Source organism: Haliaeetus leucocephalus, unplaced genomic scaffold (genome assembly GCF_000737465.1).
Source record: "Haliaeetus leucocephalus isolate CR32 unplaced genomic scaffold, Haliaeetus_leucocephalus-4.0 Scaffold0, whole genome shotgun sequence".
Taxonomy (NCBI): Eukaryota; Metazoa; Chordata; class Aves; order Accipitriformes; family Accipitridae; genus Haliaeetus; species Haliaeetus leucocephalus.
Genome location: NW_010972436.1, coordinates 26,609,388 through 26,753,566, shown reverse-complemented (window position 1 = coordinate 26,753,566; position 144,179 = coordinate 26,609,388). Strand labels below are relative to the sequence as shown.

At 43.7% G+C, this 144,179-nt stretch overlaps 1 protein-coding gene across 2 annotated transcripts; it reads right to left on the bottom strand.

The window, feature by feature from the left end:
* Positions 1-38,358: 38,358 nt before the first annotated feature.
* VIPR1 (vasoactive intestinal peptide receptor 1) lies at positions 38,359-114,162 on the bottom strand. 2 transcript variants are annotated; one of them, XM_010561299.1, is made up of 12 exons: positions 114,071-114,162; positions 94,170-94,277; positions 78,611-78,714; positions 74,048-74,148; positions 71,992-72,124; positions 54,828-54,981; positions 52,715-52,775; positions 50,457-50,526; positions 47,401-47,492; positions 42,395-42,524; positions 40,953-40,994; positions 38,359-39,428 (listed from the first exon to the last, which is right to left on the bottom strand). In XM_010561299.1, the coding sequence occupies exons 1-12, from the start codon at positions 114,135-114,137 to the stop codon at positions 39,237-39,239; spliced, it is 1,254 nt and encodes a 417-aa protein (XP_010559601.1). In that variant the 5' UTR covers positions 114,138-114,162; the 3' UTR covers positions 38,359-39,236. The 2 variants fall into 2 exon arrangements, with proteins under 2 accessions (XP_010559601.1, XP_010559611.1); XM_010561309.1 differs by lacking the exon at positions 94,170-94,277 and having other exon boundaries at positions 39,223-39,428.
* Positions 114,163-144,179: the final 30,017 nt, after the last annotated feature.

Here is a 144,179-nt window from a genome sequence, read left to right as displayed (position 1 = left end):
ATCTGAAATACTGAAAATTACATGAATAACAGTGAAAAGGATTTTATTTTGTGGTGGAAGGTTGCTTGAATTTGCAACTCCAGGCATTCAACTTGGCAAAGGAAGAAACCCCTCGACTCATCTGGGACTCACCTGACTGGACAGACTTCTCCACCATGGTGTGGTCCACCCCTTCTACACTGCAGCCGTGGCAGCCATGGAGCGCAACCTGTTCTAAAGAGGCATCCAAAATAGGTGAGAAGAACCAGTCATTAGAAGTGCCCATTTGTGTCCACTGACTGGGACCTCCAGTGCTTTGCCCAGCTGGAGATGTCCACACTAGAGACAGAGTGATAGAACCATTTAGGTTGTAAAAGACCCTTAAGAACATCAAGTCCAACTGTAAACCTAACACTGCCGAGTCCACCAATGTTGGGTGAACTGAATCCCACCTGGTATAACCTATGGACTGATTCCAGGCAGGCCACACCTAGGAAATAGGGCAATGGTCTCAAATGCTGACATTGTGATGCTGGGCTTCGTACTGCTAAAACGACATCAGAGGACAGGTATCAGCTGCTGTCTCCCTCCTCTCACTTGTGAACTCTGAAATTTAGTGATCTGTGGTGCACTGGATTTTCTTCCTGTGCCTATTTTAAGCAAACGATCTCTGTAGCCCCCCCTGCTAATCTGGGCCATAGCTTGCTGGTCAAGAAGGGTACATTCCCTCTAGACCCAATAAGTATTTCTTTGAATTAATTTTGTATTTCAGCTATGTCATGACATAAGTCAATTCCTTTTAGAGCTTGCACTGGCTATTGCCAAAGGTCAATACCAACAAAACTGCAAAAGCTTTGTTGGTATATATGAGGCACGTTGGAGCACAATTTTGGACAAAGAAGGATCTTGTTCTTAATGTGTCTGCTTAAATGTAGCACTTTTCTCAGGCTGGTTATTATCTAGGCACAGAAGGGTAACTTTTTGAACTTTCACATTTAGCTTGATAAAAGCAAGATACGGTCTTCCATGAATGATGATAAGTGGTTCCTGTGAAAGAAAGAGAGTCTGTCTTGCTCAGTCACTTTTCTTCATCATTGATTGTGTACATACACATTCAACATCCACAAAATATAAAAGTCAGGCAACCAAAACCTAATGAATGCAACAATGAAGGTTGCTTACCCATCCTGGGGTGGAGGTTCAAGGTTCATATTCTTTCTGCCCTGTCCTCCTTTTTTCCTTATTTTCCCATTAGTGGAGATAAAATTGGAAAAGGAAAAAGCGAACACCAGAGAGGGGAAACCAAACATCCAAAATGCTGAATAAGCATCCACCAGTTCCCTCCTGAGACCTATAATCAGAAAAGGATTTAAATAGCCTCCATCCAGTCCTCTCCTGCCTGCTGTTCAAAGTGCATTTGGCTACATAGTGGAAATTGTGTTTATACCACTGGAGGCACACCTAACAGTGATGCATATCAATCCTAAACCACCTTTCTCTGCTGGGAATACAAGATAGGCTTATCCACCTTAATCAAAGTAAATCAAGAGCCTTTGTAAAAAAGATTTCCAGCCATAGGTCACCAAGTCACCTTGAAGCTGCAACTTGGGAAGAAAAATGTGATTGAATTTCTTGCAGTTTCTGATATGGGGGCATGTGGAAGACTGTTTAAGCCTGTGGAGTTACACATGGCCTCAATAGGTCTTGAGGCATTTTTCTATGTCCCCAGTGGAGACACAATAAAGCTGATTCAGTTACTCCCCTGTTAATTGCATTAGAATTTGGGCCTTGCTGAACCAACGTTATTAACAGTGATCAGAGACTTTTCAGCGGTGGTACCCAGGAGCTAGGAAACCATCTTGTGCTATTTCTTTGATTGCATCAGGCCGAGATGACAGGGAACTCGGGGCTAATAGGGAGCTGAAGGGATGGTAGACATCACAGCTCTGATATACATTATTCAGATGTTACGATATTGGCGCTGAAGTTACACAGATAAAATGAGACTTCCTTCTAGTAGGGCATCTGTTTATAGCAGCTGTTTGAGCAGCACTAAGAGAAAAATAACAAGTTCCTGTAGGCCACCGTGGAAACTGAGACCAAGCAGGGGAAAGACTCTTGATGCGCTTGGTGGAAAAAAGAGTGCGAGTCTGGCTATCAGATCTTCACCAAAGAAGTGTCTGACTGATACCAATCTAGCTGATACCTAAAGACATCCAGTGATGGAGAGATACTGAAAAACTGGCTATTCACTGGTTCTGGGGGAGGTTGAGGAGGTTTTTGAGACTGAAGCTGAAAAGCACGAAGAACCAGGAGGTTTGGGTGTATAGTGGGGCAGATGGGGAGGGGAGAGGACATCAGTGTTCAGCCTGAGAGGATGGAAGAAGAGGAGAAGTCCCTCCCTTTGCTGAGCATGGGCATACCTGGGAGAGGAAACCATGACAGCAGGGTCTGGAGCCACGCAGGAGTTGTTTCAAAAGCCGATCAGAAGTTTTGGGGCCCCAGTGCTGGTGACCCTGGAGGGCAGCTCCAGAGCACGCTCTGGCAAGGGGTTCGTGCCTTCCACTCTTCTTTGTGGCTGGAGAACTCTGCTTAAGGACTGTTTTAAAACTACATTTGATCAAACTCTAAAACTTGTATGACAGTCCTGGCTCAAGTCAGTTGTGCCTAGCCTTAACAGGCAGCGGTACTCTTCTTCTTCCTTCCAGCTTATCCCTGGGCAACCAGGTGGGACTGAATTCTTCTCAGCATGGTCAGGGTGGAAGACAAAACCCCCAAAACCCCCTTCTCCTTTACCATAACCTCAACTCGACTTGATAAAGGCTGTCTTGCCTGTAGATGCTGCCCCCTCCTCAAACAGCCAGAGAGGGAAATGTTTCCCCATAAACAGATGGAGCTGCCTGCTCTGCCTCCCCGGTAAGGGAAGAAGAGATAGGGTCCTGGATGGGGAGGACCCCATTCAGCCTCTGTGAGGATATCATGGGATCCCATAGTGCAGGATTCACAAATTCAGACTCCTCCAGTTGCCCCAGTGTAGACGTGGCCATGGATTAGATGACCACCTTTTCGTGAACATTAGGAGGGGGCCATGCAGGGTAGTTTGGGATGGGTTCAACACATTTTATTGCTGGCTAATATGAGTCAGATTAGCATACTTTTGCCATGGCATGCACAAGGAAAGTCCTTGCTCCTCAGCAGTTACGCAGTAGTTTTGGAAGGTGCCACGTCTCTGTCACTGTCCCCAGGGGTGAACTCCTTGCTGTGAGCGGGGGCTGGTGGGTGTCATTGGGAAGAGCATGAAGGCCCCTGAAGAGCATCCCATCATGGAAGAAGGAGCGGTGCTGCCCTTCAGTACATCATTCCTCCCTCCTACTCATGGGTCCAGCACCATAAATGGTGGAGACAGCTGATTTTCACCCTCTTGGACGAGTGCATTTGCATGTATTTTAATTCCAGGGCTGATTTGCTGTTTGAATAGCTGTTTTCTGCCTCCCTCACTGTCCAGCACTCCAGTTTCCTTTGAATTGTGCATTTATCTCTATTTCTCACAGAGAGGGTTGAGGGTGATGTGTAGATACCAGGCTGAGAAGTGTACTGCAAATTCTGGGGACAGTTACTATGATAAATGCATAAAGCTTCCTCAGATGAAAAGTGCTGTCTGTATAGATACTGTCATGATGATGGATGAGTGCATTGGCTTATTCTCTTTCCCATTTGTCGCTGAGGGCCAGGACCAGAAAGGATTCCCAGCACAGATGGAATACGCTTCCAATCTCATGTCTTTGGCTTTGCTATTATTTTTCTGTATCAGCCACCTCTTTTTGTCTAGGTTAGCCACCCTGGAGTCCTTCTAAGTTTTCACACATTTCCAGTAGTCATTAAAAATGGAAACCTCAGTGATTTTTGGGAGCGCCTGAAGAATGAAAGCAGTCATGAAAACTGAATGTGTTAGGTGACACCAGAGAGGCAACTTGGCATCCTGTCCACCTCCCTGGAAGCTGCCTGTTCAAGAAAATAACACTGTTTTAGCTATTTTAGCATTAGGTACTAGGACAACCCCACAGCTGGAGGAGCATGGACTTTTTGCAACAGCAAGGGTAGGTCATGCTGGGCCAGAGGACAGTCACCAGCCACCTGAGGTGAAGGAGAAAACCACGGGCAGCAGAGCTGAGAGCTCACCTCCCTCTCCTGGGGCGATGTACACACAGCCATTTTGCATTGCATTGGCACATTTACGTTTTTCTTCATTTCCACTTGCTTCCAACATGTTGGAGCAAGGTAACTGCCTGTGTTTAGCTCAGCTGACCACGGTACTTATAACTCTTCAGAGTCCACCATGAGATAGTCCAAGGTGGTGGCTTCTCGATTGCTCCGAACTGATCTAAGTGGCTGATTGCGGACTGCACTATAACGTGCTTGAAGAGGTAGTGAAACTGCAGCTCAGGTCCAACCTTCGCTGTCAAAAACACGAGGGAAGCAGCAGATGCAGAGGTGGATTTTTAAGGCTTCTGGATCTTGCTGTACCCCCCCAGACTTGATACAGCAACACAGAGAGTTCAAGCAACCCCCCAGAGAAAAGTGTCTCAAACAAATAGGAAAGAAAGGAATGTTTGCTTAAAATGTTAAATATATCCTAATTAGTAAATAAAGAGTAATTCAAATAATGCACAAAGAATTCCTACATGGCAGTATTATGCCACTTGTGAAATTTGTATGTGTGGTAGGAGAGAAGAGAAGAGAAAAACACCAAATAGATGCAAATAGATGCCAAAGGAAATAAAGCTTTAGATTAAAAATGAAGATTTAGATTCAAATCTGTCTTTGAAGATCATTTAGAATCAGCAGAGAACAAATCATCCCGAACTTACTCAAATTCAGAGACTAAGTTTCCAAAGAGCTGGGGTCTTTGCAGGTAGGAAGGTGAGCATGGACACAGGCTCCATGCCACAGTGACAGCACATTTTATTATCACAAATATAAAATGACATTAATCTATTGAAGACAATTGGATGTTACTAATACTAAGCAATCTTCACCTCTGCAAAGTACATCCATATAACTCTTTATAGCACCAGGTTATCTTATTTTGTATAAGTCAAACTGTTAATCATTTATTTGATTCTGCTTTCTGACCTACGATCAGGGAAAGTCCATGCCTCGGTTTTCACTCCTGAATCTTTTACCCCTTGCTAACCATTTTCTGCTGACATGATTAAAGTCAAGGCGGGGTGTCTATTATCTCTTATGTTTATTCATGCTCTGCTAAGTCGCTGTGTGTGTTGCCATCCGAAGCTGTGCTGTACTAATAGATGTACTACTAATACTAATATACTCCATGCTGGTTATGGAGGAGAGCATAGCCTTGTGAGATGTCCCCCTCCCCAGGCAGCAGAAAGCCAAACTATATTTCTGCAGGTAAATTTTTGCCCTTCATTGCAGTGGGGAAAATAAGAATCCAGTTGGTTTGTAGAAAAAGGGCATGCTGGAAGAAGTGGGGTGTTATGGCTAGAGACAGAGACTGAAGACCTCAAAGGTCTATGTACTGCTGCGGTGGGCTGACCCTGGCTGGAGGCCACGTGCCCACCAAAGCTGCTCTGTCGCTGCCCTCCCCAGCTGGACAAGGGAGAGAAAATAGAACAAAAGGCTTATGAGTTGCGATAAGGACAAGGAGAGATCACTCGCCAACTACCATCATGGGCAAAACAGACTCAACTTGGGGAAAATTAATTTAATTTGTTACCAGTCCATTCCGAGTAGGATAATGAGAAAGAAAATCAGATCTTAAAAACACCTTCCTCGCACCCTTCCCTTCTTCCTGGGCTCAACTCCACTCCCGATTTCTCTCTCTCCTCCCTCCAGCAGCACAGGGGGACGGGGAATGGGGGTTGTGGTCAGTTCATCACTCGTTGTCTCTGCAGCTTCATCCTCCTCAGGGGCAGGACTCCTCACACTCTTCCCCTGCTCCACCATGGGGTCCCTCCCACAGGAGACAGTCCTCCACTAACTTCTCCGGTGTGGGTCCTTCCCACGGGCTGCAGTCCTTCAGGCACAGCCTGCTCCAGCGCAGGCTTTCCCATGGAGTCATGGCCATCTTCAGGGGCATCCATCCCCCTGGTCTGGTGTGGGGTCCTCCCCGGGCTGCAGGTGGAGATCTGCTCCCCCGTGGACCTCCCTGGGCTGCAGGGGGACAGCCTGCCTCACCATGGTCTTCCTCACAGGCTGCAGGTGGAGATCTGCTCCGGCGCCTGGAGCATCTCCCCTCCTTCTGCACTGACCTGGGGGTCTGCAGGGCTGGTGCTCTCACATGTTCTCACTCCTCTCTCTGGCTGCAGTTTCTGTTGTGAAGGTGTTTTTTCCCCTTCTTGCGTATATTATCCCAGAGGCACTACCACCGTCACTGACGGGCTCGGCTTTGGTCAGCGGTGGGTCCGTCTTGGAGCCGGCTGGCATCGGCTCTGTGGGACATGGGGGAAGCTTCTAGCAGCTTCTCACAGAAGACACCCCTGTAGCCTCCCCACTACCCAAACCTTGCCACGCAAACCCAATAAAACTGCTTATATCCATGGATTGCCAGATGTGGCGGGGACTTCTGAAGCTTTCTTCCACACCTATAATTTTCAACCTACATATAATAAATTGCTTTGTTCTGACATCATTCTATCAAGGTGGTGTTTGTTTAGTGACACACAACGTGAGCTAGCACAGACTTTGGAAGATATTATAGAAGCTTTGCAAGACAGGCAGTACACAAGTGACGAGCGCATCGACACTCGGATTTGCGTAGCAGCTGGACAGTATAGCTGGGAAAAGCCTCCAGGTGTAATTTAGGTCACCTCTTCTTCCCAGGGGGTCACTGGTATCTGAGGTGATGCTCAAGGCTGGGTGGTGAATGCTTTGTGCAGGTGGCAGGCTCGGGTGGGAAGGGCGTGAAGGGAAGCAGAGCACTGAACAAGCAACAGGGGCTTCTAAATTAACTTCTCCCACATCCTTTTCAGAGATTTTTCTCCTACTGTTTCTGACACTGAAAAAGTCTTTCCACTTTGGACTCCACATCTTATAGCTTTATTATTTATGAGTCTCTATCAGCTGAAGAGAAGCAGATCATGTTTTATTGATGTTCTTTCAGATTAATCACAGGCTATATGGCATTTGGAGCATTTCCATTCCTCTGCTTTGTCAGGGATTGCAAGGCTTGTAACAGCCCTCCCCATGGCAAAAAATGCTGTAGATTTCCAAAGGGGTTTAGTTGGGAGATACTATCAAGACATTTTCTTTTTAAGAAAAAAAGCAAAGACTTTTTTTTCCTCTTTTTTTCGATAGTTATCATGACCCAGAAGAAATAGATACACACACACAACAAAAAAAAAAAAAAAGGGAAAAAAAAAAAAAGGAAAAAAAAAAAGGAAGAAAATAAGTGAACTCACTTTATTACAGATCCCTTTCCTCCCCAATGTATGTGCATGTGCTGCTGTACTGCATGTGATCTTTGATTTTATATGTCTAATGGGATACTCCCCTGCCTTTAATCAAGTGAGCAATTGGCAGGATCAGGGAAAAATGGCACTGGGAGGTGCCTGGGGCATTCTGGGATTTAAGAGTATTTTGTAAAAGCAGCCATAAACTTAGGCTTGCCTTGTACCTGATCCTCATAAAAGTGGGGCTGCTGCCCTGGCTGTGTTAGGTAATAAATGGTGAAGTGTGTAAGAAACCACAGCTCTATATTCAACGTGCTTCCGTTTCTTAGAGACTGCTGCATGTCCAATACACAGAATTATATGCATATTATATGCATATGTATCATGCTTATTAACATGCGGAAAGCAACAATTTATGCTTTTTTCTCTAGAGTCGTGTTCTTAAAAAATGGCAAAATGCACTTGACTGCAGTGGGTAGCTCCAGGCACCCAACTTGTATGGGCAAGAGCAGCATGATCTGGTGGCACACGGGGTATTTCTGTGTTGCAGCCGGTGTCCTTGGGTACAGGCACTGCCTGCAAACCCACAGCCGTAAGAGAGAAATAAGTCCAGCTCATTTTCCTGGGAAATTAGCAGCGCCAGGAACTGCCTTTTTGATATTTCTTTGCAGACTGACAGCAGAAGTTAGGCAGACAGCTAACGTGCCCGTAGCTGCCCTAGTTTTTGGCAGCATCACAAAAATCTGGACAAGAGAGGGGCAGCAGTCTGCTGTGCCTCGTCTCAACCCTGCTTTTTACCTAGGAGAGGTGGATGGGGTTGAGGGTGGGATTTCTTAGCATCCTTTGAGCTGTAGTGAGGGTCTTTGCAGTCCTTCCAGGCGTGTGGCATGGTTAAGAGGTTTCTGCTCAAGGTAACTCATGGGGGAAGGTGCCAAACTCACGGCAGGTCCTGTCAGCCTTTAATAGCTGCTGGGCTGTAGGTCAGCATTGGAGGGTGAGCGGAGAGGTGGTGGTAGCTGCAAGGAGCCCTGGTGGGATGGGTACAGCCAGACATCAAACCTTCTCGCTGAGGCTCTGCCTGACCTGATAACATCAGTTTTGACCACTGCTGTTGCAAAACAGATAAAGAAGGTCTCCATCCAAAGCCTGGCCATGAGTTCTAGGGCACTGCTGCAGAAGAAAAAAGCTCTCCTGAGAGCTGGGAATATCTTTCATGAGGGCTGGTATATCTAATCTTAGGTTGGCCCTCTTTTCTCCTGCAGGACAAAGCTTTCTGGCCCCTTCTGCTCCAGCCAGCAGCGATGTCTAACAAGGCTCTCCAATGCTCATCGCTGATTTGTGCCAAGCCTTGCAGGTCTGTCGTGTCTCACACGTTGAATGTGAGCTGACCCTGCACCGCTCCGTAACGAGGGTGATACCTCATGGTTGCCTCTTGGCTGGTCCCTGGCCCATGAGCTACAGGCAGCTGAGCTGCATCTGCTGCCAGAGGTGCTGGGGGGTACACGGAGGGGCTCGAGAAGGCAGGACTGAAGCTGTGGCATGGTACATCCCAAATAGATCATTTGAAAGATACAGCCCATTAGAGTTGTGGTGTGGGGATCTGCGCATCTCAGGTCAGAAGCAACGTGAGGAGTCTGGAGGATTTCAGTGCTATTCACTGCCGAGAAATTAGGTCTGTCCGAGCTGCCTCCTGGTCTGAGATTAGGAAAATAACCAACCTGAACAACTCCCGAACTATTTCTGTGGTTCTTTAGGCTCTGTGTGCCTGTAGCAGGTCCCCTTACAGAAGGACTTGGAGGTTCTGACCCAACACTGCTTTCCACTCCCCAGTTCAGGGAAGGTTGTTTCTCCTGGCTATGAGCCTGCCTTTGTGCCGAGCTCCGGGTAAAAACCCGGTGGATTCTTCGCTTTGTTAAAAGCAGGACTGTGTATGAAACAAACCCGGCTCTGGGATTTTCCCAAATGCACCCACTCGGACTTTGATCAGCAAAGAGTAATCATCTCAGGAGAATGTTTATTTATTTTATTTTGGGTTAGGGCTGGAATGTCTTTGGTGGGCATCTTCAAAAGCTGCACTAGCCCCAACTGCTGTGCAGATAATGATGAGTTGCTCTTTGAAGTTGGGATCTGTGTGTCTGGTGTGTCAAGCCTTCATAGCATTAAAGATCCTTGCTTTGGGATCAAGGGTCCCTCTGCCTCCGTTAAATTGTATGCCAGGCACGAAGCTGCAACCCTCTTAAACTGGAAACAATAAAGACTGCAACAATCCTGCTGAATAACTTGGACAAGACAAGTGCACGAAACTAAAGAGGAAAGTGGGGCTGATTATTATGTAGGTCACACTTCTGTCTGGCCAAAAGCGTTATCTTGAAGAATAAAAGGGGGAATCCCATTAATGACTTTTTGCATGAGGTGCTTTGCTGTCTCCCTGGGATGGGATAAATGGCCAAGCTTCCCGACTGAAAGATTTTAAGGTTCTGTAGAGCTATTACCAGGAGCAGATACCATCTCCTTCTCTGCATTTCCTTTCAAAAGATGTCTGGTTCTCTGGAGCCCTTTTTACACACTTGTTTTTTCTACACAAATGGAGCTTGAGAAAAAGCATCTCATGGAAACCCTTAATTGTACAGACCATCTCCTTCTCCTTGCTGAACTCATCCAACCCATCCTGTAGTAGTATTGCAGCAAAGAAAGTTAGTGGGGTAGCACCATGTAGGATTTTTATCTGAGTTCTCATGGATCCTTTGTATCTAGAAAGAAGGAAAAGTGTCAGTATCATGTGACTAGCCATGTTTTCAAGCATGGCCAACAGAAATGTCCATCATCCCAATCTGAAAATGCTCCAGCTCTGAAAATCCAGCTCCAAACCCCTGCAGACACAAACTAGCACAACTCTACAGGCTTTGGCAGGGCAACACCAGCTGCAGGCACTGCTTTTCACTAATAAGGATATTGGCTTGCAGAGGAAATGCATCCATTTATACCAGTGAAGACCCAAGGTGACTTCTATCTAGCTACTCTGACATATACTGCTGTGGCATTGGTGTGTGCAGAGCTGTCTTATCTCAGGATATGGCCTTTCATGCCGCTGCACCCTTCCCAGCTTGCCATGGTGTAATTAACCAGTTGCTGCCAGCAGGTGAGAGGACTCGCATCCTTCAGCCTGTGTAAGTGCTCACACTGCAGCCCAGCACGCTGTCGACATGAACTGCCAGCACTAGTTAGGTTTACTGTGGTTATTTTGATGGTCTCTGTGCTAAGTAGAGGCAACACTGCAAATACCCTACCGCAAAAATGTGAAGATCTTAATGATGCCACCATATGTTCACTAAAGGAGATGCTCCAATTTCAGTTTTGGAGATGACGGGTGTGAAGAGTGGATTCATGTGGCAGAGGAAAGGCATGCTACCTGTATGAAGTTAATAAAAAATTTGTGATCCTTCAGCCTGATGGTTTTTCTATAAGGGCAAAATGATTTTTCTATCAGTCAGGTATTGCAAGCTTTTGTAAAAATCCTCATAAATCTTTAATGCTAGTAAAGAGCTCTAGTCAAGCATCCTTAAAGCAGTCGAGCTGCAAGTAACTGTGTTGGGTCCTCCTTTACTGTGAAATTCTCCATTCTTCCTCCAACAGAGCTGCAGGCAAAACCACGATGCTTTGGTTATTCTGAGCATCTGTGCGTTTGACCCAATTACTGTACAGTATCTGTCAGTTGAGAGCAGCATATAATACAGACGTGCCTGATGCTGGAAGCTAATTAGTGTTTCTTTTGTAACTTACTTAGGAGGGGGATGAGAAGGAGGTGGGAAGAGGAGGATATGTTGAAGAAGGTATTTCAGGAGCTTCCAGTAGTTTTAATTTCAAGTGTGACTGGGGTCATTTCTGCCTGCAGTTTGATGCTGAACTTAAAACAAAATGTATCTCTCTATCGATCTATCTACACACATGTGGGTGCATATAAAAAGAAAGAAATATATCTGGAAAATCTGTGAAGTTTGGAGTGACAGCATATAATTAAAGAAACAATCAATCTGTAGCATAATAGACTAAGCTGCTCTTACTGTCAGTGAAGAGAGCTTTTTAACCTTTTCTGGACCAGAAAAGTAACGGTCGTGGAAATCTCCACTGTCTAGCCGATATGCACTAGTTAGGGAATGACTTTTAACCCCAGGCTTAAGATTGTAAAGGTATATTTGTCGAGGGATTTCTTTGTTCGAGGTCCCTCTTCGGAGGCACCCAACTCGAGCTGTAGTGCTATTAATAAAAAGAACTTTATAGAAAGAATCTCTTTTCGGCTTATTGATTCAGCAGAACCCTAGAGTCGAACCCTGTTATGGTGGCTGGCATGCATAATTTCCGTAACACCAGCAAACACAGCATGCCCTGGAGGACCAGACTCATTCCCCGCGTCAGATGGATCACACGCTGTGTGGGTAATGAATCCAAGTCCAGGATACACGGGACTTACCATGCATATAGTATAGACACGACATATACATGTTAAAGGGTCATTTAGCCAGGATTTCTGTCCAGCTTGGGTCCATGGGTGACCCATGATGGAGGAGCTGGTAGGTCTGTATTTGCAGGGGAGGTGTTAAGTAAGAGGTGGCCTCCCTGCAGTGATCAAAAAAGACCCAACACAGTGCGAGGGAGCACAGGCTAGGAGAAATGCTGCCTCTCAGACCAGGCATCAGTCCAGGGCTTTGAAGTCTAATGGCCATTAAAATGAAAAAGCCACTTCTCAGAAGGATAACAGCCATTGGGCTGAGTTCTCACTCAGGTAATTACACTAAGGACCACTACAGTCTTGACATGGACTTCTGGCGGCTCTAGCATTTACTGCTGTTTTGAAATTCTCTCTGCTAAATATTGCAATATTGCAAACACCTTATTGTGGAAATGTCAAGATTTTAGTGATACCACTATATATTTCTTTGAAGTATATTTGTGATTCATTTCCAGTTCTGAATCATCCTGTTTGCTCAGAAAAGCTGTTCTCCTGTCGTTCTGGATGCTGTATGGTTAGCAAACGGTGTCTTCTCTGAAAATATTCCTAGTCAAGGAACAGTGTAGTGAAAAATGGGCAACATTTTATGGCTAAAACTTTTTTTCCAGGGGAGACATTCAGATTTAGAGGCACCAGAATGCTAATTGCTGGTATTGTCAATTTATTTGTGTAGAAATCAGACAAATAGCAATTTTGAAAAGCACTTACATTTCCCCCTTTCCTGCTTTTCAGAATTAAATCTTTCAGCTTTTTGATTTGAATGGAATTTTGAATTTTAACAGTGCCCTTTAAGCAAAAAGTCCTTGGCTAAAGAATCCCCGAAAGAAAACACTTGAAGCTGAGACTGAAAGTGTTATTTACCTCCAACCAATGCTTTTGAACCATTGATTACCTTTAATTTTTTTAACAAAAATTTGTTTTGCCTTGAAATTATTTCTTTTTCTGTCCAAATTATGTGCAAGCTGAGAAAGCTATGCTCTTGGAGCTCTATTAATAAGTGTTATGAAAGGCTGTGGCTGCAGCTGATGAAAAGCTATTGTATAAGTAAAACTTCATGTTATTCTGTATACTTATGAAATATAAGTATTTTTTCCACTCTTTGACTTGTGCATTTATATGGGAAAGTGGCATATTTTGCATTAGGTGCTAGAAACTTCTATTTGAAGATGCAACTATAAACTTGCTTTTTCCTGCTGTTGAAATTAGGAGGAAAAAAAATATCTGTGGGGTTTTTGCCTGTCCAGGCAGGTCTGCCTGGCTTGCCAGAGATATATGCAAACCTTTTTGGGGGTTTTCTATTCCCTGGAGTCTCCAGACTGAAGATACTATAGACCTTAAACTGTAATTTTGCTGACATCACTGGCTGTATTTATAATTGGGTCTGGAATGGGGTTTTAGCCATGATGCCAACATGGACATAGCCCTGGTTCAGGCAGCTGAATATATTCATTTTCCAGATGGGCACAAGGGACATCCCTTAGTGAAACAGCAAATGGTCCCTGACCCGTGGTGACTCCTCACTGTGCCTGGACAATGACTGGGAAAGTGTTGGCTGACAAGTTGCCCTAGACGAAAACTGTAACAAGAGCCTTTTTAAAGGTTTAACGATGTATGGGTGAGTCTGTGCTAGTGTTTGGTTGCTGGTAAAGGCATTGCTGGAGAGTTTCTCCTGTTTTTTTTCTCAGGTCAAACTTCTCCAGTGCACCAACCCACTCTGGAGGCTTTATCTTTGGAGCTTGAGAGGAAAGAAGGATTTGCTTCTAGTAACAGCACAGAACACAATCTGGAGAGATCTGATGTTAATACCTACCTTTTTCAAGGTCACCAGTTAATGTAATTGCCAAATTACATCATTAGCCATTCCTTCTGTGAATTATAAGAATACTAGTTTTGTTTTCTCATCTTCTTTGAGACCTTCAGAACAGGTCTATGGAGGCATCCGAAGCATCCATAAGAGGATGGAAGTTATGATGCGGATGCAATGAGAGACCTGTGTCCTCCTGGAGCCATATTTGGAGCCTGGTGAGATACCCTGAAGCATCTCAAATGGCAACAGACACTTCTGTGTGGATCGCCGAACTAAGTCTGTTTCTCAAAAGCGGTGATCGTGTCCGTAACAACGCTGCCTACAGGTGGGGTTCAGGTATGAATTAAGATACTTCAAGGTTTTCCAAGGCTTGGAAGGCTGGGCTGTCAAACCATCAGTGGATTAACTCAGTGGATTTTTTTTTTATCTATATGGATAATTCCCTGAATATAAGAAGCAAGAGATTGCTCTACACCTTTTTATCTGACAAAGAAGTCACTTGCAAAATTCAGCTTAATTCCAGCGCAGCTCAGATGATTGATGATTTCATCACAAGCTAGTCATGACAATGCATAATCATGGAATTGAGTGTATTTACAAATACACAAAAGATGAGACCTTTTCCAGTGAATAATAGAGGGCATGGATACATCCAAAATTATTCTGCCTTTCTTTAGATGTGTACTTAAAAGAATCATCTTTATCCCAGCTCCTTTAGCATTCTTTTTTCTTCATAGGAGAATCAGGGTTTTGCCCAGGTTGCTTGAATAAAGAGCTGTTTCTAGCATATTGATGCCTACAGCATTGCAAATTTAATGTGTGCCCCTCATCTATATGAATCATTTAAGAGCATAGCTCCATAGGGGAACATAGAAAGATTAGCCTCTATATTTGATCCAAATCCTAATGAGGCCAATGGAGAGACTCACCAGGCATTCCTCCTAGACCGTTTCTGCCTTATAACTGGAAAGACTACTTATAACTGGCTACTATGGTTGGACTACAGTGCAGAAGGTGCAGTTTTTATTCCTACCTTTGACCACTGGGTAACCTTTAACTAGTTGTGCTGCTTCTTGATGACTCCAATTACTCTATCTGATAAAGGAGAGAAATGTTAATGAGTTCCTTGGAAAATGATTTGGGGTGGGTTCCCAGCAGATCAGGTTGGTTAACTTATCCTTAAACTGTGGTCATCAAAATTAATGCTCAGCTGGTGCTTAACTCCTGATGGATATAGTCAGATGCTGTAAAAACCCAAAGCCACTCCAGGCAGAGGTGTTTTAGCTGTCTCATTCAAAATTAACTTTGTTACCTGCAGGACACAGTATTTTGCTGTTGAATCTTGATCCAAATTCCATGAAGAAAGTCTTTGTAAAAGCCCTTGTTCTTCTGCTGATGGCAACATGTACAGCCTCACAAGCCAACGTAGGATTCGATAAAGTAGGTTTTCAATTATCTCCCATTCTTGCACATCCTGATTAATTTGGCATGATGGGAAACCATCTAGTAGCTTGGGGGTTCATGTAAATATACACCCAGGAAGGAGGCTGGGCAGCGTCCCTGTGGGTAAACCCCTCACTTGAGCTGTCTGAGGCTAAAAGCTTGATCCCAGTCTAAAACCTGCAGGCAGCAATCTGAATGCCCTTGTGTGGTTTAGCTACCAGGCTTACAGCTGGATGCCTGACAGTCGGATGGAAGTTGATTCATTATTATAAATATTGGAGTAAAAAATATCAAGGGAGATTTTAGGCTTTTTTTTTTTTTTTTTTTTGAGTGAGCACTTTTATATGATATCTCTTGCTGAGAGCTCACTAATCACCCAAGGAAAAAGTGAGTGCCATTAATTCAATGAATGAAACCATAAATAGAGGAGGAAATGTCAGTGCTAAATTTGGTATCTGTATTATCTTCCAAAGCATGACTTGTGCTAATTGAGCTAGATGAGAGTTCCCATTATCTGAGGACAGCAGCAGAGATAATGTTCTCTGTTGCCCATTCAAGAGGATGAGAAACATTCAGGTACAACACCAGAAGACAGGGTTCATGAAGAGATGTTGGAATTAGGGGTGCATCCAAGCTGGTAAGCCCACAGAGGACATTGCAGCACCATGTAGACTGACCAAGATGATACGCTGAATCACACTGCTGGCCACACAGACTAGTTCTCTGTTAATGTTTGAGAGGAGGAACATGGACTTGGATGGGGAGGTCTACGTCTCATTAAGTGAGTCACACCAGATAGATCCATTTGTCTGGTGTGATCTGTCTATCCAGACAGATCTGTGGTTAATATTGTGTGACAGGCTTCCCTGTCGTGACCATGCTTGGATCAAAACAAAGCATGAGGAGTCTACTGGGAGCTTTTAAGCTTCCACTTGGCCAAAATGTTCTTTTGAGGTGCCAGTGCCAACATTGCCAAGTTCAGCCAGAGCTCCAGTTAGTGCCATGCCTGCAGCTGACCCCCATGAACTGTCTGGTTTGGTTAAAAATCATCAAAGATAAGTGATCTGGAAGGCTTCAGATAGCGAAATTACAGGAAAAAGATGCCCAGTATGTAACCATGTAGCCCTGTAATACAGGATTGCCATTGCTACTAAAAGGCCATAAGCTTTGCACTGAATTTGCAAGGCCTCAGGAGTGAGGCTTGTCAGGCTTGCTCTGAGTTTTTCGTGACCTGTCCACAGCTTTGTTTTACTTGGTGTAGCAGTGACAGCAATTTCTCTAACTGATCGGGTGTCTATGGCTAATTTATTTTACTTTCGTAATCACAGTATTATATAGACAGCAGTAGCGAGCAGAAAACCAAACCCAAGAAACATTTAAATAACACCCAATTAAAGATCCTTCTCAGGAAACCAGTTCTTCACTTCCCGAAACCTTGCTGCACAGCTCAGATGCAGGAGCCTGGGAAACAGCTCATAGAAGCATCTTCAGTTTCCTGAACTGTGTCCCACAGGGCTGAATCCTCAGTCTGGGATGCAAATCAAACGGTGCATTCCAGGACTGGATGGAGAAAGGGGAACAGGTTGATGATTTTGGGTGGGATTCATCTATATCTGTTAAATGACCTTGTTGTCTAGCTCAACCTAATTTGCTAGAGCTCTAAGCTCTTGCTAGAGATAATAGACAAAGGTAGAAGCCTCTGGAAAACTGTTCAACCACCCCAGCTGAGACCTGGCAGAGTTTATTTTGAGTTGGCAGGTAGGCAGCTCTCTCCTCTGGTCCAGAGGTGGCCTATGAAGAATGTAGAATTAATGTCTTTTAGAGCTGTGCAGTTAGATGAGTTAAATCCCACCTTTCAGGAATTCAACCTCTTGAGCTGGACTTCTTACCTCCTCTTTGCTTGTCCCTGGGGTTGTCATGGATTGAGAGCTAACTGGCGAAATGTAACAGCAAGGTAGGTCATTTCAGCAGCAAAGCAGGCTTTGCTTTGCACCGAGTCTTCTAGAAGAGGTCTGGGACGTGGCTGCACCACTTGGAGGATGGAGTCCCACCAGTGAACGAGCTCCTACGCTGGGGAGCCAGTGCCTGGGCCAGAGCTGAGGGTCTAAGCAGGCTGCCACGACTCCCAGCACTTGTAGACATTTGGTGTTGTTGCATAAATTTACTAACACAGCAGATGAAGAGAGATTTTTTTTAACACAGTTACTGATGTAAAAGCATTTTACTGAAGCACCGAAGGGTTTTGCAAGGTCTCAGCTCCACACAGAATCAGGTCTGTGCCCAAAAAACCCACCTGCTCTCCTTTGGGAAAGAGCACATTTGATTTCCCATTGTCTGTAAAAGCTGCCCTGTGGATAATCTCATTTACATTCCTGCCCTTCATGAAACCCCCGTGCCTTGCAACGGATGCGACCGGCTGAAGTAGCAATAAACATTTCCGCTGCTCAAACGGAAGCAAAGAGGGTTTCCAAACTCAGCAATAAAAGCACAATTACCTCAGCTTCAGGTCCGCCCGTGAATGAGTGGTGAAGCTGCAGCTGCTTCAAAATGTTATCAGCAGTGCAGAAAAAAGTCGGCAGTGGCCTTTTTCATGTGCTCAGCAATAGCGGGGGAGAAATGAATGAACAAATCTGTTTGTGGTAGTCCTTACCCAAAGCAAGGCAGGTGTGTCAAAGCTGGGAGATCTCCTGCAGGATGGTCAGGTGGGATTTTGGGAGGCTGGCGTTACTCCGTAATCCCTCTGTGTGTGCCTTGGAACTGAAGGAAGCTGCTCTATCCTAAAATAAAATTATCTGGTACAGAAGATAATCTGTTCTTTCACTGAACCCAGTTTGATCTTGTTTAGCACAAGGATAGACTGGAGAGCCAACTTGCCCATGACTTTTCCAAAGAGTAGACTTCTCAGTAGGAATCAGACCAGGAGCTATATCCCAAATGGTGGAAATAAGCCAGGGGTCCCTAGATCTACCACCAATTTAGTATATAATCTTGGACAATTTTAACTTTTACCAAAAGTGATCCTTCCCAAGTACAATGACCTGAAATCCTTCAGTAATAGCTCAGATGCCAGATTTGTGAGGTAACCGTGGCAGGCGAGAAGGAGGTAAGCGCTGGGTGCTTTCATTGCCCTCGTGGGCTATTTTTCAGTTGCAAACCTGGCACCTAGAGAATTTTTTGACAAGTAGAAGCAGCAAATACATTCTCTGGCTTGGTGCAAGCTGCAGCTTTGCACACTTTTTTGGAGTGCCAAGGCTGTATTTGAGCCTTTGTGCTCAGGGGGATCCACTGAGGTGACCTCCCAACAGATTGCATGGCACATCACCCTTTCTGCATAATAGAAGTTAAAAGCATATTGCAAGAGGCGTCTCCTCACCGCAGCCTGGCTCGTCTAGAAGCTGTAAGACATTAATATGCAGAAGAGGCTGCTCTCTCCTTGCTGACGAGGTGCAGTGTATTGGCCGAGAGCCCAAAATGAGGAGGAGGGCCTGGCAGCTGTTAGAGGCACTTGAAAAAGAGATCAAAGCATATTAATTCATTGTCCTTCTCTCATTCTCTATTTTCACGGCATTGCAGAATGAGGAAAAAAACTTTCCGCCCTCCCCCGTGAGCTATACAGCAAGCAGCTGTTCACAAATGCAGGAATTACTCTTTCACTCGGAGAAGTGAGCCACGATGGAGACACAGCGTGATGAACAGGTTTGCACATGATTCAGATGACCTGGGGGGGCTCATATCTTGCTCTTCTGCTTGTTTGTGAGATGGCCTTTCTCCATGTCTGCACAAGCCTCAGTTTCCCTAAGTGTAAAAGAAAGGGCTGCAGTCTTGATGTCTCTCGAAGAGCACTTTGCGATTTCTGGCTTGGAAGTCCTGTGCTGCATCTCTGTATTAAACCTGATGAGCATCTTAGCATTGGTAGAGAAGCAACATAGAGTGAATTCAGGACTTTCACTGAAGCCCTGCAGCTCCTTCTCGAAAGCATGTTCTGCTACTCTGGCAAAGAGAGTTTCCTTTCATCCAAGTACATTTTTTCTGGGCTTTTGTCTCCATTTTTCCAGGCACATTTACACTGCAAAGACCACAATGGCATTGGTACATTGACCTGTGACCCTGCTACAGTAAAAACAGGTTTGCAGATAGGATTTAACCACCTCCATAGTCCTGCTAACATTTGAGGCTCTGTCTACAAAGTGCCAGGGAACATTCCCAGGCGCTGGAATTGATCATCTATATTGTGAAGTTGTTATGATACTCCTTGGTGTGCCTTGTGCCTGGGCTAAATAGCACTTTCCCAAAGAATTTCTGGGGATGTCTCTGGGGGGAGCTAGTGTGGCTCATTCCTGACAAGTTTACATGGAGCCTCATATTTTGGAAATTAGGAGACTTTAATAAAATAGCAGTGGGTCATTCCAAGCCAGCTGGCCTTAGTACCAGAAGAAGGATCCTGAACCCATTTCACTTACTGCAATAGTCGTAGCCTTATTGTTTTCTCCAAGTGCTTTCTGGGCCCCCTCTGCACTGTCAGACCAACCAAGGCATAACTGTATGCAGTGTATTGCTTAGACAGCTGGATGGCATGAACAGCATCTCTGAGCTGTCTTTATGGTGTCTGCAGTGCCACCAGAATAAGTTGTGATGAACAAGTCCAACCTTGCATGAAGCAGGGCACCCCTTGGTCTCCGTGGATTAAGGGTTTTTTTTTATTCTCTACCCAAACTTTTCAGAAATGGGCAACAAAATTCATGTGTTGTTACATGTAGGATTGATGAACTGACTCCTGCATCTCCTCCTGGTACAGCTCTGAATCCATATGATATTTATATGATTTATTTATTTTTATATTTATACATTTATATTTATACATATGTATTTTTATATTTATATTTATAATCTACTTTTAGCAGTAAATAGTTCACAGACCCAGGGATCCCAGCTTTGTTCAGCCTTGCAGGCAGTGCAGTGACTCATTCCAGTCTTCTGCAATGCCTCCTTTCTTTTAGGCTCTCCTCAAGGCAGAAAAAGCACGTAAATGAATTGGTCTGGTTCGTAGTTTGTTTATTCGGTTTTCACCTCGGAGGCAGCATGAGCAGTCAGATGTGGAAGTATTTGTTCCTTCTTCCTGGGATTGTCAGACTCCCATTTTTTAACTCAGGGTTAAATCCAGCAAAACAGGCTGGGGAAAGAGATGAAATGATTATTCAGGTCCTCCAAGTAATAGCCTTTAGGGTGACTCGTTTAAGGCCCTTGAGTTGGGAAATAATGGTCTTAGTGCTTTCAAACTCCAGTTTCTCTTCTCCCTGCATCTGCCTGGTTCGGTGCATGGACAGACTGTGCTGCCAACATCGCTGAGCGGCTCCTCAAATATCTATCTCCTTTTCATACATACGAATGTGCAGCCCCTGCTCTTCTTTATTGCATATTGGCCCAACAGACAGGTATCCTTCATATTCTGGCATTGCCTAACTTTTGCAGGTTTGACTTCGCAACTTTAAAAGTGGTTTTGAAATGCGATCATTTCAGTGGGTAATGACTTAGCCTATAAAAAGAAGGAGATGGAAAAAACAGAATCACCATCCTGCAGCATCGATCACCCTTCAGGCTCTAATCCCTCTTCTGCAGCAGGGCTAGGAATCCCTCCAAGAAACAGATTGCAAGATTAAGGAAGAAAAAGCTGCCCTCGCTATTGGAACTTGCCCAACCATTCTAGAAACACGTTCTCTCTAAAAACATTAGTCTCAAGAGGAAAACTAGGATTGAAAATAGTGTCTAGCCCAAATTGTTAAATTTATGAGCAAAAGAAGAAAACGAGGTGAGCATAGCATTAAGTAGTGATATCTGTTGTATATTTATCAAAAGATTTGGGGCATATTTGTATGCTTAAATTTAGGCAGCTCTATGGGGTAACTATGTTAAGAGAAGAGTTTCTTAGCTCCATCTGTATTCAGGAGAGAGCGAGCCATGCCCAGGGCTTCCTGGTACTGTCCCTTTTCTGCTCTCAGCCTGACTTTCATGGCCAAAATATTTATTGGCAGGAGGGGAGAAATGGAATAACACACCGTGATGGCGAATGTGGCATACTGGGTGCCTAGGGAAAGAGACTGGGAAGGCTTATTTTCTCCTGTGCTTTAAAAACCAGTCAGGCTTGACTGTCTCTACTCCTGCTAAATACTGCTGTGTTCTGTGAATGGATCTGTTGATGAGATTTTCAGGTGGATTAGGTGCTAATCAATAATGAAGTAGCATTAAATTGGCACCATTTAGTTATTTATAATGCCAGCAAATGTTTTTTGTGAAACTACATTTCTCTCACATATATACCTTGAAGCTCGTGTTAGCACTGGAAGACCTTAATCCAGTAGTCAGAGAAATAAAGTGAAAGACTAGTTTTGACCTTAGGAGGAGGTGTAGAAAGCTGGATGAGGTGAAGCCCATCACAAATAGAGACAACACTCATACCAGTGTTGCACAAAATGAGAAAGATATTGATATTTGCTATTGTTGCTGGGGTTTGTAAGTCAGGGAATCCAAGGCTGACTTTGAGGCTGGGTGAGGATGATGGCTATCCAGCCTAGTAAAAGAAGATAGAGGCACCATAAAACAAATAGGCATATAAAAAAACCAAATAGTGATCTGTGAATGGCTCTTCACAGCCCCCGTTGCTCTGTTTTTGTTTGGTAGACAAAAATCTAACACTCCCAAAATATGCTGTGAAAATGTGCCCTGGGATAGAGGGGAGATAACTGCAGCAAGAGCCCAAAGCAGGGTCAGGGGGCTGAGTGAAAAGAAAGGGACAAAAAATGGTGAAACATCATTGACATTTTATAACTTTGATTGCTTGCTCTGTTCTCAGAGTGTCTTTTAATTCTTTTTTCCTTTAGATTTCAAGGTTAGCACTCCCAGCAGCCACGATTGAGCCACTGCTTGCTACCACTGGGTCAAGCCTTTAACAGCAACACTCTGAATTTCTGCATGATCTAGAAGTTGCTCTAAGTGCCATCAGTCACTGCGAAACTGGGAAATATCTAAATCTCAAGTGTCTGACTCCCAGATGGCCTTTTTGGGGGATGTGTCTGTGGAAATGTTCCTGGACGGCATTATGGAAAATGCAACTTTTTTCCTGCAGAATCAGAAAGTTTATCTGTAAGGACACAAGCTGTCTGAGGCCATTTCTCTCAGGGGCAGGGAATGAGCCCTTGACCCTTCTATTTAGTAGCACAGGCACAAACATGCCAACGAGGGCAGTGGCGAGGCTGCACAGTCAGCTTGTCCCTCAGCAGGAACACCTTCCCCCATCTGTGCTTCCCTCTGACATCCCATCGCTTTGTGGATACCATGCGGTTACACCCTATGATGGCTTTTTTTGGAGTCCAAAGCTGGTTTGGAGAAGCATCATCAGCACTGACGTGGCCTGCTGCAAGGAGAAAGGGCAGCAGGGAAAGGCAAAGCAGGGCCATGGTCATTTTTGCCATCTAAAGACATCTGCTGCGTAAGGTGGCTGACCCTTTTGCATACTATGTTCCTAGATAGTATGAGGAACTGAGCCAGGAGAAAAACTCCCAGCGACAAATCCTCCTTCTGTGGCTTGCAGTCTTCATCTGGCTTTGGCATTTTGAGTGTGATGGCTCGACTACGCAAGGTCATCATCTCTGAGAACAGCCACTTCTCCCCCTCACACTGTCTCTTGTGGTTATGGGCAGGGATGTAATGTGCAAGAATGTTTACATCCTCTTAAGAGTTAACAGTCTATTGAAAATAAAGCATGGGAAAAAAATGCAAATCTAGCACTGTCACTTAAGTTCTTTGATAACAGTAAGCAAGGAAATAAAATTCATACGTTCGCAGGTTACTCACCAGCTGCAGATATCGCAGTTCAACTTGAACTGGGGGGGATGAGAGGGGCTCTGAAAACTGTGATGAAAATGCAGGTGGTAGCGGTTAACCGTTCCCTGTACCATCAGGAGAAAGCAGCACTTGTTATTAGTTACCTTTTCCAGACAGTCATTCAGAAGGAGCAGGAAAAAAATTATTTGAGCCTTAGTGAAGAAGCTAAAGGCTGTACCTTCGTGTCCAGGAAGATGGAGGCAGTGGAGAAGGTGGAGGAAATCAGTAGGAGTGTGAACATCCTAAAAGCCATAGATCTTGGCTAGATCTGGGCTATGGTCCTGTTTCTCCCACAGTGCCAGCTTTATCCAGAGTTTGAGGTAAGTTTTTTCTCTTTGGGACCTTGGAAACCTGGAACTGTACTGACACGTCCCTTGTTACTACCAATAAATTATGATTCAGACTAATATATTCTGCACCCTCAGAAAAAAGACTCCTTGTTATGTAGCATTTACAGTCACAATAAAGCAAGATACCCAACAGTGGGTGAATTGCCCTGGCCTAGCATTAGACGCTGCCCCTGCTGACACCTCCAGTTGAGGTAGTCCCAGGAAACCCTTTGTATTCAAGGCAAGAAACAGGCACTTTGGGTGAGATTCTTCAGCTGCCTAAACACAGGCTTGAAGAGTCATTGTAGATGCTGTGGGTTTTTTTTCCAGGAGAACAGTTGTCCTTACAAAGAGATGTGTGTAAGTCCTGTGTTACATCTTCTGTTCCCACGTAGACGTCTACAACACTTTGGGTGTCTCATGTGGCATTAGACACAACGGAGTCCTACTGATGTGTAATTAATCTGATGTAATTTAGCTGTCTGCTTGAGATGAAATGATTATATTGCTGGTACATTGCTTATATTGACCAAATCTCCAGTGACTATAAAGAGAGCTTCACTATAAAAGTGCTATCCAGGAAATCAAAACAACACTATTTCAGCTTCAATAGATTAATAGTAAAGTTGAAATTTGGGCCTGAGAAGTTTGCCAGTCTTAGCAAGTTTCACAGACCCTCAGCTACGTTGCTTCAGTTTTTGGTGCCCATGAAATTTGTACGTGAAAAAGTCCCCCATTATAACTCTACATTTGAGAACAGACAGAGTTAGTAGAGAGAAACACACATCTCTTGTCACATGTGCAGAAGAAAAAATGGAACAAGCAAAGGTCTGATTTGTTGTTCCTCCCATCTGGAGGGTAAACCTGACATTTCTGTCTGCCAATAGCAATTTATTGTGAAGCAGACCCGTAGGGAAGGTTTCTTCATGCTAAATCAACCAGCAAAAGAAATGAACTTTGTGTTACAACCAAATAAGAAGCTTAATCACAGTCTACGTGTCTGGGTGCATAAATAATTTAAACATATGCAGCTGCAATTTCAATACATTAAACCAAAACTTCCCAAACAGCCCCGTGAAAAACAAAAATTAATATTCCGTTAGTAAAGAAACTGAATATATTTAAGTGCAGGTTTGTTCTCATTTGATCTTTGGGGAGAGAAAGAACTGTTTATGACCTACAAGGAAAACTACTGTGTTAATGATCACCTGGTGGTTGTTCTATCCCAGATAATATCTCTTTACCAGAGTCATGGTTAAATTCACTCTCTGCTGAACCCACGTTGACCAAAAGATTATTATAAAGAGTACTGTCAATGGGCCAAGGTCAGAAGCTTCAGGTATATTACTGGAGGTAGCAAATGTTTTCCCTACTTTTTCAAAAAACTCTATTTATATCTTACTTACAAATGGTAACCTTCACTAAGTGTTAATGTAGTAAGGGTAATTATGTTCTTAACAACAGTAATGTCCTTTCTGGTCGTAAGTATATTTTTATATTACAGTACTCAAGGTTTCTGTATGCGGTGGTCACCAAAAGATTCTTATTACAAGAATTTGTATTAAATATTCAATATTAGAAGCAAACAACAATTATATTTATATTTTTAAGGAAAGACTATTGTGAGGCATGCAGGTGTGTGTTTCAAGCAAAACTATAATTGTTGCTACTTTCCTCCTCCAGCTTTGAACTGAAATGAGTTTGTGTAGCATCTTCCTTTTCATTATCATATCATTTTATTGGCGTTTCCTCCCGCAATACACATTTCTGTTCACAAGAGCTTGCTACTGATTTTTGTGTTTGCTGATTTGACAGGAACTAGAGTAGCTGTGTCTCAGAAGGTCAAGGACAGCTTTGGTTGCTCATAATCCATCCATTCATTGAACGTCCAGGTTGTCCTTGGCAATGCCTCTGTAGTCATCAGCTCAGACCTTTGCAGAGCAGTTCACATCCATTGGGAATCTCTAAATCCCTTCTTTACAGTTTGCATGCAAAACATTCTGGGAGAAGAGGTCTTTGCATGGTGGACATTTTAGCCCTTTTCAAACAGAAGAATTGGTAATTTCGATGTCTGCTCTGTCTTTTAGTTTCCAAAGTTCTAAATTAGACAATCTGGGGTTGTTTGAGTGTATGTCTCTCAGTTGCCTCAATTCATCTGCTGCTCCTCGGCAGATGAACTTTCCCCTAAACTGAATTAACAACACTGACAAGAGCTCCCTAGAAAGGAGTTCAAATGAGTGGCTCTGGCATTAACAACTGCATTATAGATACATAAAACTGGGTGAGAGGAATTTCACCCAGAAAGTCAGTACAACAATAACAATTGCTCTTTGCTTTCTGTTTACAAAGCCGACAAAAGTTTTTCACACTCTGGCCCACTTAACAGGGAGAAAACTGTGATGCTCTATGTGCAATGAAATGTAGTTTTTCAACTTCTTGACTCTGGAGAGAGACTGGCTTTGTGGAGAGAGACATTGGGTGGAAGGTTTTTCCATATTCGGTGGCTAAATTCAACCTACAGTTGAATGGGATCTATCAGATGCATTTACCTGCCTGATGCTAGGAATTTGTACCTGCCGTGTTAAGATTATGTGAAGAAAGCAGATCTATTTAGCTGAAGTGCTCACATCTGAGGGGCTCAGAACAGAGTTAAATGGGAGTTCAGGATAATGGGAATCTTCATTGTCCACCTCCCCAAGTTGCACTGTATTATTTTTAATTTGCTTTTCTTTTGGTTCACAAAAAGAAAAAAAATTTGTTAATGAGTTTTTGCAGCCAGATTCTCCATACAATAGAGAGGACTTTGTCATTTATCTTCATTGCTGGAGTGCTTCATACCTCTGTGTCATACTACACTTCACCAGCACTTTGCAAATCCTTTGCTTTTTCAAGTACTTGTTTTTCTTCTGACAAGAGATATGTTCTAGCTGAGTGTGTGTGATCCACTTGGAACCTGTCTCAAATGCTCCCTAGAAATTTCTCTCTTGCCAGAGTAATTACTACTTTACTCTTTGACTTAATAACACCTAAAAAGCTTTTTCACTGTGATCAGACTGTAGCACTTCAGATAATATTGAATCTGAAGAATTTCACTCTTGTGCAAGGCTTGGGCAACTTCATGAACTGCAATATTACTATGGATCTGAGCAGCTTTCAAATGAATGTTCCATTAATTTATATTCTGCAATGTAATTAGATTGGCATTTGCATAATGAGCGTTGGTGAGTATGTATCTTTTGTTGACATAAGGAAAGGTGCCCATTGACTCATATCATTGCTTAGCTCCACAGATGCAACCCTTATGCTTCTAATCTGCCACAAAAATTACATGTATTATAACTATATACAAATTAATCATCATGTACATAGAAGTGAGCTGATGTAGCAGGATACTGTAGCAATCAGCATGAATTTTGATCACCATTTTGGAAACATTACCCATGTAGAAAGATTATTGTAGATAAACTAACTCTGCTAAGCTTTCCAGTAAGTTTAGTTTTACTTACAAGTTGCCACCGTAGACAGTAGATGTTACTAACCTAGCCCATACAATATTCTGAGAGGGTGGCCCAGGCTCCAGCTCTTTGGGTTGTGCTGTTTTGTATAACGTTATGCTTTGTTTCACTATCTTAAGTCTTTCCTAGCTTGAATAAATGTCTAATTTCAGTTGTAAATTAGACAAACCTGCCACGTCCTACAACAAGGAAAGAAGACTGTGCATCTAAAAGATGTACCATTTGCAAAATCTACTGAAACAGAGCCCAACTCCCCAGGCTGGTGATTAAAACTGACCAGGCTGGGAAAGGGGTTGGAGAACACTACCACGTAAGCCCCAGTTTCTTCCAGTTATAGAAAGTCATAACAACGCAACTAGAAAGAACTGAGGGATTTCCAATTCTTCTGTTGAATACCCTAGTAAATAAATTCGTCTCAATCAACTATGCTCAATGTAAAAGGACTCGATCTTGAAGAGCCAAGTTGTTGCTCTCACTCTACCTAGTTGCTCTGGCTGTAAGGTGAGTTAGTGGAAGGGAGAAAGTGCTGTCCTTTCTTCTTTTTTTGTGAGCACATTTGAGTTTATCTTGACTTTTTTTTCTTTTTCTTTTTTTTTTTTATAATTTCAAATGGCAGAAGTGAAATGCTCCATTTCATATCACAGTTGTGGTTTTTTTTCAAATGATATTTTTATGTTTCTTTTTTTCAGCAGAAAAACCTGTAATATGTCTGTTTTAACATTTTGTCCAAAATAAACCACAGTTGTGTTTTTTTTCTTTTTTCAAACAACCATAGGTATTTTTCCTTCCCTTCCCTCCTCAGCAGCCAAACAAATGCAATCAGTTATTCACATAAGTCCTAATAATCAATCCAGCTGATGAATGCCAAAGCTTTCCTTTGAGATGGGGGAGCTGGTGAGAGCCTGGAATTGAGGCGTACTCTATAATTTTGATTCAAAGCTTTATCCTTGTCCAGATTGGCCAGAACGACAGTAATCCTCTCAGAAACTGCTGGTGCCTGGCCAGTAATGGAAGCAGGAAAGGAGAAAACTATCCAGTCTTCTTCCCCAGGTCAGATAAATGACTGTGATTATAAATAACCTTCTAATTTACAAACAGATCCTTGGAAATGTGACCACCATGAACCAAGAAAGGGGTAAATTCAGACTCAACCAAGAGGATAAGGCCAGGCAGGCTTTGGCAGCAGGAGGACCAGGCTGGGTAACTTGCATTTGTGCATATTGCTGTCTCAGGGACACAGGAGCCCTCTGTTTAGACTCCTATCTATGAACTAAATAGGACACAAAGAGAGAGGGCTGGAGTTTTGCAGAGAACTAGATCACACAGGCACTGACTTGGTGGCAAATATGTGATGGGATGCAATGAAAAGCTGCACCCAGTCCAAACCAGAAATCACATTACAAGCATGAATTTATTACATGCAATAAATTCCTTCATCACTGCACACTGAAGCCATGTTTCTATCAGATCCCCATATTTTTTGGCTGGGAGCAGATAGGAGGTAATGAAATGTTGTGGCTTGTAACTGCTTTATGCCAAAGAGCTCAGAGTTAAGTGGTTGATAAGAAACAGCCATTGATTAGGCATCGCAGTGTAGTAAATCTGTAAGGGTTGGGGGAGGCAGATTCTTGGCAGCAGTGGCCAACTCAGTATTGGGGTCTTGCTGGCGGCATTCTCCTTCCTTTGTAAAATAAGATTCACATGTGGATTCAGGTAAGAAGTGACGATGAGGTGCAACCATTTGTCAGGACCTGCCAAAAGGAAGGGGAATATAGACAAATATGTGGGTGTTGGTATGACACGGTTCTACCCTGGTTTTCCTCACATTACATATTGGCATCACTGTGCTTTAAAAGCCACTGCCCAGCTCCCACCCACCCACCCCTCCCTGTTTCTAAGGGCTTTTGTGTCACCTGCTAGAAAAGTGGAGAACTCTCCAGAGCTAATGACGTGCTTGCCATGCTCACTCATGTGATATCTTGGCTAGAGACCCTGTTTTGAATCTCCTTTCTCCTTGACTTGGAGCTGCTATTAAGTGACAGCATTCCAGTTTGTCACCCAGGATGTCTAACTATCAAGCTATTGAAGTTTTGAGTTGAAGTAATTGTCCTCTTAAAGTTTGGAGAATGAAGTGCGCTTTGAAGTGTCTTGTTCTTGGTTCCCCAACAAGCACACCATCCCTCAGGTTTACAAGTCAGATGTTGTTTTCCTTTCTTTCCCTCCCTCTGTCCCAGTCAGTGTGCAATAATTATGTAGAGTTGCTCTGAAAACCAAGAGCAGGCGTGATGTTGACTGGTTTCAGCATGCCATGTTAGTTCCTGTACTCTTAGGCTGTCTGTGATAAGGGTTCAAGGCTTTGATCTCAACTGGACGGAGTGGAGATATTTCCAAGGGGACAGGTTCAATCAGTAGTGTGATGGAGCAGGGATGGACTCTAGGAGAGGGTTCATCACTGAGCACCATAAGGGGGGACCTAATGCCACATGCACAAACCTCTTGCCTCCTCTGGTCTTTGGCTGCAAGGCCAGTTTGGTTCTAGGAATACCACTATGTGGGAAATGGCTATTTTGAGATGACTTTTCAACTTGCCTGGCTTTGTTCACATGATCCAACAGAACGTTAAATGCATGGGGAGTTCTACCAGTAGGAATGACTCCTCTGCGAGCACATGTCAGCATCGGAAGAGGTTTTAAAGCTTTTAAAGTGTATGGTATTACAGCAGCGATACAGTCCCTAGGCTCCTTGTGCCACACTCCCTTGTGAGTCTTGGACTATCGAGAGCCTTTCTGAACTTGTCTGAAGGCAGCTGGACTCTTTCTGCAGATTGTGTTGAGCCACAGTTCTAACTTGATATCCCCAGTGGGAGGGAGCGAATGCAACTGGTTGCATGTGGAGCGAAGATAATTTAACGGCTAAAATTGATTCACTACACGGGAAATTGCTTTAATGTCATGGAGATCACAAAAGTCCTCGTCCTGGCATTTTGCCATGGAAACCACAGGGGATCAAAGGAAAAGGATGCCATTGGCCATTTTCAGTCATGGCTTTTTCTTATAGAGAAGGATGTTTTTGCAGTCATGAAAAGCAACTGCACCATTGATCTTACACAAAGAAGCTCTAAAAGTCAAGCTCAAAAACTTCCAGACATATGTGATCACATGTTCTATCAAATTCAGAATAATGGTGCGCATCTTAAGAAAAGCAATGCTATGCTCATTGTAAACCTGGAAGGATGGCTCTTGCACAGAGGACACGCAGCAGGGATTGAAGATGGTTGGGTTGATTTTTGCCTCAGACTTCTTAGGTGACCTTCATCAAAGCCACTTACACTAATTAATTTCTGCGCAGTGATTGGAGTTCCTGATACGGAAGACATTTTTTTGGCAGTATGTGATTATCATCACCTCTAGACACAGACTAAATGCAATTGGCTGATCTTCCCTTTCCCCAGCCTTTGTAACCTGTTTTTCTGATTTCTGATTTAATCCACAGAAGGATCTAGTGAAAGTCAGTATGCAACAGCTTTACTTCTCAGAATGGCCCAGAGCATTAGACCCTTTGCTTTTAAATGAAAATGGTTAATCCATGCAGAAAGGAGGGACATATATAGCAAAGACTTGTCATCCATAGTTGTACATTTGGCCTTTATCAGTAGTGTGAACAGTGGGTGCAAATCAGCTTAAAAAGGGGGTGAGCTGTGGAACTGGCCCTATGGACAAGGAAAAGCTCATTGACGTCTCACTGAGATCTATTTTCACTGCCTAATATTCATGTGCATTAAATAATGTGTCTTTTATACAAATAATTACTGTTCACTCGTAGTTGCCTGCTAGGCATTTCTCCAACACAGAGGAAGGCTCGTGCTTTGTTCTGAGCAATAAAGACCTGAAAAGACAGCGCTAACGAACTGGGCGCACAGCAAGGATGAAACACAGACGCGATGCAGGGGCAGATGCAGCACCCTTGGGAAAGCTGGAGGAAGCTGCACGGCTAAGGTCGCCATACGAGGCTCAGGAGGTATCTGGTCACCTGGTGGGGTGGAAAAACTGCCAGGGATGAGCACACAGTCCCTGCAGGCTGAGCCCTTCTGCTGCTCCAGGGACCAGCGTACAAGACGCCAGTGCTTGGCGTGCCCAGTGCGTCGAGAAGGCAGAGACAGACCCCAGCTTTGCAGTACCACCAGCTCCATGCAGGGGCAGTGAAAATGGAAAGGAAGAGTGTTAAGTCTCATTAGCCTTACTGGGCAATTCTGTGCCTGAAAGGAGTGTTAATTTAAGCGGCTTGCTGATGATTTGGAATCAACTAGCAGAGATCTGGAGGCTTTGCAAAATCCATGTTCAAACACCAATCCATTTCTTTCCAGGGTGAGAGCTACTTTCAGCCCAGAGAGTATGTGAAGAGATTTAAGCAGACAAATTTGTACTCGCACTGAAAAGATCCAATGAACTCTGCATTTCCCCAAAATCAAGGCATTCCTTTTGAGGTGGATAAACAACACATTCAGAGGACTAACTTAACCTATGTCCCAAAGGCAAACTAAACTAACAACCAACCAGCAGGATGCTTAACTCCAGACCTGGCTGTTGTGCTTCCCTTTACACCTGCAAGCCATTAATTACCCACTTGTATAATTATTGCTACGGTCAGATGTACTGTATTTGTATATGCATATACAGTACTGAGGTGGATGGGTCGAGGGTCTAGTTGTACGAGCTGCAGGCAGGATGTTCTCATGATGCTCAGATTATGAATTTACACCACCAGTGCTGTGGAATCATCTGGTTGTGACAAGCCCAAGTCAAACCACCGCCTTGAACTGCAAACTGCATTGTAAGATGCCCTTGGTCATTATGCATGCCAAACATTTGCAGAGAGCACTGGATGGAAGCTCACTTGTGCATCTTATGGGTAAAGCATTTTGGTTTTTTGCAGGGGTGTGGGATTTCCGCAGGTGAAATGGACCTGTGGCATCTGCTCTCGAAAAGCTGCTCGCAGGTTCTCCTACCATGTAGCCTAGATGATTGGCAGTCTGAGTGTGTTCAGTCCAGAAGGGAATGAGAACAAACACGGTTTTTCACATATTTTGTGGTTTTCCTATTTATGGAGGGTGGTTATGAACTGCTACAGTCTGTGATGTAAAAGACAGACCTTAGTCTTGTCTGTCCAGCCAGCGTACTGGGGGGATACTCATGGGGGTGAATTTGAACGGCACAGTATAGTGAGACAGTTGAGGATATTCCAGCATCCAACCCTACACTTGTAACAATCAATACATGTATATGTGTGTGCATGGGTGTACGTACCTACAAATACAGGAAGCACTTGACATCTCTTGACCGTGGCAAAAGAACCATAGTGTGTTTGTGATTGCATGATTATTACCTCCATGCATGAGTCCTACCTCCAAAAGACATCGGATCCAGCCACCTAGCTCAGGCAGTGGTGTTACCTTCACTGTGGTGGTTTTGGGGATCACTCATGCTGGGGCTGGTACTGATTCTTCTGCTGGCACAGATGTTCTCTAAGGAGGTCTCCCATTTTGAGAGTGATTTGGTCTATCTGGCTAACCTTACAAGTATGAGATCATTATGCCTAACTCTAGGCAATCACCTTATCAGCTCACTACCTCCTTCTTAGCCTTTCCTCCTCTCTCTGTGACTTTTTCAGGACTGAGAAAAATAAAGTATCAGGTGGAACATCTTAAACACAATGTCTTCACGATGGTTTTATTGCTTGTTTTCAGCAGTGTCAACCACAGAGAAGAACCTCCTCTGAAGCAAGGAGATGAACCAAATACAAAGGAAAAAAATAGCCAATTCATTGCATATGTACAGAGTCAGAACAAAATAAATAACATTGGGCAAAAGGCCATGAAACAAGGCGGAGACTTCACCTGTGCTGAGCAAGCCAGCCTGTTCTCACTGGTATGAAGAATACATCACAAGCACCCAGGTACGTACAAGTCCACAGAGACAGTGATTCTCTGTTCACAGCCAGTTTTCATCACTCTTTGCTGTCAAAGCCTATTTACAGAAGGGCAGAGCAGAGGTGCTCACAGTTTGAGTGAGAAGAGTCAGTTGGCACCAGCTACTGAACAACAGCTTGAGGTGTTTGCAAAATGCACTTTTGAATTCAAAAGTGCCTCTTCGAACTTAATTTATCATCATCATTGTATCAAAAGTATGTTGGTTTTTGTTTGTGTTTTTTTTTAAATGTGCTATTCAGATTTATTCTATGTACAAATTTACAATATCTACAAAACTGGGGTATAAAACACCAGTGCTCTGCTGATGCCAATTTGTGTGTCCTAAAGGCCTGGCCCTCAGAACCAAATGGGCATTATTTCCCTTACAGACCTGTTACGTAGTTTCCAGTCCCAATATTTGTCTTCTTCCCTGTGATTTCACAGTACACTAGAAATAACCAGGGTTTCAAACCCAGGGCTCTTCAGTATATAGCACAAACACCATGCAAGCAAACAAGGAGTTAGGACTTTCAGACAGTAGGCGGTGGAAGAGACGGTCCATGGGCCCAGGAAACTCCTAATTCCTAAAAGCCATACTTTACAACTGTACAGATCTCCAGGGGAAAAAAAACAAGATCAGTCATTGTAATTATACCTCATCAGCCTGGTATGTAAATACTGGGTTTGGGGAAGGGGTGAAAAGTTGACTGACTGAAAGAAAATGGATTGAAATCCATGCTGTTCTGGATTTTGGGACACCTGACTCCACGTGCCAGTTGGGGACTTAATTCTTTTCCCTGTTACACCAGTTTAGTTCCAGAATGATACCAGCAGAGTCATTCCAAATTGATATGGGCATAGATGAGGCCAAGAGCCCCCTGCTCTTCGAGGGTCATCTGCAATCAAGAAACATTATGGTCCTTGCCACCGTAAGCATCGGTGTGGGAAAAGTGCGAAGCTGCATTGTGAGTCAGGGAGCTCAGGACCGCAGTCCTTGTCTCCGAGAGTTTGGCACATTCGTTGGTGCAGAGATGCCTTTGGGGGGAAGCACCCCAGTGTCAACACCCCAGTCAAGATCATTTCTTCAGCTAAACGCCCTACCTGAAAGCAGAGAGGCTGGGACACAGGGGGGAGGCAACGTGTTTTACCTGGGCTTTGGTGTTAAACCTAGATTCGTCTTCCAGAGAAGAAACATTGCTTCTCAGTCTCCTTGCTTCTGATACCACATGGATTTCCGTAGGCCATTTATGAAACCGAGCTGAACTTGTGCGGACAGAATAAAATTAGCTTCACAAAGACACATATCGGCCTTTCCAGGTTTGAGAGATTCCCTTAAAATATTTCATATTTCCTGCAGAAACCCTTGTTTAAAAACACTGTGGTGAAGGTGGAAGGAATGGAGACAAAATAATCCCACCAAACGCCTTTAATCCCTGCCACGGAGCCAAGCGATGTTCACTCCTAAGCTTTGGAACTTCACTTTGCTTTTTAAAAACCACTAGCAGTCTTTTATTAATCAGGAGGTGCATCTCTCTCTGAAGGTATTTCCATCAGACTGGAGCAGAGATTTGGTTTTAATCCCTTCGCTCGCACAGCCCCGTGACACAGACACCACCCCAACTCATTGCTTCTGAGCTGAATGGGAACCAAGCGGGATATTGAGAAAGAAGTAAATCTGCTGATTAGTTAATATACAAAACATTTTTTTCTCCAGTAACACCTTCCTGGAGAAAAAATATAACTGCTTCCTAGGGAAAGAAAAAAAAAAAAATCAGGTGTTTTGTCTCCTGGGCTTTTTACAATGCTGCTGCATATATATCTCTGATTTTAACAACTAAGTTCAACTTAATGCCCTGAAATTCTGCAACAGCCTAGAATTTCTTTACTGCTCTTTTTTAAACCCTAAACATGGTCATATTCTCATTTATTGCTCCTTATGAGAGGGCCACAGAGCAATATAGGTCCCAGTTGAATAGAAATTATCTGCAGTCTAATGTTAGCATTGAACCTTGTACCTCTAGACCTTGAGAAAATAATTTAATTTTAATTGTTCCATACTTACTAATAATTGTTTAATAGCTTAATCACTGAAATAGAGAGTCACTAATTAACAGGAGGGGTTTGATGTCTCAGTGGTATAAAAAGGGTGTAAACAGTTCCAGGCTGAAGATAAAGGAATTATTCTAAAGGCAAATTCCAGTTGTGGTGTAATTCAGGAGTCACTGAAATGAACTGATTGGTGCAAGTGGCATCAGAATTTGACCTCATTTCTGTATAGAGTTTTGGAATCTAAATTCATGATCCTCAAACATATCTAAAAGCCTAACACATCCAGGTATGCCTCAATCTTATTTTGCAGAAAATTAATGCAGTTGCCTTCACTGGAGCCATTCCTGTCTTACACCAGAGTTAAGGGGGTCAGACTGATGCTTTGTGAGCGACAGCAGCAGTTCTGAGCACTGCATCGTGTATTCTGCACGGATTCAGGACAACGCAGTCTGGGGTTGCAGTGAGGTCCTTGAAGTCTGTTTTATTGATGAGTTGGATGAAAAACAGAGTAGAGGAGGCCAAGTTATTGAGCCAAATTCCTGCACTAAGCCACTTAAACGAGGACCTGATCCGAGTGTCATCGTTCACTTGATTGCTCATATCCCCAGAGTGAAAAGCTCTGATTTCACCACTGACTCCTCTGTTCTCCTGAAATACGAGGCCAACGCAGGTGGGCTGGCAGCTCTGCACCGCCTGCATCGCTGATATTGCCATGCCTGTCACAGCAGGTATATTCAGCAGATTCATTTAATCTCTCAAACACCCTTGACAGCATAATGGCAATGTGGCTGCATGTTCGGTGATGAAATAATTGCAAGTAGGGTGCCTGGGGGCACTGTTCCCGGCATGCTAATGTAGTCAACAGTTTTTGAAGGAGCCCCTCAGTTTCAGTTACATCCTATCTTCAGGCTCCTGTGCAGAATAGTCTGGTGATGCATTTCAAGGGCTGCAGAAGACCCTGTGGCGTTGGTAAATAATCAGTCAAATTTTTCCCTGTCATTTCTCTAAAAGGCAAGCCCATTCCTGCTGCCTTTGGCGTATGGTTGATGCTGGCACAGGTTAGCACAGGGCTCAAATGGAAAAGAAGCTGTAAATGCAAAGCAGAAGGTCCTTCCTGCAAACGGAATTACAAGCACAGGGAGAGGAAAAGGAAGGTGAAGAACAACGGAGTGAAAATGCACAAGGTTTGTCACTGCTCATGGCTCACAGATATTGACCTTCTGCCCCAGCAAGGCTGTCTAAAACAGATGGGAAGGGTTTCCCTCACACCTCCCAAAGGAGGTTGCTGGCAATAGTGCTTCACTTATGCTCACCAACTCCGTGCTCAAACTCCTCCTTTGCTTACCTGGGATTTAAGTTCACATATTGGGCACCACAGTGGATGCATTAAGATTAGGCAGTGCTCCTCTGCAGCCCACCCATTTTGTTGGGCATAAAGAGCTACGATGACAGATAAAGAGGGTGAATGACTTTGCAGCCTGATGAATCAAATCTTTCCCAGACCGATCTTGCTTCCAAACTCTGAATCAGTGAGAGGAAGCATTTCACGCCAAGGGGAACAACTTGGAAGCTGAGAGTGAGCTTTCCCTTGCTGCTTCTGGGTTTCCTTGCAGCTAGCCATTCACCTGGTGAAATGCAGAGCTAGGTCAAATCCTTGCTTTGAACCAAGCACAGGAGAAGAATTGGTGGTACTGTTGGGGCTTCTCCGGCATCTTCTGTGTGAGTCCTAATCCAGGTCTGAAAGCACTCACCAGAGCAGCACCAGCACCAAACACAAAGAGGGTCTTTGCCTCCGAGAACCTCATGGAGATTTCAATGGGAACCTTGTTCCTGGGGTGTCAGGGCGTAAGGGCTTCAGTGCAAGGAACATGGGGAAATTTTAAGCACACTCTTGGTTTCTCTGGATTTGGGGAATTAGAGAGCTGCTAAGAGAGGATTTTGATGATCTTATGGCACATCGGTGTTGTATTCTAACTGCTAATGATATGGTTGCAGTGTAACACAGCCATAACAAAGATGGCTTGCACCTGGCTAGCCTGGGGTCTCAGCACTTTAATTCCAGGACCATGGTGCTCATTATGACTATCTTCACAATATCTACCTATCCTCTCAGGTTTTGCAGGCTGGGTAGCCATGGCTACACTGTGACAGCATCTAAGCTAGATCACTGAAAACCCATGACTGCACGTCTACCCTTCATGGCAGTTGTATCAGGGTATCTCATGCCCTTTATTGACTTCAGTCCTCTACGCTTTTCTCAGTCTCCCACATGGAGAAATACTCTGGAAGCATCGAGCTCAGATGATAACAGGTATAGCTCTGGGGAAGGTTACAGCATGGAACAACTGCCCTCTCAGAACTGAGAAAGGAACTGGATGTCCAGATCTGCAACCTCTCCTCCTGGGCTCAGTGTCGTTCGTTTGCGGTGAATCACAGATGCTTAAGGCAAGCAAACAAGCAAGCAAAACAAACCCCAAACCCACCAAGTTAAAGATGCTTCCCTTCAATGAACTATATTTCATTATGAAGAAAAAGAAGTCCAGGTGCTGTTAGATAAGGTGGATAAGTTTTGATCTCTGAACTCCAAAAGAGGAACCCACCTTCCTTTCCACGTACATGCATTGGTGACCCAGACTCTCCTTCATGAGGACAGCGCTATGACATCTTACAGTAGGATGACAGCAGCCCAATTACTAAGCGTACACGTGAGCTGGGCAGGGATTTCCCAACCCCAGTGTAAAACCGGTGCAACCCTATTTGATGCAGTTGGGTGGGACACAAACGCGAGCATCCTCATCCTTGTGTTGTCTGTCTCCTGACTGAGTTTGGGATTGCAGGGAAGGTCTCAAATGCAGGGCCTGGGAGCACGAGCTGCCTATGATGCTCTGTGAGCCGCCAGCCTGGCATGTCTGAGCAGGGTTTGGTTCCACACCTCTCCTTCACCCCTCCGCCAAGAAAAGGAAAGGAAAAAAAATAACTATTCCCTTGATTTTAACAGGATCTATGTGCATTCATCAAATAGGGATTGCCCCTATATGGAAACTAATAGGTCTTCAGAAAAGAGGTAAAATACACATGCACATCTTAAAGATCTAACAATGCCTTCATCATAGGATGAAAGCTCCTTGCAAAAGCTGAAGAAGAAATCAATTTAATAGCTCCTTCACTCCTTCCTGACTCCTGGAGTGCCAGTTACGTGCTGAGACAACCTTGTTCTGATGAAAGCAATTCTGCTTGCTGCTGTGACGCTAATTTTTTCATCTGGAGAGTGGCTCCTTATGGCAGGTCTGATTCAATTAAGGATTACAGGGTTCTACATCTCCCTTTCCTGGCAGTGTGTGCTAAGCAAGTGCAAATGAATTACAGACCAATTGTTTTCCCCTGATCCCTGATGATCCTGGGTGCATTAATGCACCAAGATCTATGGGCAAACTTAAAAAGAATGAAAAACGCAGCCATGCTCTGCTTTTGGCATCTGTACCTGGTTTTTATACATGCAAATTGAGTTTCCTGTTCATTGAAAACAACCAAACAAAATACGATGTCATGAACACAGCGCAGAGAAGGGCACTCATGCTGTTCCTTCTCAGTGACCTGCTTTTCCAGAGGGCACCCAAGGGTGCTTGGAAAGCTTTTGCTAACAAGGAGGGTGGGCGATTAGCAGAACACCCTGCAGCACTGGGGCATCCTCCGAGGGGCTTTCCTGGTGCTGCAGCTTCATCTTCACACGTGTAAAACCCAGAGGCAGGGGCCGTGTGCTGGCATCTCCCCTTCCCGCTCCTCTTCCTCCTGTCCCTTCTCCCCGTGTCCCCAACTCTCTCTTCGGTGCCTTATCACCACCTCTTATCAACGGGACTTTTGGCACATTCTTATGTTTGGCTTTTTTTTTTTCTCTTCCCCCCCCCCTTGCTTCTTGGCTCCCTCTGTCCTTTACTGGCTCATTTTTTAAAAAGTGCAATGTATCTGTTTCAGAGATGCCGGTTCTGGTAAAGCCACCGAGGACTCGGGCTTTCCCCTCCCTTGCCCCCTACTTCATTATTTAAGACACATCAGGATCTCCCAGGCTCTCCTCAAGTGACCGGGACCTTTACTCATAGTTATCAACCCCTGAGGGCTTGAAACGTAAGAGTGAAAGGTCTGAAAAGAGGGAGAAGAAAAGTATTTCTCTGCCTCTTGGCTTGTCTGATCTTGTTCTGGATGCCAGTGGCTTTTCCAGTTTTGTGTCCTCTGTTGGCTCATGAGGAGCGTGTCATTTCACAAGGATTTGTCATCGTATCGCTGATTCCTGGGGATCCTTCTGTCTCTCAGTTTCTCTCTTGGATGCTCAGTGCTTGGAGAGCATCTCCCCATCACACCAGAGAGAATTCGGCCTGGAAGCCAGAGCACCGGCGTGTCTTTGGTGAGCACTTGGTCAGCATGGAGATCTGGGTGCTGAAGTTGGTGCCGTTGCTGCCTAAGGAAGGGTGGTGATACTTCATGTCCGAGCCCAGGAACCGCTCTAGATGCCACCTCCGCCACTTTCGCTTGAGCTCAGCTTGGACCTAGGAAGAAGAAAGACAAGAAAGTCAGCGGAGAGGAGAATTTTCTATTGTTCTGACTTGATTGTGTGAGCAGCCATAGGTGACCCACCTACCAAAGGGCCAAGAATTATTTTATAAAGGTCATTAAACTCAACCTGGTCAGAACTTTTAGCCACATAGAAGAGAGGTGACACTCTGGACAGTAAACTACTAGAGCAGAAATCCCTGAGCTTCACCAGAAAGGTGAGCACAGGAAATTTCTTATCCGATACCACAAAGGTGTGAGACTACTTACTGTTAATGGCAACATATTCTATACTTTGTGATTATAATTAAGATTTTTTTTTTACACTGCTGTGTTTTTGCCCAAATAAAAATGATTTAACTATAGCTTGTTTGTAAAGCTGTCAATACAGTTGTGCTTTTTGACAGAAGCTACTTGTTCCTGCTCAGGGAGTTTACAGACATCATCTGGTTTACACTGTCCAGATTCAAATCCTGAACAAATCTGGCCACCATCCCTGTCCCCTCCTGCAGCCTTCCAGTCCAAATTTTTAGATAACAGTATAAATTAGATAAAACAGCTGTGTCTGAGGGGCTCTGGGATCAGCAAGCACAGGAACAGTACAATACCAGGATGCAAACCCCAGGACTGGAAACGTGGGAAAGGCAAAATCGATGCCTGTAAGGTAGAAACATGTTTACCTGGCACTGGTCTGTGCCTAACAAGTCACATCAATGCCTGTATCAGTTTTGGATCATTAATAAGTTTGTGTGGTACTGGCCTGCTCTGCGAAGGCTTACTGGCAAAGGTCTCTGCTGGAGCTGGGCTATCTGCCCTGCAAGCCACTGCGTGGTGTACACATGGCATCAGCATGGCTGAAAGCAGCATCAGAGCTGTAAGAGAGCAAATTCTGATTCTGGACACTCTTCCTCTCCCTAGGAAGCTGGAACACAAACCCAGATCACAGCTGCTTCTTTCTTGTCCGTGCTCAGTTTATTGAGCTGAAAGCGCTCCAGCTGACAGCAGCTCCAAGTTTTTAGCTGCTCACACCTACTTGGTAGCCTTCGCGATATGGGTTTAATCAGTCTCTGCTGAATTTCTTACGGGCAGATGGAGCATGGTACAAAAATAACACTGCACTAACGAGCCTGCATCTTGGCAGTGGGCCTGATTCTGTGGAGGATTCATTGAGGCGCTAAGCATGACTAGGGCTTAGAAGATGGGCTTTATCCTTCCCTGCTGAAGGTGGTCCTTTTGGATCAGGGCTTATGCAAGAGTTCTGCTGGTGCTGTCTCAGGAGTGAAGGACAGACTCAGCAGCAGCAACACTACAGTGTGCACAAAAGTCCTAATATGTTTATTAATTGTGCTGGAAACTGTCAGGCAAATGGTTGACTTGTTTTTTTCTGGACTAAGTGATTTGACTTGGATGCTTCCCCCAATATGGTAACATCAGGAACGGGACACTTCTCGATCCACTCTTCACAAGCACTCAATTTGCCTTAGCTGCAAATATTAACCAAACAATACTGTTGATCTTACCTCCCCATTGAGAAAACAGTACAGAACAGCCACCACAAATCCCTAGGGGAAAGGAGAGAACAAGCTTTTAGCACCTCTCAAACTCACTGCAGCCTTGGAGAAAGGGCACGCTGCTGGGGGACTGCTAAGGTGCCCTTAGAAAACACTTGATTGAATTTTCCCTACAAAAGGAGCAGGAGAAGACTGGTTAAGGTACCTTGCAGCAGATGTATGGGTGTGAGTTCAGAGATTGCTCCAGGCTGGTGTTTAAAGCCATCAGGAGTCGGGTCAGCTCTAAGAGGGGCACTTGGTCATTCAAACTGGGGCATTAGAGGAAACTGGATGTGATACTAGACCCACCTTTCCTGCTTGGTCTTGTCAGCTGAAACTGGGGAGATCTAAACATGCTCGCTAGTACATCATCAAGATCAGAATGATCTTAGATGTGGTATAGGGCTCAACTGTTCCTTTCCCATCTCCCCTGCAGTGACAGTTCATTTTTGAGAATCTCAGCTTTCACTGAAGATAACCCCCCAAACTTATCCTAGCCCTTATGGTTGCAAATTCTAAAGAAAATGGAATGACTGTAGATCCATTTATCTCTCAAAGGAGAGATGCCAGATGTGAAGTGATGGTGATGTAGACAGGGACTTTAACTCATTCACCACTGAACGAAGCATGCCACTGACGTGTGTATGGTACATGGTGACAGAGAGATCCTGCTTGCAGGCTGTGAGAACACAAAGTGGCTAGAGATGATTAATGCAGGGATGCAGTGGGATAAAATACATAAATAAATGCTTCTTTTCATGCAAGGGTAGGGCCAAGTTTAACAGCCCAACACTGGAACTGAGTGAAGTGAAGTGTGTGGAGGGGTCTAAGAAGCAAACTTCATCAGGGCTTCCTAAAGATTAATGCAGAGGACAGTCCCATTATCCATCCTCATGGGGAACATGCCTCCTGTGCCAATGAAATGGAATCCTGCTTGAGCAGGATCTACAGGCAGGATTTGGCTTATTAACAGAGGAGAAAGTTCATGCAAGTCAACCGGTTGAAGATAGACTAGGCTCCTGGTAATGGCCAGAAAGACACTCCTCCCAAACGTGATTTATCTCATCTCACACCATGTCAATAATACTTAAACTGAACTGAGGTGCTCATTTTTCTCCCTTGAGTACAAAAAAAGCATGGGGAGACTAACTTATAGAGTTACATTTTCTTTTCAGGTGCCTAAAATGAGAAGAGAGAATCTCCTTCTGGAATTCCAGGAGGCAAAACATAAAATTATCTTCCATCCTGGCCAACCTGGAGTGAGTAGCTTTTTCCTCAAAGGTATAAGAGCAGTATTGGGCATGTCCAGGAAAAACCCAGCTCACACGTTTGCTTATTCCCTTGCCAAGCTTGTTACACTTCTCCCTGCCGACAGACCTGGTGACTGACTGATGGCCCAAAGGGTGGCTTACCTGGAACGACCCAACCACGAGCTCAAAGACCAGCTTAACTTCTGCTTTGAAATTGTCAGGGAAGAAAGCAAACATGATGTAGTGAATGCCAAAGAGAGGGATCAGCAGCAAGGTAGACTTGGCCAGCCTCCTGTTGGAAAGACAAACATGAGTCATAAGGGGAGAGGGAAGAGGAGCTAAAGGGTGAGCTGATGAGAAATCCTGCAGCTGAGCCCTATGCAACCCTGAAACTTTAATTTGCTGCAGTACATATTTGCTGATGACCTGGATCATGATGGTGTAGCCTGTGTCATGCATGTTAAGTGCCTTTGTTTGCCCTTAGGAGCTGTGATATAGGCCGCTTACCCTGAGGTCCTGGGAACATCCAGCCTTTCAACAGCAGCCTTGAGCGAGGCAGCATCAGGAGGCTGCCGTTGCCCAGAGGGAAGAAATGTCTGGGGTACAGCGAAACAGAGGGTGTTGAGATAGCTCCTCACAGCCTAACCTCCCCAGGATCCCTCTGACGACCTGGGCTGGGGTGCAATGACATGTGGAGGTGGACCCTCAGCTGGGCACAGTCACTGTACGTCAGTTCAGACTAACCAAGGACTATGCTGGGAGCATTTCCACAGGCTTGCTTTCCTCCTCGTTAACAGCTCCCTTATAAATATATACGTGCCTCCAGCTAAGGCAGAGTGATCAGCCCTAGATTATTTCTCCTTGGCCCGCAGATTGCAGATGGCTGGTGATTTCAGATGTGGTGACAACATAAAATGTGACATCTTTATTCCTAGTAACTTCAATGGAGGTATTTCTTTCTCCCTTCTCTCTTCTTCCCCTCCCACCGGAGATCTTTTTACATCTCTACAAGCTAAATCATCATCTAGTGCTGTCTTTGTTTGCTTGGGATGTCTGAAAATTACAGCTTCTGGGAGACAAATGGTATGTTTAGCTCAGAATAATGACAGGCTATCGCACAATGAACATCTCCAAAGGAGGGGGATGAACAGTACTAGTGCTTAATGGCATCAGGCCGGGTAATCAGAGGTCTAATTAGGAAGAGATGATAATTTATTAAATATAATCATTATTAAAACATAGCTGATGGAAATAAAATGAAATCAAGGGCCTAACGATGCTTATGGAGGTTGTGGCTCCCTTGGTCACCCACATCCTCCTGTGTCCTCCTTTCCCAGAGGCTTCTGGAGGAATTGAAGCTACAGCTGGGATGTTGGAAATACTTGTTCTTCCATCTGCAAACTCTTCACCTCCAAAGTCTCATCAGGCTCAGTCCCCTCAGACCATCTTCATTTCTTTGCCATCTGCATAAGCCCACTGGGAAGTCTGATGTGCCAGCTTTATGCAGCTGATGCTCATCACTGCATCTCCCAGCAGACCCTTCCAGTTTTCCCTGGGCCTGGCCCAAAGACAGCTTGATATTAAGGCTGTGGTTAGAGGCTGCGGTTCCCAGGGACTACCTGCTGGCTGAAAGGCAGCTGGGTCCAACTCATTCCAGGCAAAATGACTGCCTGTAGGAAGCTGAGGAATTATCCAGGAATTTGCCTTTCCCACCACGTGCCTCACTAGCAGGCACATCCTTGCTCATAGTGAGTAGATCCAAAATCTGAGTCCTCTTGGATGTCTTGCTCTGCCAGAGGACTGTCACTGTCATTGGTGACCATCCGAGTACCATGTTCCTCGCTCTTAGAAGCAGGTCTGGCAGTGTGACCTGCACTAGTATGTCCCAGCCCTAATTCCCCCAGCTCCTGACATACAAGAAAGCAACTCATTTTTCTGAGCAGATCATAGTTCAGTAAATATCAATATTGGCTTTGCAGAGATATCTCCTCTCTCCCCAGTCTTTCAGGAACAGTCAACCTAGACGAGATCGATGCGATGCTACCTTTGTGTACTGTATTCATAGAGACACTGCTTGCAACCTCCAGTGGATTCGAAAATTTTATCTTATCATTGCAGACAACACTGGGGCCTCAGTTATAGCATTTTCCCTGCTGTCTGGACTGTGGCAATGAAAAAGGCATAAATGCCAAACCTTAGGAGCCCCCTCCTCCAGTTTGCACAACACCCCAAACCAGTCTCTTGCTCCCAGCACTGAGCTTCTCCAGAATATTGAGTGATGTTTTAGATCTCAGTTTGGCTTCAAGGCAAAGGCCCAATGGTCTAGCCCTGTGCTATTTAAAAGACAACCCCCCCCCAAAAAAAACCCCACTGCAATGAGGAAGACCATCTTCCCTAGTCATAGTATAATTTTCCCCAGGTAGCTAAAGCCTGGCTGTGCAGCAGGCAGAACTGCTTGGGAGGTTGTCCAAAGCTGGTTAAAGCTACCTGCTGGAAACCATGGTTTCTCAAAAACCTCATTACTTCCACTCGCAGCACAAGGTACACTTCTTAGACCTATCCTCTCTGACAGATATACACGGTGACAGGTAATTTAGGGAAAACACATCTCCACTAGCCTGCACTGAACCTACTCCTCTCCTTGGGAGTGGGTAAGAGTGAACCAACATTTTAGTCATGCTCCTTGAACACATAACGGAAAAGTTACCCAGAAAACTTTGATGATAATATTGATCTATGAACATGTACAGAACAGAAAGAGATTAATTTTGCTCAAGATTTCTGTTGCAGAAAACAACTTCTATTTGCCTGAAATATTGCTGTACCATTCTTGCACATGTCTTTGTCATTTCCAGAAAACTGTTTTGGGAGACTTGTTTTCATAGTTTCCAATACATTAAAGCCCAGTTCACTGTCTGTAGCATTAATGAGTGAGTCAGCAGCATACCTGAACTTCCAGCCTGCAGCTAAATTGAAACTGGTTGGAATTGAACAATACTGTCAACATGTCAACATGTTATTTTTTTTTATAAAATAAACAAGAGAAGGAGGGAGAAATGCAAATGAGAGAGCCCTGATGTTGTTAGTTTAAAACGTATTTATCTCGGATTTGGCAGGAGGAACCCACACATATCATTAACAGCAGTTTCTTCCTAAGATCTCTTGGGTCCTGCAGGCAAAACTCCTGAAGCTAGCAGCAACATTCCAGGTAATAGGAGAATGACATGTAAAAGGATCCAGGAACCTACAATTGCAGATCACGTGCCTCATGGCATTTTAAAAAAGGTCTGGACCCCAGATGTCTCTACAGATAGCTGTCTAAACATTAAAAACTTAGGACCACATGAGAACTCCCCTTGGTGGGATCCAGCCTTCAGGTTCGGACACTTAATACTCATTTCCATAGGAAAGTGTGGTGTCTCATGTCCCACTGCAGTCAATACAGTCAATGGAGACTTCCAGATGCCCCAGAGAATCTGTCTGGTGGCCAGCTACCGCTGTATAAGGGTACAAGTCTCCCATAGGTCCGGGGTCCTACGTGTCGGGTGCAGGCAAGTATCTCAATGTCCTAAAGCATCTCATATGGCTTGGATGCCTAAAAGTGAGCAACTGATTCATGCCCTAATGGAACGGAGATGTTTTTCCAGGTGGAGAAGGAAGGTGAGGAACCATAGACGTGAAGATCATTTGAACTTCAGCAGTACCTCCTCTTTGGCAGGCCAGTGTGGGGAAGTCCATGTTACTTACTGCCCGGCTATGCTACATTTATTTACAAGGCAAAGAGCTTTCCTGGCAGCTCCCACTTCATTGGAAAATGTGAAGTAAAGAGCCCTGAACCGAAAGCTCAGGATGACCTCTGAAGTAATCTCGGCATAACCCTTCCGATGCGTGTTGGCAGCACTTATACTGAGATGAATGTGAGCCAACTGCTCCAGGATGCTGCTTAGTACTAGGACATATTTCAATATGCTGATTTAATCTATGTACCTGGCCAAAGCTGTTGCAATCCTGGGGGTACAAAGATACAATGCCCAATTAGAGATACATAAAGGGAGGTGACAGAAAGTACGGGGTCTGGTAATGTTGGTGTGTTGTGATGAAAGAAAAAGACGTAATTGGCTTTGGCTGCTGCAGGGAGAAGTTAAGGTCAAATACTGGAATTTCCTTTCATAAATCTGAGAATTTCTCGAGGCAGATGAATGCATAATTTACAAACACTCGAGAGAAAGACTCAGTGTCATGGCGGGTCTTCAGGGTACCTAAGTGCAGAGCTCCCTCCGAAGACAGAGAAGATTTATGAACAGTGACCACGTAGACAGTGGACTTCTTTCTTTTCAGTTCTTTTCTAGGACTGTTTCTAGGAAACATTTAATAAATATCCAGGATATTTGAAATGCTGAGCCAGGACAGTGGCAAGAGTCAAAAATAAGCTGGTCTGAACTTTTATTTTATTTGCACTGAAGCCAAAATAAATCCATGCAGATAGACAGATTTCTTGCACTCTTAAAATACAGCAACTAAGATCAGTCTTAGCCACTGAGACAGATGCTGATCTCACTTGTATGTTGTTCATGATAAAAAGCCCCATTAAGGTCAACCTTATATCCCTGGAATAAAAGCATTACATCAAGCAAAGCTTCTGAGACAGTGCTACCTCTCATCAGTGAAGAGAAAGGCATTGAATTAATCCAATCTAGTTTAGGGGTCTACTTTAGGATAAGGAAAATTTGCCACAGATTCTACTGAATGTACTAATTTTCTAGATCTCTCCTTTGAAAAAGGGAGCTAAGGGTAACTAGTTCAGAAAAAAAGCCCATATCCTGTGAACAGCTACTCTTTGTTCTCCATCAGGGTCCCTCTGCCTTCAGAATCCAATAAATATTGAATATACAAAGAAAAAGCTTATTTTTTTTCCATGATCATTACTGTTGCTCTCACTTCTTCATCATTAATCCCAGGAGAAGGCCTTCTCACCTGTCTGTTCAAACTGACATAAAACATGCCCAGCTCTTTTAGCAAATGCCCCATTACCTGATTTCTGATTGATTGGCTTTAATCAGTTAACAAATACTTGATTCTGATTAGTGCAGACAGATGCAATAACGAACTAACAGCCAAACAGGTTTCCGCAAACCCATACGATACAGTTGAAAAAGTCTAGGACTTACGAATACTGGCTGGTTTCATTGTGTCCAATGTCTGGGGAATGCAACTTCTGGACTAAGATACGGATGATGCAAATGAAGAGAATGAAGTTCACCTGTTGGGATGGGGAGAAAGGAAACAGAGAGAAATTAAAAAATTAGTATTTTTCTCCGGTGAAGAGAGCCCATCACTAGAGGGGAATTCCTTTCACTGCAATACTTTTGCCATGGAGCAAGCTGTTGTTAAAAAGCCATGAGCAGAGAACCCCGCTCTGTGAGCACATAGTAAACCGACACAGGATGGCAGCCATCTTGGGCCTGACATCAGCCTGCTTGGGACTTTGTGTCATACATCCCAAGTATGATGATGTCAAACCCATAGAGCACAGCTATGCACGACGTCCTGCTGCGCGGGGGAGTGCCGACGACAGGGTGGGAAAAGAGCCGTGGGAGTTAGCGGAGCGACGGACGTCAAAGCCCTCGGGAGACGGTGACATGGGACCGGCTGCTGAGCATGTCAAAGACTGAGGCGGTGAGCCAAGGAAACCAAAACAAAACACAAAGCAGTATTCACTCAAGCAGGCCTCTACTCAATGCTATTGGGCATGTCTTCTCTGGAGAGAAGCTGGAGACCTTGGATAGCGAGGATAGACCTCACCGACACAGTGGAAAACATTCTTTCCTAGGACATTAGACCAGAGGAGTCTACCTAATATCTAGGTTTTAGATGGTGCTTTTCACTCAAAAAATCTCAAGGTGCTCCACCAACACACTCAAGCAATGTTAACCTTATTTAATAGCAAAGGTGTAGCGCTAGGAATGGCAATTTCCTAGTGGCGTGTAGTAGATGGCATGAATTGAATGCAAATCTCCTTGCTTTTGAGGTCCTATCCATTGAATCATGCTGTTATTCATGCAAGGTATACAATAGAAAAGCGATGACAGATTTCTGCGGACTTAGTTTAGTTTTAGTTTGGCGCACAACCTCTTTCTTGATCCTTTCATGGTTAGCGAATGCGCAAATGATTCTGATTTTTAGCGACTCAACAGCTGGAAGGGATTGTGTTAACCAGCCAATCTGATTTCCTGCAAAAACAGATTGTAAAATTTCCTCCAGCAATTCCTACATTTATCTCAACAACAGGTGAATAAAGTAGACTGAAGCACATCTCTCAATTAGACACTTACTCTTTTTTCAAAGGCTGTGAGTGATTGGAAATTAATTGTATTTCTTGGTTATGATGCATTGCTTAATCACTTTTTATCTATCCCATGCCATTTATAATAGTTTCTGTTCATATTTATTTGCTTATAAAAGTGGTTTGCGTCTGACTTGGTGGCAAGTAAAATTTATCAGTTCAAACCAGTATTATCTAGACCAATTACTCTAATGAGCATTGATAGCACACGAGCTGCAGCACTGAAGGTAAGATCAGAGCAGTTAAATACTGACTGTGTTGGCTCTTAGTAGTCAAGAGCAAACATGGACACAGGGCAGTGGTGAGTAAGGTGGAGTGTGACTTACAGGCTTAGTACAGACTTGTTATCAGGCTACTGAAGAAGTTGCTTATTTTTCAACCTAGAGTATAATGAAAGGCACCTGATCTGTTCCCAGTGTTTAATACCTAATATATCTTACATATGTTATATATCTTATATATCTTATGTATCTTATATATATATATTTCTTCCTTCTATTGAGTTCTATGCTTTATTCCCATGGCTATGGAGGAAATGTTGCATTCCTCCCTGAAGAAACTTGCTATTCATCAGATAGCGGTTATCATACCCTTCCTTTGTGACAGATTTATATGATATCAGAAATTGCTGGGTAAATTTTGTCTGGCAATGAGGAAATGATTTATTGGCCAAAAGAAAATACAGACTCATTGATCTGAGGAGAATAGGGTGTATTTCTTGACCAAAAGTTTATCTCGGGAAAGGGAAAATACTATCTATAGCTTTCTATGATGATATAAATATTTTGAGATGTGTCATCTAAGTATTGTATTTCTTTTCAGTGAGGTGAACAGAGTAAGATGTAATTATTCAAACTGTTTCAGTTTGGAATCCCTGTATGACAAATACTACAGAAAAAAAGTCTTCTTGTAAAGGTCATAATGTACGTGGAATAAGAAGAATGTATGTCTAAGAAAAGATTTCTGTTTAAAAGAGATATATTTGGTTTGATTTCTGTTGCATTCTTTTTCTTCCTTTCCCACATACTTGACTTCATTTAAGAAAACTCAAAGCTAAGTTTAACTCAAGTTCATTTGATTTCAACTTTTGGCTTGATACCTGACAGAGAAAACATGTAATATTCAACAAGGCTGGAATGACTCAAGAGTTCCTCAGAAGCGTCATGATTTCTGTGGTCAGAATTGATCATATCCAGAGAAGTAAGAAGTCAAGCACTTCTGTTGATTTATCTGGAAAGTAGCCAAGCTTCTCAAGAACTTACTTTAAAAACACACAGCTGGAATCCAACTTTGTGCTGGACGCTATAACAAGAGGCAAATATCTGCGGGAATTCATCTAACCTCTTCTTACCTAGGTAGAAATTTATGGTAGGACTCATCCCATTTTAACTTACAGTGTTGACATCTACAACTGAACAAGTCATCCTGGGCTCCGCATATGGTCAGCTCAGAGAAACAAAATCCTTCATGGCACAATTAATCTGATCTAATTTAGACATCCACTGATTCATTAGACAAGATGAGCCTTTCCTGGATCTCTAACCACGTTCCTCAACATCCACTGGCTACACACACCCATGGCTACTGCACCAGAGTGCCCAGGGCGACTAGCTGAGATGGAGGTGGTCAGAATTAAATCAAATGAGCTCCACCTTGGTTGCTTAGTCAATCAAACTCTTCCCATGGTCAATGCTTAGAGGTAAAGATGCTTATCTGGAGGGCGAACTTCCTCATTCTAAGACAGACATTCAATACACAGTGGGATTTTATCTGTCAGTGCATTTTCCATGGACATTTACAGAACACTTCTCAACACCCCCTCACCCCCACGCTTAGTATTAAAGATGGCTTTGCAGCCAGCAGAATGTGCTGATACTTTACCAAAATAGACACCAAAATAGGAGTTTTAATGATCCACCAGAATGGGGATTCCACTACTTCCTCCCAGCACCTAAAAAGAAACAAAACCAGACTTAAAACATCAAGCAAAGCGAGCAAGGAGCTATGTAACCTTCCCAGGTACTTGGTTTCCCTAAGTGCTACAGGTAGCTATGCTAGGTTATGTGAAGAGGGCTAAACCTGGTGTGCGTGAACTGGGAAGGGCTAAAGACATGCTTTGCAGTGGCTTTGAGCACTGTCATGGATGAGGGTTTTGTTAAGCACAGAGCAATTGGCACCATCAGAAACAGAACCAACGATGCCCTTCTGAAAAAGCTGATAGACAGCCTATGGTGGGATTAGTCCGACTAAATCTAGCCAGCTGCATCTGAGCTACGGATCTAGTCCGAAATAGGGTCCATAGGGTCCAGGGCGTGATTTATTTCCCCCTGAAGTCAGAATTGTCTGCAAACCACACCACTCACCTAGGTCATCTGGAACTATATTTTAAAGCCAACAAGGAAATGACAGAATAGGAATGATGTGGAAACGACTAATATTGCTTGGGACACATTTATCTGGAGACTTTACAAGAGTCAGGTGATAGAAGGTGCATTTTTAGCAGAGCATTAATGAAAATTGGTCTGCATTCATGTAGAAATAGATTAGTGGAACCTACTGTAGACAATTTCACCTGGATTCAGCTCATCTAATTAAAAATGTTGACAGCGCAGGTAACAGTAGATGAAGAGAGGCACATTTAGGGCACAGATCCTGAGACCTATTTTAGGCATCAATTTTAGGATGAAAAGAATTGCACTCCGTGGACTACACTGACTAAATCTCCACTAGCTATAAAAGGACACTAGAACAAATTGCTCACATACAGATGCTTATACTTAGTCAGGTGCATGTTGCCCTTTCATTTAGAATTAAAGTGGCCCTAATTATGCCTAGTGTACTTCATTTTTAAAATAAATTCAGGCACTTTGAATGAAGGTCACTTTAATTTGGAGTTAGAATGTTTAAATAGGGGCTTAATGTTGTTTAACAAATCTTACATAATTAAATTTTATTTAATCTGGATTATTTTCCTGTAATTTTTCTCTGTAGGTAATTTTAGTATGCAAAAAAAATAATTGTGTGTTATTAGCATATCCTGTAAATTCACACTGTTTTATTTGGCACAAAAATGTAGAGCTTTAAAGCCTCCAGGAAATGCAAAGAAGTCTGTATTTTTATTAAGAACTGCTGGAGCTGAGTGGGAATATATAGTAAGAAGAATTGGTATTCAGACTGGTTAAATCCTTTGGTCTCTATCTCATTGTAGAGACTATTTATTAACAGAGTAAATAAGGTCAGTTTTATGCAGATAGAGTAAAACCATAAAAGAAGTCAGTAGCCCTCAGGAAATGTGTTAGCATGACTATAAATCAAAAAAGCAATGAGAAATCTGAGCTGCTTCTCTTGCTGAAATAAGGACAAATCAGGACACAGTTGAGAGGGAGAATGCATAGGAGAAAATGGAGTTAACCGTATGCTGCAAATACAAGAAGCAAGGGCATGCACAGCGAGTACATAATAAGCACCTGATTCTGTAACTCTCCGGAGTGTTTTCTCATAAAAGCTTTTCCAATTACTATAGTTTGACTGCTTGAGTAAAAGCATGAAGGAGGATTGCAGGATCAGATCCTATTTACTTGCATATATCCTTGGAAAGCTCTGATATTTGCCTCATTTACTTAGCTGTATTCTATCTGCTTCTTACATAAAATATCAAAGGCTGCTGCTAGGTTAAAGAGGATGAAGAACAGACACTAAGATCTGCCTGGGGAAAAAGAAAAAAAGAGTTTTTAGACTTTTTCTGTGGGAGAGCTAATGGGTGTGTTTACTAAGTATCTGCTGCATAAGCATATTTAGGGTCAATTCTGCAGGATGCAAAGCTCTGCTCTGAGCATGGGGCAGCTGCACAGCTGGGATCTTTGTTATATACAGGATCACAGGGCCAAATGCGACCATCAGGGTCTGCTCACAAATTCCCTGCAAATATCCTGACCAAGGGATTGGGAAACAAAGAGGGTGAGTGACCGGCCTACACTGACATAAACTTTGCGTCTTCAGGGACACCTTGAAGCATTTCCCAGTTCATGGTGGCTCTGGGGTTAGAGCGGGATGGCTGGGTTACTAAAACTGCAGGGCTTTCCTTGGAGATAAAGGAAGGAAGAATTATAAAGGAAAGATAATTGAGTCCACAGGCTTACCCAACATCGAAAAAGTAAATCCTGACAATGGTCCAAGCAGTGATAAACACGGTAGGGGCACCTGACAAGAGAAGAGACGGTGTCACTGTCAGACATCATTATCAATGTTTTCAGGGCTGTTCTCCCCCACTCTCCATCTCTCCCGAGTGACTGAGGCGATGCCTTCCCTCAAGAGTGGGCAAATCCTTCACGTTTTCAATGCTCACATGCCAAACAAGCAACACGTTGCCTTTGCCACTGGCCATGTAAGACGAGTTTCCCGTAACGGCTCCCTAGCAGACTTATCTTCCTGTTGCAGTGCCTACAAAAAAACTTCTGCTGGTGAAAAGCAAAGAATAGGAATCACTTTAGACATCTACAGTGTGGACACCTGTATCTAAGCCAGTCACCACAGGCTCTCTTTAGCATCCATGGGGAGAAGTATGTACTTCTAACACACAGGTCATCTGAACTACTTTAGATGTTTGCTTTAGGACAAGAAATATGCCCTTGGACTCCCATGACTGTATTGCCTGGATCTCCACTGACTCTAAGGGGAGCCTGGAGGGACAAATTCACATGTAGATGTCTGTAGTTGGCCAGATGAACCTGCCTCTGCTCCTCACTCCATGATCTTCTGCCTGACTGGGGTGGTCTTGTTCCATCCTTGTGGCACCTCTTTTCTCTGTCTCTTGTCTTTGGTAAGATTTACATTGGAAATACTCCACAAAGGACACGTCGCTTTGTTCTGCATTAGTCACAGTATTGTGTATTGTTCATTACTAGTGATTAGCAAGTGCGATGGTAATAAAACCAGTAAGATCTGTAATGAGTGCGTCCAAATTATTAATTCCTGCATGATCCATTTCTGATCCATCACTGATGTTTTTGCAAATGATGGATGACTGAAAGGCCAAAAGATCCTTCAAGCACCTGTCATTTTCTTGAATTGCCCTTCCTCACCCAAGCAACCTCAGAATACATTACGAGTGCAAGAGATTTCCTTTGATTTAAAATCATTAGCTTCATATGTTTTTCTTTAAAATCCGCCAGCTCTGCTGTGCTGAAAAAAGGCTATCTATGCACAAGGCAGGTTTAAAGAAGGTCTGACCTGATTAACTGCATCTGAAACAAGGCCTGCTAACATCATCTCTTCTTATGCTTATAGCACGCAGAATTGTCTCTCTTCTGCAGTGTGAACCCAAGCGTAACTCCTGTCACTTTCGATGGAAGTTACTCCACGGCTAACTGATCAAATCCTGAGTCCAGGCATACCCCTCTACATGACACAATTCTATTTTTTTCTTTCCTTTTCAAGATTCTTCCCCGCTCTAATTATTTCTCAGTTTCAGCTATCAAGAGCATGCACTAGAAAGCCATTTTGCTTACTTATACATAAATCTTCAGCTAAATGGCTTAAAGGGGAAAAGAGATCTCTGTTTCCTTTTTGGAGAAAGGAGGGAAGTTGATCTGCTAGGATTAATTTGCATAAGTTAGCAATTCAGCTCTGAGTTACTTTGTGAAGAGTTTAATTCTATCTCCCTTGGCATTTTTCTTATTTTATTTTATTTTATTTTACGCGTTTGAGACTAGATTCACACTAAAGCTGGAGAAATCACGAATGCAGTAAGCACAAGGTTATCAGCATTAGCACACAGGTGATGGGATCTCAGGATAGCTAGCTGGCCTGAATTCAGTAAGACAAGGAGAGAGTGACAGACTGCAGTGTCTGGTTCAGTCTAGGAGTCCTGCTTTGCTGGGATCCATCCTTACAGTTTAAGGTCAATGCACGATATCAACTGTGGGATCCCAGTCAGGATCAAAGGACTAAATGACTGTAAAGGTGATGAGGAGTTTCATGCCCACAGTCCTTAAAGACACTGAGGTGCTCAACTATCAATTAACCTAGCACAAACAAAGTTCTTAAATACCTTTGAAGATTTAGGCTAATGCTGTTAAACCCCTCTGGCTATCACTTGATCTTGCTCATGGTTGCACTAACAACTCTTGGCAGCAAGGTAACATGGATACTACATCTCTGCCCTGTCTGAGCCCCTAGGTTTGTGGATTAATTTGCTGTTAAAAATGCCTGTTGGGATCACCGGTTGGCATTCAGTTTTGAGAAGATGCGTACCCCAGCCAATCAAGATGTACCACCAGAAGTACTTCCTCTCTGAAAAGAAGGAGATGACCAACAGCGTGTGAAGATACAACCCCTCCACCAGGAGCCAGAAGAAGTTGGCCATGACGCAGTACTGGAAGAAAACCATCATGGCTTTGCAGCCTACCTGGAAGAGAAGAAACAAACAGTGGTGAACTGCAGCGTGTTTCCATAGTAAACACACTGACTTACCAGTAAACCTTGCTCTGCAGGTATCTTTGGGATTGCTTTTTGCAGCACCTGAAGCCCTTACGGAATGAACTCTATGATAAAAAGCCAAAAGCCCTACCAACCTTGCTTGGGGTGGACAAGCTTGACACACGTTAACCCCTGCATGGAGAGTGCAGCGTGCATCCTTGAGAAACCCAGCTCAGGTCTGGATGCCATTTGACTGTGTGAGCCTGGAGATGCACTCAAGCTTGGAAACACTGCTGAGCAGTGACAAACTGATACGCTGGACCGTGATCGCTCCCAGCGTGGTGCTGCTCTCTGTGGGTGTTGGATGTACATCTGCGGGAAGCTGGTTTAGTGGCGGAGAGGGTACCAGAAGGTCCTGCCCTGATGTGCAGTCACCAGCCTCTCTGCCAGGCGTGGGGTCATGGAGCAAACTGTTGCACTGGTTCAGAAGAACCCTCCAAAAAAGGTGCTACTTTGAACTGAGACCAACTCAGCCACTGGTTTCTGGTACGGCCAACGCACAATTGGTTCACCATGATGGAAGTGATCTGCACTGGAGAGTAAACAAGAATGGGTGGGAATTTCTTACGCTATTTTTGGCACTAAAGTCAGCATCTTGAGGAACGATACTCTGAGGGACTTGGGCATCATGGTTCCCCCATCATTCTCTGTGGGGCTGCCTGCTAGCATTACCTGGCTCCCTAAACTCAAAGAAATGAAGCCTCTGACTTGAACAAACTGAATCCCCAGGATTATTAAAAAAAAAAAAAAAAAGTCTGTTAATTAGCCCTTGAAAGCAAAATGCAATTGTAATCACTCCACGGCCTGGGAGATACTGCAAAAACTCAAAGAGTTTGAGACAGGGGTTTGAAGAAAGCCAAGTCTATGAAGAATTGTGAATACTCAGGAGAAGAAGGACTGGGATATATATATTTAAAATAAATAGAAGAATAAGAAAGAGAAGCAGGGTAAACACTAATGAGCAGGGACAGATTTGATTGCATTGGAAGGGGAGAGATTTGAAAAGCGAAGCAGGATTGTTTTTCTTTTGGAAATGAATAATTAAACACAGTAACTTGCTGTGTGAAGATTTCACTGCAGCACAGGTAATGGGAACAGTCACCTTAAAAAGACAAAAAAAAAAAGGGAAATTTCTCTCTGATGCTTAGGGACCAAGCCCACTGCAAAACACCTGAACGTAGAAATCAGCTGCCCAAAGAAGTATGTCAGCTCTGGCCATTGCCCCAGCATTAGACCCATCAGGTCCAGCTGCAGCTTTACAGGACATCATTGGTTGCATCATTACACACATCCATGCTGTCGAAGCGTCCTTGAGATGTTGATTTGGCAACAGCCTTGCTGCCTTTGGTGAGTCTGCTTGGGTAATACCCTGCACTTATTGGGGCAAGGGCATGAGACTGGCTGCTAGTCCTCTTTGGTTAGTGGCTCTTCCCTGGTGCTCTGCATGTGCAATATGTTGAATTTAGAGTAATAATTGATTTGCACCAGTGGCAAGCTCACACTTCCCCCCCTCCCCACTCCCTTCTCCTGCTGAGAACAGTTGCTATGAAACACACTGGTTAAAAAGAGAAGTGTGGAAAGTGTTTTCTCGATGCCACATGTTTTAGAGAGGGACTTGTCCCCACCGATCGCTCAAAATTAATTCAACCCTCCCCTCGCACCCGCCAGTATGTCACACTGGGGACCCTCATGGGCTCCTGCTAATCAATTTATATGCACATCAGCTCCCTCCTGTGAGGCAGATGGCATAAGCGGAGACTTGCTGCGGGGTGGTGATGAGGGAAGGTGGAGGCAGTTAACTCCCAGGGAGGGAAGATGACACAGAGCTGAGTTGACAAGGGCTGGGGATGCAGCAGCGTCTTCCCTATGGCATCCCTATGCTCTTTGTTTCTCCCTGCTATTGTGTGCATATGGCTGCGTGACATCGGCACACCTCATTTCTTTTGCCCAAAGCTTGAGCGCCTGCTTGGCATGGCTGCAGCCAGCAGGGATTTGTTGGTGTGAGCGTACTCAGCCCTGTTGGGGCTACTGAATTTGTCTACGGTTTCACTCTATCAGTATTCGGCCCTAACTCAGCAGCTCACAGGTGAGACACAAGGTGTAAGGGAGCAGTTTTGATGCATCTCGACCACGTGCTTTGGATTTACTTTGGGGGTTGAACATTGGGGAATCCTTTCTGGGTGGCTGCATTGAAGCTATGGCAGAGGCATGAGGCTGGAGCACATCACATGGAACTGCAAAACTTTACGGCACCAGGAAAGGCTGCTCACAAAAAGCTCATGTGTTTTCTGCTTAACAGAGGCTCTCAGGCAGGGATCCCCAGCCTGAGTTTGCAGAGCTACTGCTGTCACAGAAAAAAAGCCGTGTTGAACTCAGGCTACGGCAGCAGAAGCCCTAGATCTGGGTGCCCAAATCCATCACCACTTCTCCCAATATTGGCAACCATTGCTTTTGTGGTCGTCTCTGCCCCTACCTCCTTCCCTAACGTGGTGGTGGCTTGTTGCAGACCTGAGGTGGATCATGCACATGGGCAGCAGGAGGGTTTTGGTAACTTCTTCTCTGAGGGACCTGTAGCAGATCAGTTCTTTGTTCCATGCTGAGGGATATTTGGCTATTTGAGCAGGTGCTACCACCCCAGGCATTTTTTGTTTTACCTGAAGAAAAGATATTTTTATGCATCATTTTGAGCACCTGGCAATAATGTATTGCAGCCACAGATCCCCTGCGGCATGGGGATGTCCTGCACTGGAACAGATCTGGGTGCACTGTCCTGTCTTAAAAATGAAATCATGGTATTTTCTTGCTACCTGGGCTTCTTGATACTGTTGCCTAAGCTGGGTAAGTTTAAAACAGACCAGATACTTCTATGAGAGATGCAGTTTCACTGTTGACTGTAGTGTTGTTCTTCCACTGAATCCTTTTTGACAGCCAACTCGGCAACACATTTGTAAAACAGCCCTTCCTGGCTTTTGAGAGAGCTTAGTACATGGCAGCACTTGGTAATGGGTCTCTACCTTCCTGATCGATTGGATTCAGCCTCAGAATGGCTGTTATAATGCTGGGAAATAAAAACCACATTTATATAAGATGCTTTACCCTTTAGATGACAGACACTAGGCAGAGATGAGCTATTACATCTCACAGAAGACTTTTTTCATAAAGAGCAGACCTCATGATGTGTCAGTGTTGAAAGACTAACACTGGCTATGTTTAGAAAAGACATTTTCAGCAGGAAACACAGCATTACAGCACTGCTTTTTTCTATTCTCTCCCCTTCCACTATCTCATTTACAACAGTTTATTTCCCTCTCTTTCTTCAGGGATCTTGCTCTGCTCATGTCCACATGATGCGTTGCAGTGAGATGGTCTTCCTTGGCTTTGCAGATGGCACATCTACCCAAGTAGATCCTCTCTGCTTCCCCTCTTTGGGACTGCATTAGACATGGGCCCTTTACTTTTCCAATGAAGGTCAGTGACTCCCCACTGAGACAGATTCTGCCTCCAGCCAATGAAGCATAGAATCCTCTTCAACCCCAGCAAACACTTTTGTGCTTTGCTTTAAATTCCTCATAATCAGTAAGAAAATTTAATCTTGATTATTGTAGAAGTTCACTTGAGGATGAGACGAGGCATGTCTTGGACCTACTGTATGGGCCAACCCTTCCTTGCCTTCATGTGCCCAACCATCTATGCTGTACACATCTACATTAACGACTGTTTAATTGAGGACTATCTGAAAAGGAGACACTGTGCAGGAGTCAGCTGCTTAAAAGTAGACTACTAGTCTCATTTTAGGCACTGCCAAGTATTGTGTTGGGCTTCCAGCTGTTGCTCCAGAAGCATGGAGATTTCCTGTGCAGACCTTTGGGATATTCACAGAGATTTTAAGGGGTATGAGATGCCCATGCTCAGATGGCAGAAGTCTGCCCTTTATGGAGAAGCCTTGCTGAAATAAGCAGACATGGAAAAAAAAGTACATATTGCACTGTACTACTGCCCTGAAAGGCTGGTTTCCTCAAATGTAAACAAAGCTTTGAAATAATTCCTATTATTTTGTATTTTAGATGGATATTCACACCTGTATGAAGTGCATGCAAAATACTATCTTGCTGGTCATGGAGTGTTTAGCATCCCCTGAACACGTGTGTGAATGCCTACCTTCTGGATCGGAACCAGGCCTATGGCTCTCAAAGAAATTACTTCATTTCCAAATGACCGGCATTTATTGACCTCTGAAACAGAGCTGCCCTGAGCGTACACCTATTTATTGCCTAACAAGGCAATAGAGAAGGGCAGAAGAAACCGCATTTGCTTTGAAAGAGAAGGGTACTTCCTGCAGTCATTTTAGGGCAAATATTTAATGAGCTGTTGATACTTAGGAATGTACACTGTCCTTTCAATAAGGAGATGGATGAGTAGGGACGAAGCATGTTGTTGGTTAGAAAGTTGGTGTGGTGTTGAAATGTGCTTAGTTGAGAAGCTGGGCAAGAATTTTAGGGTGTCAATAGTGGGTCAAGTTCAGAGCTTTATGGAATGGTGGGAAAAATAACAGAGCTACCCGCAGCCACCATGCAGCACAGCATATGTGTGCTACTGCTGCTGTGAAAAACACAGCCCACTTTGTCAGATCATAAGAAGAATGCACTCAAGATGCAACCAGACTTTCTGAGAAAGAGGCAAAGAGAAGGGACATAAGGGTGGGAAAAACAAGACTGAGCAATAACCCTACCAGGCTTCTTCCCTGTGCCTAACAGCACCTTATATTTTCAAATAATGTTAGCCCGGAGAAAAACATCTTTCTCCTAAAACTGATGTAGTGACCAGCTGACCCATCCAGAAAAATGCAATTCAGGTGCTGAAGGCAGTAATTAACTCAGAGGTGAATCTGGCATTATATTAAATACACATACGTCATACTCCTCAGTAATAATACTTCGGCTCAAGGTATCCCTGCTCATTAATAACTGCTAAGGATTGTCAGTCTTGACCAGCTGCTGAATTTCTCTAGCTCAATATAAGCAGCTTAGATGGACAGGAGTTGGTCTGAGGTTTTGAGGGAGGTAGAGACACATAACCAACATACGTGCATGCATCAGCCTCCTGTAAATGCAACAAAACTCCAAAAAAAAGTTTAAATAACTCCACAGTAACACTGCAGTGCATCACAGAGCATCGCTGCACTAACACAAGTCTTTCTGGTCTTCTTTATTGGGGATATGGCATGTGTTACATGTTTAGGACTTGGGTCAACGAAGGATTTAGATCAAAGGAGTATAAAGGGGCACTTGAGTGATTGATCGAATTCCCACCCGACCCACCGTAGCTGGCCTGGGAATACATTGCGATGTAAACAGGCTGCCTGAGTCTCCTCGCCCCAATCAAGGGAATCTCAATCCCAGACCCCTGACCTGTCCCTCCCCGTGTATGACCGCTCCTGTACATGGATGTGACCCCTGTGTAGACCCTGCATTCCCCCCTTGTACCCTTAAACTCTGTGGCTTCCTGTGGTGTGGAAGGTTTGTGGCAGGGCACCAAGACATAATTACGTCATCTTAAAGTTATATTTAAGACATCGCATGCAATGCTGCAGCTCCTGGTATTACTGATGAAGTTGAGACAGTGCCTTCAGCCCAGTCCCCAGTGCCTTCGGCAAATGCGTGGGCTCAGATTTGCCACAATCAAGCATGAAACCTGAGCACGGAGGCCTCAAAATCCCCTTTATGGTACTTAGGTCCTTTTACCTGGGCTACCACCACGGATGCAGGAAGAAGAGATTTACACAGAGATTTCTGCAGGCCTCTTCAACAGAAGAGAGATGAAAACTCATTTTCTCAGTGACAGGTTTATCCAGCACTTTTTTTTTTATGTTGCCCAGAAGACATGACCTATCTGAAGGGCTAGCGGCTGAGTGACTCATGCTGAATTTGCCCACAGAAACAGCTGCTCTTCTCCCCAGCCTGGTCAAGGAGGCTTTCTCGATCTTATTTAAAAGCTTTTGATAGATCCCCCTCATAATCCTGTTGCTGGGGCACACCTGGAATGTGGGGTAGCACTGAGCAAGCACCGCCTGCTTTGGAAATGCTGAAATTAAGACCTTCAAGCACAGGGACTGGCCTAAACCTACATCTCCGTAACTATAGTGCCATTTTAGACACTCATCTCATAATCATAACTAAATTCAGGAGTCTTGATCTTGAGCTGATTCCCACCCCACAAGCCTAAATCAGATCGAATCCCATCCCAGCTCTTCTTCTGTTGAAATGTCCACCTTAGCCAAAGCATAATATAATCTGTACTGATGACACAATAACCAAATAATTGCTCTGCTTGTAAGATTACAAGGTACCATTAATTCCCCATCTCACTATCATGGCACTGGAATTCATACAACTGACAAATTTCCAATCATTTTTAAAACCTAAATAATGTACAGCACTGTTCATAGCTATGCATTGTCCATTAACTTCTGTGCATGTTGCATGGAGATGTCAGGATAGACTTAGTTTCCAAATATGTGGTTTTGTTTTTCATGGGGTATTTCTGCTTTGAACTTTACTTTTATTTTATAGAATCATAGAATCATTTAGGTTGGAAAAGACCTTTAAGATCATTGAGTCCAACTGGAAACCTAAAACTGCCAAGACCACCACTAAACCATGTCCCTAAGTGCCACATCTACACGTCTTTTAAATACCCCCAGGGATGGTGACTCAAACAATTCCCTGGGCAGCCTGTTCCAATGCTTAATAACCCTTTTGGTGAGGAATTTTTTCCTAATTTTCCAATCTAAACCTCCCCTGGCACAACTTGAGGTCATTTCCTCTTGTCGTATCACTTGTTACTTGGGAAAAGAGAGTGACCCCCACCTCGTTACACCCTCCTTTCAGGTAGTTGTAGAGAGCGATCAGGTCTCCCCTCAGCCTCCTTTTCTCCAGGTTGAACAACCCCGGATCCCTCAGCTTCTCCTCATAAGACTTGTGCTCCAGGCCCCTCACCAGCTTCATTGCTTTTCATTGGACACGCTCCAGCACCTCAATGTCTTCCTTAAGACTCATTCTTATAAGGTTGATTAGTCTCCGAGAGAAAAAAATGTTGATAAGAGGAGTGGATATACTGTACTGGCCTAGGTATTACTGCTTCTGTTAAGAAAGGAAGGGTGAGGATATTCAATGAGCTTTGCCCTAGGAAGTTGTTGCCCAAGCCAGTATTGTTTACTGAGAACGAAAAGAAAAATTCTTTTGCCCACTCAAGAGGGGATCTTTGTTCCAACTAGAGGCTAGAGCAACCTTCTTTTACAAGGTGCCTTCATAGAGAGAAGAGAGGTGGTTTAGATATAATGTTGTATTTTTATAGCCTCAGGTTATTTCTTGTCTCATTCCCACGCTCAAGGCTATTGGCTTTTACATATCGTCTTTTTGCTACTCTAGTTGGCTTTGACAGAAGAGCGGAAAAGCATGCCACATCCATGCTTCTGCAAGGGAAACTGCTGTAGAGAAGACATTTCCAGAAGTTGGCTTGGCAAACTGAAAATAGGAATATCAGTTTGTTATCTCAGCTTTCTGCTACTGTTCTTAGTCTTCTGCAGAGACAATTTGGCTACACAGGGTAATGGTTTGACCCTACAGAGGCCAACGGCAAAGCCCCTGCCGACTTCAACAGGGCTTCTTGCTGGAGGCCTAATTTGCAGAAATTTGGCATGATGTCAGTGGAAATTGTTGACAGAAATAAAAAAAGCTTCTTACTGGGTGATTCTGTTCCTCCAAAAATGAGCCCTTAGGTCAAACCAATCTGCTGAGCCACAGGAAAAAAAAAAAAAAAGAAAAGAAAAGGAAAAGAAAAAGAAAAAAGTGTTAACTTACTCTTAGTGTTAACTTTCTCTTAGCACACTCAACCTTTTGTGTAACAACAGAAAAAAACAAATTAAAAACAAACAAACAAGACTGCCTGGCAAAATGCTATCACTTTCATTTCTTCCCTCAATTTAATTGCAGTTGTAGCCTAGATTCAAACAAGTTAGCAATAAAAAAGCCACACAAGATTTATGTTCTACCATGAAGGGGAATTGAGGTCTATTCAAACAGGAAATCTCCTCCTAAATCAGTTGGGTGCCTTTGACTCCTTCCTTCCTTCCCTATCATGGAGTCTGACAAGCAAGTAATTTTAAATGATAAATTGCTACACTGGTGGGTGGCTCTGCAAATTTTCCTGGAAGATGCATGGAAATATTGGGTGTTGAGGACTTAAGACTATCTGTGAATAAAGAAATTTGACTAAACAAATTCTTAAAATGCCACCTTAATAGAAACAAAGTGGCTTATGATTGAGGTACGTAGCCTTCAGTTTGTGACAGCCTAAGTTGTCAAGTTCAAAGCTTCGGTTAAAGCAATTTCTCATCTATGAATTATAACAAAGAAAAGACCTTCATGGGAATAATAATCTTATGTCTTGATGATGGACCCTTCAGCTTCTGCTGCCCTTAGTGGCTTCAACTGTAAGTCCACCCTATAAAAAGTACAGCAGATAGATCAACATAACTGAATTCACGGTCACCATCTATCTCGGGAACAGGGATAAGAGGCCTCAAACACACATTTTCCCTGTTAACATGCTGCTCTGCATCAATGGTGCCCCAGAAACATTATGCAAGAGTGCTCTTAAGCCTTGGCGATAGCAAATTAATTCAATTTATTTTAACCCCCTTTCCTCCAGGTCACAATACATTACATTTTCATGCACCCATCATTGCCTAAGAGCACACACTGGAATACTTACTCCATGTCAGCTGTCATTAGGCAATTTATTAAGCCATTATAACCTGGATTTGTGTCTAAGCTTGTTGATTTGTTACCGCTTTCATAAAGCAGAATTGCTATTTCTAGACTGATGAACTGTGCTGTGCAGCCATACACATGAACACACACACTGCTTCAGCAAGCTAAGTCTTGCCTGCTCCCATCAAGACTGTGGAAGGATGGAGACCTTAGGAAGAAGCTACTGGGCTCACTCTCCATCTCTCTTTGCTGTGCCACCACTTCCACTTGCATCAAGGCTGGACCACTACTGAACCTGGATAGAGTATTATTTTCTGATTAGAGTATCATTTCTCTAGCAATAGCTCAGCCCATATAGACCCCAAAGTCCCATGAGATAACCTTGGCCTTTCTTTGTGCTTTCACCTCTTTAATGCCAGCCGAAAGCCGGTTGAAAATGGCAAGGCATTTAAAAGTCTGTCTTTGCTAATATGGAGGTTACATGAGACAATCTTTATTTTATGTGCTTGCAACACAGCACAGCATGGCAGGGTCAGACCCTGCACTTGCAGAAACCTTGCGAACTCTTATTAAAATAAATGGAGCTGTACCAGTTTACACAAAAAAAAAAAAAAAAAGTGGTCTACATGACTGCACTTTACGCCTTGACCACTACCCACGCAGGCTTCCTCAAATATGCTATCTGTCGAATTCAGTAGGAAGCTCTTATGTCTGCTTTTCCTCGTATAAGAAGCAAGTTTAAGCCCCATGACTGTGATACTCGAGGCTATTTAAGCATTTCTTTTCAGGTGATTTTAACAGGGGCTATGTAACTGTCAGTCTTTGAGGAACTTGGCCCTTTTATTTTGTCTCTTAGGAATACTCGTTTGATTTGGGGGGGCAGTGTTGTGAGTATTTCTGAGATGGTGATTAGCTCTAGCTGGTCTAGCCTCTGCATGAGATGACTCAGAGTTGAGTTTAGACATAAAAATAGAATTATCTTGGTAAATGGGGTAAATATCCCTATTTCATGCTCATCAATCACAGAATAATGGCACTTCTAAACACATCTTCCGTAATAAGGCAAGTCAACCACAAGGCAGCAACTAAAGAGAGAACATGATCAGAGTTTTAATAATGCCCTTCCCCACACTTATCACATTTTCTCTCATTATTGGCAATGATGCATTGCTTTAAGATGCCAACCTGTGACTGGGGCACTGCTGTGTCAGGAATGATGGAGTCACTTATGCAAAGAAAGTTCCTGCTCCAGAGCTCTTCCACAGTCTAACTTTCGGCCCTCACTCCTGGGTTATTTCCAGGAGCAAAGGAGAAGGCAAGGAGATAACTCATCCAAGCAAAACTGTCTAAAAGCATGTTAGAGCTTGGTCTGCATGGTCTAGACCCTCTCAAGGGTTGCCTGATATGAACAGTCCAAGGAGCAGGAGGGGCATAACCCAGAATCTGATACTTTCTCCTTGGAGGAATGGTCACTTCACCCATCCTCTGGGGGCCTGACCTGTGGCCAGCTGCCAGGGAGGGAGCCCCGCCAGAGCTCCCATTGAGTTCTCCCTCCGTTGCTTTCTGTTGATTCTGTTGTGGGACTAGTTGGTGACTATCCTGTTTCTCTTCTGTGTAGGGATGACCACGTTGGCCAACTCATAGCTGAAATATGGCCCTTTCCCCCTGCTTCTCCCACCTTCTGTTACGAACCCCATCTCTCTAAAGCAGAATCCCAATCCTGTGGCACAAACCTTCCCCACTTCCTAGCCTGGCATGCTTCCAGCACCGCACACCAAGTGCCTATCTTCATCCCCCAGCGCCATTCTTTGCCTCTCATTCTCAGAATGATGATGTTTTACCTTTATCTTCTCTGACACTCAAGGTTTCCTTCACTCTCCATAACTGCGTGTTCCGTTCTTCCCCAGCTCAGACCTGAAGCTCACGTTTCCTTCTTATCCCATATCCTTTTAAGAGAGTTTCAGCTCCAAACTCCACAACTCTTCTACCCAATCCTTTTTATTCTTTATTTGCTACTGCCAGCCCCATTTGTGGTTGAGTCCCTGTGCAGGATATGGTGCAGCAACCAAGGCTTCAAGCGTGGCAGCTGTAAACCGCTGTCTCACCAATACAGAAAGAAGTTATTATTTGCCATAACCTCCATAGTAATTACCTGTGCTCAAGCCCTCTCCCCATGGCATGTACGAGATGACTTAGGCCTACTTCATAAATGTCAGTGAGGGCTTAGGCAGGTAGGAACCTGTTCTAGAAGGGATGATGAGATAACGTGTTCCTGGATGGGGAATCTCTGAACAATTTCAAAATCCAAACAAGAACGTTAAAACACTTTAGGTGCCATTTCCCATGCTCGTGGCTGCTACTGGCCATGAGCAGTTAATATCCCAAACCTCTTATGTGTAGCTTCTCATTACTTCACACACCCTTCACTCACTGAACTTGCTGCTAAATCCTTAATTTAACTCTAGAACTGATTTTTGGAAACATAGCCGAGGCAATATTTTTTTATTATTATTTTTTACTTTTGGGTAATATTTTCACTGTTAGGGCTTCTGATAAGGAATGTAGCTGTAGCCTCTTTGTCTCTTGTTCTCTCCCTATATCCTCTCCATTTTCTGGTCCTTTCTAGAAGTGTCTCAATACCTTTGGTGAAGTGAACCTTAAAGCACTGGTGTGATATTTGAAAGAGAATTGCCAAACATACAATGCCTCCATTCCTTCCCTCTGCTTTCTTTCTGTTGTTTTTACATCTTTGTATCATTTACAGGAGCTTTCTCTAGTTTTGGGGGGGAGGGGTTTGCTTCCCCTCTGTCATTTGTTTTGCTGTAAACCTTAGATCGTAGCAGTGATTGGCAGATATGGAGAGATCAGCAGATATGGGTATATCAGCAGATACGGGAAGAATGCACAGAAGTTGTTTGGCTGGTGCAAATCCCTTTATCTAACCTTATGGTAAAAATGTAGACCAAGGAGATGGGTGTGTTAGGTTTGTGTTGTGACAGCAACATCATAGAGATCTTCGGAAGAATCCTAAGTAGAAACCAAATGCTGTCAAAAAGCCCAGAAAGAAGAACTGAAGCCAGTCCATTGCAACACTCATCTCCTGAAGCCAACAGGAATCATTTGGCTGGGTTTCACAGGAATTTGTGGACAGGGTGAGGTGGTTCGGGTCAGACATGAGTGGAAGAGCACAGCGAGAAACTTATACTTCACATCAGCAGTGACTTTTCCTTTGCTACTTGTGCTGCTCCTTGGGATGAAAACCAAATGTGGCTGCTACATATTAGGTGGGAAGAGTGAGAGTCTCCTTCACTCTACACAGCCGAGCAAAACAAGGTGAACCTCATTTCACGTTGGGTCTCATTTCCACGGCAAGACAGACTGTAAAGCATTTCCTTATCTCAGGCAGCACCTTGCGCTTGGCTGGTCCCGTTGAATTCAGGGGAAGCGGTATAATTCTGCGGGAATGGGCTGAGCTACTGAAAAAGGGTCAGCTGATGTATTTACACATTTTGGGGACTGACCCAGCTCCAGTTAAAGTCAAGGGAAAGATTCACATTGTCTTCAGACAGAGTTCTGCCAGGCTTTTCCCCGCAAGCCAGTCAGCCAGAGATTAGCAGATGCTGGTCTGCGCTGCTAAGAAGAGCTCATCCCTCCTCTGTGTAGCAGTGGGAGTAGATGTCTTCCCCAGAGGATGTAAACCAATGAAAGGACTAAGTCTCTAATATTCATTTCACTTTTATACAAGTGCATAAAAAGGCTTCTACTCTTCCACCTCTCCAACAGGCTGTATATCAGGGCACTCCCACATGAGGCAGAGAATATGGATTTTAGTAGCCTCAGAGGGGGTGCACCGGAAAAGAAAATGTGTCTGTCTTCAACTTCCATATATAAAGTTCATTTAGGGGCCTGTAGCTGTTATCAGTTTGGCCTGAGGAAGCTCATGTGAAAAAAAAACCCATTTTTCACACTGAAAAGATGAGATATGTGTATATGTTCACAATTGCTCAAAGTCCCACCCTACTTTGCAAAGAAGAATTTTTTGTTGGAATTTGATTGTCTTACTGGAAAGCAAAAGGAAAAAGATAAATGATCTAGTCTCCCTTGGCTGAATCCTCAGCAAAGGCAAATTTGCAGAGCTCAGAAAAAGTCAGCCTGAATTCAATCTGTAGAACCTGATCTTTGTTTATATCAAACTGTCGGCTTCTTTGTCTTCAGCGAGGCTGGAAAGGTTAAGTGGTTCATCATTATGCTATCCAGATATTACAGTAATGAAACTATATCAAAACCTATCCATAAACCCACCAAAAATCAAATGAAATGACAACTGAAGTGTTCAGTTCAATCCTTCTACCAGGTTTGCTGCTTTGGCTACTGTTTCACAAGATCTTCTCCAGGGAGAGAAAGAAAGGGGAAGACAAAGCGTGGGAATGCCAAGACAGAAGGTCACTAGGCCTAAGAAAACTAATGTGAAAAACTAAAACTTGTAAGGAGGCCTCTTGAGTTTGGCAATGAAAAAAATACCCAGAAGAATGCAAGCAAAACCAGGCTGGAAGGTGGCGCAATTTTTCATGCAGTATGAGTAATCATTGGATGCAATAAAGCCATGTGTGGCAAGTTTTCCATCAGAAATGACCTAGCACTGAGACAGAACATATTCTGAACGAATCAAAATGAATAGTTATTGAAGAAGTCGGAGTAGGTGATTTCACCTGGTGATGGTCCTAGCCTGACCATCTCTACATCTCAGTGCTTAAAGACCAGACTGACTAATGCACTTGAGTATATGCCTATTTTTAAGCAATTTAAGACAACAGGATGATTCAGTTACACATAATTACCGACATACTTTATGACTGAAGGCATGACAGAGAGAAAGTGGTTTTGGTCTACTAAGGACTGTTGGTACCTTGGGCAATATGCCGTGTGTATATGCAGCCATCACCCTCCTCTGCTGTTTCTACCCCTCTAGAAAAGTCAAGATCCCTGCAATGCTTTGCTTCCCACTGGAAAATCCCACAGCGGGCTTTTGGAGGGCCAGCTTTCTCTGACAGTCAGTCTACATGCTTCTATATGAGCTGAGGGATCCCCATGGTGCCTAAGAACAAGCCTAATTAATTGATTTGGGCAGCTGGGGAGAGGAGGTGTGAGGGACATCTGTAAAGCTACTGCTGCTGAGTTTCCTTGGTTCAGGACAAAGGGCTTGGGCCACCTTGCACAGGTCCTGGGATCAATGAAGATTTAAGCCTGCTACATTTAGTTTTGAAAACCAGCCTCACTTGCCAACTCAGGGTTTCTGCCCCATGAAAACAGGCTGAATTTTTCACCCAAGCAGCAAGAGTTTTCTTTCCCCCCAGGAGTGGGTTTATCAAGAAAGAAGGGCCAAGGAATTCAAGGAGGCTACGGGTGCCACACATCACTCTGTAAACATCACCCAGTGTGTGGTGCATGTTCTGGCTCACACGATGGCTTCCTTGATGCTCATCACATGTATTTTGGCTGCATTGGCCCCCAAATGCTTACTGCTGCATTCTCAGCCTCTGTGGCCCATAGAAATGCCCAACAAATTTTTCAGGGTGGTCATGCTAAACCCAATGGTAATCCAAAACTATTTGAGTTTAAAATGGCATAGAGTTAACACTGTAAGTGAGGTTTCCCACACTAGCTAAAACAAAGTAAAAATGCTATTGCGGAAAAGCCTATAAACAAGTTTTTTTTTTGATTACATATACACCTATACGTATTGGAGTTCCTACTTGACTGGAGCACTGACACATTTGTTGGTGGAAAGCTTAAAATATTTTTGCGTGGCTGGTGCATAAAACGTAATTTTAAGTCTTCTTACTGCAACAGGTAATGCCGAATTCAGAAATTTGGTCCCTTCATCAGAAATGCTGGGAGAGGTCTCTGTTAATTTGTTTTTTATAGCCCTGAATCTGTTGTAGAAGAGGGGTGCCTTTATCCTTTTTCCCTTAAAGGAACTAAGTGCGGTACTTTCTCTTCTAATGAAACACTGTTATTTCTTTGGTTTTGCCCTCTTTTAAGACAGCATGGGGGTAGGACCATTCAGTAAATTGAACTGTTTGTTCCAATCTCTCCTCAGACTGAATGAGCTCAAGGCCCTATCTAGCCATTATACACAAAACCCTCAGTAAATTGTGTATTAGGCCCTGGTATATGAACTAGAACCCAGGCCTCCCGAGTCAAAACTTTATCTTGCAAGTTCAAAGCACAAACAAACCAATTATTTAACCTAACTCAAGCCAACCTAACCCAACCAAACCCACATAAACACAATGGATTTTATAACTATTTCTGCAAACAGATGAATATTAGGAGGGGCATTTTGACTGCATTTCATGTACGTATTTTTTCCCTATGACCTAAAAGGTTGTCCAAAGTGTTGGGTCAAGACAGGTGCAGATTTTGTGAGGGGTATGCTCAGCCTAGTGTGGTGGAGACAGATTTGTTCCACATATTTTTATAACCCTTGGGTATCATGCAGCCATTTACCCTGAGCTGGCATTTAACATGAAAATCCTCTGATGGGGAGAAACACACACAAAGGTGGTAGCCATGGGTCTGCCTGAAAGCACACTGGCTTCCAGGAGCTGTGGATTCTGCAGGACAAAGTCCTGTATTTATACACAGAAGTATTTCTGGATGGACAGTTGAAGCAAACACTTCTCACACAGCTTTCTGCAGTCTTGCCTCAGTTACGACCCAGTGCAAAGCCCCACAGGGTGAGAGGTTAGTTTGAACTCCATGGCTCATTGGGTTCTTGGCTCCTCTGCCAATTAGCATTGGCAGTTATCTGTGGCAGCAGACACCGGGCAATTGTTTATTCCAGTTTATATGTCATTCTAACCATTCATGGACCTTCACAATAAAACCCCATTGCTAAAGAATACAGATCCCAGTGAACCACAGAGGAGAAAAAAAAACAACAGAGGGTCACAGCAATGGGAACATGTCGTGCTGGAGACAGTTCTCGGGGGAAAAGCTGGGAGCAGGCTGCTCTTTGGTATCAACTGAGAGGTGCTCAAGCAGAAAGGTCATTATAACAGCAGGGACAGGACTCAGGGTAAGGATACAGAAAAGCCAGAAGGCAAGGAAGAAACTGGGTGAATGGAAGAGGAAAGAGAATCTTTTTCTGGTGCTGTATGACATAGAGAAACAGGTCCAGAAGGGATCTGCTGGCCTGCTGTGCCCAGTCCCCTGCTATTAGCAGCAAGCAGCTCATCTAATATTATGAATTTATTATGGAGGGTTCCTTTTTTTTTTTTTTTTGGCTGACTTCTGATCACATCTCTTTATTTTGGTGATTTCAATTTCCTTCCTAAATTTATTCATGACTACTGTCCTCTTACGGCAATATGGCCTTTAGATAAACAGCTCTTCTCCCTCCTTAATGTGTGCTCCAGCTGACAACACTGAGTTTGAAAGAGAAAAAAATATCCCAACTCCTTTATTCTCCCCATTTATCATCCCAGTGGGGAAATCTCAGTTGCAGACAGCTAGTGTGGCTACAGATCCAGACGAAAAATAGACAAGGATGTCTACACACAGATTTCCTGCCTAAACTCCTGCAGGGATCTGGTCACTGCAATTAGTGGAGCCCAGAGAACTATCCAAATGCAGGTGCCTTCTTCAAAGAGAGGTGAACAGCTCTCCAGACTCCAGTAAGTATATTAATTAGAGCTCAACTGACGACGGTTGCACTTTACACACGTAGCTCATGTATAGGTACTTACCTGAAGTTAGTTATGTGAATCTGGATCTGACTCCCACCCTCACTGAAGGGAAAGGATTTATTGAATCCCTAAACACAGGACTGCAAGTCTCCTTTGACCAGGATATCCAAGAAACTAGCATGGGACTGGGAGATGGACACAGGACTGACAGGAGCCCCAAAATCTTGTAGAGACCCAGTTGGGGGTTTGACCTCAGAAGGGACAAAATGCCTATAAACTTTTAACCCTCCTAATTTATTTTATGCCTTTTCCACACAAATTAACCTGCAGCAATCATTTTTTTCTTTCTTTCAAGCAAGAAAAAAAATTTGAAGTCTTCCCAAAGTACTGTCTCATGCATTTGCAAGGTAATTTTTGGTGCATTATTGAAGGGGGCAACAGAATAAGGTGGAAACTTCAATGTGCACGACTACTTACTGAACTCACGAAGCAGTGTTCAGATTCTCCACTTTCAAATAGGATGACATCTTTTATGAAGACTGCGATAGCTCTCATTATGAAGGACATGAAGAGGTGCATATGAATGTAATTTCGAGTACAGTGTAGTTTTCTGTCGGGAAGAGATGAAACAACATTTCTTAATAGCAAGGCTTCTCAAAAGCATTATTTATCTATTTACATGTTTCTTCTGCTGAAACACAGACTTACAATTAAACATTAGAAACCCTGAGACAGACTATGTTCTGATGTAAATCACTGCAAATCCACTTAAGCCTTTTTAAATCCACAAAACATGTGGCAATCCATACATCTGCAGCAGTGTAGCAACAGCTTTTCCAATTCTCAGAACAAAAGGTCAAAATACAGAATGACAGACAACAGGTCCACCACACTGCTCTCCACTGGAAAAGGAATGGTTTTGACTGAGCAAACTGCGCTCATGATAAAGGTCTGTTTTCTACAGAATGTTTGTACTGCAATAATTCTTTTCAAAGTGAAATGTTCCTTCAGGAAGAGAAATTCTTAGCAGCTGCTGCCAAAATTAACACATATTACAGGCTTTCTGGAGCAACATGAACTATATTTTCACTTTAAAATGGCTAGTTATTAATGATATTGAGAATAACATCAGGGTTTTTCTGTCCCTTGCCCACTAATAATTTAAAGGTGAATTCTGATCAAGTGGGTCTTTTTTTTTCAAGTGAGACTTTACATCAGCTAAAGTGAAAGGCCTAATACTCTGGAAATGGGTACTTTGTACAGTCATCAGAACCACAACAGACCTCACTCAGCAACATGATCAAATTACCACCGCTCAGTGAGTCACTGTGCATTGGCAGAGTTTATGCTCTTAATCTCTGACAACGGCAAGAAAATGTGACCAGAGTCCTCTGTACTTGCAGGTGAAGGCAAGTCAAATTACGCTGTTTCCCGCAAATGAAGAGTGTTAATCTCGACAGTTTCACCAGCTTGGCTGGCACCTTGTGCCTTGTTGAGATGAGAGAATTTGCATGAGTGTCTGATTCACTCTTCCCTTCTAAAAGGAGTGGAGACAGCATGTGTGCTGAGAAGTGCAAAGATCTTGAAGGGTGAGGCTAGTCTTGGTATGAGCGTGAGAGTTACCCTAGAAGGTGTGCTGCTTCCTACAGCTTGCTTTGGGGGTGATGTCTGGACCAGACTGTCATAAATTGGACAACCATATCACGCATTTCAGGGAAGCCATTAGAGTGGCATGAGGAGATGGAATCACTTCTAGAAGGTTCTTCCGTCTCACAGAGTTCTGCTTTTTGCTGTTCTCCCTATACATAAACAACATTCTAATAGATTACCTTATATACAGACTTCCTTCATTGGAGGCACCCAAATTTAGATGCCTGAATCTATTATAAACAACAGAGACTGAGGATTAATTCATTTGCTGCAATCTAGGCATCTGATGACATTTGATATGCTGTAGAGTACCTGCCCATCAATCCATATGGGCTTGGGTCTCCTGAAGGTCCTGCATCGTATCTGCTACGCTTGTGCACATCTCAGAGGCTCCAGCATGTCTAAAATGGCTCTGGGTGTCTATGTCTTGCCACAGAGCTATAGCAGAAAGTGCTTCTGCAATAGACTTTGGGAGGTAGTTTTGGGGTGTGATTCACCTGTACCATTTTGAATACCTACTGTAGTAGAAATGCATCACTCCATAGTATCCATATAAACCATACCGACTAGGTCTCTGTGGACTGTAACAAGATTATGGAATAATGGCCTCCAATACAGAGATCCATCACGTAACAATGTACATTTAGTGAGATGAATCCCACCTAAATAATTGGATTGGGGTTATAACTCTCACACAAAGGCCACAAATCATACACCAGAAAACCGTGGTACCGAAAGATGGAGGAACTTTCCTCCCCTGTCCCCTTCTGACTTGACCGAAGTCTTTTCCATCCACCTGTAATGCTCATAGCCTGTAACTTAAACAGCCACTAAGTCCTTTGAGTCACCCCCTTACCTATGCCTTTTTTCCTCATGGACTTACCTGAAGAGACATAAAATGATCATAGCAGCCGTGAGAGCAATGAGCGATAAGGTATGTCCAATGGTGTAGCCAGTCTTGACTGTGCCATAGAACGCCGTTTGCTAATGTGAAGGAAAGAAAAAAACCAGGTCTTTCAAAGAGCTGCCAACATGCATTCCTAAATACACTATCACTGAGCTTTTACTGACTTTCTTGGTGAGACAAGAAAATTATCTACTCCATTGTCTTAAAAAACCTCCAGCTCCTTCACCCTTTAAAATCACATCCAGTAGAGTACATGACTCAAATACCACCGATGTGAATACGAAGAACATGTCCGGTTGCAGTAGAGCTTGGATCACTCTAAAACCAGGTTACAACTACACAAGGGAAAAGTTCATGCAGGAAGGAGTCTGATTTGACACTTGCAGAGACAGCTACATGGTTATAATCTTGTGGAACAAGAATGACTAATGTTCAGTTAAACAGCACACTGACACGTCGTCTCTGAGGTGGTGAGTATGACGAGCTTCATCTTATTAAGGAAGTTTGAGCACAGAACTGGTCTGGAAATTGGTTTGCTTTTGTGGAAGCTAGACATTGTGTTTCAGCAAGGAAAAACAAAATGTTCTCCCTGAAATCACAGATATGTTAAGTCAGAAATATATGTTATGTTGGAAATTAGTTCATGGCTTTTCTCTTTGGCAGCACACAGAGGGAATCTCTGAGCATAAGGCACCATGGGACTTAAATCCAAAAGGGAATCCTGGTCTAAATAAAATGGGGAAGTAAGGCAACAAAACTCCAGCTCTCCTAAGGCTCTGCAGCAACTCTCTAAATCAATATATTTTGATTTTCAGCTTAAAAAAAGGACAAAAGATCAGCTGGTATTTGGACATTTGTTTTATCGATGAAAAATCCAAGTTTTTATGAGAGTCTAACTCAGTTTGTGGAAAATCTTATTTTTCCAGCCCTTGATTGACCCTCCTCTGCTCTCCTTGTCACCATTTTCTATAAAAAACCCAAACAACCAAAACCGCAAAGAGCAGTTTAGACAGAAAATCTAAACCCAACCTTGTCTGGGAAAACACTCTTTAATAACAGCACGGGTTGACATTTTTATATGCTATTTTCATAGTCCTTGACAAGTACTAGGTACTTTACAGAACCAGTGAGGCTGAGACGAGTAGTAATCCTCTAGCATTTGCACAAGCCAGCTTGGAGTTAAAACAAGACAGAGCTTTCAGAGAGTGCAAAGGTTACATTGGTCATATCTATATTGCTTCTCAGACCACAGATCTCAGAGATGGCCAAAAACATGGTGTCTTCACAGTCCCATTCAATGAATCCACCTCACTAAGAGCTTTGGGTCAGTAACTCTGAATACATAATTCATAGCAAGGGTTTCAGGCAAATTTATTTACCTGATCTCGCCCATATGATGCCAGGAGGCTGCTATGGTGATGGAGTCACCCAGTATGGTATGGTCATGCCTAAGCTTCTCTCATCTACACTGCATGGAGGGACTTGCACCGCAGTAAGGAACAGCTTTCTACCTTTCTACCCCACTGTCTTGCAGATTCCACCCAAAGCTAACTAAATATAGCTTTGTTTCCAGTCTTGTTTGAGTTTGGACTCCCAAAGGCAGCTGAGACTTTCCCAATAAAAGCAGTCAACTTCCTTCATGTTGATTTCATCTTTGTCTCATCATCTAGTTTCCTTCTTGATGGCACCAGAGCAGAAGTGTTCCAGGAAAGACCTGGCCAGCAGAAGGAGGGAGCTTGTGGCAGGGGACTGAGTCTGAGGAAGAGGTTGTCTCACACTATATTTAGGAGAGCAGAGAAATGGGAGAAAGGAAATTAAGAGATATCATAGAAGATGTCAGTAGTGGGGTGGTGGATGGAAACTCTCCAGTGTGCATACAGGTATAGGCCTTTCGCTTCTTAGAGTTATTCACAGGAGCAAGTTATGCACATAAAGTTCTTGGTGTTGTTCAACAAACAATTCCCTGCCCTTATATTTTACGATGACCAATCCTTCTTCTGTACAGAGAGACGGCTCTGCAGTCAGCTTTAATGTAGCATGTGGGGTCATCTCTGTTCTGGAAACAGCACATAATGGCTTCTCACTCTTCATTTGTACTTGCTAATGACAATCGCTTCCTATTTTACAGATATCAAAGCAGAGAATTTGACCCAAGATCATAAATGGAATTGGAATTTCACTCAGAGCTCAGATTATTAAAATATTCTTATTAGGAAAAAGAAGGATTTAGAGAAGTGAAGGAAATGCATTCCAGGATGCCTGGGTTCTAGCTAGACTGATTTACAGACTGAAATTAGGCAATTTCATCATTCTCTCTAACTTCTAAAAGCCTCTGCTTAATTTCACAGGAACATTATAAGAACAATTAGTTAAGGTAGATGCTAAACTAAGATTAACTGAAAATTAGCTTCCTTGTTTTCTGTTCAGTAACCATATATTTGTCCCTTGGTAACTGAGATTAGAATGTGAAACATTTACATTTGTAAGAGAAAAAGAACAGAAATACTGATACCAAGTCTTCCAGTAGCCCCGCAGCCAAACATATTTTGGGTTCAAGTCACCTAGCCTAAAGTCATCTGGGCTCCCCCCAGTGTAAATGCAAATAGGTCCCTTTGGAGAGAAATGTGGGGTGAGCTGACCTCTGGAGATGTCTATTTTCTTCACCATCTTCCGACAGAGCCTATAGGGATGCCTGGGGTGGCCCCTCTCTGACCAGATGGAGGCACACAAGGGGCAAGTTGTGCATCACGTCTGACAACAGGACAGCAAAACACCCCACCCCACCCCCATTTGCTAATATGTGTTTTTTAAAGGTCAGGTAGGAGAAGGAATCATTATCACTGCAAAGATCGTAAGTGCACTACTTTGTTGCCTACATCATCTGCTTCTTAGGGACTGCCAGAATTCACAACTAAAATCTTACACACACGCCCTTATTTATTTTTCATATTTTTCTTGTTGTTTCTGACTTGAGACCAGCAGGCATTAAAAGTGCATGAAGTGTTTTAAGCGTGGAAGGTTATCAGTCTGTTCTGGACCTCATGTCCCATATAGCCTGCTGTTCTTTTTTTGTATTCCCTTTACTTCTTCCTCCCCAAACTGACAGCCAATTCAACAACAACAAAAATCTATTCTTCTTCAGAGGCTAGCACTGCATGTTCACCCCCCTCAGCCACCTTTCACACAAATTAGACTTAAACAGCATGACAAAACCGCGGAAATCGAGAGAAAATAATTAAGAGAGAATTAAAAGAACACAATACATGTTCTCTTGGTAACGAGGCACTCTGGCAACGCTGCAATCCATTGCGTCGCCAAAGCATGTCCCAGGAATTCCCAAATCCCCTTTGCAGCTGGAACATAAACCAGAGCTCTCAATGGAAGACCTTCCCAGAGCAGACCCGTAATAATGGCTTTCGCGATGCGCAACTGGTGCCACATAGCTCAGTCTGAGAAATGGGCCACTTGTGGGTCTGAAGTCACGGCTGACCTAAAAGGCAGCTAAGGGTCTCTCTAGTAGAGCCCTGAAATCCTTTGTGCAACTTTCCCTTTGCTATTTTCTGTATTCTTTCACTATTAAGGCTGGCTCAGTTCTGTTCAGATTCTCCATTAAGTCTCTGAGGGCCTTGGTAATGTGTGACCTTACACAAAGACCTGTCACCATATGTATTTATTCATTATCAAGATTCCTATGTCCAACATTCACAAACACTGACATACATCATACAACAGAAAAAAAGCATGGGCATAGGTTTAACATAAAGATATGGCTGCAGTGAAATACAGTTCTTTTCTAGCACAAACTTTTTCTTGTTGACTATGGGACAGCTATATGTGACTAGTTTACATTAGATGTTGAACTTTTACTTAGGTGAGGTGAATCCTGCTCGTAACAACACTTGTTACCTTCTTTAGACTTTACCCTCCATGTCTCAGCATGCAGCAAACCAATAACAAACTCCTTCCTGTGTACTGACAATAATCTATAAAGCTAATTATACCTAGGTCAGTGATTACTCATTTACACACAGGCAGTATCCCAGAGAGCTTGTGGATTTCTTTACAAAATTCAGTAGCATTCTGTGAAAATTTTTGTGTTCCCTACAGTTTTCTAGATCTTTAGCTGTTAAGCAGCACTGATGGCAAGTGAGTTGTATCCTTTTATGCCTTTTGATCTTTTGGTTCTTATGTTGGCCTAGAAATACTGGAATCACTGTGTCTACTTAAGGATAAATATAAATGTGGAGGGCTTGTTTCAAAGTTGAACATGGAAAACCAAGCACCTGAAGTTATCTTTGGGCATCACAAAGACACTGGTCTGATCTTCTTAGTTGCTGATTTCCTGCCAACCCCCTGGAAATCAAAGGATGATCGTCTCTTTGACCAGACATTTGATCTCTGCTTCCAGGGATCCTCAAGAGGATGCTTCCTTCTTGAGGAATCAGAATGGGAATGGAAAAAATTGGGCACAGGAAGATCATGTGATTCTGGTATTGATCCCTGGTAAATCTTGACGTCTATCCATCCAGGTTTACAAACCTCTTCCCCTGGAGTGCTGTTGGAATCATATCCACAAGCTACGGTATACGGTGCAGGGTACACGTCCGTCCAGCCCTGGCTTGTACAATTCCTGGTCACGTTCCCTGGAAGAAAAGAAAAAAGGATGACTTAAAAAGAAACATTCAGCTTGCTGTTAAACAAATGTCTGCCTTTTGTTGATTCAAATGCCAGAGCACATTTCTTGTAACACTGAAGAGTAAAATTCTCATACTTTTTCTCTGTTACAAAGTGTTCATATTACAGAGAACACACAAATGGGAGGGACTCATTGGGTCATAAAGTTCAGACCTCAAAAACAAGTACATTTTAATACTGAGGTGCCCACAAAGCATCTCTTCTAATGGTACCATAATGCCAGTTGTACCCAGACCTTTGGTTGTTGACATTGCACCAATATTGTTTGAGTGTGTTATTGTCATATTGCCTTTGTTCCTGGAAAATTTTTCATCTAAACAGAGCAGCGAAGTATTTACGTCTTTCACTTTGCTTGCGAGAAGCCAAGACAAGGATAGATGAAGTGCTCATTTCACATTACGCAGGTAAGGTCAGAGGTCTTGGAACTGAATGCAGTCCTCAAACCCCAGACCTTGCCTACAAGATGAGCCCCGATCAAATGTGATTCCTGGAAAATCTACTGCACTCTTATTTGAAAACCAAACGCTTCAAAATTTGGCTATGACGGGAGAAAAACCAGATACTGACAACCTGTATTGCCTGTTTTAACATGTATACTCAAAGGCAGGAAGATTTCCTGGACTCTTAAGCAAGTTGAGTGCTTAGGGCCTCCAACCAGCTAAAAAGCGCCTTAATTAACATAAGAACGTTTCTCTCTTTCGGCCCAAACTGACAGAACTGTGAAGTTCGCATGCCTCTCTGGTACTCTGCGCTTCCTGGTCCATCCAGGATTGTAAGGGGGCCATCCAGTGCAAAAGCATTTCTCATTTTGTAAGACATCTCTGCTTCCAGTCCCAGCTGGACCTCAAACCCATGTTGGCTAGGGGCTGTACAGACATTAATCAAGCAAAAGAAGGAGAGACCAGCAATCTGATTAGGATAGGCCTTACCCTAAAACAGTCATAGCCTAAAAGGCCAAGATAGATGTTTGTCAGACAGAAATAACAAAGAAGCAATACCTCTAACAGTACACTGGAATTCCCTCAGCACCCACTCTGACCACTGGTCCCTACCCTGTCCATCTCATGTGAATCACATCACTATGACATTCCTTCGGTGTCATTTATCACACAAAACTGCCTGCCATCCCTGGCTGGAAAGCTGGTACAATAAACCAGAATGAGCAAACAGTAGTCAAAACTTGCTTCTTAGATGAAGAACTACATCAGTGAAACTCGAGCTTTGCAAACATTTCCAGCAATGGGGTTCTTTGCACACAGGAATAATAAAACCTCTGCAAACAGGAGCAAATCAATTATGCAGCTATGAGTCATGAAAATATTCAATCGTCACCTCCAGGAATTTCTGACAATTGAGTCAGCTGAACAGCTTCCTAACCATAGACCTGTCTTGCACTGAAATCAGCAGCAGCCTATGCCCCGGCTTAACTCATTTCTTGAATCCCTGTGACAGGTGGATTTTGACACTGAAACTTGCCCCTGTAATTTGTCTTTACAACAGATCTAAACTCTGGTGCCTTTGTTCATTTTAACAGCTGCTCCAAAAGAAGTTAACTTTAGCCCAGTTTGGTGGGTTGCTGTTCCCCAGGTTTTTTCTGCCCCGTCATTGTTTGCATTTCTTTTTACCACAGTTCATATCGGGATCATAAGAGATCTTGTGCAAACAAATCAAGGACATAAATGTTCAGTACTTTCTTTTTTTTTTTTTTTTTTTTTTGAGGTGTTAGTAATTTCTGTTATTTCTTCTTCATTACAATGGATCCCATTATGTGAACTTTTCTGCTTCCTATTTCCTGCTCAAAACTCCTCCTCTCTGTTTGGGGATGCCTTCAGTTTTCACTGTGGTTTTGATTCTTTGCTTCTTACTCTCAGTGAAATAAAGGGTGCTTCTTTTAGCTTAATTTTCTCATGTTTCTCTTATTTCTTCTTTTTAAGTGCACGTCCTCACAATTGTTCAATTCTTTTGTAATTCTTCTCACTGCTCTCAAGAACGCTTTCAAAAGTTGTCTTAATGCTTTAGCAGATGTGGAAACTAAGGTAGAGGGAAGCACAATGATACAGCATTGCTGGTATTAAAAAATAATAATAAAAATGTCCCTGATTTTAGGGAAACTCATTTTGCAGAGAAGTTCTTCTACCACACTTTTCTGCTCATGTCACTTTTTGATGCACAAATTCACACACACGGCATGATACAACAAACCTTCCTAATAAATCATGTACTGTACTAGATGTCTGGGAGGTGTAAAAAGTACAAAGAAGGTACAGATTTTACCACACAACAATTTTGGCTCAAGTGATGGAAGATATCTCCGCTCAGAGCAAACAACTTTTCTAATTACTGCTACTTACCAGATTACTTTCTATACTGAAAATGAACATAAAATTTGGAAAAGCGCCTTACAAGCTTAGTTCTTACTCTGAGGTTTACAGGCAGCAAACTTTAGACTGAAGTATTAAACTGAGATTTTTATGTTACAAGCTCTGCCACAAAGGTCCAGTGAAACTGCAGCCAATTCTTGCGATCTCCCTGGGTCTCAGTTTCCCCACCAACAGTAGGACTTTGGTAATAAAGTCCGATCTTCTGCCAATGGGAAGGCAAAGTGTTCAAAGCACCAGATGTTTTATAAGCTGTTTTCCAGAACTATTTCCCATTAACTTGTGTTTCTCACTGCTTTGCGTAACACACATTCTCCCTAGAATGGTGGACTAAAGAATTACATCGAAGCTGCAAAACCTGAGTGGCAGTATCAGAAAAGACAGAGCTTCTGGACTTGGAAATGGTATCTCCACCCTTTGAATGTTCACAAGGTTTCCAAAACTCTCCCATTTCCTATCAGACTGAAACTAAATGTTTTTAAACTGTATTCCTGGAGAATTAATGAGAAAGGAGACCAGGGCTTTATAACTTGGTAACAAGTAATTAGCAATGCACAGTGGAAGAGATTCACTGGAAAGCATCCTACTGCCAGTAGGTTTGTGCTCCAGGCTCTCCTCTACGTTGTGGAAAAAGGAGGTTCAAGTCCCTGGTGTGAACAGTGTCCCCTCGATAGGGTAGTATTAGTTAACAGCCATGAAATAATCTGCCTTTTGTGGGGTTTGTATTTCATTTTGATCAGAAATGTTACAACGGTCAAACCAGTGCATCTACTCCTAAAAGCCACATCCATTTCGATGAGATGAGGTTTTCCATTTAAAAAATATAGATGAAAAGTTTCATTTGAAAAAGGCACAACTAACTCTTATTTACAGTAACAATAACCTCATAACATGTCTTACCAGACCTTAGCTCTCTGCTTTCACTGAATCTCAGACTGATGGAGGTTGAAAGGCACCTCTGGAGGTCATCCGATCCAAACCCCCTGCTCAAGCAGGACCACCTACACCTGGTTGCTCAGGGGCATGTCCGGATGCCTTTTGGATATCCTTGGAAATCTCCAAGGATGGAGACTGCACAGCCTCTCCGGGCAACCTGCGCCAGTGCTTGGTCACCCTCACAGTAAAAAAGTTTCCTTATGTTCAGATGGAGCCTCCTGTGTTTCAGTTTGGCCATGGTTAGAAAATGCAAAGGCGATGAGAAAGTTGAAGAGGGTCTCATTACTTCAGAAATGCATTCAGGAATGGGAGCCTTGAGTGTAACAGAAGTCCTCTTCTGGGTGCTGTCAGGAGCACAGAACAAAATCCCCGGTTCCTATTTCAGGGTTGCACAATCTCTTCAGAAGCACCAGGCGTACGGTCCCACGAGGATGGGATATTGGTTATGAGATGCTGCAGTGACATACCGCTCCCCAGCTCATCCCCAGCAACTCTGTGTGCAGCAAGAGGAAGTAAGGCAACTAGGCTAAACTCTTTTCATTGTAGTGTAAATTAAGTGAAAACTCTCCACGGCTGCCAAAAGTGTAAATCATGCATGTTGGGAGCTATCCTGGCTCAGCAGACGCACAGTAATTGCTAAGGTGCAATAACTTGACTGTGTATCTGAGTCCTGAGCAAAGCATCACAGGGAGACAATTTTTGGGATCTCAGCACCCCAGCCCTTTCACTGCTGTCTTCTCTCTTTGCAGATATCAGGACAAAGGAGTTTAAAGATGAGGTTTTAAAGGAAACAAGGTGAAGACCTTTTCATAAGTCTCCCTGCCAGCTAACGGGGGATGGATGTACAAAGGGAGAGAAATAACAGTGCAGAAATGAAAGAAAAAAAAAAGAAGTTAGTGCTCTAGATGTGGCAAATATAATGTGCAGAGCTAATCCTTACACAAGCTAAAGAAACTATAGCTACTGCTGGAGAACCAGGATGTGAAACTAAGCAGTCAGCTTTCCAAAAGTATGCTGTGGTATAAAAGCCACTGCTTACAGAACAGAATTACAAGTGTAAATATGAGTCTAGACCTTTGGCTCATTTATATCAGTGTTTATGACAGTCAGTGCATGAAACACTACTGAAAGGCAAAGGGTGAAGCCGCAGGCCCGAAAAACCAGTTTTCGGGAAGTTTTACAGCAACAGTGCCTTAAAGGCTCACGCATAGCATGACGGGCCATAATTGGTTTAATCAAATCACCACATTTCTTAGTCCAGCCCGAGTCATGAGCTCTGCCTCTTCTTCGCAGATGTATTGACCACGGAACTACAAACGTGTTAGTGGCTTCAGGTCAAGCCCCAGAGAGACCGGCAGGATCTCTCCCAAGCTCAACACCAGCCGGTCTGCAGCACGCGAAACGCTACCCAACTGCAAGGTAAGCAGGCAGGGTGGGCCACCCAAGTCAATGTAAACTGCCGTATACATTGATATAAGTACGTATAATAAAATACAGCTCTTCTTCGTGCGCTACCTCTGCCTGTATTCCTTGAAAATCCGCTTGCAGTGTGCCACAGTGACTGACGATCACGTACACGAAGCACGAGGAGGGGTTGCACTTCTTCTGTACGCTTTTGCGTCTTTCTAGTATCGTGTCTGCTGCAGGACAGGACTCTGCCATCTGGCTCAGCAGCTGCTCCTGGTTTAAGCAAATGCTTCTTTAGAGTTCACAAAGCCCTCTCTAATTTCCTAATCTGGATGGTTTGATGGCATGCCTATTATGGAAATGGAATTGATGGTTGTAAGCAATTATCTGAATGATCCCATCTTTCCTTCTGATTAGCTCGTGTGGTTGTACAAAATCTGGCACATGGCTCGCACCTATCCTAAGCGGCTTTTTCTCACTTGCAGGGGGATTCAGAAGCTCTCTGCTCTGGGTAACAAAGACAGAGGGAAGGAAATTCCTCTCAATGACAACAAGCAGGACTGGCTAAATTCTGAGAGTTTTGGTTAAAAACCCGCACATGTTTCTTTTTAGCATTAAAAAAAACTAGTAAAAGAATAATAAAAAAAAATGAACACCTGTAAACTCATGATGGAAATGTCCAAGTATTCCTGGTTTTTATTCAGTTTTTGGATGTTCAGATTTTACTAATTGTTTTAATTCAATTTCTTCTGACGAAAGAAGCATTCTCCTCTCCTTTTCCTATCCCACACCACTGTTATCTTTTTTAGTTGGATTGGCAAATAACACTGAATTGACAGTACTGATACCGATCAGGAGACAAGGAGGACTTTTTTGTCTTTATCCCCTGCCTTTTTTTTTCCCCAGTCGGGTGAAGAACTGTTGAAGTTCCTAGGAAGCAGAGCAGGTTAAGCAGCTAAATGACTTTATGGCTTTCCATCTTGCATATCCTGGTGATGGTGGAAATATCTTCTCATCTCCCTCAAACGGAGGTTGCCTATGAGCTATTGTTCCACACACCTAATCACTGAATTTATCTTATTTGTATACCCTGAATTTTTCTTACCTCTTTCTAATAATTCTGATAGCTCTTTATACTTTTGGCTTTCACTTGTACCTTCCAGGTCTATCAGCCCTGCGATTTCTTTATATGTTGTGTGAAAACATACCTCCAGACGGTTATTTTAGACCTGCTGATGGACAATTTAGTTTAGTACCCCTTCTCTCATACACCACAAAAGAATTATTCCCCAGCTGCTTTCTCCACAACGTTCACGCCTGTATTTACCTCTGACTTATGCCCTTTCAATCCGCATGTTTCTAGATGGAAGAGCATTAATCTAGCTACTCTACTTGTACAGTGCCTGTCCATACCTTTATTCACACACTGTTCCAATGACAGTGGCCCTATTCTCCTTTGACGTGAACCTCCCACTATCACCTGATGGACCTGCTCAGCTGCAGCTTTCATTAGTTTTTCTGGATTTGATCTTGGTCCCTCCGCTGCCAACACAAACAGCCCACAGGGTTGACTCCAAGTCTTCTTCTTCTGCCTCCAGGATCCTCAGAGCCCTATACCTCAGACCCCCTATAGAGGGGTCTAACTCTGCTCTGCAGTGAATAATTTTCATCAGTGTTGCTTGGGAAAAACGCAGAGAACTTGTTCTACAGCAAAACACTGCCCACACAATTTATTAACTGGGACAAACTTTCTGGAACAGGAGCAAACACACACAAAACTTCTAATTCAATTTCCTGATTTATAAATGTATTTGGGAATGATGTGGAAGAGATATGAATCAAAATGACTTTGCAGATTGGGTTATACCAACCAGTAAAGGGCCTGGTAGAGGAATGACATGATTTATTCATGACATATTGGAAGAGAAGTGAGGAGTTAGTGGAACCAAGATAAAACCAGAACATTTTCTTTATAAAAGGTGTTTGATCTGGGTAGGAGTTAAACACTGAACAGGAGAACTGAATAAATGCAGAGAGATAACTGTATGCCAAGCAATTTGTTGCCTATGTCTAGCTCTTAAGGGTTTTTTTCTTTCTTAATTTCTTTTTGCCTCTCATCTGTTTCAAATACACACTTCAGACTCAGAAACATGTCTGAAAGTTTCTGTCATAGGTGAGGTTTTAGCTCTTTGATCTTAGTGGAAGAAAACCTCTTATTGGCTTTTAATGGGAGCCTGAATTCATACAAAGAGATGTAAGGTCAGTCATTGCTAAGGGGTGTTTGCTTTTGTCTCCCTCTTGCTCCTCTTGCCCTTTTCTGTAATAGCTTCTGAAGGAGAGGGGAAGGTCTGCTCTGAGTAACAATCTGTCCTGCTTCTCTGTCATCATATTCCATGTTCAGAAATAGATTTTTTCAAGCAGAAGCTATTAAAGCAATAGCAGTTCTTATCATTTACTCTTCTTGAGATGCTGCTGAGCCCACTGGAACATGTCTAGTTCCATTTTTATTATTGATATGTCCTACTGTTACTGGGAAACACCTGAGAGTTTCAGAGAGCTATAGCTTGCACTAAACTGGATGCTGAAGTGGTTAGATCTGGGAGAAACTCGTGGGGTAAGTCGTGACAAGATATTTTCCAAACTTGCTTTATCTGGCTCAGTCATGATATCACAAGATCATTCTTTCAGTACAATTTCTGCTTAGTGTTTCATACTATTTCACATTTTCCGTATTTCATAGTTTAGTGCCATAGTACAACCTGTGGCGCAGTGTCAGCACGTCACACAACAGACACAGCCTTCAGTTTCTTCATTTGGTCTTTTTCACATCACTTGGCCTGCAGTTATTACTGCCACATCGCCAGTGCTCTGAACCTTACTGCACCCTGGATTTTGGGAAAACCTCCTTTTCCCCTTATCGTCCTTTCCCCTTCCTGTACATCACATTTCTAAGCGTGAAGATCTCAATCCTTAATAAATACAGATAATTCCTCCCTTCTTAACATCGCATGTTCCCCTTAATTAGGTACTTTTTGTAAACTGTTTGTTTTCTCACACTAAAAGCAGAACTGCCAAACTCTAGGACAAATTTCTCATTGGATGTCTTGATATTGCAATCATAGTATACCAGGAAATATTTACAAGGAAAAGATGCACATTTCTGGGTAAGTAGAGCTATAGCAACCCTACAAGCCAGGGACTGGTAATGGGCTTTCAACGTGAGGACCTCAACACAGTGTGCACTGGTATCACTGGACATACATGACCTGGGGTTCTCTGTAGGATGGTCAAGAGGTTCAGCTACTGCTCACAAAACCTTCTCAGCACCAGTCCTTCAGAGGACTAGGGGACATGCATTGTGACACCTCAGCTGCAAATAAATCTCAAAGGTCTAAAGCAAAACCAAGCTTTAAATACGCCATATATCCGGAAAGCCACCTGCCTGTTTATTTACACCCATGCACTCTTAAACGCAAATGTAAAATCAACACTGATCTGTGGAAATGGGGTCACCCAGCACTGACTTCTGCCTTGGACCTTCTGTTGTCCATGAGAGATGAGAAAAATGAACATCAAACAGGGCTGGAGGCTGCCCTGATGGGCACAGTGAGCAGGAGCGTTGGCTGACTTGTCCCCTTTGCTGTGATTTCAGGGTGGGCTGTGCAAATAATTGGCACAATTCCACAAAAATGAGGAGGTTTCCTGGCAATTCTGCCTTTGTGATATGAAGGCACATTTGGACAGCAGAGCACCTGAGCAGATCGAAGGCTCTCAGTGAACAAACCTCCGAAACAGAGGCTCTCAACTGCTTGTTGCCTTTTAAATGAGCATTGTAGTAAATATATAGTGGGTCTGGTTGATTTTGGGGTTCTCGATGGTAGTGATAATGTCTTCTGCTTATCTGCCGCTATCTGCTCATCCCTTTCCTCATTTTATTCAGTTTTCATTCCAGTTTCAAAAGCAATATAGAATAAAGGAGAAAAAAAAATTGAGGAAAAGAATGCTGGCTCAAGAGAGAGAGATTAAGATGTTTTTGAAGTAAATGAGAATCATTTTTGGAAGGGGTGGAATAAATGCGATTCTTCATTTTTGTTTGTTTTCATCTACTCATTATAGATCTTTTTTGCATAAGCAAAAGGTTGGGATTCATCTCATCTAACTTCTGCCACGGAAATGTAGGGAATCTAGTCTAAAGTAGACTATCAGGTTCCCTGATCCAAAGGTCACCTTATCCCTTCCTAAGAAATGTCATGGGATAACCCACGTCCTGAAAGTGCTGGAGGCAGAAATTAGACAAGGAGTTTAGATTAGATGCTTAATGTTAGGTGCCTGTGGTTCAGTGGAAGGAATCTTATCCATATGTTTAACTAAACAAAAAGAAAGGCAGCAGAATACCAGCTCCCAGGAGTCCCTATCCATGTCTTACAAATTTCATTTGACTGTCCCGGGACTTGGCTATACTCTGCTCCAAGACTCACTCTGAGCCAACAGGGACTCAAGTGTTTCTGGAGGGCTCTTCGAGCTTGCAGGTGGCATCAGTGGAACTACCTGCAGTAATCTATTTAACCACTTGCTTGAATGAGGGGCTCATTCTCATGTTATTTTGTGGGGAGCTCTTCCATTTGCTCTGTGCAGCTGTGTAGAGCTGTGTGTACGTGCCAGAGCTGGAAGGGATGGAGAGGGTTGAGAGTTGGGTACTACTTCAGCCTGAACCATTAGGACCTGGATGTTAACAGTAAATGACATACATCCAATGAATTCGACTTGATTGCCTCTGTCCTAGTGAAGTTGGATAATGCTACAAAGGATTAGTCAATGTCTTTCAAAGTGAAGGCATGGAGAGAGGGTGTCACTTCCAAATCTCTCTACAGATGAATCAGGAAAAAAAATGAGATGACAGAATTAGACCTTTGCTGTCCATCATACTAAATTTGCCCAAAGGCCATCAGTCAGAGGCCAGGAATGCTACGAACCACATTTTGTGTGTAAGTGGTCACAACAACTGAGATGTACGTAGGATCAAAGGGTAGTTAAAATAAATTTGTGCACAATATTAAAAAAGAGAATGACAGAAGACAGCAAAAAAGCTCTTGCTTTATATTTGTTGAATTGAAATGTACTACAGAGAAAAAGATACCTCTTAAATTCAAATGAAAAAGCTATCTGATAGAAGAGTATGAACGTGCAAGTTTAAAATGATAACAGGACATCGAATAGATAAATAAATAAACGTAATCTTCATCATGGATTATGATTTAAAATATCCACAACAACATAATAAGTCCATGATTTCTCAGGTAAGTCTTGAGGCTCCGCTTATGCAGAAAAATGACTTGTTTAATTACTTTAGGTCAGATTCTGAATGCTAATGCTCGTATAAACTTCAGTTACTCCAGGTTTAAAAGGCTGTAAACCCAGTGAAGAATTTGTCTCCAAGTTCTTTAGATATAAGACAATATTTGCGTACAACTTGCAATGTTACTAAACACATAAGTGATTTAGATACATCTGAAAATGTTATCTATATGTCTGCGGATGAGCAGATTTGGTCCACCTAGAGCTGAGATCCTGAGTGTCTGTTCTGAATTACTCCATAGACTTCCCTCCATGAACAGTGGGGAAATCACAGGATGGTTCAAACCCCGGAGAAACACCGCCAGGACATGTGTGATGTGCCTCTCTGTTTACTGCAGGAGAAAACCCATATATCTGGCTAGATTTAATGTTGAGCTTTCACACAGCTAACATTAGATGATACTGACCCTGATGACCTGCACCATGTAGACAGAAAGGAGCAAGGCTGAAATCAGTAGAAAACCCAACTTGATTAACATATGATCTTGTTTAAATTAAAGAGTTTATAAATCCCTTGACTGGATTGAATCATCTTTCTCATGCAGCCTAGAACTTTTCCCAACCGCCTTGTAGAAGAGGAAAAGCTTGCTGTTTTCATGAATCACTGCTGATAAATACCCCTGTCATTTCAAAACTCCTACTTAAGAGAAAAGATTGCATACCTGAACACTCAGTGTTGCTCTGCACGAGTATGTACCTTAGAGGTAACACACAACACAACTGCTGATTTTTGTAGCTGGTGTTAGCCACAGGAGTCTGGTTACATGAGTCCCATCCCACCCTAATTCTGGTCTGAAGAACTGCACAAAAACTTCTGCATGAGCACCATGGAAATCAGGTTAACAAACTGAGTGCATGTAAAAGCTGTCAACAATAAGCACAGACAGCTTCGTGCTCCTTCTAAGACCCCAGGTAGCCAGTAAAAGCATTGCTCCCATGGATATCCAAAGCCAGATATGACTTGGAGGATTTGCTTCTCAGCATGTAGGATTTGGGACTGCTAAAAAGGACAAAGAGCAGCAGGTTGAAGCCAGGAAATATCCTGAGCCAGACGGACAGCATTCTTAGCAATGACAATCAAAAGATGGGGCACAATTTTGCTGAGACAACTCCAGATTCACCTGACACTAATATTTAAAGTCTTGGCTTGCGTTTGTAGCTCATAATGCACAAATTATATCTGAATATTCAGTGAACCGGTGCAGAACTGAGTCCCTCACCCTCCTGGCAGTCAGTGAGCGACACGGTCCGCTCTCTTTCCCTCTCTGTATCTTCGGCTCACGGCATATGAAATGCCACGGGTCTGTCAGAACACGCAGAAGCAGCCCAGTAGACGTTCTGGATCCTTGACATCACCTAATCACTTTAAAAGCTCATCAAAGCTATCTCCCAAGTTAGCCTTTACTTCCCACTGGAATCTTCCTCCAGTTTCTACTGTGAGTCTATTCATGGCAGTTTGCACATCATCCTTTTGTTAAATATTGGCTTAAACTACTCTTTTCCCTCCTTGATTTCACTCTTGCAATGGGGACTCTCACCTTCTCAGAGGTGGGAAGATACGGCTGATATCTGATAACAGTGCTGGTATTGTTCCAATGCATTTGACCAATACTGAAGGATTTTGAGTTGAACTACGCAAACGCACGCACGTGTTGGTGAGCTTAGCTCCACACAGGGAAGCTGCCGTGCCTGGGTGACTCCAGAAGTGGCACTACCCGCCTGCAGAGAGGCAGGATCCGGATAGCTCTGTTCTAGGTGGCTTGAAAATAGGAATATCTCAGAATTAATGATGAATTGCAGTCCTCGCAGCCAGTAGGCCCACTAAGCACAAGGAAGGGAAGTGGAGCAGGAAAGAGAAGTAAAACGCATTTATGAGGGAGGGGAAAGGAAAGCAGAAGTAAATTTAAAGCATCCGAATAAAAAAGGAGTTTGGCAAGCCCGAAACTCAGAAGGAGCTCACCTCGTTGAGTGGGATTCCAGAGCTTGGTTATTCCCATCCCCACCCCCTTAAGTCAATTAATCTCATAGTTGAAGCTTAAAAACTGCCAGTGCTAATTTTTACTGTTTAACATGTGCACAATGGACAATTTGCTTTTGGAGCAACTGTGGGAAACAAATCTCTATTACAAATGTTATCTTCCATGTATTGAAAGAAAGCTGGAACGCTCTGGTCAAGGGATAGCAAGTAATGGACATTAATAACAAAAGGTGTCAAAAATATTTTAATCTATCCTCCTCTTCACATGGTACTGATGAATGTCAGGAAATAATGAAAATCTTCTGGATTTGTGAATGGCATAAAAATTTAATGTCAAATGACATCAGGACTATGCTAGGCATTTTAAGGTTTCTAAATGCCACAAGATATTTTATCTTTTATTTACCATGAGACAGGATATTAGTCATTTGAAGAGCATATTCTCTGTTAGGCAGGAAAATCACATTAACTCTTTTTTTCCCAGTATTTCACCCTTTTCCTGCTATAAATATAAAAAAGATTTTCTCTTGCTCACAACTTGGTATAAGCTTTCATGTTCCTGCAAAGGGATCAAAGAGTAAGACATAAACATTAACCAGGTGATTGATTTCCTTGAAGGCTATTCAATGATACTCACTACTACACAGGAAGAGCTGCTTCACAAACTTTAATGGCATTAATTTTGCAACAAATCCTGCAACACAAGTGGCAATCTTACCCTCCCTTTATTTAAGACCATATCTGCTTTCCACATTTGTATATGATTGTACAAAGTGCATAGCTCAGAGAAAATCAAAGCTTTTGTTTTTGCTTTGGAAATGGCATCAGTTTCTCTGTTTACAGAAGAAGATGCTAGCATGTATGCTCTGTAAAGGTGGGATTCACTCATATTGTAAGACATTCACATCTGCCAGAGCCACTCAATTGATTATTGGTTAATATGTGGTTTATCAATGTTATTCAATTCATCCTGAAGCTGAAATCTGAAAGTCAGCTGAATTGCACCTCTAAGGAGCCTATTTCTCATCACTTACTGTAAAACAAGCTCAGAGATAGGTTTACATATGGAAAACTCTAAATGCCATTCCAGGTTAGAAATTATTTTCCTAAATACAGGTATCTTAGCACCGGTTGAGGAATCCTCATGGATTTCTTAGATCCCCCAGAGTATCTCAGATGGCACCAGATGCTTATCTTTAGGAAACTGAATGGAGCCCTCATGCAAGCCTACCTGCGAGTTTAGAGCCGGCATTTCTACTACACTCAACAGAAAATTTATTAATGCAGCAAATGACATCTAAAGAGCTGTTCAGGTTCCTACATATAGTTGTCTGTTGGCTGCACTAACTAGATTACTGTTGATATTAATGGGATCCCAGACACCTACCTCATACAGACACACCTGCATTAGAAACAGCAGAAATAAAGAGCTCTGGATCCGCTTTCTCCAACAAAGCAAGTCACTCTGTGCTTTACCATACTAAGTGAGGAGAAATAAGTATTTTCATGGTGCTGTTCATCTGATCTCCTTAAGTGGCTAATTTATGATGAGATGAATCATGCCCTAGCCATCACTGACCAAACCAGCCAGCTTTCCAGTGACTGGAATCCTTGGATGACAGTCAGATGCAAAAAACTACACTTAACTCGAGGGAACTCATCCAAAGCAATGTGAAATCCCCCTAGAAGGCTGCTGACGTTGCCAGCCTGCGAGGCTAGATGACATTTGCTGAGCTCACTGCTCACGGAACAGCACAAATGCCAGCAGCCACATTACAACATGGGTATTCTGGGAAGGGTCACGGGTTGGCTTGTGTTTGAGGCTCTTTCTTGGCCTGGCACATTGAGATAAGTGCACAGAGAGCCCAAGTGACACCGTTTGCTCTTGGTGAAGTCTGGACTTCTTCCAGAATAGGGACCATTCACTCGCCTAAGCATAGTTTTTTTGAGATACCCTTAAGCACCTGAGAGATCCAATGACACATGAACTATTGGAGAACTGCCCCATTCTGCAGGGGAACCTGGAGACCAGGATGTCCTAGGACACCTTGGAAAGCAGTAGTTGCCCTCAATGGGCAAGTTTATTGAGTCCCATAAGCCCATCCTACCACACAATTAAAGGCATCCCATTTTCATTAGCTTAAGTTCAACACAGCCACAATGACATATATATGATCAAACATATATAATACTTTCCTCATTGCTCTGCCCTGGTGGGATGAAGTAGTAGAAAAACTTCTTAAAGAGTTTTTTCTTCCTGTTTCCCTAACTCTGCTGGGTCTCTAAAACCCAGTGAGCGAACGTTGTGCTCAGGAGAGGATAGGGCACAAAGCATCAACAGCAGGCAATTATGCCACATGGCTGAACCAGTGTGCAGGGGTCTTGTCCTGCAAAATGTTAAATTACAGCAGCTTCTGCCTGCTTCCCCTGGGTGTTGACAGAGCAATGATGAACTACTGGGGAGTTCTGGAAACAGGGAGCTTACAGCACTAGGGTAGGACTTTGGGGATTTTGAATTTCTGCAAAGATTTTTGGTGTGGCCTGGGCCAAGTCATGTAATCAGCGTGTGCTGGTTAATCAGTGTTGTGCCCTGGCCTGTTAAACAGGGATCGTATTGTGTTGTTACTCCCATTCAAAATCTATCATAGGTGTTTGGACTGTAAGGCTGTAAAAGTGACACTTATCAGCTTGGTGCATAATCTCCAGTGCAAAAGAGCATAATTCTCGGTGGAGGTCTGCAGGGCTACTATAATAAAAATGGTAAATAATGACTATAAACTACCCGGAGACAGAGTCCTCTTGTTGTTGCATGGCCCTTGAGATCTGAGTTTTAAATTAAAGCTTCCCAGAACACCCTGAAGAGTGAGTTAAGCTACTTTCTCCATTAACCTTCCCTGCCCGTTATTTGCCAGGTTAATTTCTTGGCCCATGGCCAAATTTGCCATTTCAGCAGAAAAATACTTTATTATGCACAGTTTCAGCTTGTTTATTTTATCTCAGAGACTTAATTAATTATAGTGCTAAACTGTTCATTTTGTACAAGAAACACGCTATTACACAAGGTGATTCATTTTTCACCGTGCAACATCCATATTATTGGATTTCACCAGGAGCAATGTTCGCATCCCTATGATCCAGAGTAGTACGTGGTGCTGCAAAAAGGATAGCGAGGATGCTCTAACGGTTTGGGCATTCATGTATGGCTTGGAAACCTCCTTTGTCTTGTGTAAAGAGCTTGTTTCTCCCTCTGATTATACCAAGAACCTTCCCCTGTGATATGATGTAAAACCCCACAGGCAGTGAAGCCGTAAAACCATTTCAGTGAGATGAGCCGTCTGGTTTCACTTACCGAGAAAGGTGGTGAGGAATCTGAAGTACTTCGGGCATGGCCGTACCACAACTTCTCCCACCTCCGCTTCGGGCCAGCACGTGATGTTGTCCCACTGCCTTCTGCAACCTGGGGAAAAGAGAAAAGCAGCTGGTAGAACAAGCACGAGTGGTATCTGCTGGATGGAGCGGAGGAATTGGGGCAGAGCAGCTGTGCAAAAGCCTGTGGAGCCTATCACCTTGGTGCAGGCACCTTTTGGGAGGAAAGGCACAGAAATATTTTCTTTAAAGAGGTTGCTTTCAGCTCTCCCAGTCCCTGAAATTGAGCACTGGTGGTGTCTGCAATTTTCCAGAAATTGGTACAGAAAGAACAGCAGATCAGTGCAAGAACTGGGCACATCAGAGTTACTACAGAACAGTGCATTTTTTAGATGAAAAAGGCAGAAATGCCTAATTAAATATCTCTCTTCCTTGCTCTTATCTCTCCCTGTTGCACTAAAACACCTGGTCTGAACATGTGAGACATGCTCCCCTTCCTTCTCTGCTTCCCCCAAACTTCTGTCACCAGCTTTTTCTTCCCCTTGAAGTGAGATGATTGTGCAGGGGATGTGCTCAGGAGGAAGGGGACACTGATGACAATCAAGGGATCAGGAGCCAAATCCCTTCCCCAGAAGCAGTTTTTCTCTTTAAAAAGGGAGAAGGCACAAAACACTCCTGGAGGCTGAGGAGGGACAGTGCTGTCAGGAGATGCTCTCCATGGAAGGGTGGTGCAAGGTGGTACGCTCCCAGCAATCCAAGCTAGGAATGAAGGTATAACCACCAATGGAGCTAACTTCAGGGAGAAAACATAGGATTTTATTAAAATTCAGCATTTCTGAAGATTTTCTGGATAGAATAAAAACTTTCTTGGAGAAAAAACTTTGCATGTCCTTCCTACAGAGTTATAATATGTTGTTCTGATTTTGTCCTTTTATTTCTGCATTCTCAAAAGACATTAATGATATCACAGACATGCTGCACTGTTGAGTAATGTAACGTTAGCACTGAAGCCAAAAGGAGTTGGCAGACCTGAATTAAAAAAAAATAAAAAAATCCAATGTGTGTTTGCCTCAACATCTGTCCTGGTTTCAGCTGGGATAGAGTTAACTGTCTTCCTAGTAGCTGGTACAGTGCTATGTTTTGAGTTCAGTATGTGAAGAATGTTGATAACACTGATGTTTTCAGTTGTTGCTCAGTAGTGTTTAGACTAGAGTCAAGGATTTTTCAGTTTCTCATGCCCAGCCAGGGCACCTGACCCAAACTGGCCAACAGTGTATTCCATACCATGGGAAGTCACATCTAGTATAGGAACTGGGGGGAGTGGGGGCAGGGAATCGCTGCTCGGGGACTGGCTGGGTGTCGGTCGGCTGGTGGTGAGCAATTGCCCTGCGCGTCATTTGTACATTCCAATCCTTTTATTACTACTGTTGTCATTTTATTAGTGTTATCATTATCATTATTAGTTTCTTCTTTTCTGTTCTATTAAACCATTCTTATCTCAACCCAGGAGTTTTACTTCTTTTCCTGATTTTCTCCCCCATCCCACTGGATGGGGGGGAGTGAGGAAGCGGCTGCGTGGTGCTTAGTTGCTGGCTGGGGTTAAACCACGACAACGTCTTACATATTTTAGAGTTCTTACTAGAATTTTGAAAACAGTTTTTTTCCCCTTTAAATTTCCAACAGACAGGCATTTCAATTGCTGCCTAGGTTAGATAGATGGGTTATCAACAGACCCCACTTTTTTATAGCACCTCTGCTCTCGGTTATTTGTCTTGCCCCATTGGATTGTAACACTTCCCCAAATGTCATTAGCGCCTTGCTGTTAAGGTCAACAGCCTAACAAGGGAAACTAGAATATGAAGAAGAAAACTTTGAGAAAATACTTTTCACATGCAAGCAAAGGAAACTATGAGAACCACTGTCAAGCTGCATTTCTTGGTAATTATATCCCAATCTGAAATTCCTCCTTTAAATCATCTTTTACTACTTGAGCTAAGAAAAAGGCTGGTGTCATCATCAGTCTGTTCAGACAGAGGCAGCACGCTGTCTCAGATCAATAAAGAGAGCACACAGAAATGCTTTGAAGCTGAAAAAGAACCCTCAGCTCTCTTTCAAAGTTATTTTACGGGTTTTTCCTTCCTTCTTTCATGAGCAAACAGAACTTTTCAAATGAAGTCTTGAGGTGAGTTTATCGGAGCCTGAAAAATGAATAACTGACGGTATCTTCTTCATGCACGCTCTTCTGTAGCATTCATTAAAATTCAGTTTCCAGGTTTCTAATATCAGGTGCAAAGCTCAGTTTCCACAGCATCATACTTATCTGCCACCAGCCAGCAGCTCCAAAAGTGTTAAGATATTAGATATTCTGCCCATGGAAAACAGAGGATTTCATGAGAGGATCTTTCACGTTCTACAATCTTTTCCTCCATCATCCTCAATAAATTGTAGTGCACCTATTACCTCATGACAGGTTCTAATGCAAAATAAAATACAAGGTGATAGAATCAGATGGCTTTTTAAATGTCCTGAATTACATGCTTTGAGATTTTTTGTGATATGTGTCTTTTTCTGTGTGAGCATTTTTCACCACCACCTGTGATGCATTAAAAAAGCTTTTAGGTGTTCACTTTTGTAACAAAAGCTTTCTTTGATTAAAATAAAGTGAAGACATACAAGACTGGCCTTGCAAGACACACAAAGCGGATCTTTAAAAATTATTGCCCCTGTAAAGACCTCTCATATCTGCCTATTAGCTGTTCCAACACCATTCTTCCTTATTGACCCCCCCAAAACGTGCTGACAATATTTGTGCTGCTGCCTGGAAAGGTCCAGGTTTTACAGGTGGGATTCATATACCGAAATCTATGCATCTCAACGCCAGACCTGTAAACCTAAAGAAGCCAACGGAAACCAGAGCTCTGGCTGGCAGTTCATGTTGCTGTAGGATGGTTATCTAAAGTTCAGAAAATGAATCATTCTTTGGAAGTGTCCTCTTCTCTCCAATGACTAGAAGAGGACGTGCATGAGTAACTCGAGTTTAATGAATTGGAATGATACAAAGATTGATACCTCCAAGATGCTTTGCATTTGCAGTCCAACACTTGCTGCTCACCCTATCTATAGTCATCCCATTACAAAACAAGGCAAAAGTTTATGCCTGTCCATCCAAACCAGGACACAGACAACCTTTATCAGATAACCTTCCAAAAAATGGTTTTCTTTCTCCAAATCTGATAGACCTTACCCTGGCAAACTGCTGGGATCAGGGGGTTGGCAGGCAATATTCAGTCATTTCAGCATGACAGATCAATACCTAAGAAAAGTATCTGAGGGCAGAAACAGCTGCAATGTGCCTTTGAAAAAGGAAATCCCTCTCTTCCCTGTGGCATCACTTGGTCTTCATGGATGTAATAAAGATGACAAATTGTTTTGCCTGATCAAATCATGTTTGGTGATTGCTAAGTGCTTTTCCATTAATTAATTATAAATGTTGTCTTCTCCCTTGCACTCAGTATCTGCAGGAAGATAGGTAAAGGTATTTCTCAATCCTACCCAAGGCAGCAGGTGCAAATGAGCCATGAATACACCTACCCTTCAAGTCCATTTCAATTAAAAGTGCTGCTCTGCTCAATTGTTTGTTACCGAATGCCAAGGAATATGCACTGCCAAGGGCTGTGCTTTGCTTTGGAAAGGATTACAAGGGAGTCTGGAGAAGCAATATAAAAATAAGTGTGTGACTTTTCAAGAGAGTAGCATTTACCGTGTCCCTGGGTAATCAGGTACGCTATTTAAACTCTTGTCATTATAAGTGTGTGTGGGTATATATATATATATATATATGAAAGAGAGTCTTTTCCTTTTCAATTATTTTAACTGTGACTTCCAGACACTCAGCTTTGTCTTGCAGGTGCCTGGTAGATCATGAAGTGCTCTCTGGAGCCAAATATTTTCTTCTGGAGGGCTGCAAGGAGAAATCCTTCACGAGTCTAAAGAAGCTGCCTTTTAGCCTTCCTTCAGATAAGCAGATCAAACTGCTCATCATTGCACTATAAGCCACGCAATTAGTGTAATTACTAGCAGCCACCTCTCTCCCTCTTGAAGTGGGGTCCTGAAGTCTTGCTCAAGGAACGGGCTGGAGGCCGTCGGCCACACGCAGGAGCTCAAATCTTTACATCCAGCAGCTCAGCCTCCCTTTTTGCAAGCCAAACGCCCCAAGTGGAACCCATGGGCTGCATCAGCCTCAGCTGGGCTTTGGAGAGCCCTCTTCTAAGAGGTTCTGACTCAGAAGACGTGGCCGCAGACCACTGACACAGTCCTGGCTGCAGTGGGTGAGGAAATCCCACCGCAGCTGCAGAAGGTGGTAACCTTTTCCACTGCTTCCGCTAAACATGAATCAAAGCTCAGGCCCCTCATTTCCTCTCCCTTTAAAAGGTTAATAAACAGAAAACAGGTCAATCATCATGAGGCACAGGTATACAGTGGTTTGCAGAACTGGCAGAATAGAGCGCAAAAAACATTTATTTGAGTCCTATCTACACTTACAGCAAATACACGGTCAAAGCTTATCTAGGAAGCAGCAGAGAATAACTTTCCTTCATGAATAAACATGAGTTCCAGAGCTCTGGCATGGCTGTGAGGTGTGACTAGGTTTGGCTGAGGGAAGAAATGAATGGCAGTAGGCTGGTGCCAGGCACTCTCTTAACCCAGCAGAACTCCCAATTGAGGAAAAAACCCCTTTCAGCACATCTCTCATTCACACCAAATTCCCCCTAAGGAATGGGGTCACTCCTGGTCTTTTCTGAAGGACATTCACACACAGGGCTTTTGCTCTTTGAATCCATGTTCAGATGCAAAGATACCCGTTTGATGCCTGGGGTATCTCAGGATCTCTGCATGCCTCTCACTACCCACAGGTAGGTAAAAGCAAGGTAAAAGCGCAGCTTGATTAAGCCAAGCTGAGATATCACTGGGGACCATCACAGGCTGGCGTGCTTGCAATGAAAACTCCTTTTCACTCCAGTTTGCCATCAGCAGGCAGTTTCCAACCTCTCTGGAGTCAGGACTGTAAATAGCTATTGGGTGACATTCATTCTCCCACTGACCAGCTCATGCAGAAGCACAGCCTAGGTGCTCACCCCTGGTTCGCCCCGTTTGGTCTCGTTACAACCCATTATCATTGCATCAACCTTCTTGTCCCAGTTGAGCACTAAGCTTTTGCCTGACTGAAGAAAACGGAGCCCAAAAGATGGTCCCTGCAACAATCTACTAGCTCAATTCCAGACAGGCAGCTTGAAGTCAGTCACAGTAGAGGCTAGGAAAACCCATCACGAGTCTTGGGTTACAACTACTGCCCCAGACTCCAATGAGCAGAGACTTCCTGAATCAGGGATAATCTTCTATTTAAAACTTAAAAGTTGCACATAATAATAAAAATTGCCTTAGATATAGATCCTTTTTCTTCCATAAATCTTTTAAATTAAATGAAATTTGATTTTGCTTCTGAATTCATGGAAATTTTTAAAATTCACAGCCTCCTGGGCCAAGGATTTGCACAGTTCAAGTGTCCACTGAAAGAAAAAATACATCCTTTTCTGTATTCACTTTGAAACTGCTCATTGCTGATTTCATTAGGAATTGCCTAGTTCTTTTACAAAGACAGAAATATTCCTAACCTAACCACAATATCCCTTTCCCTGGGGAGAAAAACCATAAAATCCTCTTTCATATCCCTCCTCAGGCATCTCTTTTTCAAGCTGATGTGTCCTAGCCCATTTAGTTGCTTCTAGCATGAAGGAAGTTCCCTATCATTTCTCCCCTGTATCTTTTGTGTTTTTAATTCTACCCCATGCTGCCCTGCCCTGGACTTGCAGAATAGGGTTTAACCTGATTTTCCTGTGACAGACTGGGTTTGACTGGGGCTAGCTTGGCTCCAAGCTTTCACTAAATGAATCCTCCCACCCTTCCCTGCAAAATTCAACCCTTTCCCTCCCGTATTCGCTGCTGTGCCCCCCTCCCCGCCAGCTCCACTCAAGCGTCCTGCGGGCATCTCTCCTCCCCCAGCTCCATCTCATCACCTTTTTATTTTTATCGACACTGACAGTCTGCTCTGAAGCAAAGCCGTCCCCTCAGAGCTCCCCTTTCAGCTTTCCATGGCTTTGTATTTAATGTGGGTATTTTTCACCTGCCATGCTGCCTGCTGTCACCCCAGCACTGCAGGCAGGATGTGACAGAGAAACCACTTTTAGCTGAAAGAAAACCACAACCCTGCCAGGGCACGCAAACCCCTGACACTGCAGCATTTCCTTGCCACCACTGGTGTGCTCTTTGTGGCTCACTGATGCTCCTTTTTTCATCCCTCAGCGAGGGATTTGAAGTCCCGATTCAGCAGAAAATGGACTTGGACAATCACAGAAAGCAAAAAAGAATTCCCAGGTTGAGGGTAAGTGAAAAGAGTTTACCTTGGACTTTGCCTCAATACCTGTGGCAAGACAGATATTGATTTCATTTCTCCCACTCTGTGTACAAGCTGGAGAGTAACAAGAACACCGCTCCTTGCTATAAATTCTGCTTTGCACTTCTGCAGTGGCTTCCAGTAGAAACTGTCCAAGCACTCAACAGGAAGTGTTAAAAGATATCTTTCTTCCTAAATGTTTGCAGAAATTTGACTCAAAGACGCATGAAGGGAACCTCACCTTAAGCCCCCAGACTGACTCATTCTAAACAGTGTGAAAGAAATCACCAGAGACTATTTCTGGAGGATTATTTTTAAGCACGAAAATCCCACGAGTTATTCCATCATCAACATCTACTAGGAAACAAGTTTAAAAAAAAAAAAAAAAGTTTCTAATCTTTCAGCCTTTCTTTAACTGACAAACTAAATAAACACTTGACTTTTTTCATCCCTCCAGATCACTCTTTATAAATCAAATTTGTGAGCTGAGCCCTTCTGCCTGATTCCAGAACATATAAACTGAGACAAAAGATCCAAACCAAAGATTTACGAAGGGGGTTGCCAAAACCATAACTTATCTCCTCACCAGCATCTTCACAGGCTTGAGAGGTGGGTCCATGCAAACCTCATGAAGTTCAACAAGGCCAAGTGCAAGGTCCTGCACATGGGTCGGGGCAATCCCAAGCACAAACACAGGCTGGGCAGAGAATGGACTGAGAGCAGCCCTGCAGAGAAGGACTTGGGGGTGTGGGTTGACGAGAAGCTCAACACGACCTGGCAATGTGCAGGACATGGACCTGTTGGAGCGAGTCCAGAGGAGGGCCACGAAGATGATCAGAGGGCTGGAGCACCTCTCCTGTGAAGACAGGCTGAGAGAGTTGGGGTTGTTCAGCCTGGGGAAGAGAAGGCTCTGGGGAGACCTTAGAGCAGCCTTCCAGTACCTAAAGGGGGGCTACAAGAAAGCCAGAGAGATATTTTTTTTTACAAAGGCATGTAGTGATAGGACAAGGGGTAATGGTTTTGAACTAAAAGAGGGTAGATTTAGATCAGATGTAAGGAAGAAGTTCTTCCCTGTGAGGGTGGTGAGGCACTGGAACAGGTTGCCCAGAGAGGTTGTGGCTGCCCCATCCCTGGGAGTGTTCAAGGCCAGGTTGGATGGGGCTTGGAGCAACCCAATCTAGTGGAAGGTGTCCCTGCCCATGGCAGGGGGGTTGGAACTAGATGATCTTTAAGGTCCCTTCCAACCCAAACCATTCTATGATTCTATGATCTAAACAAGAGAGAGATCTCTAGTGCTCTGACATTAAGCATGCTTAAAGGATTATTCCAGGGCTTCCTCATTTCTCGCTCAAATACCCCTGCTCTTCCAGAAGTTGTAGAGAACTGGATTTATAGAGAATCAGACTTTGAATTTAGGCACCTGCTCTTCCTGTGTGGCTTTTCCCACGTTGGCACCTCCAGATAGCAATTCGTAGTGAAGATGACTAGGCTCAACCTCTAGCAATGCTTTTTTGTCTGTTGGGGAGGCAAGAGTGACTACGCTGATAATATAAATCTAAAATGGGACTCAGACAGGCTGTAGCTCCTCCGTACCTCACTGTCTTGCCTACCAGAAGGAATGTTGCAAGAAGAAAAGCATCAGGGATTTTGTGGGTCTTCCTAATAGAACAGGCCAAGCAAGGACAGGACAGGAGTGCAGCAGCTCACAATGATGGTTCAAGTGCTGTGAGAGTCAGGAGAATTTTCCTAAACTTTCCAACATTTAGTCCAATCCGCATGAATTCCCTGACTTGCTTAAATGTATATGGCAACTTGAATGGTAGCATAAAGATGAGAGCTCTGGAGACCTGGCCGCTTCAATGAAGTGCAAACCCTCCCACTGACCAACTCAGCTTGACTTGCTCTTTGAAGGCAAACAGGCAAGTGACAGCCCCCCGTGGCGATGCGCTCACAGTTCACCAATCCGGAATAAGCTGTGGGGAGGTCTCTCCTACAGCAATTATGGCATGATTAAGAGGAATCTTATCCTGTTGCTACTTGGAAGGATCATCCTGTACCTTCAAGACCAAATGATGTACTTTGCAATGGAGGAGATTTTCAGCCAATGCTGTGTTGCTCTTCTTCACGGTAAATATTGGACTAAAATACAACACCCCACTGAAAAAAGGAAGGGTAAAATGGAAGTTTCCTCTACAAACTGTAAGCCACAGACTGCCTGTCCTGCTACTAGTAAAATACTGCAGTCCTTACACAAAGCTGGAGAGAGTTTCACCATGTAAAATCTTCATGATCTGGCTCTCGCTTATTAAATGTGCTGGAGTTTGTGCTGGAAATGTGCTTCTTGTCCATGAATATAGAGGAGCATCTGCAGAAGCAGGAACGGCTGTGTGGAAGTCCTGTACCTGAGCTCTGCAGGAAGGGACAAGAGGGACCAGAAAGCTTTGGTTTCACATGGAGGCATATTTAATGGTTAGAAGGCAACAAAAAAGAAAAGCTAAACTTGTGAGACACCGATAATTTAAAAGCGTTCCATAATAGAAATCCTACTTCAGCCTGGTGGATGTAAAGCGTGGTATCTCTGACCTTAGATTCTCATGTTCTCCACAATTTTACTTTCTTATATTAAAAGGTCTGAATATCAAGAAATAAAGGCACCTAGATTACAGAAAGTCCAGTGCATAGTAAAATCAGCAGAAAAATCTCCACCTACTGCAGCAGGTTTTGGATCTCGGCTGTATATTTTAACAGGAGTTTGACATAACTTATGGAATAAGCAACATTTTCCAATATACTTATCCTATGTAAAAAGAGTGGATACCATCATGAAAGTGCTCTGATACAGTCAGCAGGAAAAGAAAAATTAAATAGTTGAGGAAGGAGAGAGTTCTTAACCAGAAATCTGACAGGATGTGAGGGGAACAAATACAAGCCGTTGTCAGAAACAAAACCTCTGCATAGATGGGTTTCATCTGAGCAACTATCCAGAGCTTTGCAAATGCTTTGAATTTGCTTTCCATTGGTCTGCAGCAATGGCATTTTCTCCTATTTTTATAACCTTTGCGTAACTAAGGCTGTGTGCATTTATATATTATGCTAAAAAAAACCCAAAACACCAGTAACCAAAAACTCTGATGGCATTTAAAAATGTTACATACTCTCCAAACTAAAATGCCTTTTTCAGTGCAAGACTTAAGTCCACTAAATGGCTGTTAATCGCGACAAGCCACAAGACAGCTGTTCCCAGGTCAAATAAACACTGCTGTTTGCTAGAAAGCTTGCAGACAGGACATGTCAGCAACAGGAAAAACAAAAGCAAAGCCTCCACCCCTATAGACTATTAAGGCAGAAAACAGATGTTGTAACGTCTTGTCTCATGATTGTGTCTGTAGGAAGGTGAGGTGAAGGCAAAAATCAGCTCTTAGCTCTACAGGGAAGAATGATGAGCTGCTGTGTAGATCTGTGTTTGAATTTCATCCTGTTGCTGGTAGGTGTCTGGACCTCAGACAGCGGCAAGCAACTGCGGAGGTACCACTATCCAACTGGGAATTAGCAGTCCCCAGCGGAGACACAAAAGTCTGGGGGCTGTTCTCATCTAAGGGTTGAACCTGGGTTTACCACCATGTGCTTCCGTCTCACGTTTCAGATGTCAGCTTTCCTAGCGTGATCAAGGGAAGGTTATCCTCTGAAAAATACAGGGCAGATTTCTTTCTTTTGAATTTCCAGAGAGCACGCTCCACCTCTGTAAGAGCTGCAACATGAAGTGTTGGTGGCTGGGAAGGGTCCCAGAGCAGATGAGAAAAGCGTTAATGAAGGCAGACCATTTGGAGGTACCATGCAGTGGCCTGTCCCAACTGAGTATCGTGGCCACTCTCCAATAACTGGAAGAAAAATTTCTGTTAAATAAAAGGCACCTTGACTCTGGTACTGATCCTCTAAGAGAGATAAATGAGTCTGGGCTTTAAGGTCTTGATGTCACCAGCTGAATTTTCTGTTGTTGTAGGAAAGGTCACATTGTCCAGGAATGGAGAGGACTGATGTCATATCTGGAAGTTGCCCGATGCCGCTGGTCAGAGCAAGACTGAAATCAAGAGGCCCTTTGTATCACCTACATCAGAGTAATAAAGAACAGTTAATGAAAAACTAAGGAAAGATAACATTGAAAGAAGTCCTGCAGGTCCCTTTGCCGTTAAAGAGATCATTAAGATCAAATGTAGGTATCTATTTCAGACTGAACTAAATTGTCCTCCAGGCTTCATTGAATATATTGACTAGATTTGATTTAGCTGACCAGCAGTAGTCGTTTAATGCCATTCCTGATGTCCCAGGATATATGAGGGTTTTGGAGGGGCTGGTGGATATGGCACAAGACTTACGAGAGCCCTACACAACCTGCAATGACAACTGGAGGCCACACTGGTTATACAAGAGCATCTGTTAAGAACTTTGATGTGTGGTAAGGGCTCACAAGAGCCAACCCCTGACCAAGGGTCTGACTAATTTTCCTGACTTTTTTCTTTGACTGCTCTGAACCACGGGGACTAACCTGTCTGCTTCCCCTGCAAGCAAAGCCTCTCTGCAGACCTTCTCAGCCAGGGGACAGGTCTCTGGCTGCACCAGTGCCATCTTACATTATTACTTGGAGTCCCCCTCGGATATCTGCCAAGATTTATATTTTCCCTGGAAGCTACCACCCTTCAAATCTGCAAGTTTGGTGGCCCACCTGAAATCTCCCTCCACTACTGAGTTTAAAACCGTGGGTTTTGCTAACAAAACCATCCGTTTTCATGTATGTCAAGGTGTAAGGAGCACTTGACAGGTCTCAGGGACCACCACCCCGATGCAGCCAGAAAACACAGCATCTCCCCAGCCTGGGGTGAGCGGTCCATGCACCCCCTTCTCCACCCTGCTGTGTGCACTACCTCGAGTGCTTGAGCTGCCGTCAGCCACGTAGAGCCTGCTCCAGCCACGGAGCACCTGGAGAGCTGCTGATAACCGGACTGTCGTACAAATCCGACCAACACATCATCTATCCCAGGAGGTCTTATGCAACTGGAAGGTGAGAATTCACTTGAACTTTTGCAAGCGAGGAACTATTAATTATTTCTTATCTTACTGAACTATAAACAGATGGTGATGAATAAACAGACTCCTAATTTAAACTTCATTAACGTTTTTCCAGCTTGACTTTTAATTTCCATATGTTCACTGCTTCTTCTGCCATCAAACACGCCTTGACTTCTTCAAGGGAGACTGACAAAGAACCCCAAGCTCCAAATTTGGCTTTTCAAGCCAGCCTCCGCTCCAGGCCTGTGGAACAGCAAAAGCAGTATTCAGAGTTTAAACATGGGCCATTTCCCACCTGGATTTCTTTGCATGTGACAATGCTGATGATGGGCTTGCAGGACCTGGCTTTATTGCCTATAACAAGTGTGAAGCATGTACAAGTTAAGCAGATGTGAACAGGCATTGGGAGGGGGATTGGCCCTATTTTCTTTCATGTTTTCCACTTTTCTGACTTTTTGATTTGGTTTCAAATTCTGCTTGCAAGACAGACAGGTCTAGATTGCAAATATAAAGTGCAGTGCTGAAGTACTCAAGGTATCAGAAGCAGCTCGACTGTAGCAGCTCCTTGATGGCTATTGGCAATTTTCAGTGACACTTAGAAAATCATCTCAGCTATCTCCACATTACTGAACTGTGGGGAACAGACAGACAAAATGCTGGTCTGACTCCATGAGATGCTGACAGCCTCCAGCTGTGAAGTTTTTAGCTTGTTTCACTTGCACTTAACTTCAAGAATTTAGGATCCAAATCAAGCCGAAGGTCTTCCCTCTTGGAGAATAAAACAAAAGTCCTGAAAAAACATAAAGTGACGGAAGTTTAACAAAGGGAAATGCAAAGTCTTGCACTTAGGAAGCAATAACGCCATGCACCCGTATGGGCTGGAGAGCAGCTCTGCAGAGAAGGACCTGGGGGTCCTGGTGGACACCAAGTTAACAAGAGCCAGCAATGTGCCCTAGCCACAAAGAAGGTGAATGCTGTCCTGGGCTGAATTAGGAGAATTGTTGCCAGCAGTTCAGGGGAGGTGATCCTTCCCCTCTGCTCAGCACTGGTGAGACTCATCTGGGATGCTGGGTCCAGATCTGGGCTCCCCAGTACATGAGAGACAGGGACATACTGGAAAGAGTCCAGCAAAGGGCTGCAAAGAAGATTAAGGGACTGGAGCATCTCACGTATGAGGAAAGGCTGAGAGAGCTGGGGCTGTTCGGTCTAGACAAGAGAAGGCTTGGGTGGGATCTTATCAATGTGTATAAATATCCGATGGCATTCAGGAGAAAGCAAAGAAAACAGAGTGGCAATGGGCACAAACTGAAAAACAGGAAATTCCATTTAAACATAAGATTTTTTTCCCATGTTAACACTGGAACAGGTTGTCTAGAGAGGTTGTGGAGTCTCTATACCTAGAGATATATTCAAAACCCAACTAGACATGGCCCTGAGCAGCCTGATTTGGTTGACTGTGCTTTTATCAGGGGTTTGGACTAGATAACATCAAGAGGTCCCTGCCAACCTCAGTGATTTTGTGATAGTAAGCCAAGGAACTATGTTAATGCAGAAAACCGCATCCCACCTGCTCAGGTCACCAGGCTCTGGTGTCAGGAGTCTTCTGTGGTTTAAAGGTCTCCCCTCTCCGTTCTAGAATATTTTCCCTCATACTCAAGCTTCCATGCCATTAAAGTAAACTCTAAAACTGGGCCAGGATTCCAGGATACCAGTGCTGCCTGGTATTCCCACCACTCTCCACGAAGGCTGTTTACCGTTCGATGCCGTGATTTCTGCACAGTGGCCTGCTCTCCAGGGCTGCTCATCCCACCCAGACACAACTCACAGTACCTTGTTCAGCTGCCATCCCTAAATGACTCTCCTGCTTCTGAAAGCGTATCTGATTGCAGAGCAAATTGATTAGCAATAATGGGATAAACAGATAATGAGCTGAGCCAACCGACCTAGACCTGATTGCTTTTCTTGGCTTTTTAACAAAAAAGAGGGGGTTGCTTTTTTTTTTTTTTTAATTTTATTTGGGTGCTTCAGGTTAAGCTGAACTCTTTGTAAACTACAGCCATGGAGAGGTGAAGCTTTCTTAAAAGCAAAAACAACCCCCCCTCTCTGTGCTCCAGGATCATTACGTAAAAAAAGCAAGTGGAAGTCAGCAAGAAGCAACGCAGTGATGAGACCTGCCTTGCAGCAAGCCTTTAGGAGCTCAGCCACACTTCACATGGAGAGAGATATGCCACCATCTGTGAGTCTGGAAAGCAAAACCCCCTCCAGCCATCCTCTCCTCCTAACCCTTGGGAGAGCTTCCCTACTGCTGCTAACTGTATTATCAGCTAAGCAGTCACTGTATTGCATACAGATGCCCTGGCTGAAAATGTATCTGGAGTAAAAGCCTGGTTTTCAGTGGGGCTGGGATTGCATTCTTTACTTTTGAAGTATGTTTGTAAAATTTCAAATTAATGCAGAGATTAATGCATTTTCAAAATAATGCATAGGACTGAGGAACTCTATTTATTATAAGCTCCTAAAACTTAGTAGTTTTAGGTGCCTTGGAGTGCTACTAAGTGCCTTGGAGAACCCTAGGCTGTGGAGTTGCTTATTTGTTTGTTTTACATTGCAGTGGTGGGAGATGCCACCAGAGAAGCAGCCCTGTACAGCCAGAGAGCTAAGAGAAAGGGAAAGAAGAGAGCCCAGGCAGCTACTGAGCAGCTCGCAGCTTGCTATCAGCCTGCTGGCAGCATGGAAACTGCTTTCTGCAAAGCAATTCTTAAAAACTTCTCATCACGCTTGTCCAGCGGGGTGGCAGAGAGAGATCTCACTGAACGCATTCAGATCCTGGGACTGACTTGGCTGCACTGATACTGCAGTTGCCCAGGCAGGACTCCCACAGGTCATATCGAAAATTTCGATATAACCTAGGAACCCTTTGAATGACGCAGCTGAAGCTCCAAACCTGACCTGCTACCAACTGCTTACACTACACTGACCTTGCAGAAAGCAGCGCTGCAGGGTCGCTGGTGGTATAACTGCACTGAGATGCTGCTGAGCTAAATGTCCCGGCTGTTCTGGATGCTGGAGCACCGTCAGAACTTTAGCTCCTGCCTCTGCATACCCATTACAGCACTGCATTGCTTGGCACTGGCATACAGGGCAATGTGGCTTTTGTATATGTTAGACACAACTTGGGCATTCCCAAGGAACTCCCTAAGCAGCTGCTGGGAAAACATCATCCACAAAAATCTGCACCCGCAGCCATTGCAGATTGATGTACGATACTATGTACAGATTTATTTGGGAGAAGAGGTGTGGAGAAAGAGAAGAGGCAACCTAACCTGGATGACATGAATTTTCTGTTTTGGGGTGTTATTTCTCCCTAGATACATAGTAGCTTCCTGTGAATTTTAATCCTGGGTGCTGCCAAAATACTGCATTTCCCATTCCTCTGTCTACCCACAGTGTTTTTACAGGCCCCAATCACAAAATAGCTGGACACTTTTCAATCTGTCCTTACCTTACCACTGTTAGATAGGAAAATATTAATATTTCTATTTTAAAGTAGGAAAAATAAGGCCAGGAGACCTAGGCGTCAACTTAACTGCAGCCAACAGTGCTACTGTAGTTGCAATCATCTATGGATATCAAGTAAGGCAAAGACTGCAGGGAGAGCAACCATGAGACTAGCACTGAGTGGGATTAAAACATGCTTAGGGTGGGAAATTAAGGCATCCACAGTTAATGATTCATATTTGCAAGACATCATTACAAGCAGACATGATCTGTGTCATTCACGGTATTTTATCTAGTGCATCCCAGCCATGCCTGCCACGAGAATGGCCCGTTTCTGGCAAGGAAAGCCAGACACCTCACACATAACAAAACTCCAGATTTCACTAGTCCAACACCCAGGTACATCTGTGTGTGATGCAATCCAGCAGCACTTTCTCTTTAGCTGTGTGATAAAGGGAGGAATAACCAAAACTCCCTTTCCAACCTGTCAAAACCCAGCAAAAAAAGTCTTCTACATCACTTCATAGAAATGGTGCAGGCGATCTCACTGAGTCGAGTTTTAGGTCCTTTAGAACACAGTCTGCCCTGAGATCGAGAGGAGGCATTTTGTACATCGTCAGTCCTGCATTGAGCAGAGAAGAATCCTGCCACTTGCACAGTAACAGGTATTTCAAAAGTTTTTTTAATAATGCCCCAAATTATATTGTGAGCACTCTCTGGGGGCCAAAGGGCTAGAAAGATCATCTAACAAATACCCAAGTGAAAGTTTAGCTTCCTGAAATGCAATTCTGTATGTGAACGAACAGATTCGTCACTCCTAATGATGGAACTGGGACTTCACCTCATTTGGCCAAATCCCCTCCAAGCCAGTGATCACCAGGGCAGGAATCCCCTGCGATGTGTGGTTATTTCCAACACAGCTGAGCTGTTCGCTAAGAATCTCCTCACAGTAAACGAAGATCTCGTCAACAGGCAAGACAATCTGAACAAGATTCATCACATCGTAAAAGAGATGCCTACGCTTGGCCAGAATACACTAGAGCTACCTAAAAATCAAGTGAAAGAAATCCCTCCCCGAAAGTCATTCCCATGCAATGGCTATTTGCCCATGTGAAACAAACCGGTCTCAGTCTACTTAGTCTTGACCTTAATGGTAAAGAATCCACTTCTGTATTGAATCACAATCGTCGCTTTACATCTTTAACTAGTTATTTCAGCATGGAGGTAAAAGGATAACAGGGCAGAGGACGGCAAGGGCAGTCCTGCTCATGAAATCCATCCTGTGCCGCAATACACAACTGCATCCTACACACCCTTTCATAAACTGGGCAAGCTCTGCCATGAAGTCAATAAAACACTCCTTCCTGCAGACCTCCAGAAAGGCTTTTCAGTATCCTCTGATGGTTATAAACGTCCTTTAAAGTCCAGACTTTGATCTCACAGCCGTTTTACTCTCCTGTGTACACACTGCCAGCTTAAACTGATCTTCCCCGCTGTTTTCTCCTTAGCTGCATCTTCTGCAGCCCTTCCCGTGCTGAAAAGCTAACCTCTTCTCGTCAGAGGTGGTCACACTTTTGTGACCCCCGTGTCTCTCCTGTGTCCCTGCTAAAGTCTACTCAAATGTGGGTAACTTCACAGATACCGAATCACACTCCTAATAGGGAATAGGGGCTCCCATCCTGCTAATAATAAGCAGCAGTCCTGTGGTCCAGGACTGCTGACACCAGGAACAGCAGTTGGCACCTACTAGCAGCACTGAAAACACAGAGGTTTAATTTGAAAAGAAAGCATTGATTTCACCCATGCGTACACACCCGCTATAAGGAATGGATGTTCGAAGACAAAATAGTGTTAAGACAAACGTTTTTGTTTATCAGTGGAGATCTACCTGCTTACCCTGAGCCAGTGATCAATCTCAGCACTACCACCACATGTTCTTAATAAGTGACCAATCTATCTGACAAATCAAATTACATCTGTGATTAAGCCCCTCTGATCAATACAATTGATAATGGCTTCCAAACAAAGCTTTATTTCCAGACTCTACCGAAAAGACGTGTTTCCTTATTTCCACTCATTTAATTAGAAAAGATAACAAATAGGTTGTTAAACCTCAAGCGATTTCCTTTTTGCTGAAAGGATGTTGAATGTGCAGACGGCAACACACCCACCTGGCCATAAATCAAGGTATTGCATTACAGGTGGCAGGGAATCCCAATTGCTTTCCATTCCCATTCTCTGGGGGACTGAACTGTGTTAAAGTTGCATTTTTCCTGGGAGTTTTACCAGGATTTTTTCTTTCTAGCAACACTCAGCCTAAACAGTCATCACCTTCCTATGATGCCATATCATCACCTTCATAAGATTTCTCCCCAGCAGACTTCCCCCTCACACCCAACCATCAAAGTTCAAAGTTTCATTTTGCAGCTGTGCTCAGCTATGTTCATTGAGTTCTGGAGCCCCACTCCAGAAAAACATCTTTTTTGACCCATTTGTGCTCACACACTATGCCTTAAACACTCCAAGGGGGAACCACATCCCATTTAGGCACTTTGAAGTTACCTGTCCACACCACTTTCAAAGCAGACTTCTCCATGAGATGATTCACCCGTAGCCACCCATTTGAGAGCCAACACTTTAGAGTTGCTGGGTTCTTTCTGTTGGTTGCAAGGGCAGCCGTGAGTGTCTAGATAAGAGTCAGGTATTGAGCTCTTCAATACCTGCTGATGTTTCGGGGCAAATGAATGCCAACTGCTTTCCACACAGTTTGCATTGTAAAATTTGGCTGGACACATGCTGTGTCCCTATACACACTTGACCCACACTGATATCATCAATGACCATTTCTACCCAGGACATGCAGACATACACAAATGGCATCTGACATTAACTCAGGATTAGCAGGTACTGTCTCCATGGACAAAAACCTTTTTATAGTGCTCACAAGTGCAATTTCTGAATCAGTCCCATTTAATCACCATAGGTAGAAATGACTGGTGGAAATGCAGAATTATCCCAGTCCAATATTTCAGCATTCCATTAAGAAAAACAAACTCCAAAGGATTTCTATATACTTGCTACTGCTTGGGCATTAAGGGCTTGTAAAATGACTGAGTGTGTTTCTACATTAGAATCAGGAAAAATGTTTTTGGAGGTTTAATTCAGTGGAGAGGAAAAAAAAAAACTGGTTTGGATTAAAATTTCCAATGAGAAAAATCATTTTGAAAAAGCAGAAAAAAATATTAACACTTGAAGTATTTATTCTGCTATTTTGAATGTACTGTATTTAATTGAATTTCTTTAAATACCCATGAAAATGAAATGAAGCACTTAGTTGGCTTTCAGATGAATGTTTTTAACTACCCTGACTTTTCCCTTTACTGGATTCCAGAAGAAAATTTCTTCAAACAGCTGCGTTTAACTGTACAGGGACAGTTGAAATAGTTTCTGAATCAAAGAAAACTGTATCTTAGTAGATAAAAGCCGGGGCCAAAAGCCATCCTTGCCTTCAGTAGAGCTCCTGCAGGGATCAGCTTGTCCCCAGGATTCTATTCTATCGTTAAGTAGCGTTGTGCAGAACCGTCCTTTAGTCTGTAGCCTAACTGCAAGCAATGCCAAGGGATAGAGGATGAGAAGACATCCTCTTCCACTTTTTCCCCTTTCAGGAGGTGGGATGCAAACATCAAGCACGATACACATCTTCCCACCCCTTGCCCCAGCAATGTGATACCTTGTGTTCGGAGCCTGACAGCCTACCGCCGGTCCCTACGCCTCCTTTATTCCCCAAACCTGGACCCGCAGTTTGAGAGAGGCACTTGGAGGGGGAGAGGTCCAACTCAATGCCTCAACTTGGGGCTTTGACAGCACTGCTGTGGGATGGGATGGGATGGGATGGGATGGGACAGCACCAAACCCAAAAGCGTTCTTTCTCTGCCATGCTGATCTCTACAATTTCAGACAGCACGGGTGGCTGCGTCAAAATTTCCCAAGCTCTCTGCAGGCTGCCCACTGGGGAATTGTGTTAGCATAGACCCTTTCAACATCACACACCCGTGTCCCGTCTTGCACGTTGGTCTGCAGCTCCTCTGCTCTCAGCAACTTCTTACAGCCTCTCTCCTGCTCTGAAACCCCGCGTGCCCAATGCACGATGTGCCATGCCTGCTCCTCAAGGGAGGCACAGCTCCATGGTTGCTGCCTGAGACCGGGATGGAGAAATCTCGGGAGGCTAAAAGAGGAAAGGTGGCATCATCGACCTCTCCCTCCTCTCCTGATCGCTGAAGCAGGGAGTGCGTGAAGGGGACTGGAGAGCCTTCCAGAAGCACTGCCCGATGTGGTGTGTGCTCCATGTCATGAGAACAAGGAGACGATCTCAGCTGTCTGGCCCAACTTCAGAGATACCTTGCAGCCTTGGAGCACACCCTTCCTTCCTCTGCTTCGACACCAGGGCAGGAGCAGCTTTGGCATGGGGATGGGAGAACAGTTCAATGGAAGGAGAAGGTCGCCGTGACTTCCCTTGAAGCACACCAAGGCCTATGAGAACTTCAGGCTTTCAGATCCCACGGAAAAATTGGTTAAGGCACTTCCAGTTCAGAGAGATGGATGACTAACTGTGATTAAACACACTGAGACACCTAAGCTAGGCTTACCCAGCTGGGAGGCAGCGAGTGATCCCCAGCGAGCAATTCAAACTCTTGGTTGACTGAATCATACTTTGGAAGTACCTATTCCTCTCCCTCCTAACGCAAGAGCTCAACATCAGCTGGAGTGACTGCCCTGCAGCAGAAGGGGTGAGAAATGGCATCGGCGAGGCAGATGTGAGGCTGGGTGATGTTGGTTTTGCAGGCCAGGGAGAGAAGAGAGCGTCCCCATACCTGAAGTCTGGTTATCCCCCATAAGCTCTGCCAAGCACTGGCTGCGCTCCTCTTCGATCTCCTGCATGATGCTGCACTCTGGATGTGTGCTGGATGCCTGCAGAAAGGGCAGAGAAGGAGAGAGTGAGCAAAACCCAAATATCCTCAGAGATGCGTTCCTGGGGATTCATGGTTGTCTGAGCTCTCCTGGGCCACCGCACAATGGGGATATACATCCAGCCTTATTTTATGTTTGCTTGAGAGAGGGGAGTGTAACCCAGAGTTTGTTGAAAAAACAGCATTTCCCTCCATGACTTCCTTAAAAACAGCATTTCTCTCCATGCCTTCCTTAAAAAAAACCCTTATTTTTGCTGAGATCAGGAGCAATTCTGCTTCTTTATGCTCCGGGAACCCTGCCTGACTAACCTAACACTAACAGCTATCTAGGGCAGGAAGATGGCAGTTTTAATATTCATGCCAAGAGCAGTGGGATCTGTGCTTATATGGTTTATTCCCTCCATTCTCACGTGGCCTGCCTCCTGGCTCATGCTAATTCAAAGCAAAACAAAAACCAAATCAAATAAGAATGAAATCTCCGATGCAGATTAGGAGATCAAGGAGCTAAAAAGCAGGAAATTCCCAATGACAAGACTTTTTCCCCCAAGCGGTTTCTCCTCAGTCAGACCTAATTATATTGTGTTTGTAATACAACAGTGGCTATAAATGTTCAGGTAATTAATCGTGGACTCCTTACAACATGTAATTCAGGAACTGCCTCAATCATAAAATGCGCTAATGACAATTTGCACTCCAAAAAAGGAACCAGGAGGTGGACAACGGGTCACTTAACACAGTGTCCCCTTGCCACCAACATGCTCTCGACTTGGAAGGAACACCTTGCTTCACTGCTACGGCAATTGCAAGCAGAAATTGAGGTTCCATTACGCACGGCGCTGCACAAACCCCTGTCTCTTTCAAAAAGACTGGAAATGGCATTCAGCAGGGAGAAACCTATTCAGAAACTCGAGAGATGGTGAGAGGGGAGTGATGTGAAGAGAGCAGAAGTCTCAGCTTCGGTTTATACCATCACTATTAAATGCGATACAGAAAGAACCCTGAGTCGGGTGACCTTCAGAGACAGATTTTGAGGACAGGGGATGAGCCTTTGCCTGTAGGAAGTCATTGATTCAGTGTTCACTCTTGCTGGATTTTGGAAAAAGCATGTATTTTCATCAGCAATAGGCAGAGAAAGGAAAAAAAAAAGATCTTTTCATGTCTCATTTCAATATATTTGCCAGACAAGTCTGCAAGACAGAAGGCCTAGAAATCCTTTGAAGGAACAATTGTTTGATGTAAATTGCCCTTTGGATTAAAATTATAAAATAATTTAGCACATTATATTTATTCTCACCATTTCTTATTAACCCAAACCAGCTCTCTTCTCTGTTTCACCCCATGTTTTGTTCAGACTGTAATTTCCTTTAGGTTGAGAATGGGCCTTGATTAGTAGTGTATAAACAATTAATTATGTGGTTTTCTAGTCAAATTAAAATTAAAAAAAAACAAACATGAGAAGGAGGGGAATTATTTGGAGTTGTCTTGGTACTAAATTTTTTTTTTCCCAAAGGGAAACAGATCTTAGGAAATTTTATCTTGGCTCATCTAAAATACCATAGATTCATTTTTGTTTTGATTTACAGTGCTTCTTGCCTTTTTATTTTAACCTTAAAAAAGCATGAGGGGAAGCGTGAGAGATTTGCAGAACACTTGCTGTAAAAATAAAGACTGAAATATTTTCACAACATTCTGACTTTTTCAAAGGAAAGTTTTAACTCTCTGGACTTAAACTATTGCCAAATTCATCTCACATTTATAAATAACTCAAGTTTTCACTTTATAAATTAATTCTTACAGCTTTAACTTTGATCAGGGCTGGCAAAGCGCTGTGTACAACTGCAATGGATTTTTTAAATTTTTTTATGCAGTAAATTTTCTACCAAGCCCATTAGCAAGTACTTCACTGCTGCATCTTCCCTTCACTAAAAATGCATGTCTAATTTGGTTGGTTGCATATTTACCACAACGGCCCGATAGCTACTTTTGAGTAAATGTTTTATCACCTTTCGGAAAAAAAAAAAAAAAGAGGCCAATTCATTGTTAGTATTCTGCAAAATGGGCTCATGATACATTCGGGTAAACTTGATTATGGATGTAATTTAAAAAATTTTTTTTTTTTTTTCATCCAGTCCAAGAGGAAAGACATCTATGTTAGGCAAACCACTGGAAAAAGAGTGTCAAATAGCTAAAACACCAGGTGATCTTGGCTTTTTCAGTGTTGGTGTTGACTTGCTGTAAGCTTTTAAGCAAGGTGGCTCCATTGACTGAGGGAGCATTTAGGTGCCCGATCCCTACTGATTTCAAGCAGAACCAGACACTGAGGTGGGATTTAGTCTCCCAAATAGAAGCATCTAGCCTCAGCTGAGATGTCCTAGGGTACCTACCCCTCTTGGGGGTCATGGGTCCATGTAAATCGTATGTTGGATCTGACAACCCCAAAACAGCTACCTCATATATATTAAGCTCTCTAAAACAGTACTAGATACTTAAAAGCAAACGAATTCTAAGTTTGCAGATGACACCAAGCTGGGCGGGAGTGTTGATCTGCTGGAGGGTAGGAAGGCTCTACAGAGGGATCTGGACAGGCTGGACCGATGGGCCGAGGCCAGTTGTATGAGGTTCAACAAGGCCAAGTGCCAGGTGCTGCACTTGGGTCACAGCAACCCCATGCAGCTCTAAGGGCTTGGGGAAGGGTGGCTGGAAAGCTGCCCAGTGGAAGAGGACCTGGATGTGTTGGTCAACAGCCGGCTGAATATGACCAGCAGTGTGCCCAGGTGGCCAAGAAGGCCAACGGCATCCTGGCCTGTATCAGAAATCGTGTGGCCAGCAGGAGCAGGGAGGTGATCGTCCCCCTGTACTGGGCACTGGTGAGGCCACACCTCGAGTGCTGTGTTCAGTTTTGGGCCCCTCACTACAGGAAAGACATTGAGTTGCTGGAGCATGTTCAGAGAAGGGCAACCAAGTTGGCGAGGGGCCTGGAGCACAAGTCTTATGAAGAGCGGCTGAGGGAACTGGGGTTGTTTAGCCTGGAGAAAAGGAGGCTGAGGGGAGACCTGATCGCTCTACAACTACCTGAAAGGGGGGTGTAGTGAGGTGGGGGTCGGTCTCTTCTCCCAAGTAACAAGCGATAGGACAAGAGGAAATGGCCTCAAATTGCACCAGGGGAGGTTTAGATTGGATATTAGGAAAAATTTCTTCCCTGAAAGGGTTGTCAAGCATTGGAACAGGCTGCCCAGGGAAATGTTGGAGTCACCATCCCTGGAGGTATTTAAAAGAACTGTAGATGTGCCACTTAGGGACATGGTTCAGTGGTGGACTTGGCAATGTCAGGTTAATGGTTGGACTCAATGATCTTAAAGGTCCTTTCCAACCCAAATGATTCTATGATTCTCTAAACAAACAAACAAAGACTGGGATGTATCTCACCTGTTCTCAAAGTGGGACACATCTTCTTTCATTTTAGCTGGGTAAAAACTGTATCTTTAGCCCAAACTAATATTTACCATTCCTTGTAGTCCACAGAGAGCTAGTGAGCATCAGCCCTGAAGGCTTTCATCCCACTTCACTGACAGTAGTTGGACCAATTCAAACTAAAATACCTACTATTCAGCTGGAGAAGGTCAGTGATGTGTGAATTTAATGTCTAAAACCTTTAACTGAATCATCAAGGTCAACAAACAGACTCACATTGGACGCCTTCTCGTTTATGGCTCATTTTCCACTTTAACTAAACAAGTAAATAAATAGCCCAAACAATCACAGCAACCCTCCTTCTACCTCCCTAGTGATAACACTAATAACCCTCACATATCACAGCCATCATTGCTATAGGCTAACAAAGGCAGCAGGAATCAAAAAAAAAAAAAACAACCCAAAACCCAAAACCCCCACAGATTTGGGCATCACTAGGAAAAAGAAAAGTGTGTCTTTTTTAGTCGGTGGGTCATCAGTTCACCCAGCATGATGGTGAGCAGGGCAAGAAGTTCAGCTGCCTTAATTCACCTCCCAGGTGACAAAATGCTCATGGCTGAAAAGACCCCCCAAGAGCTGCAAGTCTTGCCTGTCAAGGGCAATCTTCCCTGGGATGAGGCTAAATAACTCTCCTTCCTTGGTGTATTCCTTCTAGAAAAGCTTGAAGTAGACTTTATAGACAGCTTGGTACAAACTCACTTTACTTCTTCCCCAGTTATGGTTTTTTTTGCTGTGGTTTTTTTGGTTGGCTTTTCCTGTGGAAAAGGTAGAGATTTGGGGCTCTGGCATCCTTCACTGCAGTGGGCAGTTGGCCACGCAGAAATAGGACTGAGGACTACACTAATTCACATTTCCCATCCAAAAAGTGTAGATAAAGGAAAAGCATGACCAGCTTTGGTTAGCTCACATTAACATCGGCTAGTGAAGAATAATCCAGTTTCCTGGACATCTCCATTGTGGCTGAAGCCAAAACACAGTAAACCCTCCTTCACTAAGCCCTAGTGGCATGCCCAAGATACCACGTAAAAATTGTGGTAGGTTTGTCAGGGGTCATTTTTTCCTGCACACACTCTGAAACCCTGAGCAGAAAGACGAAGGGAATGTTTTTCTGGATGTGATTTCCTGCAGATCTGAATTCTGCAGCAACTCTCACTTGGAATTATCCCCAAAGTCTTTATTAATGAGAGTTTTCCTTCCCACCAGATCCCAACAATTGTTAGAGGATTACCGCACAGTCTGCTACTGCAAAGAAAGCCATTGTGTACACTCTTTAATTAAATACAATTCAAAGGATTGTCACAGACTGAAGGAACCGCAGAAATGTTTAGTCTCATCTATGCTGTCTGCCGTTAGCAGGGCCAGGCTAACCATGGGCCAACTCCTTTGCTTACACGGCAACTCCTCAAAGGCCGGTGGGATTCACAGCGAAGCCAGAGCTGCAGGTAAGCAGGAGTATGGGCCCACAAGAAGTGATGTAAACCTCAGTACCCCCATTTCTCCTGATCCCAGAGTGTTCCTGGGCTCACCTGGAGCTCACCGTATGGAGAGTCCAGCAGAGACGGAGACTAGGGTGACCATGGTGATAATGGGATTTGGAGTTAAACAAGGAAGGAGTAGAATTGAAAAGCCTACAGATGATGAAATCACATCCCTCACCCATTTCTGTTCATCTCCCAGAGCCTCCACAGCAGTGACATATGGGTACGCTTCTAGTTATCTGAACGAAAATTTCTTATACCATTACTACCTTCCCATAGCTTCTGTGAAGGTAGTAACGGTATAAGACCAGAGCATCAGTTGCCTTCCTACGGTTTCTCTAACTTGACTTCAGTCACTGCTCTAGGTGGAGATGGAGTTTCTTAACCCTTTTTCATGTAGACAGCAAAGGAAATGAAAGATTTTAGCAGGCAGGGCTTATTTCAAACCTCAGTAGCATAACCTGAAGGAGCTAATTCTGGCCAGTTGCCACAAGAGCCTACCATTAATTTCAGTCCAGGGGCTTTCATTTATACTCATCATTTGTAGGAACACTTTTATTCCTAAAAACCCTCTGAGCGAGCCCAAAAAGATACCGTGTAGAAGTGCAAGAATGAGCAAAAAGAGTGAACCAAGGGAAGACACCGACACAGGATTTTTATCTATACTGATGGCTAACAAAATTTCCAACAATAAGACCGTGTTTTAGGGTTGTTTTTATCTGATTAATAGCAAATTAAATGATTCTGGTGAGTGATCCTTCCCTGTCCTTGTCTCAACCACGAGCTTTTCTTTATATTTTCTCCTCCTCATCCCACCGGGAACAGGGGCTGGAATGAACGAGTGGCCTCGTGGTGCTTTGTTGCCAGCTGGGCTTAAACCACAACACTGTCAAACTTTAAAAGCTGTAAAAGCTCTGGTGGTCTTGAGGGGAAAAAAAAAAAGGAAGCATTTACAAAGTATTATAATTATTTGCTTTTCTCATGGACCTTTGTCCAACACCATGTTACAAATATGTCATGACAGCATGGGGAAACAAATGTCAGATACCAGTAGTATAGACGTAAACTGAGAGATAAGACCAAGTTCAAAACATACTGAACACCCTGTGTGGCCTTTGTAGGATCAATAAAAAAGGACTTCAAAACCACTGTTTTTTAAGCAGAGGGAAGCTATATTCTGCTATGACCTCTACTCATGTTGTAAATACGCTACTCCGCAACCAGCCATCAGTAAGTGACTCTCAGAGCACGGGTAGCAGCATGTGTCCGTAGGAGACTTTTCCAAAGAAAAGAGGTCCAGGCAAATACCCAAGTATCCTGATCTCACTTTGCTGTTCAAACCACTCCATTTTATGCTTCTGCCAAATATAATCATGCCAATAACAGATCTATCATTTGACAAGGAAAGCAGATTTTTTTTTTCTGGCTCATCTAAGCAGGCCCTGTTAAACAAAGGCAACTTGGCCAAATCAATCCAGCAGCTTGGAGGCACGGAGACTTCATTTAGTCTGATTGTCCCCTTTCTGTGTGAGGGGTTGGAAGATCAAGGAAACATGTGCAGAGTGTTTTGCAAAGAGCTTGGAGAACCAGAAGGAAAGGGAAGCTGAGCAGCTGTGTTGCTTAACTCCTTAGCGACAAGCTTGTATATGCCTCTCTTGGAAAGCAGAGCTGAATTAGGGTCTGAAGGAAGAAGTGACACCCCGGCACTGGAGTAACGACACACGGCAATTACAAGAGAGGCAGCACTTGAGTAAATTCTCACAACTGAGTAGGAAAGAGCTCTGATGGCTGGGTAAGCACATTTAGCCTCTTACTTTAAATTATCGTCTGGAGTAGGTAAGTATGAATTTCCTTTCTGGGAAGCTCAGACAAAGGATTTGACTCCGCTTTATGGCAGAAATAGATGGACGCTGCTACACTGAGATAAGTGGTGTTTAGATCTACAATTCAGAGTAAAGAGCAAAGTGTCACAATATCTCTCTTATGGTTGAGAAAAAATAAGCAAGGGACAATAGCGATTATCCCAAGAGTACACAGGGGCAGCAAAGTAAGGAAAGAAGTGGACTCCACTACCCGACTTCTGCAGAAACTGGAGGGCAGCAAAGTAACTTGCAGTTTTCCGTGACCTACTGGTCGTTGACTGCTTTTAATTTTCTTTTACCTTCAGGTGTGAGGAGCAGAGCCTGGTTAAGGAAAATTCTGTTCCTTTTCTTTAAGATTGTTCAGAAACTTAACTACTAAACTGATCAAAGCTCCTGGAGGAAATTCACCTCCCAAGCTTTTGCTCAGCCAATTACAGGAACAGCAGAAATACAAATGAAATGCAGATCCAGAACTGCTTGACCCCTGGACTCAGAAACATGATTTGGGGATCCATAGGCAAAAATATGTGTCTGTAATGTAAATGTCTACATCTGTCTACTTCACATTGATCATCCTTCCTCACCTGAAGAGAGAAGCAGGCACTTTTAGGGCATGAGTCACTTCAAACTAAAGGAACTGTCTAAAATAGATTAGAGGAAACTTACCCTATACTGCTTCATCCAGGGAGCCTTAGGCAACTGGCTGAGGGGTGGATGTCTACACTGCAAATATCTGAAGTTAAATGAGATAAAACCCAGAGACCTGGGCTCATCTTTACACTGAAACATTCCCCTCCAGACAGCCCCATCCTTCCCCAGAGTACTCCAAGAGCAGATGGGAGCTGGTACCTGGCAGGATCCCTATAAAGCAGTTGAGTGAAAGACTAGTAAGTGCTCTAATTTCTTTACAGATGGTATTGTATTCAAGACATATCAACTTTGAAATGCTGCTGTCAAAAAAGGTACTTGGCTTCAGGAGAATGTGCAGGTAACCTGTTAATACTGTCCTGAATTGCTGCTCATCCGGCACTGAGTCATCTCCTGAGTAGCCACCTCTTGACTGCTCTGCACAGAAGAAATGGTCCTTAATTCAATTACAGGCTCAGAAGGGACTACAAAGCCCTGAGTGGATGTCTCAGCAAAACCTGTGAGGTGCTTGTGCTCATTCCTGTCTCCTCTGTCCTGGGCCAGATCCTAACTCCTGACATCCAGCTCTGATTCTTGCCCTGGGCAACCAACAGAGGGTCCCCCCCCACTCCTGATGGCTCTCCACTGCATCTGCAGTTCACTCCAACCATGGCACCAGAGTCTTGTTTTCCTCCTGAAACCAACCTGGATGTTACCATCCACCAGGTCCACCTGCCACAACGCCAAAGATTTGGACTGAACTCAGATCTGCTCAGACAGCCCCAGAAAGTCGTGAGGCTTTGGGTGGGGTGTAAAACTGAAGGGGTTCCCAAATCCAGAGCAATGGAGACCGGCAGTTTGAACAACGTCCTGGAGAGTCCACAGGCATGTAAGTGGGCAGTTCAGTGCGGGGGCTGTGACAAAATAGCATCGATCGAAATCACAGCAAAGTCCCCGTGGTTTCTTCCCTGCCCTTTGCGTTCTCAGTCATCCCCTAGACCTCTCCCACTGCCCGGGAGCTGCCTACACACACCACGTACACATAACCTTTGGCAAACAGGACCCCACAAACCTCCTGCGAGGCTGGCTATTGGCTATTATTTATAACCAGAGAGCTGGATAAAGAAAGCTGGATGTTCTCTAGTTCTCAGAAATACTGCAGTGGTCTGGTTTGAGGAACAATAATTTTGGTTAGCAACATGGGCGGCTCCTTTTAAGTTTTAGGGGAACTTAAAGGTCTGAGGACGTCTAGAAATCCAGTGTTAATCCAGTGTTACTGCACCATCAATAAAGCAAGGGCCAGAGGGACTGACACCAGGCTTGCCCACCATTCATGCTGGAAACCCCCACAGCTGCAATACGCAGCAATTTCACCTGGAGCTCTGGGCTGTTTGGAGAGGACGTGTTTCCCATGCACAGCTTCTCATTTCTTTTTTTTCATGCACTCAGGGAAGGACTGTGAACAGCAAAGTGGCAATGGTACAGAGCAGTCTAGCAGCCACTGTCCCCAGCATGGCTTTTCTTAGGCAGGGCAGGCACTCTGAAGCTCAGTGGCAGGTAGTAATGTGGATGAAAGAGGGTGTTTGGCATTTACTGGGTGCCCTCTCCTTGATTTAGCATAGCAGCCTTAGCATTTCCAGCTGAATAGTCAAAACTGGACACATTCAGCATTTGGAGCACTCAGTGCTTGAAACTTTCCTGAGCTCACCAAACAGTAAATGACTTTAGGACATGGATCTTCCAATCTTGTGATCCAGCAACCATAAGAAAAAGCAAATTGGATCAGAGCACAAGTTTGTCAAGGTCAGTACCACTTCCCCAAAAGCAACCAGGAGGAGATAAAGGAACAAGAAACATAGAAAACATAAGAAAAAAGGCATGCATATAATAATCCTTCCTATGGTGTATGTCTTCCAGCAGTCACCACAGCACCCTTCTATAATACAGTTGCTGAGAAGGTTTTAACCTTCTTGGCTATCAATACCTTCAACAGCTTTTATTAAACCAACATTAGGACCAATTCTAGGATTATTTTACTATTCATACATCACTTCCCATCCTGAGAAACTGCCCCTAACAGGGCTTGTTTGTGCCACTATTCAAAGCTTTCTACTGAAATCCAGGTTCATGCCTGAAACAATCTATAAATGCACCTCATTTCAAAGAGTTCACTTCAAATGACTGATTACCTACAAGGGAGAGTATAAAAATTACAAAGATGTTGGCAAAAGATGAAGTTTGGTTCATTCAGAAATAAGGAAGAAATTAATCTTCCCTCTTTCAAATGAAGCAAAAGTGATTCAGTCAAGAAGGCTTTGGGTGAAGATGTTACTTATGGATTTATAAAGCATCCTGTAAAAAGCATCAGAGCTCTCTACGGAAAGATTCTTCATGGACAGTCTGAAGCATCCAGGCGTGTCTTCCAGGAAGAAGAGCCTACTGGGACAAGCTCCCTACCTAGGCTGTGTTTCAGAACAAAAGATCAAGTCATTGTTCTCAATAATGAGGGAGTCAGGAGTACCCCAGTGATTTGGAGCTGCTCCAAGCACAAGAGCTGCCATCTGTGACAAATCAGGACAGGGCCATCCTTCCCTTCTTTGGCTGAGGATGGAAGGAAGCAAAAGGGCAAGTCACTTGCTAAAACGTGGGAGGGAGAGCAAGGTTAGGACAACCACAGGGAGCCTTGCTGCCATGAAAAACAAAGATTCACAGGAATGGGGAAAACCATGCAAAGAGTAGCTGGAGATCCTTACGCAATAGAGTGCAGGATGGACATATGGACACAGCCTTGATTTAGAAGAACAGAACATGCTTGACATCACTGTCTGTTTGTCCAGAGCTCTCCTAGAGGAAAGCTGCTAATTACGTTTACTTTTGGGAGCTTTTGATTCAGATGTTGGTTTTGATAACCCTCACTGTGCCCAATGACTAGTCTACACAGAGAACATAGTATACCTGAGCAATTGATAAAGACAAACATATTCCATCAGGACTTAGTGGACAGACTACAGATGGAGATTTTAGAAGGGACTTACATTCCTGATGGAGACAGTAAACAAGAGCTGAAACTATCAGCATTCACCCTGCACAGTTTTGAGTGGTCTGTGTGAAGGGTCAGTATAAAAACATGGGAAAAACATTGCAACCAGCTCTGGAGCCCTCAGCGCAGGAAAGACATGGACCTGTTGGAGCAGGTCCAGAGGAGGGCCACAAAAATGATCAGAGGGCTGGAGCACCTCTCCTGTGAAGACAGGCTGAGAGAGTTGGGGTTGTTCAGCCCGGAGAAGAGAAGGATCCCGGGAGACCTTATTCCATCCTTCCAGTACTTAAAGGGGACTTATAAGAAAGATGGGGACAAACTTTTTAGCAGGGCCTGTTGCAACAGGACAAGGGGTAATGGTTTTAAACTGAAAGAGGGTAGATTCAGACTAGACATAAGGAAGACATTTTTTATACTGACGGTGGTAAAACCCTGGCAGAGGTTGCCCAGAGAGGTGGCAGATGCCCCATCCCTGGAAACATTCGAGGTCAGGTTGGACGGGGCTCTGAGCAACCTGATCTAGTTTAAGATGTCCCTGCTCATGGCAGGGAGGTTGGACTAGATGACCTTTAAAGGTCCCTTCCAACTCAAACTATTCCATGATTCTATGAATAATTCAAAACGTGGTTCCACTCTTCCTGGCTGAAAAGGACTTAAAGCTACAGGTTAAACAGGTTGTAACATGAGCCTAAGAGCCTTAGACACACATGAAAATATAACAAATATGACATGACACACACTCTACACAGGCTGTCTAAACCAGGCATGCACGCAACACTTCCACCTGAAGAGAGCATTGATGTCTTCCCAGGAGCCTGAGGGTCACATCTAATTTCTCGGACAGCCCCAACCACCCGCCTCTTAAAAACACTCAGAAAAGACTCAAGATCCCAAAATGCAAGGATGCCGGGACAGGGCTGCATCTCAGCTATCGTCACTTCTGCTGAGTGCGCAGCTGAGCGTCAAGGGAAACAGACAATTTCACTGCTTAGTCTCAGATGCTGGAAATACCTGCATTACAAATCAAAGCAACCCGCTAGCAATTTCCATGTTTTGAACATGGCGAGGCTTGGCCAGGAAAGAGTTTAACAACGGCTTTAAGGAACCAAGGATCTCACCCTCTTGCTCCCTGCAGGGTCTCATCTCCCAGCTTGGCCGTTAGCTAAAGCTTTGCTTCCCATTAGTCCCTGAAGCAAAGCCAACTTGCAGCTGCCTTCCACTGTGCAACTAGATTGTGATGAACTGGCTGTTCAGGCAGATAATTAATTCTACTCTACTGCGCTGGGCATTTTCTTTTGTCATTCCTTACCTGCTAACAACACAGTTGGGGGAAAAGGCTTAGAGGGAAGATGTTTCTGCTTTGTCTATTTAAAAGGGAAAATATGCAAGGGCACAAATGACACAGAAAATGAATGCTGAGATGGCAAAACCAAATCTTAGTGGTACAGTATCACCAGACCTCTCTCAGGTAATGCCACTGGCTATAGATCTCAGAATTGTTTTACAAAGGTAGTATCTCTAGCCTCTTTTGACAGATGGAGAAACCAAGGCAGAAAGCCCAAGATCATGCAGCAAGTTAGTAGCTAAAAAAAAAAAAAAAATCCACACAAAAACCCCAACACACAAAAAAAACCCCACAACAAAAATGGGTGCCTCCCCAGACTCCTTCCTTACACCAAAGATAGACAAAAGCAGTCACCAAAAAAATCCTAAATACTTCACAGTCTGTGTTACCAGCATTTGCATGTCTCTAAATGACCTTTCCATATGCCAGTATATGCCAATGTCCACCTCTGTCAGAGATGTCCTGCTTTCTATGAAATATTTAATTGTTCTCCTCAAAATACTCTGGTCAGGCAGCAAAAAGCCAACAGAGAAAAAGAGAATTTGGATGGAAAAAAGAATGGGAAAGGAGTCAACCCTTGTTACACGGGAACAAGAGAAAGACTTCAAATCTCACTTTAGCAATATTGGATATAAGGAATATAATAGATAAGATCATTAGGAAGATAAAACCTGAGATGGACATTAGGAGTGATCAGAACACCTGGGCAAAGCAGCTGATGGCTCTAGAAAGAAAACCATGTTTAGAGCAGTACAAGGAGCAGTAAACCTTTGAGCACTGCTAGAAATCTAGCCTTTGCTGTCAAGACTAACTCAGCTAAGCAGAAAAAGTCTTTCAGCAATACGAATAAAAAGAGAACAACAGGCAAAAAAAAGCGAGATTGCTATCCAAAATACTGAAATTCAAGACAAAACTAAACATAGCCCCAAAATAGGAGAAGTCACATGCAGCCCCACCACCCACTTTTGTTCACTGGCTTCTTCAAAGAATTGGAGGTAAAAATATAATTTTACTAATACAAAGTGGAATAAATACACTCGGTGAAAATGATTTAGCTTGAATAATTGAGAACAACAACGGGGCTGACTGTGAAGGCAAACAAGGGTATGGAAACTTGTATATGAGGTGAAAGCCACTCAAAAGAGAACAACATGCTCAGATTGGATGGTGGGAGTGGTACCATCTGGCTGAAAGTTAACAAATGCAATGCTTTTTTATATATAGGAAGGAGGGGAAAAAAAAGATCCAGATAGCTACTAGTAAGTTAATCTGAGAACAAAAATACACAAGACTTCTGAACACCACTTGAAGGAAAGAGTAATTGAAAGCACGGCAGCAAACGGAGATTTGGATAAAATACAAAACGTGGTTTATCAAAAGTAAATCATGGCAATGTAACTGATGGCTTTTTATGATAAGCTTCCTGGTTTTTTTTTTGGAGAGAGGAAAATCAGCGGATCTGATCTTTCTGAACTTCAGCAAATAGTCTGATGGCACGCCAAAAGGAATGACTGCCTTAACAGTAGATATGGGGATTAATACAACAACTGGAAGGAAACTAAGGAAGTGGTTAGTGTGAAGACTGCAGGTTGGGATGAAGGCAGAAATACAGAGCCACAGGGAGGTCTGCAGTGGTATTAGTTAAGGATCCGTTGGATTTATTGAAGATGGAATGAAATGCATCGATAAAAAGAGAATAGGAAAGAGGGAGCGAGCAACGAAAAAGTCCATGAGAATCTGAAACCTCTGCTGGAAATGACAGAGCAGAAAGACCTGTTAGCTGATGCTGGGCCACATAAACCAAAGCTGCCCGACTGAAATATTATAGGCAACTTACTCTTCTCCACACGGTCCCTGTCTCCAGCAAACACCTCTTGGGGCATTTTGTGAACATCCCCATGGAGGGCAATGCTCCGTGGTGACCTCAGTGAGCAGGGTGGTGCAGAATCCGTCACACGGGTCACTCATGCCTGCAAATGGCCGATGCAGATCTGCCTACAACTAGAGATGGGGGCAAGGACCCTTAAAAAGGGACAGAGAGGGCTAATTTAAAGAATGATGATGGTGCCTCTGGATTAATCAGAATTAATCAGCCCTTTCCAGCCACCTCCTCCATGCCTTAGCAGCCCCTACCTGCCCAGCAACTTCTCATCCAGAGCCTGATCTTTCCTGGCTCCTCTCCAGCATCCCTTGATGCCGTATGCTTGGTCACATCAAATCAAGAGACAGCAATGATACCAGACGGCTGCCTCAGAAACTGCAGTCCTGCAGGTTAGCTACAATAATGCTGGAAAGCCGGGAGGAGGAAAAAAAAAAGAAGAAAAGGAAAGGGAAAAAAAAAAGAAGAGAAAAAAAGATAGCAACTAAACCCAACTTCAGTTCTAAGGAAGAAAGTATGACACCAAGGCAAAAACCATTTTGCTGACTCCCCAAAATTCCTTCAAGCATGTAAACTGAATTAGTTGAGAGACAGGCAGCAGCATGCTGAGCAGCAAGAGTATCAGTGAGGAGCGCAGGGAACGTCTACTGCCACAGCATTCACCTCAGGAAGGGTGAAAGCGAGGAGAAAAGGAAAACTGCTGTGAAAAAAACCAGCCCTACCTATTGCTTATTCATCTTTTGTCTTGTGTGCCTTTCAAACACTGAGTATAACATGGGATAACAGAGGAGGAGGCTTTCAGGTGTCCCTTTGATTTCACTGGGATTTCAGTTCTCAAATGACCTCATGAAGCGGGGTGATTCCAGACTGACAGCTCAGCTCCTCCGTGCATGCACAAGGAAAAATGGCTCTGCACAAAGCCAATAACAAGAGTGGTCATTTTTGCTAATTGTTTTGGGGTTGGGTGGCAGGGTTTTGGTAGCGGGGAAGGGGGCTGCAGGGGTGGCTGCTGTGAGAAGCTGCTGGAATCTTCCCTGGCTCCAAGTTGGACCCACCACTGGCCACGGCTGAGCCCGTCAGTGATGGTGGTAACACCTGTGGGAGAACAGATTTAAGAAGGGGAAACCTGCAGCAGGGGAGGAGATTGGAATTTGGGAAGAACTCCTCTGCAGATCCCGAGGTCAGTGAGGAAGGAGGAGGAGGAGGGGATGCTCCTGCAGCCTGTGGGGAGACAAGATGGCAGGTTGTCCCCCCCAGCCCACGGAGGGGAGTGGGGAACCAGATGCCAATCTGCAGCCCGGGGAGAGAGGAGCCCACGCTGGAGCAGGGGGATGCCCTTCAAGATGGCCGGGACTCCATGGGAAAGCCCACACTGGAGCAGGCTGTGCCTGAAGGACTGCAGCCCGCAGAAAGGTCCCATGCCAGAGCAGTTCATGAAGAACTGCAGCCCATGGGAAGGACCCACGCTGGAGAAGTTCATGGAGGACAGTCTCCTGTGGGAGGGACCCCACACTGGAGCAGGGGACGAGTGAGGAGTCCTGCCCCTGAGGAGGAAGGAGCGGCAGAGGCAACGTGTGATGAACTGACCACAACCCCCATTCCCATTGGGAGCGGAGTTGAGCCAGGAAGAAGGGAGGGGTGGGGGAAGTTGTTTTAAGATTTGGTTTTAGTTCCCATTATCCTTGTTTTTTATTTAATTGATAGTAAATTAAATGGATTTTGTTTTTTCCCCAAGTTGATTCTGTTTTTTTGCCCATGATCATAAGTGGTGAGTGATCCCTCCCTGTCCTTGTCTTGACCCATGAGCATTTCTTTGTATTTTCTCCTGCCCATCCCACCGGGGGAGGGACTGAGCGAGTGGCCTCATGGTGCTTTGTTGCCAGCCGGGCTTAAGCCACGACACTAATATAGCCTAGGAATTCACTGATATTCTCACAGTGGTACTGAGCAATGATTTCTGATTTTGACAAAACAAATCTGAGACAGTCAGATGCTCTGGCAAGCTGAATGCAAGAGCCTGAGCCCCAGAAAAAGCTCAATCCTGGATTAGTGACACTGGTATTATGCCTCCATGTAATAATATAATCATGGCCTGATTAACTAGTTCTCTCCGCTTGTAAGCTGGTGGAAGTTCATCAAACAAAACAGCAAAGTAACATAGGTGTGAACTATCTGTGGCTGCAATTTAAGGTCCAAATTTCTAGTTCTACCCAGGCAGGTTATGGAGAACTGATTTTTTTTCTCCCGCTTCTCATTTGCAGTAGTTTTTTCACATCCTTAAAGACAAGTTGTGATTTCTCCCTTCGATGTTTTGTTTTCCAGAATAAACATCCCCAGTTCTTTCAGTTCTTCCCCCGCCCCGCCCCCAGCACTTTTCAGACCTTTTATCATTCTTCTGGCCCTGCCTGGACTCCAGCTTTTCCAAGGGCTTTTACCCCAACATGGATACATCTGCTCCAGTTAAAAGTCTATCAGGGATCACTTGCCTCTTTTCCTTTAACCAAAACAAAAGTTTGGTTTCAGTTTATTGTTTTTATTACTTGCAGCCTAACTTAATCAGCAGCCAAATGTAAGACGGGTTGTCTACATGTTCAGCCCCTCCTCTGAACCCTTGACATGGAAAATAGACTAAAACAGGCAAAAAAGACAGAAATTCTGATTTTGCAGGTGGAGAAGAAAAGCTCACAAAGTTGAGGAGGACTAAACGTCTCATCAGGAGCAGAAACCAAGAGTAACTCTTCCAGATCCCTTATCTAAGTCTTAGTAACAAAATCACCTTTCAGCAAATTCCAGTACTATCAGTGCAGCAGGTGAATGCCACACTCCAATGAACTTTGTGTTGCAGAGTCACAGCTGAACAGGAAAAATAAGCTGTAAGCAATAACATCATCCCGCAGGAGAAGCAGAAAAACTATCAGAAAAGGGCGTCCCCCTTCACGCCCTCCAGCTCCCTAAGTGCCACAACAGCTTCCAGTATCCCTTGGATATATACGTTCATGTTGCAACAGGAGGATAAAAATACAGCTTTGCCCTGCAAAACCAATAGCAATTGATAAAAAAAGGCTTCTTAAAAAAACCAGCATTTCCTCACTTTAGTTCCTCTCCATTTATACAGCCGAGCAGCCCACATGCACACACGTGAGCCTCGCTGAGATCTCCCCAGTCAGGCGTGCTTCACAGCATACCTAGGACTTCCCTTATCATAAATAAGGATTGCATTGCCTTCAAACATCAGGAAGGATGTTGAAGGAATGGAGGTAATCAGGGAAACGATTCTGCAGAGGAAGCAACTTGTCTGCTGTGGTTTACTTTTTGCCCAGGGTTTGTACAGGTGACCAGGACCAGTCAGCCAACAGACCTTGACATCATCCTCTAAACACAGTCACCCTCGACATCTGAACGTCTCTGTCCCTGAACGCAGCTTCTGTCTGAGTGGGACACTTAACACAGTACATACCGCTCTTGAAAATGCTGTTTTCCACCCTGACCCGTGTCTGAGATTTCAACCTCACTAAGCATCACTTGAGCGCTGCAGGTCTCTAGGGAGCTGCGGGCAAAGGAGCGCGAGGTCTCCTTGGAGCCACCACGGTGCATCTACCACCCCAAGGCATCGCACCCCTTGGTCAAACGCAGCCGCTCGCCGGGCAGGCGTTAGCTCTGGCCAATGCTCGCGCAGCTGCAGCGTTTGCTCTTCTTCCCAGATCGCCGATAGCCTTTCCAAGCATCTGACTCCATCTGGGATGGCTCTAGCTCCTCACGCTGTGTCCCTCCTGCCCTTTTAGTTCACTTGTGATCCATGATATTCCTTCGCCTTTTGCCTACAACAGCTTCACGGGTTAGCGATGTCTTGCCTGGTAATTTAATGGCAACCAGTGTAAGACCTTCGCCTGCAATCCCCAGCTGACACCACTGTCTCGTTAGGGTATTAATTCAGGGTGCAACTGGAAATCAGATGTCACCTGCTAAGCCATCCATATGCACAATGGATGACTAACAATGAGTCCAGCCAAGTGTATCCATCCAAGGAGGATAAATCTCACGGCTTCAAGAAGCCCTGGCTATATGTAGAGATGAAACTGTACAAGCAGATTTAAAACCCCATTAAAAGTCCCTCTGCAATAGCTCAAGCTGCCATCAAAGTTTCCAGAAACAAAATGCCTTAGCGGAAATAACCACAAAACACAAGCCATCCTAAAGCAATTAAGGTGGATCATTAAAAAATAAAAATAATAGCAATAATAAAAAAAAAAATCCAGTCCCTCTTCCCTCCAAAGTTTTATCTTGAGCAGAGGTTTCTTGGCCATATTATGAACTCCTGGAAGTCACAGGTTTCCCACAGAAGGCATTCACTGCAGTAACGATTCAAGCATGGACACACAACAAACGTATTCCAAGAATTTTCTAAAAAACATTAACTGACAAAACCCAGCCAAGTTTTCAAGCTTGCCATCCAAGTCACATGAATGGGAATATATTCTATAAACACAGACATACCTCTAGAAGCAATGATACCAAACAGGAGATCCACACTTGCATGTATTTTACTTACTGAAAGCTGAGTTTAATATAAGGCACGTTTCTTTTTCTTCTCTGGCATTATTAATTGTACTAACCATAAAATTGTTAATGAAACAGCACTTGAATTGCTCATAACAACGTTAAAACTATCTCCCCGTGAAATCAATGAAGTTCCCCTCAGATTCTCTCTGTGAACTGTGGAAAATTTCATTGCACTGATTATAATGTTTATTAAAAGTCGATTTTTGAGTAAACAGCTGTAGCAAACTGATCGCTGCACTTACGTGCTTTTCTCTGTTGATCCTTCACACCTTTTCAAGGAATGTACGCCTACACTTTCAAAATGATGTCATTAAGATGATGTTATCTTTTTCCAACTTCCAACTTCTGATCTATATCTTCCAGAAAGCAACTCCAGCATGTCGTGGTACCCTATTAAGATATCCCCATTGTCCCCCAAACTACGCTTTGGTAATAAAACCTGTCTTCAGTCCTCTTGTGATCCGTGCATCCTGCTTGCCACGTAACCTTTTCCTCCTGATGGCTGGGCACCAGCTCGATGATGGGGTACCTCCTTCATCACCTGCCCCTGGTTGTCCTATTTGCACACAGTGTTGTGAGACAAGTCATGGATCTTCTGAAGGACGGGCCAGGCGGCCAAAGAGATAATGATCTAAGCCAAGCATGATTTCCCAATCCAAACGATTAACTTTGAGTAAAACCTACTCTCATTTCAACTATGAATTAAAAGGGGGAATCGGAAGTGAAAATAAATAAGTAAACCAGCAACCCAAACCCAGAAATATTTACTAAATGGAAGAGAACTATAAATGAAGAAATATAAATGAAGCTTAGAAGCATTATATGGGAACCTCAAGACATCAGGAAAAATCTGTAGCTGGTAAGAATAAGAGGTTAATGAGAAGCTATTATTTTCAAGGTTTTTTTCTGTTTGTTTGGTCATTTTGGGGTTTTGTTTGGTTGGGTTTTGTTTTGTTGGGATGTTTTGGGTTTTTTTGTTTGTTGTTTTTAAACAAAAGCATTACAACAAACAAAATCTTACAGATGGTACAGTACAATAGAGGAAAGTTCAACATGTGATCCAATAGAGGAAAGTTCAACGTGTGATTTTGATCTGTATTAGGAAAGTACCAGGGCAACGTGCATGTCTCTGATGATGATGAAGAAGCTTTTTCCAGTCCATTAGTAACAAAGGCAAATGTTAAACAACATCTACAAAAGATAAACATTTAAAACCAGCAGGCCTGGATAGCTTGCACCTAAGAGCACTTTAATAGCTGGCTGAGAAGGTCTAGTTGAATACAGCCAAATGCAAAAGCTGCACTCAAGAAGGAACAGATTCAGCACAGAACTCCAGTACAGCAGCCTGAATTCTGGAAAAGAAGTAATGTTGTGGAGGATTTGAGGATTAAAAGAGGTAAATAATTCAGCATGAACTCCCAGTACATGCTGCCGAGAAAAGGCTAACAACTGTTCGCTGTATAAGCTGAACAGCAAGGAAGAACAAGAAGGTAATAGTCCTTTTCTACACAATATTGGGAAGGCCTGTGCTGTGACACTAATGTCAGGCATTTTAAAAGGGCAATAAGGACCAAGGGAGGGTGCGGAAAGGAAGCATAAAAACAATTAAAGGAGCTTCGCATCCTTGTGGAGCAAGACCTGAATGCCCGCACATAAGGTTATCTCAGTAGACATTGGGCACCAGTGTTTAGGCAACTCAATCAGATGTGGAATGTCTTCAAAGGTACTCCACTATAAGGCAATTCAATCTAGCAGAGAAAGGCACAATGGGATGCAAAGTGGAAACCTATGCAAATTCATAACTCTCTCCAGGGTATCTAGATTAATAGCTAGGGCAAGAGGAAAGAGATGTGCTGAGTTGTCCATCTCAGCTCCTGAAAAGAAGAGTTCAACAAAGTGTGAGTAATGCTTTATCAGAAACATGTTGTTGGACTCAACTTAATGGAGGTAACTGGTGAAAATTAGTTGCGTTCAATAACTAGCCAAATAAAATAATTTACCCTTCCCATCAGGGATTACTCTAATCTTAATATAGCTACAACTGCACAGACTTCCTGGGTTTCTGATGTCAGATTTTTGGCCCAGGCACTGAGACGTTACATTCCACTTGGATTTTCTCAAATAGCTGCTAGCCTCTAATCACGGAAGCCCACTTGCTCTTGCTGCTTTATGTTTGGAAAAAAACACTTTCAAATAATGAAGTGTCAATAACATTCTGAAATTCAAGAGGAGGAAAGGCTACACAGAAGTCCTTACAAACTCCACTTTACGGGCACTCCTGTTTGATTAACACCTTTTTCTTAGAAAAAGCCTGATCAAGGCCTAAATATCTATGTCATGAAGCAAGAAGAGACAAAGCAAAGTCATATTGATACTGCTGGAGCCACTGGGTGCTGTCAATCCCCAAGGTTTCATCAGGAAACTTGCAGTATTTTCCTTTTGTCCTGGCATGGTTAGTACTTCCCAGCCAACGGACGAGCAGCAGCAGCAGGCTTCCAGTCATCTTGATTGCACAGAAAAGAAAGATACCAAACATCTGTAATCCAGGAGGCAAATAAATGAGGGATTCAAGTTTTTCATAACTGTTTCATGATTTTTGCTGCTGGTTTTGCTTCTTTAGCTTTTGGGCTTGCCAAAAGTGACTAGCAGCTATTGGTATTTCACCAGTGCAGACTGGTGACGTTGAGCTGGTCTCTGTACACTCATGAATAGACACAGACATATCACAACTCAAGGCAGAATTCATTTGTCAAGTTTGCTGCCCAGTCCCACAAGAAATCCTCAAGCAGAGTTGGGACAGCACATGGGCTGGCTGGTACGAGAAAAGGCGTACGGGAGACCTGTGCCCTCTGCACAGGCACCTGGGAGCCCTGAGCTATCTGAAATGGCCCAGGGCCCTACCAGTGGGCAGCTAAATCAAACTTCAAAGCTCCAGCGACCATAATGAAATGACTAGAGTTAGATGCCTTGATCTGCAAACCAGTCCCACCTTGGGGACGTTTTTACAGGACAAAAGGAGGGTCTGCATCCAGTTCTTACTAACAGATGACGAATGCTGGGAGTCTAGCTGTCCTTTGCATAACATCTTCCTCTGTTCCAGCATACGGGAGAAGGAAATCCATCCTGAACAAAGGAACTGTCCTGCTGTTCCAGGGAAGAGACACCATTCTTTCTTTTCTTTGCTATCTTCTGGTCTTCAAGGCAGGGACATCCGTGTCATCAGTTCTGGGTTTGCTAAACTCTACAAGTCCAGGCTTGGAATACTCAGCCAGGGACACGGCGAACTCTGGCTGCATCTGCCAATTACAAACTATTTGGATGTACTTCACCTAATGAAAACAACGGGATTGTGCAACTCCTGTGACTGCAGATGTGCCGCGGGACAGCGTTTGAACCCACTTGCTATCTTAGGTGCCCCATCCATATAAAAGAGGGTTGTACTGTACACGGCTTATCAGACTCATCTGGGTGTTAATCTGGGAACACAGACCTGGAACACATCTGCAGTGCTGGGATTTCACAATCCAATTGCTTTACTCTTCCTGTGAAGAGTTTAACCTTTTCCCTGAGGCTCATCTGTGGTCAGAGCTGAAAATGCATCTCAGTGGCACAAGCTCATACTGCCATGCCTAGCTGGTTGCTCCAGCTGGGGAAGATCTTCCAGACAAAGTAGTGCAGGCGATTGTCAACAGGCATCGTGTCTGAGGACCGGAGTCTTTAAGAAACTCTTCCCAGCTCCACAGCCTACCAGCTAGACAAGTGAAAAATGAGGATATTCTGTTCAGCAGCCCGTGCCTGCCCACCGCAAAGAAATATTGTGTTCACCATCATCTGGTTCTTGCCATTAACTTCCCTTAACTGGGTTTCCTGCCTCAAGGGGTTGCTTCCTGCCCAGAACATCCCATTCCCAGCCCTGCACACATTACCGAGGACTGCTATTTGTAGATGAGAATTTATGGCTCTTTGACATAGCACAAAGCTGGAATGCTTTTAAATCACAGTGAAACTGGCACTGGGATACGGCTCTGCCTTGTGCATTCCTCATAGGTTTATCAGGCGATAAGTATTTCTGAGAGAAAGTGGCTTCTCTAAGTGTGGAAATGCAGCTTTGTCTCTTGGTTTCACTCCTAAATTCCCACGCTCGGGATCTAGGCAATCACACAGAACACACAGCAGTGGCCCAGGGTGAGGAAAGAGAAGCAGCAACAAAGCCTAAAATCAAATCTTAATACCTTATTAAGAGGCATCTATTTTAATATAAAGCCTATCATTTCAATAACCATACCTGTATTTACTGTCACTTGTAACTGATGTGCTTTACGTGCTCACAAGTCCGCAGGCGAGGAGGGAGCGCTCTTCCTCCACAGCTTTCCCAACCTGGGCAAGGAGCCATCCGCTGCTGCGTGCTCCCAGCACGCCTGTCCAGCTACGCATCCAAAACTGAGCCTTGCAAAGTGCTTTAGGAAAACGAAACTCAACGATCCCGCCCCATTTATTTGCAGTCAGACTCCAGACAATAATTGTGATTATATGGACTGGAAATACTCTTGTGGATGAATAAATGAAATAATAATTAATAATAAAAGCTTAAAAAAATAAATCTGCAAGACCTCTGGGAGTTCTGGATTGTGTTTATGCATTTCTGGTCCAGTTGCTCTTTCTGTACATCAGCCTTTGGGAAGGATATGTGTCATTCATATCCTTGGTGATCCAAGTTGCTATCAGACAGCTGTTACTAGCGTTATTTGACAGCAGCATCTCATGCCCCAGCTAAACAGCATGACCAGATAAGACCAAGCAAAGTAAGTGAACAGAAGAACATCTTTTTTTCTTCTAAGTGTACACTCATTTTCTATAAACATGGCTAAAAGTCCCCTAGGTTTAGCCCAACATCAGCTCCAGGCTTTGCTCCACAAAATTAAATGCAGCATATGAAAGGGATAGAAAATAGAGGGAAGTGCTTTCCTCAGCATCGGAGTACATCAAAACCTACAGCTCTTCTCTGAAAAACCATTGTTTAAAAGCCAACAAAGGTCAAGGTTGGCTCCCCGAGTGCAGCAGCTCCATGGGATGGCACAATTAACTCCTTAATATCTGAAGTCAAACCAGGGATATCTTACTGATCCTTCTACTGAGGAGATGGGAGAAAAAAATCCCTACACTTTTTCCAAGGAGTAGGGAAATTACCCCTGACCTGGGATCCAAGCCACTGTGGATTAAAAATCTTTGGAATGAGAAGACCATCATATTTTTTTTTCTCTTTATATCCACAGTAATTTGCCTCTTCAATGGCATAAAAATTAAATCCAGCTGGAATGGCTTTTTAATTAAAATCATACTTTGCTTATCAGAGTGAGAACACTTAACCAATTACAAAAGAAACGTGGAAACCTCTGGCATCCTGTTCCCCATTCTCCAGCCAGCTTGTGCAGCAAACTCACTCTGCTAAACTATGTGTAACCCTTTGGAGGCTGCCCCACGTGAGCTCTCCTCACCCCACTTATGGACCAGAAAAAGCCATATAGGACATACAGAGTGTCTATAAAAAGGCATATACAAAAGCTCGCTCTCTCTGGCTGAACCTGCTGGACTTCACTCTTGTTTTAATTTGCTGACTCCTGGAAACTCCCTATGGAAGCAAAGAATCTCTATACATTTAATACCAACTCCTTGGCTGTGCTGTTATTCATCTTCATAGACACCTGAAAGGTTTCCCACTGTCTCAAAAGTGCCCTCAGGCCAAAGGCTGAAACCATACGCCTGACCCATTCCTAGCAGATATACCCCACCATCCCACTCCAGGACCTCTTTTCTCCCCAAGTGCTATCATCCAGGCTGGTTGCCAGAGTCCTCTTATTTTGCCAGAGGCCTCTCCATACGGTGACGACAAAATTCACGGGTCACGATATGGGCAAGGATGGGTCACACGAGCTGTGCCACCCACCCACCTTGAGGTGTTCCCTGAGGAACATCTCATGTGCCACAGCCTCTGGGACACCCGGCGGACTGCTGTTGCCTGTGCTACGTTGTGAAGGGTTTCAGCCTTCCAGGGTTGCTCTCGTACCAATTTTCGTGAGCATTAAACTCAGATCCTCAGACGGCACGGCACAGCAATGTTAACATCAGCGAAGCTAAGCTGATTTATTCTGGCTGAGGATGGTGACTGCAGGGTAGGATTTTCCCAAGCACAACTATTAGTTAAATTCCTAGGGCCGAACGAATATGTGACCGAGTGTCGGCACGCTTTTATCTTTCTGTTTTCAGTGCCAGCTCCTGCTAGGGGAAGGGACATTGAGGCAGATGCTAGAACTGAGGTCTTGAACCCATGCTGTTTGCAACGATCCTGTGGGACTTTCCATCAGAATAGCACTGTCACAGGAACTCAGCTGCATTTTCTTTACAGACAGAAAGGAGATCAGATACTACTTCAATTAGGAAAGTTACTCTATTTTTAGCTCCAGTAAGACCATTGCAGCAACAAGGTAGTGGATTCCAGAGGCTGAAATAACCATCTCCTGGACAACCCCAAGAACAGACACTTGGTTCTCCAAATGTCTCCCACATAACAAAGAAAATGCAGTTTTACCGTTGCAGCTCCTCCTGCCCTCTCCCTCCTGACACTCAGATGTGCTGCTTTCAGTCCCACCATTTAAATGTCACCCTTTTGCAGGAAAACATCACTTGGGGGTACCCCGATATACTCCACAGGAGACACCAAACCCCTGCTCTCAGTGGTCAGGACTTTCTTAGATTCTTAAATACCTTTAAACTCTAGACTTAGTCCAATATTGTATTTCCAGGCCTGGAAATTTTCTTCCCCAATTAAATCTGCTGCTGTTGAAATGAGTTAGAGATCCCCAGACTCTAAGACTGAATATGCTTCAAACTAATAGTTGTGACCAAACTGCTTTCCAAACTGAAACTTTCCTGCTATCTGATCTATGATCTAAAATACAGGTCATTATCCCTTCTCTGAGTGTGTCAGTCTTCCAACCTGCATATCAGGGAAGGGGTATTTCCCTCCTTCCCAGAAATGGCTGTGCCACCATTTATAGGTGTGGCACATGCTGGCCATTTTCTGGCCTGAAAAAGAAAGTTAAAAAAAAAAATCCATAAAAAGCAAGGTTTTTTTTCTTTATTCGCTCTTCTGTCAAGAAAAATAACTCAGAACTTGTGAACATTTCCAGTTTCTTGATGAGAAAAAAAAAAGGGAAAAGTTACTCTATTTTTTCTCCCCCATCAATCAAAAATTAAAATCCCCAAGAATAAATACCTCCCTCACCCCACGCAACTTTACACGCAAAAACCCCAGCTTCCTGAAAATATTCCTTAAGTAAAAGGTTAGGGTTTTTGTTAAGGGAAATGCATTTGGAAGTCAAACCGTCAGCAAGGTCTAATGTGAAAAGATCAGTGAAGGTTCTTCCTATCTCAAGATTAATTAAATCTCATTTCACAGTAACCACGTACCCCACACTTAGAGGTCAGCTGCAGCCACGAACTGGGTGAGCTGTGCAGAAGTATAATGGTTTCCTCACTGTACACCTCACTGTCGGTGTACAGGATCGATTATAAATTTCTCTCCCTCTCACTCAGTCGCTCACCCCTTGTAAGGAGCTCATGTCCCTGTGCATGTGCAGCTGGAGATGGCTGACCGCATCTTTTCTGGAGAGAAGCACCTTTTTTTAAACTTGCGGTTGTTATTTTAGTACGGCGTGAAGAATCCGGGAACTCCCTATTGCTTGTGTACGAGCAATCAAAAATATTAATCCCCCTCTCCCTCCCCTCTGAAATGAAAGATTTACGAGAAACAGACTGCATCGTGCTGGGACTGTCAACCCAGCCCCTGGCTGAACACCGAGCATACGGCCAGGGTCATCCTGATGAAAACTTTTCCCTGTCTCTGCTCCCTAATAAAACACTTTTTTCCCTTCATGGCCATGATGTCCATGACAGCCTGAATGATGACACTGTTGGCTGGCACAGGAAGGCCCGAGTCTGCTGTGGATAGACCCCTTGAAACAAGGGGTAACGGTGGGAGAGAGAAGTGACCGCTGTCACACGCAAAGTCCTCCAGTTGGCTTTGAGTTCCCTGCGACAGGAACGTGTCCTGCTCTGGGCCCAAACGCACTCGCACGCGCCTTCCGAAAGAAGAGACCGAGGGGAAGACTGCCAAAAGAGGCATCATCCGTGGGACCTGCCCACTGATGAACTGGCAAAGCTGCGACACTGGGGAGACTATAGGAAACCCTAGAGAGACCTTGGCCATCTCTCGACAAACCAGTAGCTTTCCAAGATGATCCGTTTCCATCTCCTCCTCTCACCAGTCTCAAACTCAAACAGGGATGTGTCTCCAAGCCCGGCCAACCTCCTGCTCCTGCACCGACAGGTGGATCCATGCTGCAATAACACCTGGTTCCTTCTAAAGGTGGTTTTGCTAAGTTTTTCCTTAAGCAGGAGGGCGAGCACTGCATTGTGAACAGTATCACACCAATCGCTCTCCTTGCATAGCAGTTGAATAACATACCCCTCATATAGGAAGGCTCCTTCTGAGGCAGTCCCTGTGACAGACAACACATCCCTTTCAGAAATGGGCCAAGCTCCATCACAAAAGAAGTTGGGTTTCTGGCTCTCAGTGCTGCTCTTGGCAGGCTGTTCTCACATCTCACTCCCCTCTCTGCTACAAACCTTCCTACACCCAGCCAAATTCAACCCCGTCGAGCGTACAGACACTCCTGCCCCTTACTTTAGAAGGTGCTTCCATTCCCTGACAAGCGTACGTGTACGGGGTAAACACATCATCTCCGTGACATCGATTTGCAAGGCTAATGTAGCCAAACACTGATTGTGAAGTCTTTATGATGTAGGCAGACAACTGTGAAAAGAAGTAAGTAGAAGGCAAGTCAAGGAAGGAGATTTTTCTCATTTCCAGATTGGGTTGTAGGCATTCAGCTGCAAAATCATCCCTGGCAGAAGGTTCCTGTACAGAGCCTGGAACTGACCTAAGAGCTTCTCAGCTTCATCCTGTGCCTGAACCACTGTCCCCTCCAACTGCAGCTGAATTTATTGGTTCATCTCCTTCTACTCACAGTTACCCCAGTGGACACTGTTCCTTGCCTGTACTTCTCCCCAGGCTACTCTGCAAGGGAATAAAGCACTTATTTTTAGGTGCGTTGTGCTCTGGTTGGGGTCACCTCCCAGGGCTGCAACATATATTTAACACTTGGTTTCCAGAGCTGACAGCGCAGGAAGCTTGAGTGATAAAGTGGCAGAGAAGAAATAATTACCAAGTAGAGGGGCACCAACCTGCCAAGCATTTTAATAGCCCTTAAACTGAGACTCGACTTTTCAGCAGTCCCATAGTGGGGAAGAAAGCAAGCCTGAATCAAAGACACAGTTGCCGTTTTATTACGATGATGATTTCAATTGTGTAGTAACAAATCCTGTCAGATCTGCAGCAGAGAGGAACAGGAGGAGAAATACACTGTTAGAGCAATATGCAGAGAAAAAAAACGTGCTGGAAGAAGGCAGTACAGGAGAGACAACTGCTCCTACCTAGGCTGCTCAGCATTCCCAACACGGGCTGTCCCTAACAGCTCTGGGATGCTTCCAGACAGCAGCGATCCCAGTGGGATCAGCAAACCCAGTGACCAAACGGCACAAGAGATTCAGCTCAATTGTGGGATTGCTCCACAAAGGATCCACCTTACCCCTCTGAAGCTGGAGCTGATGGCTGCTGCCCTCCTGTTTCTCTTGCCTGTTGTTCCCTGCTGCCCTTCCACACAGTACTATAACCTTCTCCTCTCCCTCCTTCCAGTCCTCACCATACCCCCAGGCAAATACCATGCTGGGATCAGGTCCTGGCTGGTCCCTGAGGCTTCCATCACAGCTTGCAGCAGCCACTTGGACTCTTTTCCCTTCTGCATCTCTTTCTCCAAATAGTAAATACAGTGCTGTTGAGCACATTAGGTGTCTCTCCTTTAGAAAACCGCAACCTTTACTCAGCCTTTTACTTAGCTATTCTTCCACAGCTGAATTTAGTGTTTCTGGAAGGTGTGCCTTCAATAAATCCTGCCTTTGTGTTATCTCCCTGTAACAACAATACGTAGTGAAAAAATTTGAACAGACAACCAAAGCTTCAGCTTTATAGCTAGGTTTAAAAATATTTCCAGATGCTTATTGGTCCCTTAAGACATTTCTGAGGCTCAGGTCAAGTAGACCCAAGGCAGCAAGCTCCAACTTTTAATTTCCCTTCCATCTACAAAACCATCAGGGCTTGGCTAACACAGTTTAACCACCAGAGCTGTCTGGCTCAGGGAACAGCTTCCTAGTCAAAGGAGCACAGCAAAAAAAGTGAACTTTAAGAAGTGGAAGGTAAGTAACTGTATGAATACCATAGGAGCCCTACGTTGGCAGAGATCTCAAGGAAACCGAAAGGTTGTTCCTCCCTTATATCCCCAAGCTTGTAAAATCCCAATGAAAACAACGGCCAAGGTGGAAGGCACAAATACATACGCCTACATTAGGAGTCTCTTCCTCATGGCATTTAAATTTAATTATAGGTTAAATCACATAGTTCCAGCACAATTTCAGCCACTAAGAGTCTGAAAGACCTAGGGACCAAGATGAATGGATCTCTGAAAGTAACATCTCACACCACAGTTTTATTAAGTGCTATTATAGCCATGATTGACTACTGATATATAGGACATAATACTTTTTTTTATTAGACTGACTACTACAGTTAGAGATAGAAAAAAAGCTTTTGAAGCTCTTTAACTCTGAAACTCAGGAAACTTCATGCTACCCATCGGTGTGAAATAGCTGTTCTGAGTTTAGTAAAGTTTGTTTATTACAGAAAAAAAGAGTAATTAGCACCTGCAGAGCAGACAAATCACTTAGCCAGGGAGGAGCTGGTAGGACCATCAGACCTTGTAGGACTGCAAGAGTAGGCAAAAGTTATCACCTCTGCAACAGCAAGAAACTAACAGGTGGTGAGACATGAAGAAAACGGTGGCATGTCATAAAAGTCAATGTCTCCGCTGAGTTTGAGGTTTTTAATGCCCAGCAGAACCATGAATGTTAATTTGTGGGCTTGGCTTTTGGAGATACGTTGTAGGTCTATAAGACAGAAGGATGGTAGCGATGGGTTTGCAATAAGCCACTCTCTCCAACCAGCACGCTTTTCTTTCGCGTTGTCCCACTGACAAACATCTTCAGGCTAAACCCAGAGCAATTGCTACTCAGCTTTGTTTCTTTTTCAGACCTCAGAAAGCATTGCTCTGCCTGAAAGTATATATTTTTATTTTATATGTATAAATATATATAAGGATACATATAAAAGTATATATATTTCAGTTGTTCCAATACAAGCTGTTATTCCTCTTGACAAACCTTGCCTCATCTGCATTATACACAAACAGCCTGAAGATAAGCCTTTGACATACTGCTTGCTGAAACGTGTATGACTTCCCAGGGGAGGGAGGAAAGAGCGAGGCAAGGAGGAACGAAGTTTAATTTTGCTGCAAATGGTGCTGCAAAAGAAATTGTGCGGAGAGGTTGAAAGAACAAGAATTTCTGCACCCAAAACCACAGCCCATGCCCCAGCTGCAAAGCAAAAAGCTTTGCACAGAGAAACTGTGCAAAAAGGAAACTGTACAACAAGAGTCAGAGAGTAGAGCAAAACAGAAGGGGTGGGAAAATTCTTTGGGAGGAATCATTGCAGCACTGGAATTAAGTGCATGGCATAGCTGA

Coding starts and splice junctions, on each gene's coding strand:
- VIPR1 (XM_010561299.1), bottom strand. CDS start 114,137: ATGCAGGAGATCGAAGAGGAGCGCAGCCAGTGCTTGGCAGAGCTTATG. Junction 78,715..94,169: donor ATTCCTCACCACCTTTCTCG/GTAAGTGAAACC, acceptor CTTTTCTTCCAG/GGAACGTGACCAGGAATTGT. Junction 54,982..71,991: donor AACACTGCTTCGTGAGTTCA/GTAAGTAGTCGT, acceptor CTTCTCTTCCAG/GTAGGCTGCAAAGCCATGAT.